The 141,254-nt window shown below is 40.5% G+C and overlaps 1 protein-coding gene and 1 non-coding gene across 2 annotated transcripts; both read left to right on the forward strand.

Moving 5' to 3' along the window:
* Positions 1-19,439: 19,439 nt before the first annotated feature.
* LOC124616276 (nucleoredoxin-like protein 2) lies at positions 19,440-86,514 on the forward strand. The gene is given in 4 exon segments (XM_047144579.1): positions 19,440-19,461; positions 29,349-29,509; positions 29,589-29,689; positions 86,379-86,514. Coding segments are annotated over 4 exon segments (420 nt in total).
* On the forward strand, positions 36,035-36,141 carry LOC124617270. Its single transcript, XR_006980023.1, has one exon. It is a non-coding gene; the product is annotated as a U6 spliceosomal RNA (small nuclear RNA).
* Positions 86,515-141,254: the final 54,740 nt, after the last annotated feature.

Consider the following 141,254-nt stretch of genomic DNA (forward strand, 5'->3'; position numbering starts at 1 on the left):
ACTTCTGGTTTCTGAGCTTCAACATCTAAATACATCTGGCTGTCAAGAAGAAACTTTCATCTGTAGTTGGGGTCCATGTCAATTTATTTATTGTTTGCGACATACTGCTAGTCCATGTAGCAAAGCAGCATTTCCTTGTGCTCTTCAACAATCTTTTCATGTAAGTCAATGACAACAGCTTTACCGCTCTGGAAATACCTGTTTAAATATGAGAATTTCGATAAAATGTAGGTCAAAAATAAAGAAAATAATTTTCAAAAAATTGATACTGAAAGATTGATTAAGTTCTTGTAACGCAGCCAGCCACTCCATTACACAAATAGAATCAAAATAGAGATGCAGAGCATTCAGCTGCTCTAAAATTGTCATTACAATGGTCCACAAGGATGGCCATCTTGTTTGTGGTAGAAGTGAGTCTTTATGATTTTTGATGTCTAATATAGTTTGAAAATCACGCAGCTATGCCTGTCGCTTTGAAACCCTATGCCTGTCGCTTTGAAACCATTATGAATGATCCTAGCTAGGCCTCCACAGCGCCTGGGAAGATATTTACAACCTTCACCAGCACATTTGTGACTTGAGTGATATATACATTTCAATATAATTAATACAGGACAATTTTTAGTTAACCGAGTAGCGACAGAGTTTGTACACCCCATTATAGAATTACAACCAGCAGAAGCAAATCCCATAATATACTTTTCACAAACATTATACTCGTAAAATGAAAGCATTAGATTAGAATAAACGTTTTGATTGTTGCACCTTTGCTTTCAATTTTGTTTGTGTTTTTATTGAAATATCTAACCAGAACACAGGAAGTTTTGAACAGAACTGCCATCACGTTCTTTGTGATCTGGACATATTTAGCTCGAAGCAGATGTGTAGCATTGACCATTTTAGAATCAGCAAAGCAACTCTTAACTATGTCCTTCTGGTGATCTACAAAATCAAAAGCAAAAATTGTGTTCTTCCATGAGTCCTGCCAATTTAATTTCTGCAGTGTGAGCCTGTTTATTTAAATATGTATCAGTGATAGCTGCTTCCACAAATATACTCAAAATTATCTGGCTTTTACATGACACCTCGTCATTTTTTGGCATGATTTTCACGTTACATCTAGCCCTTTCAGAGTTTGATTCATTAGAGCACAACCAATCTTCAAATTCAGAATTAGTTTCCCAGAATTTTTTCTATTTTTTTCACCTCTTATATTTAAACACACCTGCTGTAGATTTCTGGGGATTACTAGAACAACTATCACAGTTTTCTGTTTCCATTGACACTGTTTTTCACTGCTTAACACCTTACTAATCACTCACTAGCACTCGCTTTCCTTATCTGAGACAACAAGTTAACTGTAATCCTTTCCACTCATGTATGAGCACCGTGCACAGTGCAACATAGTCATTATAGTGAGTATCCTAAGAGATTCATCTCAGGGAGTAAGCTAAGCTGAGTTGTCTAACCGCAGTGTAATGAAATTGGGAAATCTCACAGCCTGATAGACTGGCATGTTGGCAGCTCAAAAACGTATTTGTGAAACAAATTGTCAAAAATAAAACAAAGCCTAAAAACTAAAATAACAAAAAGGATGAAATCTTAATAATAAGGAAGTGTTTCATAAGATTGTACAATAGATGTACGATCTGAAGGATGAATTTTATGTTTTTACACCATCTTCAGTTATCGTACACATATGATTCAAATTGCATGGTTGGTGACACCGGCTGGCAACAAATCACCCAAACATGTCATGCTAAAAATATCGCATATGTCCAATTCAAGTCATATGATCTCAACTTGTGTAGCTGTATCAACTCAGTCTTAACAAATAACAAACAATGAATGACAAAGAACAAATAATAAAGACACAGAATAACAACTACTATCATCAACTAAACTCAAGATTTGACGGAATGGCAACAAAACAAAGTATTGAGAATGAGAGGATGGCTGTATTTCAAGAAGAAATGAACTTGGCCGTCACATGATCAGCAATGGGCGAAGATCTCACCTGTTGAAACTTTGTTCCTTAGAAACTTTGACAGCATTGTGAAGTGATCTGATGTGACATGATGGCCAGTGGCGATGCTGCCATTTTAAATTCATTGTGGAATATTTTGATATGCCTTGACATGATGTGACATGACAGCATTAAGAATTGGCCTTTAATCATAAAATTATTACGAAAAACCGCAGAAAGTGAAACAAAATAAAGAAACCCAGTTATGCTACCATTTTCATTTCCATTATAAAATAAAGTGAGATATCTGTAAGTAGAAACTAAAGGTGACTTCACAGTGGCTGTCATGTTACATCATGGCGCATCAAAACATTCCACAACACATTTCAAATAGTGGATCCATACAGTCTGTCAAGTCACATAATGTCATGCCATACATGGCACATTCAAGGTTTCTCAGGAACAAAGTTTTGATAGATGAGGTCAACATCCGTTGTTGATCACTTGACCGCTAGTCTCATCTCCTCCTGATACACAATAATGTTCTAATGTTCCATACTTCAATTTATCATGCATTCATTAGGTCTTGGTTCTTGTGGTTGATATCAGTTGCTGTTCTATGACTCCATTACTCGTTATTTGTTATTCATTCTCTGTTATTTGTTATAGACTGGAAACAATGATGTGAGCTGAGATCACATGACTTGAATTGACTGGTTGTGACACGGCATGATGGACAATGTGACTACATCGTGATGTGATGGCGCCATGATGTGTTCGTACCGTAATGGCCAGTGCGAATTTGCCTTGATGACTGATACACATGGCCTGTCACATCACATCAATTCACGTAGTCCAGTGCCCAATGGTTAAAATTAGGTTATGAGCTAAGTATCGTAATTGAAGAACTAACAACCATACATATAAATTACTGGTCACAGCTAACTTCATAATTTATATTCTTGATCAATTTTACTTGGTTAATTGCTGAGAAGTGAAACAACATTTTAAAAACGTTACATTTATTTGCTAGTGAAGATATACACATGCAAAAATACCAAACAATATTTGTAAGAGAATACATGGAACTGTACAACCGAATTTTGCTCCTTTTGTAGAGGTGATTTTTTTCATTTAAGAAAAGGTTATGTAATTAAAATTGATTCAACAATTTATGTTCATATTCATATACAATATAGACATTGGCTCTCTTCTGTTATCCTAAAATTTAAATCATTTAAATAATAAAATAAAGTATTACAAGCCTAGACAAGCATACAGCTGTAACAACACTGGTCTCAATTCCTCATAGTGTGAGATTCCAGTATCTCCAACATAACAGATAATGCAGAATCTTCATTCCTTGTAGTGAAGTAAACTATCTTAGAGTGTGTCTTCCAGGAGGGAGAGTAGTTGTTTTTGCTTTCATATCTACACAGCTGATGCTGAGCACTAGGGCAATGGACCAGCTTGGCATGTGATCAATACACTAGACACACTGTCTACGAATGTAAAGAAACAGCATTAAATTTTATTCGTTTTTTTTTTCATTCTGCATATACAAGCTTGTACTAATATAAGAGCAACACTATTAAAACCTCAGTTCATTACCTACGGCACTCTCAGATACAAAAAAATACCAAAACCCATCATAAATTATCTTGTACTGCAACACAGAATTAGATATTTCAATGTGTTTATTTGGTATTTCATCTGATTTGGTATGTATAAAGTGTTTTTCTATAATTTTCTTTGTTTTGTTATAATAGATTAATGATTTAAAAGTATTACCTATAAAATTATTATTTAATTGCGTTTTGTTGTGTGATTGCTGTGGAGAGTGTGAGGACATGCATGAAGTGTGGATGTTTTATTCTACTAAAAACTATGTAAATGTATGTGTGGGTAAATTCTTGTGCAATCATGAGTCATGTGATGTATGTACAGAGTGCAAGATTTTATATGAAAGCAGCTAGAAGAACGTTTAGGTGATCAACCATTTCATATTATATTTGTAAGGATGATTCAGACTTTGTTTTATTTTATTCAGTTTCATCAATTCAGACTTCTGTAATTCTACCAGATGAGTTAGGAATCACTGTGGGTATTTGAGGGCAGGAGATATTTTAATTGGCTGTATAAATCATCAGCCAGTAAGAATAAAGTGTTTTCCATGCTTTGGTAGCACTGTGTACTGCACTTCTATGTTTTGAAGAGTCATACAGGTACTGTCATACTGCTTAGAACATGTTGTATCACACCATAAAAATTTCAGCTCTGATGAAGAGAATCTTTTTCTCTTTTGAATTTTTTATTGTCAATATGAAACAACTACAGTTTTAAGTGTTCTAGTATGTCTTTTTAATAATCACAACATTCCAATCGTTGATACATTATGAAACAGTACTATCAAATAAATTTCTATTTATGAACTACTGCGTGATTAGTATTATCACAAGTGTTCATAATGTAATGTCATTTTCATTGAAACCACTGTAAACCTACATATTTCAACCAGTTATAAGAAAGCAAAGTATGTGAAACACAATGATACTATTTTGATCATGTTTTCAAATGAGAATTATCTCTGTATTAATAATATGGTTAGATTGTTTTCAGTTATTCTGTCTTCCCTTTCATGGCGCTGGATAATACAGATGTAAATTTAATGCACTCTGTTACTTTTGTGAATCATTCATTCAAAACCATTTTGTTTCAATGAACTGATTAATCTATGATTCCCTATATTTTAATTAAGTCCTTGAAATGATTTTTGGCTGTTTTAATGATGTAAATCGGAGGCAGTTGATTTGATAGCACAATGGTTGAGCGCCATCAGTGCTCAATTGTTAGTTCTTTACTTAATGCATGGCGACCCTGCAGTTTTAACATGAAGTGTGATAATCTTTTTCAAAATAGATTTCTGCATGAGGATATTAACTTACATATTCAGATGTCATCAAACATATTGACAACCAACATTGATTTTTGGCCTGTAATTTCAGTCATTTAAAGGGAAAAAAATATTGAAATAATTCACAAAGAAATTTGAGGTAGGTAATGAAAAATATAATTGCTGTCATATAAGGAAGGTACAGAAATTTTGTTCCACTGTTGTTGAAGTAGGTCCTTTTGATGAATACTTACAAAAATACGACAGTTGTGGAAGTTGAATGAGTGTTAGAAAAGGAACCACTTCAAATGGTAACCTGTTCCCAGGACACATATTTTTGTGATAACATGGGATGTTATGTGTGTGGAAAATTTTTGTATTACCAGTACAGGAGTATAGATTGCTTTCTCTTTTACAATGGCTATGATCAACCATTGAAACAAGCTGCATTGAAAATATGAAGATGAACAAATATAACAATAACAAATAGAATCAAGCAAAGAAGATAGAAATAGTTTTAACAAATTCTGAATGCATTAATTTACTGATTGAAATATACCACAATATCTAAGGTAAGGATATTATTATTGGTACATTTGTCTTTGCATTTTACTATTTTATGTCAGTTGGGTAGATGTTCATGAGTCATCACAAAATGCAAATTGAATGTTGAAACTGTGTTAAGTACCTGCACTGTGTATCAGATTATTCATGGCAAATTGTCTGACTTTGTGTGTCGTACGAGCAATATGCACTAGTGCTGGTAGTTCGTTTGTCCAGATTGTGCTTTTATAGTTGTGAATTCGTTCATTAAGTTTACAATGTTTACATATTGTTGTGTTAATTCAAAACTAGGAAACAACCTGATGGCAGCGAATCTGCTGATCCTTTGATAAATAGTATGGAACCTTCAGCAAGCGAAATGGAACTGCAAGCTGAAGGTGACGAATTAACTGTGGCAATTAGCAATACCATGGGACTCTTTGTGAAATTGCACAAAAGAGTAGAAAAAATGATGAACGAAAGCATGTCCTTACACCAAGAAGCTACAATGAAGACAGATTTCGATAGCTTATCATCAGAACAGGACGCTCTTAATACTCTGCTGGACTTATTTCGATCCAAATAAGACAGCCTTAAGTCCAAACTGAACAACATTCAATCCAAACAGAACGTATCTGAGCTCAAACTGAGCACCCTACCTGATAATATAAAAATGTTATTGGGTGAAATTTATTTGATATGGTCAGAACAATCTAGCTTAAAATAAACTGTCCAGCAGCTAACAGAAAGAATAAATAAGTTAGTTGCTGAATAGCAGAACAATATTAAAGAATGATTTGATGTACAGAAACAGAAATTTTCTAATTACTGTTCAAGATAGTTAAATGAAAAGGACATACAGATCTAAGAAGAGCTGAACTCTGAATTAAAAGTTGTTATACAACCAGCTAGTGCCATAGCATTATCAGAATGAGATGCTTCAGGACAACTAATTCAATCTGAGTTATGTCAGATTAAAGTTACATTAAGTAGGGACTTCCTGAGTTATGTAGTAATGTAGCTACACAAATTAAAGGCAGAGAAGGGAATTACCCACTGTGCAAAAAAAAATGCATGAGTAAACACCCTTTGGTTACAGGGCATGTGATACTTACAAGGTTTTAAGTCAATTTGGTAGAGTAAATAGAGACAAAATAGACCATAGTAGCCTGTCACCTAGGTACGTATCATCTGAGATGGGGGCAGTTCTGGCCACATCAGCAATTGTTTTAGAAGAAAGTATATTAAAACATAGGAAGCTCCAAGTTTTTTCGCCCGACAAAAAGACAATTCATTCTGTAGTTTTCATAAAATGCATTAAGGGAGTACCACCGCCAATTTACAAAAAATACAGTTCAATACAGCCCATGTACAAGGGGATGTGGCACTATTGGCGGCTCAAATGCTGAATGTTGCAAATTGTACAAACAGTTCAAAAGGGCTTTCTGTCAAAATACTTGCCTACCTGTGAACAGGAAAGATTACCAAGGTAAGTATACTTTCCCAACCCATATCATAGTAAAAAAAGCAGTCTGTTGAAATCCATCAATTTCCAAAAAAAAAAAAAAAAACACAGTACTGGGATGAATCAATCTCATACAGCAATATATTAAGATTTCTCATAGCCAAACTACCTCTCGTTATTAGGGAAAAGCTGGTGCATGCCCCAGAAAGTAATTAGGAGGTCCATTTACTGAGTCTATGAATACACAAAAGTAAGTAATGGCAATGGTGTCGGCCCATTTGCTCTGTCACGCAACCATTACAACAATCAGAAAAGGAACAATGATCATGCCACAATCGACAGTACCTTTGGTAGACAACTATGAGCACAGTAGCCACAGTTGTCCATATTTTAACAAAAGAAACCGACAAACTACACAAAATACACGTGCAAGGTCACTGTGAAGGCTCAGAGAATGATCCCTGTGTTTACACTCGTGATATACCACAATACTCTCTGCATCATGTCTTAGTGTCATTGGAAAGTGCTGTGTGTGTGATTGTTACATTTTAAAATATGTGATGTTACAGTTGAAACTTTGCCTACAAAGACACTTACGCAGTGTGTAGTGGACATTGAAATTAATAATACCTGTCCGCATAACACACAACAGGTTATGAACAATGAAAACAGTTCAAAAAACTTAATAAAATATGGTTATCAGTGAGCAATGAAAAGGCCTATGAGACACAAAAGAAAGGAAGCTACCTCATCACTTAGAAAGAAAGTACTGTTTGCACAAAAGTGAGAAGAATGAATAATATGTAGTGTTTACCTTTGGACTGTGGATGTCATGTAGGTACCTCTTCAAGGAGCTAGGCATTTTAAGAGCACCATCACAAACATTTGTATGGAGGAATGAAAATAATAATGTTGTCATTAATGTTTACAATAATCATACATGCATTCCAGAAAATAATTCCTCCCACATCATTTTGATAAAATAATCACTCAAATGATCTATGAAATATGGAATTCGATAAACACACACACACACACACACATAAAAATATACACTGAAGCACCAAAGAAACTGGCGCAGTTGATGTAATATGGGACCCTTGATATGTCTAGAGACTCTGACAAGTGACAAGCGGCGAGTATGCAAGACCACAAGTATCTAACACAGTTTTTAGGTCGGCTACAGCTGCTACAATGGCAGGGTATCAAGATTTAAGTGAGTTTGAACATGGTGTTATAATCGGCACACGAGCAATGGGACACAGCATCTCCAGAGTAGCGATGAAGTGGGGATTTTCCCTAATGACCATTTCATGAATGTACCAAAAATATCAGGAATCCAGTAAAACATCAAATCATCGACATTGCTGTGGCTGGAAAATGATCCTGCAAGAACAGGACCAACCACAACTGATCAGAATCGTTCAAACTGACAGAAGTACAACCATTCCACAAATCGCTGCAGATTTCAATGCTGGGCCAACAACAAGTGTCAGCATGCAAACCATTCAACGAAACATCATCGATATGAGCTTTCGCACTCAAAGGCCCACGGATATACCCTTGATGATTGCATGATACAAAGCTTTACGCCTCGCCTGGGCCTGTCTAGACTGACATTGGACTGTTGATGACTGGAAACTTGTTAGCTGGTCGAATGAGTCTCTTTTCAAATTGTATTGAATAGATGGACATGTATGGGTATCGAGACAACCTTATGAATCCATGGACCTTACATTTCTCCAGGGCTGTTCAAGCTGGTGGAGGCTACGTAATGGTGTGGGATGTGTGCAGTTGGAGTGATATGGGACGCCTGATATTTCTAGAGACTTTGGCAAGTGACGAGTGGTGCATACACAAGCATTATGTCTGATCACCTGCATCCACTCGTGTCCATTACGCATTCCGCCGGACTTGGGCAAGTCCAACAGGACAATGCGACACCCCATACGTCCAGAATTGCCACAGACTGGCTCTATGAACATTCTTTTGAGTTTAAACTGCTGGCCATGAAACTCCCCAGACATTAATATTATTGAGCATATCTGGGATGCCTTGCAACATGCTCTTCAGAAGAAATCTCCACTCCCTCGTACTCTTACGGATTTATGTGCAGCCCTGCATGATTCATGATATCAATCCCTCCAGCACTGCTTCAGATATTAGTCGAGTCCATGCCATGTCCTATTGTGGCATTTCTGCATATTCTGGGGGCCTACACCATGTTAGGCAGGTGTGCAGTTTCTTTGGCTCTTCAGTGTGTAACTATACTGATGGAAAAAATTGCAACACCAAAAAATAATCACTTTAGAGTAATAAAAATGGGAATACATTTGTCTAGATAGCGTATTTAAGTGATTAACACTGCAAGATCACAGGTTAATATGAGCTTGAGACAAGCCATTCCAAATGTGAAATGTTGGTACATTAACAACCGGTGTATCTGCCAGAACGTTGTATGCAGGCGAACAAAGATGCACGCATTATGTTGTACAGGTACCGGGTGTTAGTTTGTGGAATGGAGTTCCATGCCCATTGCACTTGATCAGTCAATACGGGGATGGTTAATGCTGTTTGTCCATGATGCTGGGATTTTTATCTGATGATGTCCTGAATGTGCTCAATGGGAGACAGATCTGGTGTTCATGCAGGCCAATGCAACATGTCGACATTCTGTAGGTCTTGTAGGGTTACAGCAGCAGTATGTGGGCGAGCGTTATCTCGTTGGGAAACACACCCTGGAATACTGTTAATGAATAGCAGCACAACCAGCAGAATCATCAGACTGACATACAAATTTTCAGTCAGGTTGTTTGGGACAACCACAAGATGCTCCTGCTGTCTTATGAAATCGTACCTCAGACCATAACTCCCAATGTAGGTCCAGTGCGTGTAGCATGCAGACCAGTTTGTTGCATGTGCTCAACTGGACTTCTTCTAACCAACACATGGCCACCAATAGCTCCAAGGCAGAACTAGCTTTCATTAAAAAGCACAATATAACTCCACCCTGCCCTGCAGTGAGCTCTCTTGACACCACTGATGTCGCAAATGACGGCGGTTTGGGGTCAGTGGAATACACACTACAATGCGTCTGGCTCAGTGCTGTCCTTCAAGTAACCGATTTGTAATAGATCGTTGTGTCACTGTGGTTCTAACTGTTGTTCAAATTGCTGATGGACTTACAGTATGATGCACCAGAGCCATACGCTGAGTATGGTGGTCTTCTCTCTCGGTAGTGTCTCCATTATCTTAATGGCACTCATGACTAACATCAACTCGCTACATCCAGTCTCAAAGATAGCTAACACTCACGACTATTACAGTGGGTAGATATGGCGAACCCGATTTGCATCTTCATACTACGCTAGTAGCGCCACTTTTATACCACTGGCGCTAAATTGGAACAGACATGACTTTTCAGATGTTGAAACACGCCTTCCAACTTTTGTTTACATGCACAACTCCTTGGTGCTGCGATTTTTTTTCTGTCAGTGTATATAACTGATGAATGATTTTCTAATATACAGTGAGAAGTTGTGTATGTACTAACAAAACTTAATATCAGAATGATGTAGCTTAAGTTTTATATTATGTGTTACTGATACAGCTCTACAATTGTTTCATGTATCCACTATTTGAGGAGCTGCCCGACATCTGTCTCGCCGGTCGAGGTGGCCAAGCGGTTCTAGGCGCTTCAGTCTGGAACCGCGCGACCACTACGGTCGCAGGTTCGAATCTTGCCTCAGGCATGGATGTGTGTGATGTCCTTAGGTTAGTTAGGTTTAAGTAGTTCTAAGTTCTAGGGGACTGATGACCTCAGATGTTAAGTCCTATAGTGCTCAGAGCCATTTGACATCTGTCTCATTGGAATACAATCAATCGCCGGCCGCGGTGGTCTAGCGGTTCTAGGCGCTCAGTCCGGAACCGCGCAACTGCTACGGTCGCAGGTTCGAATCCTGCCTCGGGCATGGATGTGTGTGATGTCCTTAGGTTAGTTAGGTTTAAGTAGTTCTAAGTTCTAGGGGACTGATGACCTCAGATGTTAAGTCCCATAGTGCTCAGAGCCATTTGAACCATTTGAATACAATCAATCTCTCCTGAACCCTGTAACCATTTCCTGACACACTGGCCTATTCACCTAGGTCCCTACTTTCCACCAAGGATTCTGGCACCAATTACTGACATCACGTTTATACGTGAGTTCCAACTCAAGCCACCGTGCCCTGGAAAAACTGCGTCAGCAGCTACCTGACCTAAGAACTAACGAAGTTTTTTGTTCGCAAAAATGTAACACACGGACTGTTGACTCTTGAAACGATACAATATGGCTACCTTAAAGCAAACAGAAACTCTAATACATCAGATATGTATTGTCTATTCACAACAACAAATATTGCTAAATGGGCTTGATGGCATCAAGTTAATTATACAACAAGATGTGTTAAAAACAATCACAGTTCACTGCTACTGGACAATATTCATGATCTGTAAGATTCTACATTTCAGTAAATCTCTAAACGTGTCAACTACTACAAGACATAAATTTATGAAAAGGGAAAAGCTATATGATTTTAACATCAGTTATACACAACCAAATTCTAAACTTCTTAATGTAATCAATAAAGCTTACCATCATGAATAGTGGTTACAGTCTGAAGGACATGACCTAATTTTTAGCTCAGGTTTCCCATGGACTTCACGTGAGTAAGAAGACAATAGATAATGCACAAAATCCAAAAAATAATGTACGAGAAACCATCTTTTGATTCCACGGCAGGTGATACTTACAGTGTCTGCAATTTGTTTCTTCATTTCATCTGTTTTCTCTACCTACTTATTGGATGTTGGCACATAAACTCAGCATCTACACTGCCAGTGCTCTGTCATTTCAAGTCAAAGAACAAAGAAAATATAACTGCAATTAATGAAGAATTTCTCACCAGAACGATGCTATATACACTCCTGGAAATGGAAAAAAGAACACATTGACACCGGTGTGTCAGACCCACCATACTTGCTCCGGACACTGCGAGAGGGCTGTACAAGCAATGATTACACGCACGGCACAGCGGACACACCAGGAACCGCGGTGTTGGCCGTCGAATGGTGCTAGCTGCGCAGCATTTGTGCACCGCCGCCGTCAGTGTCAGCCAGTTTGCCGTGGCATACGGAGCTCCATCGCAGTCTTTAACACTGGTAGCATGCCGCGACAGCGTGGACGTGAACCGTATGTGCAGTTGACGGACTTTGAGCGAGGGCGTATAGTGGGCATGCGGGAGGCCGGGTGGACGTACCGCCGAATTGCTCAACACGTGGGGCGTGAGGTCTCCACAGTACATCGATGTTGTCGCCAGTGGTCGGCGGAAGGTGCACGTGCCCGTCGACCTGGGACCGGACCGCAGCGACGCACGGATGCACGCCAAGACCGTAGGATCCTATGCAGTGCCGTAGGGGATCGCACCGCCACTTCCCAGCAAATTAGGGACACTGTTGCTCCTGGGGTATCGGCGAGGACCATTCGCAACCGTCTCCATGAAGCTGGGCTACGGTCCCGCACACCGTTAGGCCGTCTTCCGCTCACGCCCCAACATCGTGCAGCCCGCCTCCAGTGGTGTCGCGACAGGCGTGAATGGAGGGACGAATGGAGACGTGTCGTCTTCAGCGATGAGAGTCGCTTCTGCCTTGGTGCCAATGATGGTCGTATGCGTGTTTGGCGCCGTGCAGGTGAGCGCCACAATCAAAACTGCATACGACCGAGGCACACAGGGCCAACACCCGGCATCATGGTGTGGGGAGCGATCTCCTACACTGGCCGTACACCACTGGTGATCGTCGAGGGGACACTGAATAGTGCACGGTACATCCAAACCGTCATCGAACCCATCGTTCTACCATTCCTAGACCGGCAAGGGAACTTGCTGTTCCAACAGGACAATGCACGTCTGCATGTATCCCGTGCCACCCAACGTGCTCTAGAAGGTGTAAGTCAACTACCCTGGCCAGCAAGATCTCCGGATCTGTCCCCCATTGAGCATGTTTGGGACTGGATGAAGCGTCGTCTCACGTGGTCTGCACGTCCAGCACGAACGCTGGTCCAACTGAGGCGCCAGGTGGAAATGGCATGGCAAGCCGTTCCACAGGACTACATCCAGCATCTCTACGATCGTCTCCATGGGAGAATAGCAGCCAGCATTGCTGCGAAAGGTGGATATACACTGTACTAGTGCCGACATTGTGCATGCTCTGTTGCCTGTGTCTATGTGCCAATGGTTCTGTCAGTGTGATCATGTGATGTATCTGACCCCAGGAATGTGTCAATAAAGTTTCCCCTTCCTGGGACAATGAATTCACGGTGTTCTTATTTCAACTTCCAGGAGTGTGTGTATATATATATATATATATATATATATATATATATATATATATATATATATATATATATTTCTGACGGTTTTTTGGTACAGAAATTTCAAAGTCATCTTGATGTCCATTGCTCTTGGTGAAAGAATGCCTATTATGATTTGTACAACCAGTATGACTACAAGAAATGTCAACTGATTGCTCCATTTTCTAGCATTATATTGAGTCTCGTCTGTACCTTGATATTCCTTGTACAGATTTTATCTGTCCCCAAAATCCTACAGTTATTTACTAGTAAAGCTGGAACTCTTACTTAGTCATATATTTTTTGAAACAGGTCAGATGATAGAGCATTCACAGATGAGACTGTGTCGATAGTAACAGTCACTGGGATGTCAAATATCTGCAAATTAATTACTGACTGTGCAGCAGCTGAACCTTCATTGCTATTTCTGCTTTTGTCATAAAACAATTTATTCCTGATATCTATCCCGTGATTACATTTGAATAAGTTTACACTATTATCTGCATTTTGACGAACACTCCAGTTTCCAGCATGTTAGTCGACGATTGATTATTATTGTTGGCTAATTCTGTAATTAAGGGTCTGTTCCCCCGCCTTGGTTATTCCATGGATCCGGTTGGCTAAAATTCTACCAAGTATTTTTATGGTTAGTATTGCCACCTTGGGGCACATAAACTGGGTTATATCTCCTCTCTTGCCTGTTCTGCCTACTGTGGCTGTTGTCATAATTATTATTATGATTGTGACTGCTACCATTGGTGTGGTTCCTGACAATTTGCTGTAAGTCATTATGAGGTCATTAGATTGTCCTTGATTCTGTTGATCTTATTTATCAAGGCACTAAAATTCGGAATAATAACCAATTAAATTTTATGGCTGCTGCTAGTACTGTAGTCGGCGCAGTTCACAAGGAACACATTTGTTGTCAGCTCAGCTGAAAGTGCACAGACAGCACCTACATTACGTTCTTGCACTTGGCAATGTTGCAGACAGTCTATCTTCAGTATTTTTACTACAGTTCACAGTAGTGTTTAAGGTCTCTTGGCTGGGTAGGCGCCATAGTCAGCTGCACAGCTAGCCAATCAACACTCAGTCTGTTTCTGTGTTCCGAACTGTGTAAACTTCCGACATATTTGAGAGTTCTATCGTGTTTTACGTGTGCGATACTACGATTCAGTTCTGTGGTAGTCTGTGTCTTTTGAGAGTTTTCTTATAATGGTTGCAACACCTAGAAGGCGTGAAGTGTTTCACAAACAGGTAGGAGACCTCATTTTTAAATGTACTCTTTCTTAAAACGTGAGACAGATCCAGGCGAGCCTGTCTGCGACGTTGCCAAGTGCAAGAACGTAATGTAGGTGCTGTCTGTGCACTTTCAGCTGAGCTGACAACAAATGTGTTCCTTGTGAGCTGCGCCGACTACAGTACTAGCAATAGCCATCAAATTTACTTGGTGATTATTAGCAATTTTAGCGTCTTGGTAAATAAGATCAGTTGAATCAAGGACAGACATGATATCTCCTAAATTTGACTCACTAACATAAATTAGTTATTCACACTCTTCTACTGGTAGTTTTGCCTTTAGTATGCGAAAAAGATCATGATGAGACATGGACTCATCTCAGACCCAGATTTTGTTGAGGCATTTCTCAAAATAACGCCTCAAACTGCCTTGTCTAAAGTTGAATATCTCAATTTCAAACACCTGTCGGTGTAACCTTTCCTGGATTCCTGTTGAACAACAATTCGCCAGGAGAGCTAGCACAAATCTTTAATAGCTATGACAAGTTTCCATTGCCTCAGTTGCCCACAGTGCGTCTTCCCCATGTATTTAACTTGTGACAAAGGAAACCTTTTGCAAACCCATCGATGTTTTCGGTAACATTCCATGAAATGCTCTGATAAACACAGTTGTGTGTGTACTTTTCTTATTGGGTAAGAACACATGAAACTGCCTGTGTTTGATTAATTTTTCTTCTGTCAGGATGGTAGTATAGTCAGTGTGTGTGATGAGTCAAAGTGGCACTTAAATACTAAACACAAAGAATGGAATTGCTATTATGTAACGCGTTGCTTTAAAGAGTGTGATGTGAGAGAGCGCAGTTATGAATGGAGTTTGAACACTAAATACTAAGCACAAACAGTACTGAATGGGGCTCAAGCACTGTGAGTAATGAAGTACTCCAAACAGAGTCTAACATACAGAGGGTGTGTAATAGTACTCTGCAGAGCATGCTAGCCACGCAGAAGGAGACCATCACATGCAATGCTAGCTTTTTCCATATTTCATGCCAGCTATTTAGGTGACGATACCAATATAGAGAAATAAGAAAAATGGGTCATATCAATGAATGAAACAACCTGCATCAACAAATTGTATTATAATGTAGAGTCATGTGTGATTAGTTAAGTTAAAGTAATGTGTATTAAGAGAATTTTTAATAGGTAATCAGATGTGTGTCCCTTCTGCATCTGTTACTTACTATTTTCCTTCCATGTGTTAATATTTCAATATGTGATGGGAGAAGGAACCAGTGGACCCAGACTTCAGACTCACACATGTAGTCTGCAAAAAGTGCAAGGTCATCATGCTGAGGTAATTAAGACAGCCACTTGTTGCAATCAAGTTAATACTGCCAGTGCTGAGGCTGGCATATAGTGTCAGTGAAAAGTATTGTAGTGTTTTTATTTCTTTTTCTCATCAAATTGTAGTGATTTGATAATAATGTGAATAGCTTTCTCAAACTAGTCAGAATGGATTTATGATGGTAATGCAATGAAATGAGTAAATATTGTTCTACCACAAACAGAAGCCACATTGGCATGTGCACATACAAAAAAAATTAGCATATGCTATAGTGCAGATGACCAGAACAGGGGTGTATAAGGTGGGCAAGCACGCAAATAATTTGTATCATCATATACTGAAAATTTAAGGGCCATACATCATATACTAATAAATTGTACTGACGTTTCTCTAAACGCTTGTAACCCCATTAAATTTTTTAAAAAATAATAACGTCTTCTACACAAAATTTGTGTTATCTTAAATGAATAAGCTTACAAACATTGGTTAGTGATTTAAATAACTAGCATAAAAATAAGACTTGCCTCATAAAATGATAAAAATAATTCGATGTGAAGTCTAAAATTCGTGCTTTCTGGCAAGATGAAATGATAATTTCCACTTTATTTAACATCAATGATAGGAAAATGGTTCAAAACATGTAGTTAATGTCAGTAATGTTAACCTTTAGTACAAATATGAAATATAATTTGTTGAAGTGGCAACTGAATACTATGAAATTTATTATGAACGAAAATAAAATTACATAGTTTCATCCTGAAATACACAGGCAATTACAGATTTGAATCTTTCTCAAGCTGAAACTACTTGACCTGAACATCTACAATTTGAAAACAGTTTGTATGAGGGGATGTGTGACATCTCCATTAAATAAAAAACCTTTTGTATCAGTTTATTGAATTTACTGTATATGATCAATAATCAGAGGAAGACGCTTCAAATGAATTGAATTCAACATTATTAAAGCATGAAAGTATGATGGCTCATTAACAGCAAGGATATGCTCCTATTTCTCTTTCACACTTTGAAAAACGGCATATGGTCCAGCAGCTGATGTTTGTCCTCACCAGCCCCAGGTGTGATGAGTATAACTGAACACGAAAACAGTTAACCCTGTAGGTTCAGTGAGAGGCTCCAGAGCTGAGGTATTTTTGTTCAAAATCATAGGTGCAGATTTTAAAACTTACAATCGATTAGTATTTATTTAGGAACCTGGCCCAGTGGGCCCTCTTTGAGGGCAAGATAAGAAAATCAGAGATACTAGAGCTCATAGAGGTTTACAGACAATTACTCTTCCTGTGTGCCACTGGCATACTGAACAGAGAAAGAGGAAAAGATGGTGTCAGCAGAAGTACCCTCCGCCACATACTGTCAGATGGCTTGGTGAGAATTGCTATAGATGTAGAAAGGCGTGAATGAAAGCTGTGCTAATTTATTTAGAACTATGTCGAGACAGGCCAACGGCGGTTCCAAGAGTTTCTGTTGCTGATTAAGAAGCTGCTGCTGATGGTGCTACATCTGGGTGTGCTGTTTCAAGATCTCTACCTTTGCAGGCTCCACAAATGTATATTTAGTTCCTACTGTATTGTACATAGAAGTACTTAACATCTTATTTCCCATTTGGTGTGTTCCATTAGAATTAATCAACACTCAGGTGGACACAGTTACTTTTTTATACACTAGATGTACAGTTAAACTAAATGTAGATTCCTCGAGCCAGAAAAACAACACAAGATAATTCAAGATTTGTAATTTTGGTCATAGGTGTCTGCAGAAGTTTATCCAAAAGCAGACCATATTATAAATTTTTCATTATAGATATAGCTTGATGAGTAAGTAGATTTAATGTGAGTTTATAGATAGGTTGTGCCACAAGAACTAAACATTACAGAAGATACATGTAATGTATTGTATCTCAGAGTGGTAATAGATGTCCATTCAGTACTTCTTAAAGCAAATTACTTTTATACCTAACAGGTAAGCCCATTTCATTAGGATATATAACATACATCTTTCTGTGTTATGAATATGAATGTGGATGCCATCTAGTTTTAGTTAATGATTATTTTTACTTAATGGTCCTAAACTACATCTGTATATGAGTAAATCCAGCGTATGCAACGAGTACCGAAATACAGGGAAAGCTATGAAAAATTTGCAAAAGAAATTTCGTTAGGTTGACACCGAAAATCTGAACCTGAAAAAAGTAGTATTGAGAAATTCCTGTTGGAGACAAAAAAAATATAATTAACAGAAAATACCTTCGAGCAACAGTCCACTAAGAGAAGATACAAGAAATAATTTAAAAAATTCTTATTTAACTTTGTTGCAGTCTTTAAAGCTATTTGCTTACAAAGCTTCGTATCTTACCCTTTTCATGCATAGGTGCGTTATTTTTATGCTTCATATGTTTTTTATTATGGAATGACGTAAGTAAATGTGTTTTGAAAGTTAATTTTTTTAGGTGAATATGTAAAGTGCTCCCCAGGCTCAAAATGCGACTAGATAAATATGAGTAACTTCCCATACCCACCTACAGGATGGTCTATAGAACCGGTTCTTAAAGAGCTTGTAACTAATCCAAGATTGTCTCGCCACTCCAACTTGACAAATTATTATGTAGCCATGCCAACTGGATTACCAAATTCCTATCTCTATGACTGCAAGTGACCTATGTTGCAGCCCATAGATATCAAGAAGGTGTCAACTTCAGGAGAGCAGATCTTTTGATCTGGAAATTTTACGCTTTTTTTTCTCTCTTTCCTAAGCCTTGCCACATACAACGATCTGCATGAGCTGATGTTTGTGGGTGCAGTAAATCGCCGCAATTTTCGTGTGACCACACACCACTGTTTAATCATGGAGGTAAAAAAATATTTATTTATACCTCCATGGTTTCCATCTACTGCAGCGCCGCCATCTATTGATGTAAAGGGATTTCAGCGGCAAGCAGAAATGTTCTCACAAAGGTTATTTCAGTTCATTTCAGATTCACTGTGGAAGAAATAGTTTTGAAGGTTGACTTCAGAACTTGTATTTTAAAAAAAAGTGTGAACAAAATGCAGTATCGGAAATATAGTACCAAATGACTACAGCAATGATTCCTTAAGCGATAGCAGTTTTCACATTCTGTTAATTTAGTTTGCAAATTACTGGGCGAAATCTTTTGTGATGGGACACGGAGATCTACAAACAGCTACTGATCCTATGTGTAGCTCCTCACATTATACGACAAACTACTTGTATGAGTTAAGCAATTTCATCTAATAAATAGCTGACACCAACATAACGATTCCTACCAACAGAAAGACGTTAAAAGTTTTAGAGTTTTCGACATCAATGTCCAAGCAAGCATTGAGCCAAATAATACCTAACACGTGCGACTCTATATATACTGTAGAAGGATTTAATGAAGTGAAATACCTCAGTTATGTAATATACCGACTATGACAATTTATAGATTTTTTTAAACATGTTTGGAGGCATATATATCCCAATAAATTATGGGAATGTCTACTGTGGTGTATTTTACTTTGTTTCTAAGTGTCTGGGTATTTTCTGTTTCCTGCCTGAAATATGCTAGCAGCAGTTAGTTTCAGAATGTCTTCAAACTAGTGCCAGGGTTCTGGGTTGTCCCAATAGCTTCCCTTCTTTCTTAGTGCAAAGCACTTTTGGAGTTCTCATAATTTGGCGAATTTTTGCGACAAAATCTGCACCTACATCTTTAAAATCTTAAATTTCATTCTCAAAAATTTGATAGAGAAGCACTGTCTTTTCTTCGTGGACTCTTTTCTTGCAGTTACGCATTCTCTTCTTAAGATGCACATCTTCTTCGTTAGGTTGGCAAGAATGTTGCTATTCAGCCACGATTCTACCATCTGCAATTTTTAAACAGTCTCCGCACTAACTACGTTCGCAATTCACTCACAACCAGTTCATATACCTATCTCACTTTCTGTGCACTCAGTAGTGACGGCAGGACTTCTCATTCATTACTTAGGCCTTCCAAACTATATGAAAGCGAAGGCTGTCGGCGAGGGCAGTATCTTACTGACGGTGACAACTCTTCTGCTCCTGGTGAACGACTGGCGTAAATTGACAGTGGGGGACGCTCTGGTCGGAAAACCCACGGTGTAGAACTGCTTGGTCGGAAGTCCCACAGTACATGTGTCACCTTTAAAAGGGTGGGAACACAACAGAAAGCCCACATAGCCTAATGTGAGCTGCCTTAGCGGGCCGTTCGTGCAATGACTGATTACAAAGTATTTTTCAGGCAATTTCTAGCCGAACTAGCAGTGGAGCAGAGAGAGCCCCAGTTGGTAATATATGGGAGGGATTTCCAATTCTAACATTTGTGTTACAACTGAGGTAAGACTATCAAGAACTTTGATAAGAGCCAGGTTATGAGAACTATTTTTAATTTGGTTCTGGGAAAATATGTGCTGCACCACAATTAATGTGTAGGTCTATTTATTTAAGTGTATAGAGCGTAAGGTTGATGGCTTACTCGACAAGTAAAGTGTCACACCTATTTCTTCTGCCTTAATTCCACTGAGAGGCCGGCTACATTGTGCTTCTGTAATTTGCTTCGTGGGCAGTTAGCCTGACTGGCAGTAATGATACACCTTTACAGCCGCCCATGGTGGAGTGACGGCGCTCTCTTTATCGATACCCCCAGCTGACACAGACATGATGCTATCATGCTGTCCTTCGTAGAATATTCTCTATCCTCTTTGTTAACTCTACTGGGTAGGAATCCTAAAGTAAAGAGCGACATCGAAGCATCAGTCGAATGATGCTTTTATAAGCTTAATTCATCCTATACAAATTACAATTTCTTAGGACTTTTCCAGTTAATTGCTGTTTAACATCTGACTTTCTTACAATCAATTCCATATGGTCATTTCATTACAAATTTCTCCAGACATATACTTTTAAATACATAATGGTTATCACTATTTTCAGTGACTGACTACTAATTATGCAGTCAAATGGTAACCAATCATTCCACCTACTTTTCCCAATAGGACACATTGCTTTTATGTTGAGTGTGACCTACTAGATCCTGCTGCATGCGTTGATACCCTGCAGAATTCCCTGCATTTGCTTGTAGTCAACTAACTTTTGTTCTGATATTGAAAAGATAAAAAGTTTAAAGTTTGCCAATAACATTGTAATTCTATCAGAGATGGCAATGACTTTGGAAGATCAGGCTTAAGGAGACTGCTTCGTGAACACAAGGCAAAATCTTGAAAAGTTGTGAGTTTTCTAAAAAGTGTTGCTCAAAGGATAAGAGTTGGAAGCCCATGTAATGCTGGAACAATCTGATGTATGAACCACAGGTTTTGGTCTCACACTTTCTTCTGAGTTATATTTCTTTTTGCAAGGAAATAAAGTATGTTAATTATTTATTTGCAGCATAGACACATGTATCTCGAAATAAAAACAAAGTAGAAACTTGATTTTTTTTCTGTAAGTTCCTTACACTGTTATGTTTAAAGCAGACTTTTAATAAGATGTTGCTCTCACAAATTATGGAAAATTTTTTAACACTGATTATCAAAAATTTCAGTAGTTAACTCATAGTGTTTCTTTAAAGAATTGTTTATTTTTCAAATTTAAGTCATAAGAAAAGTCTGCTTTTTAGTTAAATATGTTTTGAGACAGTATACAAAATTTTAGCAATCTATTTTTAACAGTTTTTAACCAGAATATAAGAAAAAGTGAACCTCAGGGAAATTCAAGTTAAAGAATGTTTCTCTACCCACCTTGCACAATACTAATCCATCCCAGATCCATATTTATCTTGTTTCAGATGTTGTTTTCCCTCCATTTTATTCTTCAGACGTTTTCATCATGTTCTAGCTTCTTTGGGGCCTTCCAGTACTGATTTCTCTGCTTCAAAGAGTCAATGACAATTGAAGTTCTCTGTATATTTAGTCCACAAGGCATTTCCATCAATTCTATGACCTTAAACCTTGACACTGTACCACCACTGTAACATAGCAGAGCATCCAGCACAACCACTTCCAAAGTATTTAGTCTCACAGAACGATGGTATCTATTCTCATATACATTGGTTAAAATTGTTATCTGGGTTTTGAATTCTGCCATATAATTACTTCTCTAACAGTTTTGTGTAACTGACTCATTAGAGACTAAAAAGTCGCAAAAAAGAGGAACTGAGAATAAAGTTTGGTTTTTAACAGAGTTGTCTGCATGACATCAGGGTGTCATTATGTGTGCAGGCACTTCTAAATTCTATAATTTTGGGACTCTCTTCGGTACCATTTCCTCGAAATAATTGTTTTCTTGCTCTGAAAACTACAGAGAATTTTTAAGACAAAAATTTAAAAAATAGGTTTCATGAGGCTTATTTGCATACTAGCCCTCTTAAAAATGAATATCAACAATACTAGAACAAGGGTAACAGAACTTACTGAATGCTGAAGGAATTTTGTTAGGAAATAAGACACTATAATTGATAGATGGGTCTTGCTACTTGTCTAGCAAAATAACAGCCCATTTGTGGAGAAGAGAGGATGTAAAATGCAAACTGGCAATAGCAAGAAAATCCGTTTGCTTCGTAGAATAGACTTGCATGGGGAAGTGCATCAGACCAGTCTTTGGACTGAGGACTGCAACAAAAACAACATTGTAAAGAAGTTTAACACAAAAACTACTCAAACAGATTGTGTTACTGCGCTGATGATGTAAGTCAGATATTAGATCGCATTATGTAATGTTGCGTAGTTAATAAAATCTAAACTAAATTAAACTCCGTCCGAACAGGCCATGAAGGCCCAACAGTCAAAAGTCAACTGGCTCAGCTAAGAAATTCATCAGTCGAATAGAAGAGGTTGGCCACCAACAAACCCTGTATGTTAATCTTAAGGTGTGTGTTCACAGCTGTCAAGATATTGAAAACATGTATTTCACAATAATTGTATACGTTCTTTTCAAATACATCTGAATTAACGTTATTAACCGCGGACCGCGCCTACTCAACACCTATTACGTCAAAATTTAAGGTACGCGAGGTCTGTTTGAAAAATTCCTGAAGTTTGTTCACAAAATTTTTCTGCGCTTACCTTTTACTTATTGTGTAAGGTGTCCTCCGAAATACTCTCCTCACAATTGATACAACTCTCCGAACGCCGTTTCTACTTCCGGAAGCAGTCTTAGTGCTCCTCTGGCTGGAACGCGCGAAGCGCCGTCTGCGAATTTTCATTTATCTCGTCTGTCGTTGCAAATCTTCATCCTTTCAATAGGATTTTCAACTTTGGGAATAAAAAAAAAGTCCTCAGGGGCCAGGTTTGGAGAGTACGGAGGACAAGGCAGCACAGTGACCTCGTTTTTTGTGCAATAGTCATTTACCGACAGGGATGAATGTGTTGGATGTGTTAATCGTGATGTAGGAGCCATGAATTGTCTCGCCACATTTCAGGCCGTTTCCTTCTCACATTTTTTCGCAGGCGTCGCAACACGTCCTGTTAGTACCATCGATTAACACGTTGTACCTGTGGCACGAATTCATGATGAACTAATCCTTCAAATTCAAAGAAAACTATCAGCATGGCTTTGACATCTAGCCTGACCTGACCAGCTTTTTTTGATCTTGGAGAACCTTCCCCCATCTATTGTGAAGATTGATTCTAGGTCTCAACAAGAAAACGGTAAGCCCACGTCTCATCATCAGTTATGATTTTCTTAAGAAACATCTCGTCCTCATTTGCACGATCCAAATGCTCTTCACAAAATGGTTCAATTGGCTCTGGGCACTCTGGGACTTAACATCTGAGGATATCAGTCCCCTAGAACTTAGAACTACTTAAACCTACCTAACCCAGGGACATCATACATATCCATGCCCGAGGCAGGATTCGAACCTGCGCGGTTCCAGACTGAAGCGCCTAGAACCGCTCTGTGACACCGGCCGGCCCGCTCTTCACAGATTGCGAGGCGAAGATCTTTCTGATCTTGACTCACGAGCCGTGGGACGAACTCGGCGGCAACACGATTCATTGCAAGACGCTGTGTCAGATTTTCATGACATGATCCAGCCGAAATATTGCATTCTCCTGCAATCTCTTGATAGTCAATCTTCGATTGGCACGCACAATTTCGTTGACATGCCTGACATGAGTGTCATCGGTAGACGCTGGAGGGCGTCCCGAACGAGGATCATCTTTAACTTCCGTCCAGCCATTTTTAAACCGTATGAACCATTCGTAGTATCGAATACGGCTTAAGGGGATACGGAATCGGATTTTGGGTTAAAAAATCGAATTTTTTTTTATTGGCGTATTATATTCTGCCATGTTTCCTCTTTAAAATGACGTATCATACATAGCTCTACTACAATTATAACTATTTTATTTTTATATATTTGTGAGATCGGGTATTGCGCTTTAGTTATACACGTCTCTCGTGGCTGACCATGAACTTTTTGGCAGTACCTTTAAAGTGACATGAATTCAAATATCCCGGTTTCCAGCGACTATTTATACACTAGTTGCCCGAAAATGTTTCTCTCTGGTTTCCTCAAGTTACTCTTTGACTTTGTGGCGGGACTGTTTTGTAAACAGTGTGATATAAGAAAGTAGTAGTTGTTGAGTTATTTCGTATTTAGTGCTTCATTTTTCGCAGTGAAAATGCCTAGAGCTAAAGCAAAAGTATTTAAAAAGCGTGTGAACTGGCAAAAGAAAAGAAATAATGATTCATTAGCAAAGCAAAGCAGTTCATCATCATCACTGTTGGAAAATGTGAATCCACTTATTACTGATTTGCCGAACGAACTTACACCAAATGAAAACAGTGCTTCTCATAAAAAACTAAGAGATTTGGAAGAGAAATATAATTTACTTGGTAGAGGGAATGAAGTTTTTGAACTCATTGATACGAATATATTGTGTGAAGCTCTTGAAAACAGTTTGTGCTGCAAAAAATGTCATGGAAACGTTTCTCTGAAAGTAGAATCCCATGTTGGCCTGGCTGCCCAGTTTAATTTAATATGCAGTGTTTGTAAATACAGCTGTAAGTTTCCAAGTTCGGTTTCAGTAACTGTAAATAATGGATACAAGAAAACTGAACTTTATAGTGTAAATATTAGGTTAGTTTATGGATTGCGAGCAATTGGTAAGGGCAAAGCAGCTGGTGATATGCTATGTGGTGTTCTAAATCTTCCAAGTGCACCTTCAAAGTTTGAAGCTTACAATTATGTACTAGGATCTGCAGTTGAAGATGTAGCACAGAAGTCAATGCAGGTTGCTGTGGAAGAAGCAGTAGAAGAAAATGACGGCAGTCGTGACCTCACAGTGGCGTTTGATGGCACGTGGCAGAAAAGGGGCCACACCTCCAACAATGGTGTTGTAACAGCAACTAGTGTTGATACTGGCAAGGTTATTGATGTTGCAATAATGTCTAAATACTGTAGGTGCACAGGCAGGCTGAAAAATGAACACAGTGATGACTGTATTGCTAATTATTATGGTTGTAGTGGTGGCATGGAGGTTGCTGGGGTGAAGAAAATTTTTCATCGCTCTTCACAGTGGTATAATGTTCGCTATGTCAAATATCTGGGAGATGGTGACTCTAAAGCATTCAAAGAAGTTTTGGAAAGCAAACCATATGGGAACAGTGTAAATATAAGCAAACTTGAATGTATAGGACATGTGCAGAAGAGAATGGGTGCCAGGCTGAGAAGGTTAAAATCAGTTATGAAAGGGAAAAAACTAGATGATGGGAAAACCTTGGATGGCAGAGGAAGATTGACTGATTCCATAATAGACCACATTCAGAACTGCTATGGCCTTGCAATCAGGCAAAATACAGGCAATCTTGAAGAAATGAGGAGAGCTATATGGGCTTTATATTTCCACACCGCATCCACGGATGAGCATCCACAACATGGTTTGTGCCCCAAAGGTGAAAACAGCTGGTGTAAATACAATAGGGGACTAACAACAGGAGAGAAATACATTCACCACCACAGTCTACCATCAGCCATCATGGCAGAAATAAAGCCCATTTTCAGAGATCTGGCTGACAGAAGTCTTCTGATGAAATGTCTTCACGGAAAAACGCAGAACCCCAACGAGTGCTTGAATAGTGTGATATGGCATCGTCTCCCAAAAACAGTGTTTGTCGGAATTAATACACTACATTTTGGTGTGTATGATGCTGTGGCAACCTTCAATCTTGGAAATATAACTAAATGCCAGGTCCTTCAAAAGTTGGGTATGTGTGTTGGTTCCCGTACGGTACGTGCTATGTTCTTTTTAGATCAGCACAGACTAAGGCATGCTGATAATATAATCAAGACATTAGTGAAAAAAGCAAGACAGGTGCAGAGGGGTGCCAAAAGAAGACTTGAAGATGATTATGAAGACTGTGAAGGGGGTATTAGCTACGGATCAGGAATGTTTTAATCTTCTTTCTCCGTTTCCCGTAAGTTTACTTTTTACTTCATCTAGGAACATTATCTCAGGTACTGGTCAACCTAGAAGTCTGAAATTTTTATGACGTAGTGACATAGGTCCCTATTACATACTGAAACAACGATTTTTTAATTACTTGATTTACAAAAGACTTAGGGGTGATAGTCTAGTAAAAAGCGATGGAAAAAATTTACTTAAAAATAAATGTACAATATCTCTGTAAGAAAATACTTTGACAATAAACTGTTGTTTCAGTATTGTTGTAACATATGAATGCACATACAGTAAAATTTTTACCTCTCTGTCTCCAGTAGTTTGTGAGAAAATGTTCCCTATAGTAGGCATATATTAACATTGCGGGGATAGGTGATTCCGTATCCCCTTAAGTACTCATCAACGTAGGCTTCCTGCATGATTCGGTGTGTCTCTGTAAAGGTTTTCTTGGGTTTCACGCAAAATTTAATGCAGGCGCATTGTTCCCGTAACTCTGCATCTCGAAATTAGCAAACTATGCGACACAACGTTCCACTCAATACAGCACTGAACAATAACTAACAGACATACAACAATGAAACTACCGGGAGTTGCACATTAAACACAGGCATGTGCAAGGATGGCACCCGCATTTCGCTCCAACACACCATTGGCACGATTGCGAATGTTCCGTAATTTTTTGAACGGACTTCTTATGCTGAGCTTGGTCATAAATGAAAGTTACCGTAGTGTGAACTCCAGGTGACCAGCCATTTCGAAGACATAGTATTGTTGATACGGGTTGGATGAGGCAAAAGCCATTTATGAGTGGCCTACGTTAATGTAGTTGACAGGCAGCGCTTGGCGTAGTACAAAGAGTACAAAATGCTAATCCGAACATTGTGCGGACGAAAACCTATAAGGAAACTTTTTTCTTTTACTTTCAATTTTTACAATACTTACGCTGCAAATTAGCCGAAATGGTGTTCAATATGCTGCATTTATTAATATTTTTATGAAAGGCATGAAAATAAAAGGTAAATGAAAATTTGCGATTGCAAATAAATTTCGAAGAAAGGATAGTACTTAAAGCGCGTAAAAGGACTCTGCAAATAACATTCCAAGAAGGGGTTGTAATTAAAGCGTACAGGACTCCGTATTCTGTTAGTTTCATTTTGACCTTCCGCAGCTGTCAGCACTAGATTCCCAGTGCAGGTACGATCGGCCCATCGAGAAGGGGAAAAAAATCACACGCCGAGAAGAATGCATCAAAATACGTCCTATTGTTTATCATCCACAATCCTGGCCAATATTTGGCAAACAACGGGTTATCCATGGTTAGCTGCCGAACTGTGCAGTGAGAGGGAACTTCTTATAAATGTAAACCAAGTATGTTTTCTACAGAAGTGAACAACCATATAATTGTAAAAGTGCAGCGTTTATTGTATGTGTCAGATGTCGAGACAATTACTTCTCCCCCTGCTTTTACGATGAATACCACCGCAGTAGGCGTAAATCATCAACTGTAAATTAATAAACGTATCTGATTTTATGTTCGAAGTTCTCGTGTAATAATCCCTTCCTGGAAATTTATTTGCGTTTCCAAATTTTCCTTTGCCTTTCCTTTTCGTACCTTTTCTGAAATATTAGTAAATGTGATATACAGAGCATTATTTCGACTTATTTGAAGTGACGTAAAAACTGAAAGTAAAATAAAGTTCCCGCATAGGTAATCGATCTCACACCCTGCGGACTTGTACTCCATACGCTTAGCTTTACGCCAAGCGCTACCGAGCTGCTAGGTTGACATAAAAGGCAGATGCCTCTCCCGACAGACGCACCAAAAATGCTGTTTTTAAAAAATATGCTATCTAAAGCCCTTGCTCCTGTCACTTTTACTTCCGTCAAGCCCTGCATAAGCCACTAATTTCGAGGAAATCGATGATGACAAGTAGCTGTGGTCCCCTTGTACCATAGTTCAAAAGTGTATTAACTTTAGAACACTAAACGGGGGAAAATGTTACATTGTTACTAAACCATCGTAACTTTTACTACTCCAGGTTTATTCAAAAGATGACATGTGTGTTAATTCTTAAAGGACCAAACTGCTGAGGTCATCGGTTCCTAGACTTACACACCACTTAAACTGACTTATGCGAAGAACGACATACACACCCATGCCCGAGGGAGGACTCGAACCTCCGGCGGGAGGAGCCGCGCAATCCCTAGACCGCGCGGAAAAGGATGTCATAATTTATAGTTTATGCACTAGTTAATTACGATTATATGGTCTCCAATGGCTTGTCACATACAAAATAAGAACAAAATGTCCTGTTTTACACACAATACTGGCAATACGGGATTGACGGGAACCGCGAATTCATACCATCTGCAATTGTACATTTTACGGGGTCTCAGGGGAATACTGAAGAATGGGATAGAACCCGTCGGCTTTGAATAATGACGTCTCAAAAATAAAGAAACTAATATCTGTAACTGAATATGACGTCACTGGTCAAAGATAACGAGTTGTATTCCATTCTTCAGCTAACCCGGTTTAGTAATCGAGGGTTAAAATCAGTTAATTCAGATAGAACTAGATTATTTGCGTGCTTTCGCTGGTTTAGTAAGACATCCGATAATTTTTATGACGTAGATTTTACGCTTACGTTCATGTAATTGTAATTCTACATCCAATGAAAGCTGGACATATGGATGCACGTAATTACTGATTTCAAATCCTGCATACTTCTCCCTGCTGGAATAATTACAAATCCACGTCAAATATATATTTTTATAGAAATTCGGCACTGTAAGGTTTTCTAGGTAGCAGATATAGTCTCGAAAAAATGTGGAAGATAACTAAATGTGCAATAAAACATGTGATAGAGGCTCACTACGTGCAAGTAACGAAAAGATACCAAAGAGTAATTATTCAGCTCTACTGAACTTCACTGACACGTGTCAAAGATAATGAAATGTGCCTGCCTCAGTTTTCTCCTCAATTTCACGCAGAGTTGTGCTCTTATTTACTTGTTCATTTGACCTTGTACTCTGCTACGCCGCACAGTCACTACTATTATTATATGAATCAAAGCTATGAATTTGTTGTCTGGAAAATTTCTGATAGACAAAAATGGTGCATCAATTCCTGTGGAAGAAATTTTACAAGGGACTAAACTCATTCTCCTTTACTTTGCAGCGGCTTGGTGTCCATATTCTATATTGTTCGTTGAAAAACTGAGAGCTGTGCACGAAGTGAGTACCAGTCTGAGGGTGTACGTATTTTTATTCTCTGTGCTGAAGAGCTTCAGTAATGTATCTTAACAATCTACAGGAAGCAATGAATTTTGAGCTGCCTATCCAGGTAGTTTACATATCAGCAGATAACAGTGAATCTGAAATGTTGCAACACTTCTCTGAGAGCCATGGTCATTGGTATGCTGTGAAATACGATGACGACGTAAGACCGTGTGTACCTTTGCTGATACTATTACATTTTATATTTGTGGTCTTAGAAGTAAGATTTGCAAGCTTCAAGGTTTCGGATACCATTCAAATAAGAGCAAGGAGGCAGCTTTCAGTAGGATTGCCATATCTAACTTGGACCTCGTCGGGACACTGAGATGGGGGTATAGAAAAGCAATAAAAATTTATTTAATATAATTACTTTTTATTTAGAACACATTACATGGAACATGTTGTGGCAGAAGTAGTTGCTACACCATATTTTTCGGAATATTTCACTTTTTTCAGCAAGTCTTTTTTCCTATTTACGTATTTATAAAACTCTATGTAAGTCAGCTTGTAGTTGAACTGGCAGTATAACACTGATTCCACACTTCCCGGCAGCAGTCAAGTTCTTTCGTCAGCCCTCTAGTCCAATGTCAGCGAAAATACTCTTTTCACAGTGACGTTATGTGCGGGAATAGAAAACAAATATTCACATAATTTTAGCAGTTGGTATCTGCGTTCAGGATTTTCGGTTTCCTTAAGAAAGAAAATCCATTTTTCTTCCACAGACAGTTTAGACTTCCATTCTTCCGAATCACGTTTAGTTTCTAAAAAGTTCCACACACATATATATTCCTGATAACAACTGTCGCCTGAAATATTCACATCATTTTTAGTCAGGCGTATAATGGTGTTTTCAATCATCACCCAGTCTGGGGCTTCAGATAGCACCATCCAATCAAATATATGCTAATTATTAACAGAAATAGCCCATTTCTCTAGGTAATCAAATGCTATAGTATTGAAAGCAATTGTTTCATCCTGAGATTTCTAAATCAAATTAATTATTTCTTGCTTAGGGTTCTTATTCTTTGATTAGATCAAATTCATTTTGGTTTGCATGCAAATGAAACCGGCAGTCTTCCTTTCATTCAGACATCTTTGAGTGTCGATTAATATGTTTCAATTATCAAGAGTTTATTTCTTTTCGACACTTTTTATATTTTTTTCGAGCAGAGCAAAGTTTGACTCCAGAAACATGAACTAAATTTCACTCAGCGGACTACTGCAAAAATCTGAAATTATTTTACGTGGCCTGTCTTCTGCGTCAAAAAATTCTTTTAACGGAATCCAAAGCTTAAGAATTCTCTCAACTGCGGACATTAACGACAACCACCTAGTTATCGAGTGAGAAGAGTCTGATGATTGATATTAATGTACAAGCAGAACTCTTTCAGGCTCTGTCCTTACCGTATACAGGGTGGTCCATTGATAGTTACCGAGCCAAATATCTCACGAAATAAGCATCAAACGAAAAACTACAAAGAACGAAACTCGTCTAGCTTGATGGGGGAAACCGGATGGCGCTATGGTTTGCCCGCTAGATGGCGCTGCCATAGGTCAAACGGATATCAACTGCGTTTTTTAAATAGGAACCCCCATTTTTATTACATATTCGTATAGTAGGTAAAGAAATATGAGTGTTTTAGTTGGACCACTTTTTTCGCTTTGTGATAGATGGCGCTGTAATAGTCACAAACGTATAAGTACGTGGTATCACGTAACATTGCGCCAGTGCGGACGGTATTTGTTTCGTGATACATTACCCGTGTTTAAATGGACCGTTTACCAACTGCGGAACAGGTCGATATCTTGTTGATGTATGGCTACTATTGTGATCAAAATGCCCAACGGGCGTGTGCTATGTATGCAGCTCGGTATCCTGGACGACATCATCCAAATGTCCAGACCGTTCGCCGGATAGTTACGTTATTTAAGGAAACAGGAAGTGTTCAGCCACTTGTGAAACGTCACCCATGACCTGCAACAAATGATGATGCCCAAGTAAGTGTTTTAGCTCTTGTCGCGGCTAATCCACACATCAGAAGCAGACAAATTGCGCGAGAATCGGGAATCTCAAAAACGTCGGTGTTGAGAATGCTACATCAACATCGATTGCACCCGTACCAATTTTCTATGCACCAGGAATTTCATGGCGACGACTTTGAACGTCGTGTACAGTTCTGCCACTGGGCACAAGAGAAATTACGGGATAATGACAGATTTTTTGCACGCGTTCTATTTCGCGACGAAGCGTCATTCACCAACAGCACTATTGGGCAACGGAAAATCCACGATGGCTGCGACAAGTGGAACATCAGCGACCTTGGTGGGTTAATGTACGTTGCGGCATTATGGGAGGAAGGATAATTGGCCCACATTTTATCGATGGCAATCTAAATGGTGGAATGTATGCTGATTTCCTACGTAATATTCTACCGATGTTACTACAAGATGTTTCACTACATGACAGAATGGTGATGTACTTCCAACATGATGGATGTCCGGCACATAGCTCGCGTGCGGTTGAAGCGGTATTGAACAGCATAATTCGTGACAGGTGGATTGGTCGTCGAGTGACCATACCATGGCCCGCAGGTTCACTGGATCTGACGTCCCCGGGTTTCTTTCTCTGGGGAAGTTGAAGGATATTTGCCATCGTGATCCACCGACAACGCCTGACAATATGCGTCAGCGCGTTGTCAATGCATGTGCGAACATTAGGGAAGGCGAACTACTCGCTGTTGAGAGGAATCTCGTTACACGTATTACCGAATGCATTGAGGTTGACGGACATCATTTTGAGCATTTATTACATTAATGTGGTATTTACAGGTAATCACGCTGTAACAGCATGCGTTCTCAGAAATGATAAGTTCACAAAGGTACATGTATCACATTGGAACAACCGAAATAAAATGTTCAAACGTACCTACGTTCTGTATTTTAATTTTAAAAACCTACTTGTTACCAACTGCTCGTCTAAAATTGTGAGCCATACGTTTGTGACTATTACAGCGCCATCTATCACAAAGCGAAAAAAGTGGTCCATCTAAAACGTTCATATTTCTTTACGTACTACACGAATATGTAATAAAAATGGGGGTTTCTATTTTAAAAAACGCAGTTGATATCCGTTTGACCTATGGCAGCGCCATCTAGCGGGTCAACCACAGCGCAATCTGGTTTCCCCCTTCAAGCTAGACAAGTTTCGTTCTTTGTAGTCTTTTCGTTTGATGCTTATTTCGTAAGATATTTGGCCCGGTCACGATCAATGGACAACCCTGTATATATTGAAAAGTAATTACATATTTTCATGACGATTATTACAAAGTCGACAGTTAAGACTCCAGCAGCGCTTGTTATATTTTTGGGGAGAATATGGGCAGGGTATGCAATTCCTTCTACAATTTTTCCTAGCTCTTTTTAATTTGGCTAAACACATTCCGCTGGCCGCGTCGATGAAGCCCTCCGAAATTGATATTGATACTGTCTACATACAAAGCGATTAATGTGTCTTACGGAATTCGCAGTTGTGTTAAAGGGTCTAGACAAAACTTAGCTCTTGTGTCCAATAATTCGTTATTCAGCGAATCAAACTTCAACATCTTCTGTTGGATTCCGTCAGTTTCAGTACAGTACTGAACAACTAAACGAGAGATCTTCTCAACCTTGTGCTTCGAAAAGTCGGTCCTATGCCGTAAAATGAAACTTCTTGCAATTGTTTTATGCAATCGGTTACGGAATGTGTTGCGATAATATTTTTAACAATTGCCGTAGTAGCTTTGGTCCTGGCTGTAGACTGCTTTGCGGCGACTTTGGATTCAGGATACATTGCAGCTTTCAGTTTTACAGTAAAGTCAAGAGAACTGAAGGATTATGCTTGACATCTTCATAAGCTGTTGTTATTTCTCCAGCAGCAACAAGCAATTCTTCCTGGGTATCTTCTTTAATCATGAATGCTCTTGCTACCGCGAATCTATTTGCATGATTCTTCGTAGAAATGTGATGCCTCACATCTGTCTTACCCCCGTGTGTTAAAGAGATGAAGGAGCTACAAATCTCACACAACGCTTCCTGATACGTACATCCTTTCTTGACGGAAGATCGCCGGCCGAAGTGGCCGTGCGGTTAAAGGCGCTACAGTCTGGAACCGCACAACCGCTCCGGTCGCAGGTTCGAATCCTGCCTTGGGCATGGATGTGTGTGATGTCCTTAGGTTAGTTAGGTTTAAGTAGTTCTAAGTTCTAGGGGACTTATGACCACAGCAATTGAGTCCCATAGTGCTCAGAGCCATTTGAACCATTTTTTTGACGGAAGATCACTCTTTTGCGTAGTCATCCGAAAAGTGACACTTTTTCTTTCCATTATTAGGCATTTCCTTAAGGTATTATAAGCTAATTAGACGGTAAACAGTTGACAATAACACTTCAGTCATCGGTACACATCACTATACACTTCAGCCGGCCGAAGTGGCCGAGCGGTTAAAGGCGCTACAGTCTGGAACCGCACGACCGCTACGGTCGCAGGTTCGAATCCTGCCTCGGGCATGAATGTGTGTGATGTCCATAGGTTAGTTAGGTTTAAGTAGTTCTAAGTTCTAGGGGACTTATGACCACAGCAGTTGAGTCCCATAGTGCTCAGAGCCATTTGAACCATATACACTTCACGCCCTATATACCCGCAGTAAGCATTTCAAATATGCCTAACGTGCGTACTTCCACCATGGTGAAACAGCTGTGGGTCAGCAACTTCTGTTAATCAGTACAATGAAAAACTAGTACAGAGTTGCAAATTTCACATTTTTTATTCACTCGATGACTAGTTTAGGGCCAGGTCGCTTTTCAAAACATCCTACAGGGCAGAAAACGACTATTACACTCGTGTACAGTATAAGTATTGCGAAATTTTCAAGCAAATGCGAAAAATACACAACATAATCGTTTCAAGACCTACGTAACATAAAAAAAATGATTTCCGGAAATGCAAAAAAACATGTCAAAAATGTGCAGTACTACTTCTTCTGCTGTCTTAAGGAAACTTTTTTATTTATTTATTCATTTTTATTTATTCTTTGCCCGTGGACTCCAGCTGAAAATCCAGCTGAGAGGTTTGGGTGTGTCGTACAATAGGCTATTAACATCAAACTTGATTTCATTATATATAAATGAAACAAATAATTAAACAGAAATACTCTATAAGCATACAAAGGTATTACATGTTTCACATTGTATATGCACACAAATCCAAACAACATACAGAAATGATAATTTTTAAAGGTACATTTCAGTAACGATATAACATATTTAAACACCACTTAGTATTCACTCAAACTGTATACAGGTACATTTCTCTGTGAGATACAGTGATTTTTAAAACATTTTAGGTCCGTTTCTTTTTTAATGATTTTGGGGAGTTTATTAAAAAACCTTTTGCCTGCTTCTTCAGGGGCAGTCATAGACAATTTTAGATTTCTGTTTATCATGTAGTAATTTTCATTTTCTCTTGTACTGTGTTTGTGTACATCTTTATTTAGGAGGTGTTTATCGCTTGACCTTACCGCCGTTATGCTTTGGTATATGTACAGTGAATACACTGTCATAACATTATAGTGTACAAAAGCTTGCCTACAGGTCTGTTTTCGTGGTATTTTTGCAATCCATCTCACTGCCCTTTTCTGAATTGTGAATATTCTTTTTAAGTAGCCAGCTTGTGCACTTCCCCATATATGAACTGAATAAGACTTCGGGAAAGGGACGCCCTGTCAGGATATAGAAAACCTTTTGCGTTTATTAAAATGTTCTTCAACCATCAAAAATACAACAATTAAGACAATAAACGTACAAGTCTGCAATGAAATTAATACTTTTAACGTCCTTACCAAGATCAGTGAATTACTTAAAAATCTCTTAACAGTAAAACACAACAGCCTATATACGGCGCCTATTAAGAAGTTGCAAGCCATGTTGGCGCATAAAAATCATTAAATGTGGACAACATTAGTATTAAAGGACACCAGACAATAGTAGATTAAAGAATCATCACTTCCAAGCATTTACAAGAGTGAAAACTTTACCATAACGAACTTCACAAAATATCTGATGATAAAACAACTTTTTCTAACATGTCCCAGGTAAAAACAGAAATTAAACCACAAACTTTTTGCTTACGCGGGTACTAGTATCCTGTTCTTCAGTGGACCTGTGTGGTGCAAGATATGAATCAGTTGCAGAGGAAACGGAAATTAGAACGACTATCAGACAAAGATATAATTCAAAATGTGTGCAAAAATGATTTAAAATTTCTTAATAACACATTCACTTATTTTTAACTGCGATTATGACACTTTGCCACAGAACATAAACTATTTATTATCTACGGCTCGAAAAAAAAACAAATATTTGTGACCAAAATATGACGTTATTGGTAAAAGTGACATACATAACACTGGCATCTTATACCTCAGTTGCCGCGCGGGATTAGCAGACAGTACTCGCTTCGGCGGTACATATACTAAAATTGGAACGATACAGAGAGAATTGGCATGGCCCCTGCGCAAGGATGACACAAGAAGCCGGCACGGTAGCTCAGCGTGTTCGGTCAGAGGGCTGCTCGCTCTCTGTAATAAAAAACTAAGTAAAGGAATCAACAATCAGCTTGACCGGATATCTTGTGACGTCCGCCTAGACCAAACGCAACGAGCAATACCGAACATAATGCAAAAAAAAAAAAAGCGGTCTAAGGCGCTGCAGTCATGGACTGTGCGGCTGGTCCCGGCGGAGGTTCGAGTCCTCCCTCGGGCATGGGTGTGTGTGTTTAATTTAGGTTAAGTAGTGTGTAAGCTTAGGGACTGATGACTTTAACAGTTAAGTCCCATAAGATTTCACACACATTTGAACATTTTTTGTACCTCATTTGAACTACCAAAGTTGTATCCTATTCATCCATCTTCTTCTAAAATGTCCCAGGTAGAAACAGAAATCAAACCACAAAGTTGTCTTTTACAAAGCACCAAAAATGTACTTGCCATCCTGAACGAAGACAAAGTACAAACACACTCATGAGCGTGTAGGATGGGAGCGTGGTTGTACGAGGAAGGAGGTGATGAGATTGGTGTGCGGGGGGGAGGGGGGGCGGAGGAGGGTTGGGGGGGGGCGGAGGTGGAGGGCTGGTAAACGGGGAGAGAGAGGAGGAGTATGAAGATGGAGCGCAAAAAGGGGAGGGGGTCAAGTAGGCAACATGGCAAGAATTTAAATAATATATTGTCAGTAGTAACACAAGAAAATTATTGAATTTGGACTGGAAACGATTTTTCATCATTTTTATAATCAAATAAGTAAGAACCGCCATATTCAACAGAGAAACCATACGTTACTCAGGAGTAATCGTACAGATAATATGTGCTAACATCCCTCAGGACGGCAAGATGGTTTTGATGGTTGGAGAACACTGTAATAAATACAAAAGGTTTCCTGTATCGTGATAGGGCGGCCGCTTCCCAAGATTTCCTTACTGTAGCGAAAGAAGTAGACTGCCAGTTGCTGTAGCCGCTGGAACTGTTCGTCTGTACATCTTTGAAATAGCTTTTTGCATTTTCGGAAATATATTTTTGACTATGTTACGCAACTCTTGAAACAATATGTTATGTTTTTTGGCACGTGCTTAAAATTTGGCAATACTTGTGTTATACAGGTGTGTAAATTTCGTTTTCTGCTCTGTACGATGATTTGAAAATGGGTCCCCGCCCGAAACTAGCCATCGAATGAATAAAAAAAGTGAAATCTGCACTCTGGACAGGTTGTTCTCAGTACAGATAACTAAAGTGCTTTCGTTGTTCGTAGTACATTTAGAGAGAATATCTTATCAGATCGCTGTTCAAATGGGAACTGCCCCATTCTTCAGTGAGACACTTAAATAGTTACAGCCCCGAACTACTGGAGCTGTCTGGTATTTTCTCGAATGACGACACTAGAGCTAGAGGGCGTTTGCATCGTCGATGCAGGCTACGCAACATGCAACACCATCTGTGAGACGACCTCGTCAACATAAACTTGTTTGCATAAATAAAACTTACTGAGGCTCCATTTACATCTTGCACCAACAGATGGCGATATTTCAGTACTTAAACCAAGCTCGTAACAGTATTTTGGAAATTTGGGACTAAATTGGGTATTGTCGGAATGTCGGGACAAGAAGGTCCATAATGGTGACGGTGCTGATCTATTGGAATGGATGGCAACCCTAAATTACACTGATGTTTCGCTGGTTACGGAAGGTAGGAGACGAGGTACTGGCGGAATTAAAGCTGTGAGGACGGGACGTGAGTCGTGCTTGGGTAGCTCTCAGTTGGTAGAGCACTTGCCCGCGAAAGGCAAAGGTCCCGAGTTCGAGTCTCGGTCCGACACACAGTTTTAATCTGCCAGGAAGTCTCTTGCACTAGTTCACTGAATAATGTGAGTAGAGAGGTAAAAATTGACAAGTCAAGTGAAGAATGGGATGCAACTCATCGGCTTTGGCCAATAACGTCATATTTTGTACACAAATATTAGTTTATTTCGAGCCGTAGATAATAAATACTTTATGATCTGTGGCAAAGCGTCATAATCGCAATTAAAAATACATGACTGTGTTATTAGGAAATAGAAATTGTGTATGCTTTTTGTCGCTTGTGGTAATTTTAAATAATTTCTGCACACATTTTGAATTATATCTCTGTCTGATAGTCGTACCAATTTCTGTTTCCTCTGCAATTGATACATATCCTGTACCACGTAGGTCCACTGAATAGCAGGATACTAATACCAGTGAAAGCAAAACAAGCGACATACATTACACTGGCATCTTGTACCTTAGTTGTACTACGAACGTTATATCCTATTCTTCAGTTGATCTATAAAAGTCAGCTGCTGTACGGGGTACAAATTTTACGTTTGTCGCATTTTTCACCTTCACCAGTACTAGTATGTTATACGTATAGGTCAACTAAGCACTGGATACAAATTTTACGTTTGTTGACTCACTAGTACGAAGGTGAGAAAACCGACGTACGTAAAATTTGTATCGTATACTTCATTTGGCCTACGCCGATATACTGAAGTACAGGATAGTACCTATCTACGTCAGCTGAGGTATTCCAAGCCATTGTTACGTATATCCAATAAACGTGGGCTCTGAAGTGCGTACCTTAAACAGCTATGAACAATTGGTCAATAGAGATGTGTTTCACGTTAGTCAAGATGAACTTATGGTCATAGCTCCTCAGATATGTATTTTAGAGCCCACGTTTACTGGACATTTTTTCTTGTTTTTGTCCATATTTCCACCTCTGAGTTACCAACCCTACACTCTTCGGAACACGAGAACCGGTACATGTACTCAACTGTCAGAGGTTTCAGAACGGTTTTCGTTTATGACTTTCAACTCGTTCGTTTCCAGTACAGGGATCCTTACTTCACATTAACACATTTATCGTTCTCCATCATCCTAGAAAGTCTGTAACATCTTCACGGAAGCACCCTGTGTATACGTACATTTACAGACGCCCGCTCGCATAACTTTGACGCTCTGTAGTCTCGCTGGGTGAAGTTTCCGGACATGGGTTCCTATTCAAAAAACGATGTACTCACTCCCCTCTACAAGCCCTAGAAGTCTGTAACGGGAATTTCCGACCACCCTGTATATACAGAATCTGTTTTCTCTGTACTACATTCCTTTGTTTCCCAACATTCGTCTATGCCTTTACAATGGAGCATCTGTGGCAACTTGTGACGCCATTTTTCGAAGCCGACGGTTTGTACCCCATTCTTCAGTATTCCCAAATTGACACTTATGCCTGAAATGACAGTGAGTTTTATTGAAACCAAAAACGAGTGCAAAAACTAGTCAACAGATAGCGGCGGACGGCAAAACGTCAGTGACGTTGCATGAGAATCATGAATAAAATGAGCCGTAGTCGGAGAGGAAGTCAGGTCATCCCTAACCTGGCTGATAAACACCTACTGGAAGGTACGACTTTTATGCAGGATGGCGCTCCACCCCTTATTGCCACACGGGTAAGAGATCTCTTGCGGACATCGTTTGGTGTGGACCGCGTGCGTGGCCAAGTCTGTTATGCGTGACCTCTGAGGTCCCGATCGTCCGGTCTCATTAGGGATGCAGGAAGACAACATCCGACGGCAATATCTCACCATACCTAGTGACATGCTGTACAGTGCAGTTCACAACACTATCCTCGACTACCGGTAGTGTTGATCAGTAACGATCGACATGTTCAGCATTCGTTATAAAGAGAATAGTCTTTGCTAAAAGTCAATTTTTACGCTAATTATTGCTTTTGTATCATACGAAGCGCCTTCTGTTCGTCATTTTGTGTACTATTTTTTGTTTCAATAAAACCCCATGTCATATGAAGCATATGAGTCAGTTTTTACCTCTCCATCTGCGTTATGTGTAGAACTGATATTTTAAAATTTCAGTAGGTTATTGAGTCAACTGTGTATAGCTAAAGTTTGTTTTGTATGATGCTGTCTTCCATTTATTTACAATAAATGTTTATCTTTTATTTCGTACTGTGAACCTTTTCTCCACTTCAGTTGCAGACCGGTTTTCAGATTGTTAGATGCATTTTCTTTCTGAAAAATGGTTATTTTGTTAAAGAGGCACTGAACATTTTAGTTGTAACTCAAGCTATTTCTTCCAATACACAAGATTCTCGTAATCAAATCTGCTTTCCACAGTTACGGTTCAAGATATGACCAAAGGTTTGATGTTATTGCTGTCATGTCGGTAGTATTGTCTGACGCAAGGCCGACAAACTATAGGTATCGGGTTGTTATAATTAAAATGAAACTATTCACAGAAGCCCAATGTGGGCTGTAATTGTCGAATGGCAGCAAAACGTAGTACATATTCCATTGCGTTAATGCGGAATCGATTTACTCCAGAAAAAAGTAGTTCCAGTTTTGGCCACTAGGTGCAAAAATGCAAGAAAGACGTACAGAAATGTTTCCATGTGTAATTGATTACAAGTGGGATGTGGGCAGACATGGTCAGACTAGTGAGAAAGGCATAATGCCGACTTTATTATTAATCGCTGATTACACAGTTTATTCAACGTGAGCACCGGAGACATCGACGAGGTGCTGTACAGCGCCAGATTTGCATCTGGTGGCCAAAATTGGAACTAATTTTTTTCAGCGTAAATCGGTCCCGCATTAATGCATTAGCATATCTAGAGTTCACGCAGAATATGGTGACAGATGCGCAGTGATCAATTTCCGTCTCAGGCACTGGATGAGTTCATTCGTTTGTTCACAAGACGAGGTCGACATTGTCCGCTTTCAGCCTGTTCGCGACGCGCTGTGCTGACAGAATCGAAGAGCACGTCCTGCAGTCTTTCTCGAACGATTTTACAGGAACTACTCGGTAAAAACATTCATTTTTGCCTTACATATAGCTTTGCATGTCAGCTTCCTGATGATGTGCCCATCATTTCGTCAATGCTCGTAGTTATTGTGTTATATGCAATTAAGTAAGACATTGCGCAACATTCGAAAAACATAGCGGTCGCTATGACTTTGCGTTTATGCATATTACGTCGTATGCTGCTGCGTATGGAATTTAGCTAGCATATTTAATTTTTCTTTAGACTTTGGTGGAGGTCTCTGTCATCAATCTCGAGAAAACTTATCTGATATAGCACACTCGTTTGCTATATCACGCGTCAGCGATAAGGTCATATAAGTGAAATATCCGCAACGTTACTCAAATTTCATAAACGGTCTGAGATATCTAAATGAGATTTTGGCGTATGATGGCATACAAAGAGGAGAGTGTTTTGCCATGTGGTTATTAAGCGAAACTTCATTGTCTACCGTGTCATTCCACTAATTACAGACTGTTTCGATGAAAGAATGTAATTTTGATGGGCCATGGAATTGCTGATGAATGACTTCGGAATAGCATAAATGAAGACATTACGCGTTAATTTTAACACCGCAGAAGTGCTTCTCTGTAAAACATTGACCTTACTTGTCATCAGTTGCTCACTCAATACACTGAATAAACAAACTGTTTCAGAATTCTCTCGCAACAGAGCCTGCATAACATGTTAGTGAGGTGACACTGTATGAACTCCGCTGAGTTTTCCCAAACGAAGCAAATTATACGATGGCAACAAGAGAAATATAGGTGTTAATCAAAATTCGCCACTCATGACGCTTCTCTGAAAGTTACAAATGGTTAACAAGTCAGACAAAAATAAATCGCTGCTTTTGTTGCATTTTCAGCAGAATACTTTTTAGATACTAACCGAAGCAGAGGTTACAGTGAATATTTTTGGATGATCACCATACAAGTGTGGGAGGGCATGGGGAGCTGCATTTAATATTTACAAAAAATGTGAACACAGGCTTGTGTTTACAACTGCACTTCCCCTCCAGCGCGCAGCATTTACCCTACAGCGCCTGCCCGCAACCCCCACCACTATCACTCTCCCCACGCAACGCATCAACTGACCACGTTATTCTGCATGAACTCTACCAGGTTTCACTGCCGTAGGATAATTACAGCCACCTCTGTGAGTAGCTGCACTTTAATTATAAAAGCTTGGTACTTTCTTTCAGGGTCCGATAAAAATAAAACGAAACTGATAATTTTACTGAGAAACTGCAAGAGACAGTCATAAATTTCTGATTACCAAATCGAAAAAAATTGAGCAGAGACTATGAAAGACCTTTACATGTCTATCCTCCAATCCTAACAAGGGATGATTTGGTGGAGCCCTTGATTGTAGACATCTGCATTAGGCTGTCGAGGAAGCATTCAACCATAATATCTCTTGGATAGCTTCCTGCGAAGATATGTCTTGACAACTTCCTTTAATCTAAAGAGAGTTCGTAGTATGCTCCTGTGACTATTTACCCTTTACGAACATATTATGTTAGTGTCACACGATAGGAGTTCAAAAAGAAGCACTTAACGTCTCCTTGTCAGATGACAGCTGGATCTACGACGTTTTTGGGGAGCTGTATGGACAGTAGGGGTGAGAAGAATCAACTAGTTAAAATCGATACCGGTCTTTTAGGTCTCAATAACAGATATTTTTCGGTATTTGTCTGCTCTCGGTTATAGAAAGTGTTTTTTATTTTTCACTAATAACTGGGTAAAAAAAACTGAAATATGAATAAGTAACTGCAGCAGTGTTAAAATTTGTCGTTTTTAAATAAGCTTCGTTTCACGAACTGGTAGGTTTTATTCGTAAACTTTGCTTTGCTTTGAAATATTGCGTTATTATAGAAAATGGGAAATGCGATCAGTGCTGTTTTAATAAAAATACCGACAGAAACGAGCAACAAACACATGGAAAAGAAGTGGCATGGAATTGCTGAGACAATAATGTACCTGTTTCCATGTTGCGGTGGCCTATTGTATGGTACATTTGTACGTGCAGTGTGCAAGACTTGCCCCATCTGGTCTATATGGTAGTTCCTCGCTGTCCTCTTACGAAGTGTAGTATCAGTGGAGTACAATGCTCCGCTTGATCTAAAAGATTAAAAAGGGAGGAACCACCACGAATTTGTGACAGAATATATAAGAAGAAAACTTAAAGCTTAATAGTTCAATCATAGTTTACAATAAAAATAGAAAGCAGCTGATCAGCTGTCTGTGGCTACACAACATGTCTTTATCTGCTTGTAGCTCTGGTGAACGGACAAATTAACACGAAAATAACAGTTGTTCTACCTCAGTTTTCACTTTTTAGAACTGACTATTCGTAATGTCTTACTCTGTGACTTTTCGCCAATTACTACGAACTATGATCTTTCTGACAGGAAATCACGAATACAGTCGCAAAGCTGAGATGATACTCCATAGGCATACAATCTGATTGGAATTGCCTATGAGGAACGGTGTCAAAAGCTTCCTGTCAATGTAAAAAATATGGACTCAATTTGACATCCGCTGTCGACAGTGCTCATTACTTCGTGAAAATAAAAGAGTGCGTGTGTTTGGAGCTGATGGACGTTCACCGACAAGTGAGAATAAAGAGCTAGTTGTGATCACAAGAACGATATTTTCTGAATTCGTGTTAGGTATTTGTCAATAAATCGTTTTCTTCGAGGTAATTCATATTGTTCGAACACAGTATATTTTTCAGAATCCTATGCAAATTGTGAGTAATGGTGTGACCTGTGCAGTTTTCCAGTCTTTGGCTGTGGATCATTTTACGGGCGAGCGGTTGTATACGATTGCTAAGTATGGAGCATTGTTGCTGTACGCTTCCACAGACTCAGCAAACGCACGAAACAAATTGCTAAGACACTACACTATAACAGTGGAATGTACCGTTTCCGTTTGGCTACGGTACTATGGTGTGGGGATTTCATTCTGCACCAGTACTGCAGACAAGCAAGTAAATTAATTACATAATTTAATTAATAATAATTAAAATACTAATGGCAAAACTTTGACTCCCCCTCGTATTCATCTAGCCGTGCTTCTCTGTATCTGTTTTTCGCCATTGTCCGTATGCTTTCTCAACTCCGATGATAACTGATCAGCTGAGTGGCAACGGCTACAATTTTACTGCAGGCGACTTCTTTCACTCCGTCGGAAAATGACGAAAAACATATGATACTCACACTGCACTTTTGAGTCCTTACCACAAATGTTCAGCTGACAGTGACTTTACCTTCATGGTATCTTCGCGATGTACACATAGGACAAAGCAGTATGTATATTGGTTGACACTTCTCGGAACGTACGTTCTCAGAATCTTAAAACTAAGCCGGCAGGTGTGGGCGAGCGGTTCTAGGCACTTCAGTCTGGACCGCACGACAGCTACGGTCGCAGGTTCGAATCCTGCCTCGGGCATGGATGTGTGTGATGTCTGTAGGTTAGGTAGGTTTAAGTAGTTCTAAGTTCTAAGGGACTGATGACCTCAGGTGTTGAGTCCTGTAGTGCTCAGAGCCATTTGAACCATTTTAATCTTAACAGTAAACTACGCTGGGAATACCCATGCCTCTCTATAGCGTCTGTCAGTGGAGTTGGATCAGCATCTCCGTGGCAATTTCGCCTTACTAAATGAATCCGTGACGAAATGCGTTGCTCTTCTTTGGACCCTTTCTATTTCTCCTATCAGATCTATCTGGTACACATTCCTGACTGACGAGAAATATCCAGGTGTTGGTCTAACAAGGTTTTTGTAAGCTGGGCTACATTTCTTGAGGATTCATCCAATGTATCTCAATCTGACATCCACCTTAATCTGCGATTAATTTTACGTGGTCGTTCCATGTTAAATAGCTCCGTTAAGTGTACTCTGATATTTAACGGACGTGACTACTTGTAGCAATTATTCTGCTATCGTGTAATCATACAATACTGAGTCCTTCTGCCTATTTATGCGCAATGGTTCGAAGAAAGTCCCGTATGGCTTAAAATTTCTCGAAGTTTGACCCTGGCTTGAGTAGGACAACATCTTCGTAACTACCAGAAAATGTTCGTACAATAAAACTCTTGACTATAAGTGAAAGCCCAAATGCCAAACACTGACTGGATTTATTATCCATGGAATGACGTTGGACTTTACAATCTGGTAGCTTTCTATGCAGACAGTGCCATTTCTTGGGATACACGCTAAGGACGTGTTGGTTATTGTTGGGAAGCCCACCGGCGCAAGCACGACGAATGGAGAAATTGCATCGCCCTACGACGCCCCAGGAGCACCTCAAATATAAAAAAAATGTGGCCAACCGAAACTATAGTCGTACCACTTCTTCAACTGATAAACACGAGTTCCATTTTTGGTGAATCCTAATTTGAACTGATCGCGCTTGATCAATTATAAAAGCCGTCAAGGGTACTAAAGCCACGCAAAATCACGTTTATGTCATTAAATGCCCTTGTACCCTCACATCTGCTGCCCCTGTAATTCAGTAAGCGTGAGAAATTTTAAAACACTTATTTATGTAGCTAATATATGAGAAAATCTTCTGAATATTCTACTTTGTGTACTCGAAGCAAACTTTATATATATTTTTCTCTATCCTTGTTGTTATAAATCCAGAACTGATAGCTAATATCTCAATTTCATATCTTTACATTGTGTGTACCTAGCAACGACGGAGAGGCTTCGTCCCACCATAACCCTCAGTGGTTCACAACCCAACGACAGGCCAGAACAGTCCACCCACCTCACCGAACGCAAGGTTATTGTGTGCCCTCCCCCCCTCCCCCCCCCCCCCCTCCCTGGGAACGTCTCATACCTGACGGGTATTTGCGTGGTAGAGTAATTATGGCGTACGCGTATGTGGAGACAGTGTTAGTGCAGCAATCGCCAACATAGTGTAACTGACGCGGAATAAGGGGAACCAGTCTGCATTCGCCGAGGCAGATGGAAAACCGCCTAAAAACCATCCATAGGCTGGCCGGCACACCAGACCTCGACACTAATCCGCTGGGCGGATTCGCTGCTCAGGAAGTAGCGCATTAGACCGCGTGGCCAGCTGGGCCCGCTACCCTTACATTACTTGAACTCTGTTTTTGGAGTAGTTTATATGCCCCGTTTTTGGAGTAGTTGATATGCCCTACAGCATTACAACATATCAACATGTTGTAAAAGTTACGTTTTGATTGAGATATTACAGTCATCATTCATTCACATATGTTTACTGTCTCCTTTCTTCTGTTATCTACATAACTACCAGTTAACTGTTTTTAACAGGACTGCCCCATTTTTTCGTTACCTATCCTGTTGTCCCGACAAGTTTTTAACGGGACGCCAAATATCACATTTCTCTGTAGGCACTTATTTGTCAATAGCTTTAGCTTTTTCGTTTACTTTTCTCTCAATTTTTATTTGTTTTATGTTTCAGTCTTGTCTCCTACTTTTTCTTACTTTCTTACTAAGATTCAGGTACAACTCGAATGTCAAAGGGAACGCAATCGCTAGCTGCCACGTTTTAAGTATCAAGTTTTCTTGGCTCCTCGGCCGTATGGAGAGCGGAGAGCGAAAGTACAAGTCGACAGTAGAGTTATCGACAGAAGACTTTCCACTACATTCTCAGTGCCGGCAATTCTGGCACATGCTGGACGATTATAGCTAAATATTTTACTCCAGCAAAAGGTATTCAGTGTAAAATAATCTCTTTTCAAATAGTTGGTAGAGAAACAGCGTCATTGTTAGCTATTTAGCTCTGAGCACTATGGTATGTTAGCTATTTGTCCTGGGCCTTTTGAGAAAGAATAATTTAGTTGATAAGATCGTCGCGTTTTGTGCAGATAATTGTATCACTAATTTTGATGGGTTCAAGAGGACTGGGACAAGCAACGTTTCTCCTAATAGCACACTGTGCTCAAAATGAACATTCAAGGCATTGGTTTTGTAGTCCATTTGGTACGCAGCGTGTAAAAACTAGTGCAGACATTCTTTGTATCGATATGCAGTAGAAACTGTAATAAATAAAATATTCCCGTCCTTTTACATTTATACTGTGTTTGTGAAAGAATTGAAATTAATTTGTGGTTATGTTGCTACTGGACATAGGCAGGTTCTGGGCAGTGTTGAAACTAGATGGTTGACATTGCTTCATGGTGTTAAGTCTTTTTGATGTGTGTGGACCTCAGAAGTCTTATTTCATGTCTGAGGATAATTACAGTACATTGCTAAAACAGTTTTTCGATAACTAGCAATCACGTCTTTGACTTCATTTCACACACAGCAAACAATCCACAATTCGGAAAGAACCAAAATTTCTGCTACTGTATCAGATGAGTAACTAGAACTGCTTAAAGAAAAAAAATCAGTAATAGGAAATGTAATAAGTGGCAAACTTCAGTTATTTCTCTAATGTTGATTTAGGAAATGAAGGTGTTTTCACTCAGTCGAAACATGAAACTATTACAAATTTATTTTATGACACTTTTGCAAGCTACCGTATTTAGAAAAGTGGGTTTCTCCACAATATCCTCTGAAATCATTTCATTGAAGAACATTAAAAAATTGTGTGTCTTGCAGTCAGGTTTTAGAAAGTCTGAAAACTCTGAAGACAGTAGATTCAGGCTCCACGATCAGGGTAAAATGAAGATGAATTATTTGATGAGCTAGGACATGTGAACCAAACTGTTTCTAGAAAACTTGAAGAATGAGAAAAAAATAATTTGGATACTGATAAGAGATGGTGTGATGTGTTCCACATACGGCACTTAAAAATGTGGGCATTTCATGTATAAATATATAAGTGTTTGTGAGTTTTGTTGTTGGTGTACCAGGCACAAATGCTGCTGTGTAAAGTCTTTTCAGCTGTTAAAACTCCGTTCGGATTGATGGAAATAATCGTTTTATTACCGAAACTATTGAATCAGTTGCAATTGTTAAGACTCATTTTCAATACGTAAGCTGTAAGGAATTCTACAACCTGGTATTAAGAAATCAAGAGGTACCAGGTCTTCTGATAAGGACAAGGTTAATACTGATCTTCCTGGTTCAGAAGCCACAAGTTCATTTTCAGCAGTTATTTGATATCTACGACCTGTATACTGTTTTTTATGTTTTAAATTCTGGTAGATTTCGTGGGAGACCTGATGCATTAGTGTGAGTCAGTGTATGTATGCTTTCAAGTACGTTATTAAAATATTAGGTTGGTGCCTAAGTTCGTAGTGGTTTTGTTTCGCATGGTAGTATTGTGGTTGCTGTGGGTTTATTTATCAATTGTCTCTTTTCTTTTGTAGTTCACTGTTGCTATTTGATTTTACATATTGTGATTACGTCATTTAGAGATAGTGAGTGGAGCTGTGGATGCCAGAAAATGGAGTGGCAAGTGGAAAATCGGAACATTTCCGATACAATCTTTTGCTTGAGTTCAGTAGAGTGGTGACAGCAGCGGAGACAGCCAGAAAAATCTGCGCCGTGTATGAGGATAATGCTGTTTGACAGAGCATTCAAGAAAATGTTTCTCTCGTTTTAACGAGAAAAAACTGAAATGAAATGAGTGTATGGCAAGTGTTATTTCAGTCGACGCCACATTGGTCGACTCGCGAGCCTGTGATGAGGATGAAATGATGATGAGGACAACACAACACCCAGTCCTCGAGCGGAGAAAATCTCCAATCCGGCCGGGAATCGAACCAGGGTCCGCTTGCATGGGAGGCGAGCATGTTACCACCCAGCTAAGCAGACGGAGAATCGATTTGACATTATTCGGTCGGTCGGTCGATTTTAGGGAGGGGACCAAACAGCGTGGTCATCAGGTTAAGGAAGGACGGGGAAGGAAGTCGGCCGTACCCATTCAAAGGAACCATCCCGACATTTGCCTGGAGAGATTTAGAGACATCACTGAAAACATAAGTCAGGATGGCCGGACGCGGTTTTGAACCATTGTCCTCCCGAATGAAGAGTCCAGTGTGCTAACCACTGCGCCACCTCGCTAGGTTGGCTGGTTGGTTTTTTTGGGGGAAGAGACCAAACAGCGAGGTCATCGGTCTCATCAGATTAGGGAAGGACAGGGAAGGAAGTCGGCAGTGCCCTTTCAGAGGAACCATCCCAGCATTTGCCTGGAGCGATTTAGGGAAATCACGGAAAACCTAAATCAGGATGGCCGGACGCGGGATTGAACCATCGTCCTCCCGAATGCGAGTCTAGTGTGCTAACCACTGCGCCACCTCGCTCGGTGCCTCGCTAGGTTTGACATTGTGGCAGAAGAGGCCGAGTAGCGCAGTCGCCATGGTGTAGTGGTTATGATAGTAGATTGTTGCATGAAGGGTCATGAGTTCAAAATTCACCCAAACTGCAACATTTTAATTTCTATCCTTGGTTCGAGTACATTCTAGAAGTATCCACAAATGGCAAGAATCATAGTACTGGAATGCTCTGTAGCTGTATATATACCGTATATGTTCTTGCCGGAGGCAGTTCACTCTGCGCTCTTGTATGTTAAGTGAAGTTAGTGTTCGTCATTCATCTACTTACACCTTCCTCTACGTGACAATATTAGTAATTCTTCTGTTCAGAAAGACCTTTAGGGTTTGATGAAGATCGTTTAAACGCACTAATCCACAATGCTACACGGCAGTGTACTCGAAAACTGGCAAATGTGATAAACTGTGATCATTCCAGTATTGTGCGACATTGGGATGCAACGGGGAAGGTTCAAAAATCAAGTGTTGGGTAACGCATCTTCTAAGCCAAAATCACAAAAATCAGCGGGTGGCCACATGTGCTCGTCATCAATTGGCTCTCGAATAACAGCTGCCATTCCTATCCTGTATCGTTACTGGTGATGAGAAATAGTATCTTTATAATAACAAAAGGGAAAGAAAGGAATGGCTGAGCCGAAACAAAGCAGCAACTACCCGTACAAAGACCTGCGTGCATCCACAAAATATATCATGCGTCTGGTGGAACAGCGACGGTGTGGTGTACTACGAATAGCTTTCCCGAAGTGTAAACATCACTGCTGACATTTATCAACAACTGAGACGCCAAGCAGACGCTATCCAAGAACAACGACCAGGAAGTCTGTGTGAAGTGTGCTACTCCATGATAACGGCCGCCCGCATCCTGCTATACTAACAAGAAACCCTATGCAGGGGTTGGGTTGATAAATCGTTCCGCACTCACCTTATTCACCTGGACTTGTGCCCTTAGATTTTCGCCCTTTTTCGTTCTGTATAGAATGTTCTGCTAGAAATTTTCTTTTCGGATGAAAATGCGCTCTGAACATGGCGCGATGAGTTCTTCGTCTCAAAACAACGTGATTTCTTATGTCGCGGGATCGAAAAGTTACGCCAGCGTAGGCAAACTGCTGTAAGTAGTGAAGGAGAATATATACTATTGATGACTGAAGTCTCTGTTGTATGTGTCTGTTGTATTTATTAATAAACTTAACGGAAAAAGGCTACGAACGTATACACCAACACAATAAATGTGTATTTCCGTGCATAAATGTTTCGTTTGTCTCGTTAAAGCAGTGCTGACATGCATGAAGTATAGTTTCTTTTTAACTGTTGTCCTGTATTGTCCCGTTTTTTCGTTTCTATTTTTCAGAAATATCCGGTTTTTTTGCACAAAAATTTGGTCACCCAAAAAATAATATTCTAAGTCCTGACAATTTTGGCACTGGATGCAATTTAAATTTAAAATTCAGATATCAGAATCTTCCAACTTATTGGTCTTCGAAGTTGTCACTCATAATTAGTTGTCAACTACTCTCGATGATAAATATGAGAAGAGATATTAAATAAAATATAACTCTTCCAGTGAGTCATGCATAGTCTGCTAAAAGATGCATTCAAGTATTTCTTCAGGATTACAGTTCACCATCGATAAATATGCAGTGGTCTTTGATTAACATGTAGTCGATTCTTTCTCTCTCCCTCTTAATTATCAATGTTAGTGAACTTACTGGTTCACTGATGGGCATGGGCATGGGCATGTGTCAACAAATTCCAACCGTTCATTAAGTTACAAATACTATACACTACAATTACACTGGCAGAAGCTTTCTAGGTCGCCACTACCACAGACAATCCCTTGATAACAGGTCAAGGAAATGAAAGTTAGGGATGTCAGACCTGAAGAAAAAGACAACAGCTGGAAACACAGATGCTATTGCCAACTCCTCCACCGAACTCTCTCCCTTTGGGGAGGGTGGGGGGAGGGGGGGAGACTTCTCTGGTGGGCGGAAGAATAATGATAACCATAGATTCTACAGAATGGACTTCGTCAGCTTTACCCCTACAGACCCCAAACAGGTTGGTCCTAGTACCTATTATGGAGAGTCTATGAAGAGTACAGCAGGCTGACATAAAACTTCCAACAACTGAACACTGTTTTACTCGAAATCTTTTAATCTTGTTGATGCATATATAAGAAAATTGAAGTTGGTTTCCCAGTTTCTGATTAATATCAACAAATATAACCAATTATTCTACTTCTTATTCTTCTCCAAACATCATCATGCCAATCCAGTCCCAGAAATCAGGCTTATTCAAAATGTAGACACTAAAAGAAAACTTACTAATAAGTCAATAATGGTCATAGCTCTTTATCTGTTCATTTCTGCTACAATTTTGTCACAATAGACGTATAAAATTTTGTTATTAGATTGACACTTAAAGTACAAACATGAGTCTCATAGAGGACGTTAAGTGCATAACAGTGAACCTTATGAACATGTGGAGTCATATGTACAAATAATTATGTCTGTTTCACTGACAATTCTAAGTAGGAAGAGAAAGTATATACTGTGAAGAACATCTTCACACAGAAGAAATCAGATTAGTACGAGGGCAGTTCAATAAGTAATGCAACACATTTTTTTTCTGAAACAGGGGTTGTTTTATTCAGCATTGAAATACACCAGGTTATTCCCCAATCTTTTAGCTACACAACACTATTTTTCAACGTAATCTCCATTCAATGCTACGGCCTTACGCCACCTTGAAATGAGGGCCTGTATGCCTGCACGGTACCATTCCACTGGTCGATGTCGGAGCCAACGTCGTACTGCATCAATAACTTCTTCATCATCCGCATAGTGCCTCCCACGGATTGGGTCCTTCATTGGGCCAAACATATGGAAATCCGACGGTGCGAGATCGGGGCATGAGGAAGAACAGTCCACTGAAGTTTTGTGAGCTCCTCTCGGGTGCAAAGACTTGTGTGAGGTCTTGCGTTGTCATGAAGAAGGAGAAGTTCGTTCAGATCGTTCAGATTTTTGTGCCTACGAACACGCTGAAGTCGTTTCTTCAATTTCTGAAGAGTAGCACAATACACTTCAGAGTTGATCGTTTGACCATGGGGAAGGACATCGAACAGAATAACCCCTTCAGCGTCCCAGAAGACTGTAACCACGACTTTACCGGCTGAGGGTATGGCTTTAAACTTTTTCTTGGTAGGGGAGTGGGTGTGGTGCCACTCCATTGATTGCCGTTTTGTTTCAGGTTCGAAGTGATGAACCCATGTTTCATCGCCTGTAACAATCTTTGACAAGAAATTGTCACCCTCAGCCACATGACGAGCAAGCAATTCCGCACAGATGGTTCTCCTTTGCTCTTTATGGTGTTCGGTTAGACAACGAGGGACCCAGCGGGAACAAACCTTTGAATATCCCAACTGGTGAACAATTGTGACAGCACTACCAACAGAGATGTCAAGTTGAGCACTGAGTTGTTTGATGGTGATCCGTTGATCATCTCGAACGAGTGTGTTCGCACGCTCCGCCATTGCAGGAGTCACAGCTGTGCACGGCCGGCCCGCACGCGGGAGATCAGACAGTCTTGCTTGACCTTGCAGCGATGATGACACACGCTTTGCCCAACGACTCACCGTGCTTTTGTCCACTGCCAGATCACCGTAGACATTCTGCAAGCGCCTATGAATATCTGAGATGCCCTGGTTTTCCGCCAAAAGAAACTCGATCACTGCCCGTTGTTTGCAACGCACATTCGTTACAGACGCCATTTTAACAGCTCCGTACAGCGCTGCCACCTGTCGGAAGTCAATGAAACTATACGAGACGAAGCGGGAATGTTTGAAAATATTCCACAAGAAATTTCCGGTTTTTTCAACCAAAATTGGCCGAGAAAAAAAAAGTGTTGCATTACTTATTGAACTGCCCTCGTATATGCAATAAGAGAATCACCATAGAAGAACCAGCAATGGTGTACTACTATGCATACTTCCACTGACAACCATCGACTATATTCTTCTCAATACTAATATTCAACAAAATTTCTTTCTTGTTGCTCTTTCTGAAGTCAACCTCTTGCGAATGGCACCCTACCAACCTCATATTGCTTCCTTAATAGTATTCACTTCACGTGCTGCCCGTCAGATGGGTACCCAGCTTCTTAGACCCCTAAAAAAACCCTTATATTAGTAACTCAACTATTTCTGTTCACTATGAACATTTACAAAATAGCATTTCTTTTATCCAGTCTTGTTAAGTTGTATATAAAAATGAATCATTAAGAGACCAAATCTTATTCATATCCATTATGTTCCCAAATTACTGTGGAAGCTCTTTGAACACTCCGTTACTTTCAGTTTTCATATTAGCAATAATTACTTAGGATTCATTAACTATGAAAGGCCCTAAATATTTAGTATTGTACATGCCTTTCACATTTTTAGTTACTGTGCCAGTAATTTCGTCATTTTTGGTATTTTTGTAACCACAAAAGGGATAAAACTTAACTCTTAACTTCTCATTCTTCGAACTACTTTGTTGTTATTAGCCAAAACTAGATCCACTACCTTTTAGAGTATCAAAATATTTGTTCTCTATCACTTTTTTCTCTTTTCTCCTTCTTTAACAACTCTTTAATACTATTCATTGACACAGCCTACAGATGCTCATTCACTTCAGGCCATTCTATACATTCTAATGAGAATACTTCTCTATTTGTCTGCCTAGCACTTCCATCGGCGACATTCTAGTTACAGAGTGGAGTACTTCATTTAATATCTTTTCAAAGCCTCCCACTAACTCTATCCATTTGGAATGTTTGTTTGCACAATTCATCCAGCCTAACTTATTCAGCTTATGAGTAATTCTTGCATCCAGGTTAGCTTGTGGGTGGTACTTAGAAATTAAGTTGTGATTTACTTTTTACTAAGCTCAAAACTCTTTAAACTGTTTAGCTGTTTCCTCACATGTTTGAAATAATTATCAGTTAGCTTAAAATAATGCTGTTGGTCAGAGCTGTCTTCCATCGGTACAGTTTGACTAATTTAGACCAAGATTCAAAAATGACGAAGATATACACCATTCCAATCCACCCTCAAGGCAGTGTACAATAACGTTTGTTGTGTTACGGTGTAGAACAAGGCGTGCATCTTTGAAGTTTGTATTTTAACTTTTTGAGTAGTATTACATGAAGTCAATATTTTCTTGACTTGTTGGGAAATGTTTCTGCAATAATATTTTCTGGCATACCTTATGCACTTCTTTGCTCCAAAATAGGTGTGTCTTACATGTTTATAGTAATGCTGTTTTTAGGACTGCATAGTAACCAGTTATTGACATTTTTTATGAAAATGTAGTTCTTCATGAATTTTCCAGCTCATGTTATTATCATCTGGATTTTGTATTATATATTATATATCGTCACATAACATTTCATGCTTATGTTGATCATTATCCAATTTCTTACAACTGTTTTACACTCTTGTTTCATTGTAAGCATATTACATATTACATTACATCGAAAAAAGATTCTTGGAGAAATAGAGCCTGCCATGTTGATGAGCTGTGTTGAAGCCTACTTTTTAGTAAAAATCTTAGCACTCTGTGGTCGCTGTATTCTACAGTTCCTCTCCTGATAATCAAGTATTTTAGCTTCTTAAATGATCATGCAACAGATAATGTCTCCATCTCTGTTATCATAATTCCCATCTTGGTTTGTCAGTAATTGTCTTCTGAATGCTACTGGACAATGTTTCACTCTATTAGATATGTGTATCTCCTAAAGTAGGTGAGATCCTATGCCATATTCTGAAGGACATGCCACTACATAGAAAGGTTCCAAAAATTTGGATGAACTAATAACTGCTTTCTATTCCTTTAATTTCTGTGCTGCATTCTTGTGTCCATTGCCAAGGTGTGTTATATTTAAGCAGGGCCTTTAAGTGTGGCATGTTTAATACAGCATAGGGAAAAATTTTTCTGTAGAAACCTATTACTCCTAAGGATGTTTTTAACTGAATCTTGTTTGTTGGTTCAGGACACTAGTTTATTGCATCTAATCCATATTGATCAGGCTTCAACCCTTCAATACTTCCTAAGTGACCTAAAAACGTTTCATCCAAACTGCAACATAGAATATTTAACTCTTATGGCTTGAGTACAATCTAGTGAAAAGTGGGTCAAGGATTTGAAAATTTTTCACTCCAACTTTTAGATATGATCATTATATAACCAACAGAGGTTAAGATTTTTTCGTGTAAGTCATTACCTATGGCTTTGTCTGAAGCTCTGATAGATATTGAAACTGAGATATTGAGATCAAGTGGTAATACCATAAAATTGTAAGATCTTTTTCAAAAAGAAACAAAGTATATTTTCTTGACTTTGTATTTTATTGAATTAGACAATAACTTGTGTTAAGTCCATTCTACTAATTAATTTGTTCATGTAAATTTTTTTATCTCATTCTGGTCCTATTATTTTGTTAACATTCCTGACACTGAGTACTAAACATATTGATTCATTATGTTTTTAACTACACCTAACAGATTGTTATAACTGCTGTCAGATGGTTCGACAAGATTCACTTGATGACCCTACCAATTTCTTTTCATATTGATTCTTTTGCTGCTGTTAGTACACTCAAAATCTTTCATTATTCCCATTAGAAAGAAAAATATATATGTGTTTAACAGTGAATGACATCACATCTGCCTTCTCTTTTAATCCAGTCCCTGTAGATTAATAATAACGTGCATAATGTCATTTTCACTTGTTTTCGTATTATGATTATTTACATAAATTTCCTTACAATTATGTACAGTAACTCTATCTCTGTTATTAGTGATGTGTTAGATTTATATAAAATGGCTGGATGAAAGTATAGTGTTTCTATTGTACCAACTGTCCCATACAGAAATGTTATTAAAATCTAACAAAACTTTTTGTTCTATTAGAAACTGTGTTTCTGTAACTATTGGGACATTCAAGCCTGTTACAAGAAACATCGATAATAAAAATCATATCCTTGAAGACTCAATCTTACTAATAATTATGCAGGTATTTTTTCCCCTAAAATTCTAATAACTCACACTGTTTTTACTCCACTCATAGGAGGTCTAGGGCTAGGACTTGTTGGTCAGTCATGCATATCTCACTACCAGAAACTAGGACCACATTTACACAAATGTTTTCTATTTTTTTGTTTTAACTTTGGCTGTATATAGGTTCTAACTGACAACACATGTTCTTCTAACAGATCGCTTTTTAAATTACTTGCTCTGTCATATCTTACCAAATGTGGACATATTACTTGTGGCTCATTTTCATTTGCTTGTGGGGACCAGACCTGCTCCTGGAAGCCTACTATATTACTGTAATTGTAGTTCCTTTTATTACTATAATAATAATAATAATAATAATAATATCTCCAACACTGTCTAAAGCTATTATTGTTGTTAATGTACTTATTTTCGTTATTACTTTTACCATATTGCCACTGGAACACCATCTTTCTGCCTACTTTTCTATAGTATCTGTTTGTTTAAGGTAATCTAATTGGTTATTAACTCTTCGCCAGTGGTTGCCTAAAATTTTATCTTTTACTTTACAATGTAATCGAGTTATTATCACTTCCACTGAAAGTTCCTCATGTAATGGATCGTCTAGGTACTTGGCTTTGTTTAATTGGTGTTTCACAAGGTCTCTATAAGCTTTCCAGTTATTAGTGTTTATTAGTATTTGGAACCCAATAATTCTAAACATAATTTTTTCTTAGCTCCTTCAATATCGTATTTCAATTGAAATTAAAATTCATTTTATGTTTTAAATTCGTCTAACCTCAGCATACCCCATTGTGCTGCATTTCTTGTTAAATGGTTTACAACAAAGCTTTTTTTTAATAACGAGTGTACGCTCATATTTTGTTCTTTGGGCGATCGTATGGAACTGTATCAAACGCTTTCTGGAGGTCATGGCATGAATTTGGGTGCCAGTATCTACTGCTTTCTTGGTCTCGTGAACGAATAGAGCACACAGGGTTTGACATGATCGTATTTTTCGTGGACTCCTTGTTAATACTACTGACGAGATTTTCGGTCTTCAGAAATTTCATAGTATGTAAGCGTTTAACCTGTTACATAACTCCACAACGCACTAACATTAGCGTTATAGGTCTGTAGCTCCCTTTGACAAACCGTCTTGAAAATGAGAATGAACTGCACTTCACTCCACTCAAGTCTGCATGCCACTACTCGAAACATTTCTGAACATCATCATGAAGCACAGGAACCTGGCCATTTCTATGTTTCAGCGGACAGCATGAGCACTATTGTAGTAAACTCCTCATTCGCTGTCACTGAGATAGTAACTCTGAGGAAACTTGTCACATTGTAAGGACACAGAACGAAGACAGAAAACAGTTATGTTTTAATCTGGATCATCATTAGCCATTTTCATCCACTGTTGTATAAAGACCTCCTGTAGACGTTCACTCATTATACAGTCCTCATCTATAAAACATCCATGTTACTCTTCTACTGTTTACATTGGCATCTACCTGCCCTCCAGTAGTTTGTCGTCCCGGTCTTTTCTGGTTGTTGTTGAGGGATTCGATCCAAAAACAGGTTTGATGCAGCTCTCCACGCTACTTTCTCCTCTGTAAGGTTATACATTCCTGTATAACTGCTGCAGTTCACATTCGTTTTAACCTGCTTACTATATTCGTCCCCTGGTCTCCTTCTGCAGTGTTTAATTCCACGCCTCTCTCCAGTGCTATATTGACGATTCTTTGATGCCTTAGGATGTGCCCTATCAACCATTCCCTTCTTTTAGTCAGGTCGTGCAAATTTTTCCCCTATTTAGTTCAGTGTGTTCACAGCAGTTATTCGACACAACCATCTAATAATCTACCCATCTAATCTTTTTCTCTCTTCTGTAACATCACTTTTCAAAAACTTCCATTTTTTTCTTGTCTGAACTGTTTATCGTTCTCGTTTCATTACTGTACAACACTACACTCTAGAAAATATCTTTAAGTTAGGTTTTTTAACATTTAAATTTACACTCAACGTTATCAAAATTCTCTTCTTCAGAAAAGCTTTTCTTGCTATAGCAGCCTAAGTTTTATGACCTCTACTTTGGCCATCATCAATTATTTTGCTGCACTTTTAGCAAAACTCAGCTACTACTTTGGGTTTCTCATTTTCTAGTGTAATTCCTTCAGCGTCACCTGATTTAATTCTAGTACATTGTCTTACGTATCTTAACTCTTGCCATCTAAGAAAGATCTTCCTTGGTCCATCTGCCATCTAATTTTATTACGGCTTTCACTTATATGCCATGACAAATTGTTCCTTATTGTTACAGTCACGTTTATCTTTGTCATATATCATTACATATCATTTTCTTTTATCCTTATTAAGTTTATCTACTTTTTAAAATAGTTGTTCGTTAGCATTTCATCTTGATCACAGTGTTTTGTGGCAGTTCTGTAACACCACCATCAAGTCTTTTAAGGCTGTTGCTCATTTTTGTCTCCTATGAAAAATTTCAAGTACAAACAATAGAATGAATAAAGGTAAGAACTTTGAACATCACCGCTCAGCTTTCGATCTTGTGTTCTTCTTCAGTTCAAGACCTCCCCCCCTCCCCTCCCCCAAACACAACATTATCTTATTTCCACATCCCAGTGAGTGGTTATCCTGGACAGCATAAATGGGGTGAATGTGGTGAATCTTGACTTCCGAAACACGTTTGTCTCAGTGCCATACCTGTGTTTATTACCGAAACTACGATCAAGTATCTGCTGTTGTGGTCTTCAGTCTGCAGACTGGGCTGCCTTACCCTGTGCAAGCCTCTTCACCTCCGAATAACTACTGCAACTCGCATCCTTCTGAATCTACTTTCTGTATTCAACTCTAGATCTGTCTCTGCAATTTTAACCCCCAACATTCCGCTTCAATACTAAATTGGCGATCACTTGATGTCTCAGAATGTATCCTATCAATCAATCCCTTCTTCTAGTCAAGTTGCACTATACATTTCTTGTTTCTCCACTTCTACAACATTTTTCTGTAGCAACACATTTCAGAAGCTTTTATTCTCTTCTTGTCTCAACTGTTCATCGTCCGCTTTTCGCTTCCATACAAGGCTACACTGTACGCAAACACCTTAAGAGAAGGCTTTGTAACACTTAAATCTAAATTAGATGTTAACGATTTTCTCTTCTTCAGCAAAGCTTTTTGTGCCATTGCCTGTCTTTATTCTACTTCGTCTCTATATCGGGTGTCATCCGTCATTTTATTTCCCAAATAGCAAAATTCATATGCTACTTATAGTCACGTTTTCTAATCTAATTCCCTCACCACACTTCATTTAATTAAACTACATTTCATTTCCCTTGTTTTTCTTATGTTGATGTTTCTCTTATATCCTCCTCACAAGACTGTCCTTTCTTTTCAATTGCTCTTCCACATCCTTTGCCATTTCTGACAGAATTACAGTGTCATCGGCAAACCTCAAAGTTTTTATTTCTTCTCCCTGAACTTGATTATTTATCTATTTTTTTTCTTTTCCTTCCTTTATCACTTGCTCAATGTACAGATTAAATAACATTGGGGATGGACTACAAACCTCTCTCACTAATTTCTGAACCACTGCTTCCCTTCATGCCCCTCAACTCTTACAACTACCATCTGGCTTCTGTACAAACTCTAAATAGACTTTCGTTCCCTGTCTTTTATCCCTGATTGGCTCATAATTTCACAGAATGTACTTCAATCGACCTCGTCAAAACCTTTCGCTAAGTCTACAAATGATTTATCTCCTAAGAGAAGTCGTAAGGTCGGTACTACATTGCGTGCTCCTATATTTCCCTGGAACCGGAACATCTTTCCCGAGGTCGGCATCTACCCATTTTTCAATTGTTTCGTTAGTAATTTGTACCAGAATTTTACAGCCATGACATATTAAACTGATTACTTGGTAACATTCGCACCTGTTAGCACCTGCTTTCTTTGGAATAGAAATTATTACATCCTTCTTGACATGGCTGACTCTCCCAAGGATACCAGTAGGTCTAAAGGAATATGGCCTAGCCCAAGGGCCTTGTTTCGGCTTAGGTCTTTCAGTGCTCTCACAAATTCCTTTCACGGTATCATACCTACCATCTCATATCCATCTACGTCTTCTTTCCTTTCTATAATATTGCCTTAGAGTTCATTTCCATTGTATAGCCCATCTGTATACTCCATTCACCTTTCATAGTCCCCTTCTTTGCCTGGTACTGGATTTCCAGTCTGAGCTCTTGATATTCTTACAGCTGCTTCTCTTTTCTTCAAAGGGCTCTTTAATTTGCCAATAGGCGGCCCCTATAGAAATATTCTTCTAAATCCTTACTTTGGACCCCTCACTATTCCTGCTTAGCCATTTTGCACTTCTTGTCTGTCTCATTTATTAGACGTTTGTGTTGCCTTTCGCCTGTTTCATTTTTATATTTTCTCCTTTCTTCAATTAAATCGCATAAGGTGGAACTAGAAGGTCTAGAGCAACAAAGAGAAGAGACTCAGGATAAAAAGAAAGGTATTGGTACCAAGGAATCTAAGTATGGTATCCATAATGGAAAAACTATGCTGTTTGAAGTTTCGGCACTCATGATGTCAGCTAACTCTTCCAACGGTAGTATAGTGCGGTGTCTTGCATGCAATGAGATTTACACTGATCCTCCATCAGAAGACTGGATAGTGTGTTGCAAATGCCACACATGATGGTATGAGGATTGTTCAAACTTTAAAGGAGGAACATTTGTGTGTAGTTTCTGTTAGTAAAAAGACCGATGTTGGGATATTAATTTTCAAAACCATAATCCTTTCATTACATCCTATTCAGTAACACAAAATTACCAATGTTTAATTAACTGGCAGACTGTCTTTCACCTTCTCAGAGTAAAAGTGGATTCAATTGGTAAGTGAATAGTTATATTGTCCCATTGTCAAAGTCATCTTGCCCCAGTACTGGGTCAAGATGACGCCTTTCATTACCTTTTAAAAGTGGCAAAATAATTGCGGTTATAATTAAACAAAAAATTATACAACAAGGTACAATACAATTTAAGAGCGTTCTATTAATACAAAGAAAAAATTCCCCAAGGATGAATTTATTACAAATGGTTGACTGTTAACATCGTCAACTTGCCCAACCCTCCCCTACTCTTAACAGCATAGTGAACCCATTACCGCAGCCAAGATAGAAACGAAGCCAACACCCTCCACAGCAGTACAAGTTTACATGCAACTGGCTCCACGGTTGATGAAGAATTATTCAGATAGTGGAGGGACACAAAAATTAAATTGTGATTGGGGACTGGAACTTGATAGCAGAAAAAGAAAGAAAAGAAAAAAATAGTGGGTGAATATGGACTGGGGGAATGGAATGAAAGACCGCCGCGCTGACCACTTCTTTTTTTTAATCTCATTTTGTTCGTTTTTTTAGTTCGTTGCATCTGCTCGGGGCGGAAGTCGCAAGACACCCGTTTCAGTTCGTCGTTCATCCATTAACTCAGTTTTTTTATTACAGAGGGCAGCTAAACCTCTGACCGAACACGCTGAGCTACTGTGCCGGCAGCCACTCAGCTATCGGGGCGGACACATAACAGAGATTTTAGTCATTAATAGAGGGTTTATACAAGGGCGATGTACTTGAGGACAATATTATGGAAATGGAAGAGGATATAGATGAAGATGAAATGGGAGATAAGATACTGCGTGAAGAGTTTGACAGAGCACTGAAAGACCTGAGTCGAAACAAGGCCCCGGGAGTAGACAACATTCCATTAGAACTACTGATGGCCTTGGGAGAGCCAGTCATGACAAAACTCTACCATCTGGTGAGCAAGATGTATGAGACAGGCGAAATACCCACAGACTTCAAGAAGAATATAATAATTCCAATCCCAAAGAAAGCAGGTGTTGACAGATGTGAAAATTACCGAACTATCAGTTTAATAAGTCACAGCTGCAAAATACTAACGCGAATTCTTTACAGTCGAATGGAAAAACTAGTAGAAGCGGACCTCGGGGAAGATCACTTTGGATTCCGTAGAAATGTTGGAACACGTGAGGCAATACTAACCTTACGACTTATCTTAGAAGAAAGATTAAGAAAAGGCAAACCTACGTTTCTAGCATTTGTAGACTTAGAGAAAGCTTTTGACAACGTTAACTGGAATACTCTCTTTCAAATTCTGAAGGTGGCAGGGGTAAAATACAGGGAGCGAAAGGCTATTTACAATTTGTACAGAAACCAGATGGCAGTTATAAGAGTCGAGGGGCATGAAAGGGAAGCAGTGGTTGGGAAAGGAGTGAGGCAGGGTTTTAGCCTCTCCCCGATGTTATTCAATCTGTATATTGAGCAAGCAGTAAAGGAAACAAAAGAAAAATTCGGAGTAGGTATTAAAATTCATGGAGAAGAAGTAAAAACTTTGAGGTTTGCCGATGACATTGTAATTCTGTCAGAGACAGCAAAGGACTTGGAAGAGCAGTTGAACGGAATGGACAGTGTCTTGAAAGGAGGATATAAGATGAACATCAACAAAAGCAAAACGAGGATAATGGAATGTAGTCAAATTAAATCGGGTGATGCTGAGGGAATTAGATTAGGTAATGAGACACTTAAAGTAGTAAATGAGTTTTGCTATTTAGGGAGTACAATAACGGATGATCGTCGATGTAGAGAGGATATAAAATGTAGACTGGCAATGGCAAGGAAATCGTTTCTGAAGAAGAGAAATTTGCTAACATCGAGTATAGATTTAAGCGCCAGGAAGTCGTTTCTGAAAGTATTCGAATGGAGTGTAGCCATGTATGGAAGTGAAACATGGACGATAAATAGTTTGGACAAGAAGAGAATAGAAGCTTTCGAAATGTGGTGCTACAGAAGAATGCTGAAGATTAGATGGGTAGATCACATAACTAATGAGGAGGTATTGAATAGAATTGGGGAGAAGAGGAGTTTGTGGCACAACTTGACAAGAAGAAGGGACCGGTGGGTAGGACATGTTCTGAGGCATCAAGGGATCACCAATTTAGCATTGGAGGGCACCGTGGAGGGTAAAACTCGTAGAGGGAGACCAAGAGATGAATACACTAAGCAGATTCAGAAGGATGTAGGTTGCAGTAGGTACTGGGAGATGAAGAAGCTTGCACAGGATAGAGTAGCATGGAGAGCCGCATCAAACCAGTCTCAGGACTGAAGACCACAACAACAACAACAACAATATATTCTCCTTCACTGTGTACAACAGTCTGCCAACGCTGGGGTAACTTTTCGCTTCAGCGTCTGTAGAAATCACTTGGTTTTGAGGCGAAGAACTCTTCGAGCCATGTACAGAGCGCATTTTCAACTGGAAAGGGAATTCTTAGAACGTTGATAAAGAGCAGAAAAGGTGGAAATGTGAGGGCTCAGGATCGGTTGAATAAGGTGAGGACGAAATGTCTTCCCAACTCAACTCCTGCGCAGTGTTTTTAGTCAGTTTAGCACAATGCGGGCGTGCGTTATCGTGGAGTATCATCACTTCACACAGTCTTCCCAGTCGTTCTTTTTGGATAGCGTCTGCAAGATGTATTAGTTGGGGACAATAAACTTCGTAGGGATGGTTACACCTCAGGGAAGTAATTCGTATTACACCACACCATCGATGTTCCACCAGATGCATAACATTATGGGGATGCGTTTAGGTCTTTGTACGGGGAGTTGCTGCCTTTTTTTGCGCTCAGCCAGTATTTCTTCCCCTTATGTTAGTATAAAGACGCCATATCTCGACACCAGTAACGGCACAGTATAGGAACACTCGGTGTTGTTCACGAGCCAATTGATGGCGAGCAATGAGAGATGCACATATGGCCATCGTCTGATTTCTTAGATCATGCGGTACCCATACAGCACATTTTTGAACCTTCCTCATAGCGTGTGGAGGTTGCACGGGGGTGGAATGATCAAGTTCATCACATTTGCCAGTTCTCGAGTACGTTGACATGGATCATTGTGGATTAATGTGTTTAAACGATATTCATCAAACTCCTGAACGTGGAGAGTCACTAACGTCAAAACGATCCTCCTTAAAACGAGGAAACCATTTTCTTACCGCGCTCGTCCAACGGCATTATTCCCATAAACGGCGCAAATGTTTCTGCGTGCCTCCGCTGCTGAACTCTATTGAACTCAAATAGAAGAATATGTCGAAAATGTTCAGATTTTTCCACTGGGCACTACATTTTCTCACATTCACAGCTCCACCCACTGACTCCGAACGACAATATGTAAACTTCAGTAGCAACAGTTAACTACAAATAAAAATTGACAATGGATAAACAAATAGCAACGGGAATACCAATATGCAAAACAAAAATTCTATGAACTTATGCACCAACCTAACAGAAGAGATAAGAGGAAGGGTTCAGCGAGGGAATGTATGTATGTATGATATTCTGCCTTACGGCAGGTCTTGTCATGGGTTAAGCCTCTTCCACTTTTGTCTGTCCATAGCCAGTCTTTTCATTTCTGAATATTTGCCTCCTTTGATATTGTCCAGCATTTGATATCTTATATTTCCTCTTCCCCTTTTTCCTTCCACCGTTCCTTCTATTCCTTCCTTCAATAAACAGTTCCTCCTCAAACAATGTCCAATCTAGTTCCGTCTTCTCTTTCTGATGACTTTCAGCATGTTTCTTTCTTCTCCAACTCTTCTTAATACTTCTTCATTCCTTACTCGGTCATCCCACTTCACTTTTTCCATTCTTCTCCATATCCACATGTCTAGTGTCTACAATCTTCTTTCATCTTCCTTCCTCAATGTCCAGGTCTCCGCACCGTATAGTGCAACGCTCCAGATGTAACATTTGGAAAGTCTTTTCCTCAGATCTTTGTTTAGTGATCCACAAAGTAATTTTAGTTTCCTCTCGAATTCTCCTTTTGCCATTGCAATTCTTTTCCTAATTTCTGTTGAGCAATACATATAATCTATTATTACACTTCCCAAGTAATTGAAGTTATTCACTTGCTCTATTTTCTCTCCCCCTATTTTCGTAAGGCATTTTCTCCCCTTTCCTCCAATTACAATGCTTCTCGTTTTCTTCTTGTTAATCTTCATTACATATTCTTCTAATTTTGTGTTTAGAACATCTACCATTTGTTCCATCTCTCTTGCACTCTCTGCCATCACAACCATGTCGTCTGCAAATCTTATACACTCCACTCTCCAGCCCCTATACAAACTCCTCTCCTTCCATCAAAATTTTCACTAATAATTCCCTCCCGATATGTATTGAACAGTGTTGGTGATACACAACAGCCTTGTCTTACACCTCTTCCCAGTTCAATTTCTTCACTCATCACACCTCCTATTCTTACTCTTGCTCTCTTGTTCAAATATAAATTTCTAATTAGCCGTCAATCCCTCCAGTCAACTCCATGTTTCGTTAAGATTTCCATCAGTTTGTCCCATCTGACACAGTCAAAAAGATCAATGAACACAACATACACGTTCCTTTTCTTCTCCATGTCCCTCTCCCCTATCACTCTCAGTAGCCCAATGGCATCTCTGGTTCCCACTCCTCGCCTGAAACCAAATTGTTCATCTCCTATTATGCAATTCAGCTTTCCATATAGCCGTCTGTTGAGCGTCCTTAGCAAGACTTTGGGTGCATGCGATATCAGGCTCACTGTTCTATGTCCCTCACACTGTTTGCTGTTCTTTTTTTTCCTATAGGTATTAACATACTTTCTGTAAAGTCCTTTGGCCATTTTCCTGTCATTTATATTTGATTACACAATTCAGTCAACTCCCTTTTCTCTTCTTTTGCCAATGACTTTAACAGTTCCGCAGGAATCTCATCAATTCCCATTACCTTCCCGTTTTTCATCTCCTTCATAAATTCTTCAATCTCACTAGTTAGTATTGCACTTCCTTTGTCATCATCTGCAACTTTATCTTCATCTTCTATCCCAAGGTCTTCTTCACTTGGTCGGCTGTCTGCAGCATATAGCCATCCTATATATTTTTCCCATCTTCTCATTATTTCTTGGGGTTCACTCACCATTTTACCGTCTGCTGCCTCTACTTCCTTTAGTCCATTGTTGTTTCTCTTTTCCCTGAATGTCAAATCCATTGCTTCTTTGTACATGACATCGTATTTTCCCTCTTTCTCTAATTTCTCTATCTTGTCACACTTTTCTGTCAGCCAGGGGAAGAGATGACTAAGATTGGGGGAAAGATAGTGGCAGTTGGGGAAGAGGGCGAGAACCACATGTCCATAGAAAGCTCATGTCTGGACAAGAATAGTCACATATCCTCAATGATAGTTATACACTGACGAACCAAAACATTTTAATCACTGCCTACCACAAAACTGAATGCCACCTAGTGGCGCTGGGGGCACGATTAGTGGTAAGGGAAGTTTATGGGGCGTTTCATAGTTCGCATTACCGGATTCCAGGGATTGTAGATGGGACCTAGTAGACAAACTTTTCGTTTGGATGTAAAATAAGTTTGAAAATCAGATCACTTTCGAATTTCCCGTTTCACGATATGTGCAGCGGAGAAAATTAGCTCTGACCCCTGTGCTCTACAGAAGCTGATAGCATACCAAATCTGCTATGCGTGCTTTGATGAACACGGATCACAAATGTAGGTGCGCTTCCATGGAAAATTGTAGTCACCCTTCCGAGTCACGAAAGTACCAGTTTCCCACAGCTGTTGTTATAGTCGGCATTTTTCAGCAGGATAACTGCTTATTTCGCAACGACAGAATTGTGGAATAGAGGTTCTAGGAGACTGGTTCCCAACCTAGAGGTAATTACCCCCTCAGCGGTAACATGTAATGTTCTGAGGGATAAAAACGAAAGTGTTCAATTGTGTTTCGGTCACATCACTAAATTTATTTTTAAAAGAGCATTAGTTTTTCGCAAGACTGTAACTCTGATTATATAAGCTTCCAATAATCAAATTTTTTCCGAGCACTTATATTAACGGATGACACAATGTCTGGAGATTAGAGGTTGTGAAACGAATGTGCGGACATAACTTTTTTCGTTTAACCCACCCCTCCACACATACTTCGTAGTTTGTACCACGTATCTACGAGAGGTAAGTTGAGACATATACATCACGTACGCTTCAATATTTCATGAAAGTGCCTTCTCCGAGTTGTAGGTAGTTCCAGCAATAGAGCATAAAGTGTCACTTGGGAGAGGAGTGGTGGAGGAGGAGCATATTTCGCAACAAGTGTCTACGCTGACTGTGGATAGTTAGCTTTCTTCTTTGAGGAGGAGTTGTAGGTAGAACTAGGAATGCACTGGTAAATGTTTCACCATTCTATAAATGCAGGTTGTGAGGAACAATCATTACCAATTGACTCATTGGTTTTTGGTTTAATAAAACACCCACAAATACTAAATATCATTTGCCTTTCGTCATTTTAACGGTGTAAGTGTCCAAAGATTCTTTTTTATTCCAAGATTTAGTTAGACGCTAATGCTAATAATGGAGGAGTGAGGTGCGAAGGGGCTATTAGTTAATTTCTTGTGGCAATCAGAGCTAACAGCCTCAGACAGATTGGGAACCACTGTTCCAGGAACATGATACTGTAATGACGCCGATGTCATAGCCACCCGATTCGCCTAATGAACTGAGGCGAGCCGCAAAATGTTCGCGATATGTTAGTTGCCCAGGTCTACCATCTCATACCGTGAAGAAGGATTTTTGAAAGTTGTCCGATCTTCAAACTTATTCTGTATTCAAACTCTGGTGTCACCGCCAGACACCACACTTGCTAGGTGGTAGCCTTTAAATCGGCCGCGGTCCGTTAGTATACGTCGGACCCGCGTGTCACCACTATCAGTGATTGCAGACCGAGCGCCGACACACGGCAGGTCTAGAGAGACTCCCTAGCACTCGCCCCAGTTGTACAGCCGACTTTGCTAGCGATGGTTCACTGTCTACATACGCTCTCAATTGCAGAGACGACAGTTCAGCATTGCCTTCAGCTACGTCATTTGCTACAACCTAGCAAGGCGCCATATTCAGTTACTACAAGTACTATGTGAACAGATAATATTGTGACTCATGTACCATCAAGAGCGACGTTCATCATTAATGGATTAAAGTTAAGTAGCAAACTACTTACGTCCGCTTTCTGAATTCTAATTCCTCGTCATGTTCCACACCTCACGTCAATATAGTTCTTCCCTCCTCACGCCAGCCTGCGTGAGCTAAAACGCGTGCATTTCAGCCTCCTCTAGTAACACGGTGTTGGCTCTTCTGCCAACACAACACAAACGGTACATTTTTTTACCAAAACTTTTTGTACTAAGCTCCTTCTGGCCCGCCTAGTTAGCCGTGCGGTCTAACGCACTGCCTTCCGGATTTGGAAGGAGCGCCTGGTCCCTGGCACGAATCTGCCCGGCGGACTTGTGTCGAGGTCCACTGAGCCTGCCAGTCTGTGGTTCCATCTGCCTCGGCGAATGCTGGCTGGTTCCCCTTATTCCGTCTCAGCTACACTATGTCGGCGACTCTGCGTAAACAACTTCTCCACGTACACGTACACCACCATTACTCTACCATGCAAACATAGGGGCTACAATCGTCTGGTGTGAGACTTTCCCTGGAAGAGGGAGTGGGTCCACAGAGGGCCGAACCGCACAATAATCCTGAAAGAGTGGTTCAGTGTGGGGCAGCGGAAGGGTGAAGTGGACTGCAGTAGTCGTCGTGGGGTTGTGGACCACTGCGGCTGTGGCGGGGACGGAGCATCTCCGTCGTTTCTAGGCCCCCGGTTAACATAACATACAATACAATACAAAGTTCCTTCTACCCCCTGAACCTGTAATAGAAATTGTGGAACACTCCGTATAAGTGAAGCAGATAAGAAAGAGGAACCACTCAAGCGACGACACGTGCCGAAAAGTAGGAAATTCACTGACATAAGCAATTTTGACGAAGGACAGACTGATGGTACGGTGCCTGGAAACGGGCATCTCGGAAATGGCGAAGCTATTGTGGTGAGCATCCATAGAAAATGGTTCAAGGATGGTGAAGCCACGAGTAGGTGACAGGATGTTGGACGTCTCCGTCATCAAGGTCGAGAGCTAGCCCGCTATGTAAAACATTGTTTACTACATTCCTGCTAGACACCGCCTCGTCCGTAGGGATGGCCGTTAATGCTGATACAACCGGTTTTCGATTATATCGGTTTTTCAGTGCCAATTTAGCCCGAGTGTTAAAATCGCTTAAAATGACCGGTTTCTGAAACAGCCTAGTTTCGGGATTTATGCCTATAATTTCCTGCAGTAAACACAGTAATCGAACAAAGATTGTAAAATTTGACTCACTCAGTTTGAAGGTACATACAATCAAAATATTAAATTAAATAGGCAAATAAGAGAAAACTTTGTCCATCCACAGTTTGCAGCCTTTCTCGAAAAGTGATAAGTGGTTAAGTACTACCAAAAAATCGTAAGTATTCTCCTATTGCTTATAATTTTTTGAAACTCTGCTCAAAAATCACGTTGCAATCGAGCATCATATCACTACTTGGGCATTACGAATGGTCAGCACTAACGGGGGAAAACCGAAGTTGATGAACTATTTTTTACGTTAATTTGTCCGTTTTCAAAAGCTACATGCAGATAAAAGCATATTATGTAGATACAGTCAACATATCAGCTACTTTCTACACACATCAAAAAAGGCCTTGCATCACATTGGTTCCGAGAGTTCCGGAACCTGTGCAGAAAATTGGAATAGAGATCAAGATAAACATCATTTCTACCCTTTTTTTGCTCATGACAACCACACATTGCATGTTGTATCATCATACAGCGAGGCCTTCAGAGGTAGTGGTCCAGATTGCTGTACACACCGATACCTCTAATACCCAGTAGCACGTCCTGTTGCATTGATGCATGTTTGTATTCGTCGTGGTATACTATTCACAAGTTCATCAAACCACTGTTGGTCCAGATTGTCCCACTCCTCAACGGCGGTTCGGCGTAGATCCCTCAGAGTGGATGGCGGGTCACGTCGTCCATAAACAGCCCTTTTCAATCTATCTCAGGCATGTTCGATAGGGTTCATGTCTTGAGAACATGCTGGCCACTATAGTCGAGCGATGTCGTTATCCTGAAGGAAGTAATTCACAAGATGTGCACAATGGAGGCGCGAATTGTTGTCCATGAAGACGAATGTCTTGCCAATACGTTGCAGATATGGTTGCACTATCGGTCGGAGGATGGCATTCACGTATCGAACAGCCGTTACAGCGCCTTCCATGACCACGAGCGGAGTACGTCGGCCCCCACATAATGCCACCCCAAAACAGCAGGGAACCTCCACCTTGCTGCATTCGCTGGACAGTGTTTCTAAGGCGTTCAGCCTGACCGGGCTGCCTGCAAACACGTCTACGACGATTGTCTGGTTGAAGACATATGCGACACTCATTGGTGAAGAGAACATGATGCCAATCCTGAGTGGTCCATTCGGCATGTTGTTGGGCCCATCTGTACCGCGCTGCATGGTGTCGTGGTTGCTAAGATGGACCTCTCCATGGATGTCGGGAGTGAAGTTGCGCACAATGCAACCTATTGTGCACAGTTTGAGTAGTAACACGCCGTCCTGTGGCTGCACGAAAAGCATTATTCAACATGATGGCGTTGCTATCAGGATTCCTCCGAGCCATAATCCGTAGGTAGCGATCATCCGTTGCACTTGTAGCCTTTGGGCGTCCTGAGCTAGGCATGTCATCGACAATTCCTGTCTCTCTGTATCTCCTCCATGTCCGAACAACATCACTTTGGTTAACTCCGAGACGCCTGGACACTTCCCTTGTTGAGAGCCCTTCCTGGCACAAAGGAACAATGCGGACGCGATCGAACCGCGGTATTGACCGTCTGGGCATGGCTGAACTACAGACGACACGAGCCGTGTACCTTCTTCCTGGTGGAATGACTGGAACTGATCGGCTGTCGGAACGCCTTCGTCTAATAGGCGCTGCTCATGCATGGTTGTTTACACCTTTGGGTGGATTTAGTGACATCTCTGAACAGTCAAAGGGACTGTTTCTGTGATACAATATCCACTGTCAACGTCTATCTTCAGGAGTTCTGGGAACTGAGGTGATGCAAAACATTTTTAATGGGTGTACTTCTATTGTAGACTATGAAGGAATTAAGTTTTCTCCTTATATGATGTGGCAGTTTTGTTGTGGCTTCTCCTGTTATTAATATTTTAAAGTAAATGTGGCATTGTATTTCATTAATATCGCACTTCGTAAAATACTTCCAGATTAGATGGCTCAAATGGCTCTGAGCACTATGGGACTTAACTGCTGTGGTCATCAGTCCCCTAGAACTTAGAACTAGTTAAACCTAACTAACCTAAGGACATCACAAACATCCATGCCCGAGGCAGGATTCGAACCTGCGACCGTAGCGGTCTTGCGGTTCCAGACTGCAGCGCCTTTAACCGCACGGCCACTTCGGCCGGCCCAGATTAGATATTGTGCCATTCTGAAACACAACCAAAGCTCGACAACAACAGAAAGTAACTACCATATAAACCGTATGGGGCAAGTCTCGCGCACTGCATGTAGTCACGTACCACGTAGTAACTGGTCATTGTCTCAACAGTGTTGTACCAATTCTTATGCCGTGTGTTCGTTGCTCGTTTCTGTCAGCGTTGTTATTAAAATATCGCTGATCGCTTTTCACATTTTCTGCAGTAACGCAATATTTCAAGACAATACGGATTTTAGGAATAAAAATTATTCGTTCTTCTAAAAAGGTTTATTTAAAAACGAAAAATTGCATTGACTTATTGATATTTTGGCTTTTTTACCCGGTTATTAGTAAAAATAAAAGAAACCGGGTTATAATAGAGAACAGACCAATACCGAAAAATATCGGTTATTCAGAACTAAAATACCGAAACTGGTTTTAACTGGTCGGTTTTTCCCAGCATCCATCATTATTACGAGAGGTCACTCCCAACGCCAGTTAAATATGACACAGATAAAAATATATTTATTAAGGACTCATCATTACTAAAAAAAAATTCTGTAGCCAAACCTTCCACACTAACCTTTCGATAACTTAGTGAAGACTGTAGTAAAATTCCACCAGTAGTTCCTGAGATTATCTATAATATAGAGACACAATAACGTTGTGGGGGATTTCGACTTCAACGAACATTTGGAAGATGTCGCCAATGGTAGCCCACTTGTTGTAGAGGTTGCCTGTTTCTTTTTGGAACATGTAGAAAAATAAGATGTGTACTTCGTTCCTTGCAAGCTTAAAAATTCTATGACACAATCGTCGTGTGGAGCCATGGTGAGGAACAACTCAGTGACTTACTAAGACATCTGAACAGCCTCCAGGCCAGTATTGGAGTCACTTTGGAGTCTAAAAAGACTGAACAGCTACTCTTCCTTAATGTGTTGGTTACGAGAAATGATGAGAACCTGGGCCGCAGCGCATCCCAAAATCCGAACACAGGCTACCAGGTACTTGCGCAAGGTGTTAGATCATGACCCAAGCCAGAAAAGAGGTATCATTAACATGCTCTCTATGTACTAAAAGTCAGAAAGAGCTTTTTTTGCGAATAGAAAGGTTATACGATGTTTCAAAGGAGCGCAACTTCCACTGCATCTTCAAAGATACATCAGGGAAACAGGAAACCTAAGCTGTCGCAAAGCCATTCCTCTTCATATTGTTTCATCCATGGGAGTTTCTGTGTCATGTGGTAAGTGAGTAGTGGAATAATTGAGGCTGTGTGTGTGTGCATCGTAGGCCGTGTCTTGGTGTATAATCGGTAAGAGCATTTTCCCTGTGAAAGACGAAGTGCTGGTCCGGCATACAGTTCTATTCTTAAAGAAGTTCCATGTTACTGTGATATTCTTAGAGCTCTGTTATTATTTGCGAATAAGTCCATTAGGACTATTCAGAGAACTCAGAGGACTGTATCTTCCATGCCTTGTGCCCATAATTGTTTCATTCTCTCCCAGTGAACTTCCCTTCTCTCTTCAGATGCTGTTGTCCTAGTCTTCTTCGTGGGTTTTTGCCCTGGTCAATTTGCCATTTATGACTTCTGGACCAGAAGATTTCACAGGTTTTTGGCATCTTCTGAAGTACTTCCAGCCAATTTCATATCAGTTTTGATCTCGCCAACCCATTTCATCACATCTGTTTTGACTTTGCCTCTGTAGTTAAAACAATAAACTACTTGTTTTGTAAGGCTGTTCATTCTTTTAATGCGTCCATAGAATCTGAATCTGCAATTAGTCGAACAAGCTTCGTTCTGGCACATTTTGCTAGTGTGGGTTGCCTACACAGGGACAGGTATGCACTCAGGGGCAAACTTATTGTTCTCCTTTGATTGACAGGTCATTAACCTATTCTTCTCCTTTGATTGACAGGTCCTTAACCTATTTGTGTGCTAAAAGGATCTTTCCTTTTGACTGACTGGCACTTAACCTATCTATTCCAATGCTTCCTAGAATAGCAGAGGGTGCATTGTTCCTAGTGATCCTAACACAACATGCAGGCTGCATCTAGCCATGCAAGCGTGTTTACCTGCCCAACATGACTGTCGAATCACCATGAAATGTTCGTCCTGCTGTCAACATATGTCTCAGAAACGTTAAAAATTGTCACTGCTAAAAGCCTTCATCATGTCTGCACACCCTCACGAAAACACCGTTAATCATGAAAGCATTCCTGTTATTTAGAAACAGAGCACTGTCTAAGCACAGAATTGGGGGAGGGGGGGGGTCAGAACAATTACACAAACAGAATTCGAAGCGCTGTCCTACAGAAGAGAAAAATGGCGGGAATTTTCGATATCCTACAGCTACTGGTATGGTGACGTCCTAATGCCACAATGGCAGATGAGCGACGGCATTCCCACCAGAGATTGTCTGCTTCAACTTGCCTTTGAACACTTGCTTTCTCAGAACTTTCCATAGATACCTTGCCTCCATCTTGTTCAAATCAGTCTGTAGACTATCCTATGTCCTGGCACAAAGGATGTCTTGTGAATTAATGGAGCATTATGACTGGTTTTATTGAATTTACCTGCTGACTTACTGAAGCCACCTGTGTGGAAGCACTGTCTGCCCTTTTTTTTCTTTCTGTGGATGAGACTTTCAGTGGGAAGAAACTATTTTGCACAAATCACCATATTGTACCGACAATTAAATCTTGAAAAGTGGCCTACAGATCATCAAATAAGGAAAGACTCTTACTCAGTTACACTGCTCTGTCACTGAGGACAGGAGCTTGAATATTAGAGCTTGAAATGGATCTCCAACCCAATAATATATCACCGTGTACCATGTCAATGTAGTAAACATACAATTCGTATCCTGCACCATACAAAATCGCCCCTTTTACATCATTTGTATAGCTATCGACTACTAGACACTCGTACATATGCCGCAAAGACAGACAGCATAAGCACATGCAGTGTAGGTAAACTCCTTGCTGCACTAGATATTTCCCGTGAGGTCGGGTAGTCATCCACTACTGATGCATGACCAGAGCGCCCTCAGCGGACCAAAGTCACTCTCAGAACTCTACAAATTTGGGGTCGGCTCCCCTTAGCACAAAAGCTTTACTGCTTCCAGCCCCGACCTGCATGCTTGCCTGCTTTTCTACTCTCATCTCCAGACTCTTCGATTACAAGACCATACGTAATTTCGCATGGTTTGCCAGAATATCATACCGTTTTCGTGATACCTCTCGATATCAAGCACACAGCAATATTGCTTGCATAGCAGTATCGCTTGCGCAACATAATTCCAAAGATATAGACTTGAAATTAGTTCTCTAGAAACCTGAAACCTTAGCGAGGTGAAACGTGCTGTAAACCACTGAGTAACTAGAAACTTATCCTGTCTGTGAAGACATTTACTAGAAAACTCGAAAAAATAGAAGAAACTGATATTTCCACGCACGAATACCGATGTCGGTGATGTAACAGATTCCAAATCATCCCTATAATTTACAAAGTCAACTAAGGTGTTTCTCATGTCTAGAGAACCAGCAAATGTTTCTTCCCCCCATATTTCAACTGCTAGATGCACACACTGCAATCGGTTGTCCCTCAACTAAATAAAGGTGTGAAGTGTAGGATAGGGATAGGGCTCGTAGGTGGACCAACCACACATTACATCCGAAGATGTGTTCTATTTTAGAAGCTGGGTGCACCAACAGGAGGACTGAACAGAGCAAACACACTGCAAACCTATTGTTCAGGACCTGTCAATCGAAGGAGAAGAATAGGTTAATGACCTGTCAAGCAAAGGAAAACAATAGGTTAAGTATCTATCAATCAAAGGAGAACAATAAGTCTGCCCCTGAGTGCATACCTGCCCCTGATGTAGGCAACCAACACTAACAAAATCTGCCAGAACGAAGCTTGTTTGCTTAATCCTGTGACTTCTAATGTCGCTGTGGATTTCTGTTTTGTCTGAGTTCCTTACCTCTGATTCTGTATTGTTCATCTGTATGTTTGAGCCTGAAACGTCCCCTTTGAAAAATTATACAAGACTGTGCTTAAACTGACACACAATATTTTTTTAGCGCAACGCAATCTGACTTTCAAAAATCCCTACAAAAGAATGGCCCTGACTACCATTAACCTATACCTTTCACAAATCACTTACCTCACAAAAATCTTCGTTACTCGAACTACTGCAATACAGCGAGCGCCACTACTGCCAGCTAAATAAAAGATTCAAACTACTGAAGGCACTAACTACTGATAGGCATAGTTAGCAAATGAAAGATTTTAGTAGAGTACAAACAATGTATTTACCTTAATAGTGTTGAAAAATCATAATATACATAACAGTTTATGACATCCAATCTTACAAATTTCCAAACTCCGCCATCTCTCTCCCGACATCCACCACTGCTGGTGGCTCACCTCCAACTGCGCAACGCTATGCGCTGTTCACATCCAGCTGCCGCTACCCAACACTACAATGGCAGACAACAATGCAAACTAGCGACAGAATGCACAAACCACAGCCAGTGATTTTCATACAAAGCGCTACGTAATGTTGCCAATAACAAAATATAAACAGCCTACTTACATAGCCCCCATGCTCCCCACAAAAAAATTTTACAAATTGTTTTGGGCAGTGGCCAATAATGATTTGATAAAATTTTTCATAATTATAATAACAAAGATATCCAATGCACACACTTATTAATACAATGTTGGTCAAAAGCTAAAATTTTCTCACAGTCCATAAAGACAGTCCTGATCATTCATCACACTGAAATTACAGTGTTTTTTTTTCTCAAAGTCTGAATAGTAAAAGAGAATGCACACGGAAATAGTAGATTTCCTTGCAGTCTTGAAGAAGTAGTGTTGTCCTTCCAATGGAAAGACAGTGCTGACTCTTGACATGCTGACAGGTAATGGGCCACAACAGAGCAAACCCACAGCAGAGTCATTTGACGTTTTGAAGAATGTTGGTAGGTAGGTCATCGCAGAGTAGACCCACTATAGTCTTGGTAGAGAGTATGGTATAGGTGGGCTACCAGAGGTGCAGACCCACTGTAGTCCTTGCAGAAATAACGGTATTGGTGAATCATCAGAGGTGTAGACCCACTGTAGTCCTTGTAGAGATGGCCAGCAGCCATCTGCTGCGACTGTGGAGGTGCACAATCACCATCGAAGAGTCTTGCGGACAATATGGCAAGTCCATAACCACCACTTGTGCACTCACAAAGTTTTTGGAATTGTCCTTAGAACCAGCAATGCTGTTATCCAGTCCCTTGCTGAATTATTAACACATGTGTAAACACTAACAGTCCCTACTTCTCACATATTGTCCATATACTATGACCAACAGAAACGTGTGCAGTGAAATGGAACTTACAAGTTACTTAATGTGATGACCTGGTGTCAATTACAATTTTATAACATAAGAATACAATTACAAAGGTACAAAATACATCATTAAAGAACATAACAATACAGAGAACATTTGTAGTACAGGCTTTACAAAAGAATCGAAATAACATATACGTCAGTGTTACAGGAATTATGACATGAGTACATACATAAAAAATCAGAATAACTTTCGAAACATCAGCTTCACACATGAACATTAAAACAAAACAGAATAAATAATGTCTAAACATCTTTACAAACAAAATAACATAGTATTTGAAAAATTCTACAACATATCTCATATCAGATAAACACATAAAGACAGGAAAAACACAAATACACAAGAGTGCACAAACACATACCAGAATAACACAGGAGGAAAGGACAGGGTTTGTTTTCAGTGTAACATTTGGTACTGCAGTCCAACCCAAAACTTCATTCCATAGATCTTTCGTCTTATTTCAACATTTGTTTCCACCAAAAAAATCCTATCCAAGCATGCTTTCTGTATTTATATGTTCACATATTTCTTACCTCATTATTTATTTCCAAAAAAATCCTACCTAAACCTGTTGTCCCTAAACCCTACTTTTTTGGTTCATGTTCTCTTTCAAAATACTTTTTTTTTTTTTTTGGCCAAACCATTTTCTTACAGCCTCTCAATGCATTTCTTCCAATTCATCACAACTTGTTCTCCCATATAGCCTACCCCATCTTAAGCTAACTTAAATCTACTGAGCTCAGATGCTAAACTAAGGGACGAGGTAATGCAGCAGTACAAAATAATTAACACAAACAGCAATGACAAAATATTCAAATTGGCCAAGCAAGCAGCAATATTACAACTAATATTATGCAATGAGCAGCAAACAAGAAAAGTAAATCAGAAGTGAAACTGGCTTAACAGAGAAATGTAAAGTGAAATTTAGTAGTACTATGCCTGGCGAACAGCAGAAGCAAATGCAATAAATTATATCTAAACATGACAGAGATCAAGCAGAAAAATATTACAGTAAAGAAAACAATGCAGATAAGGGAAATGTCTATTCACATCTTAATGTCTATGTAATTAAAGTGGTGCACCACAACTTATTCTACAAAATAAATTACCAAGTACTTGAAAAAAAATTATGAATGCGGTTCCTGCGAAGGTAAATGTCTTTTTGTGCTCCCTCATTTTTTTGAAAAAATTATTATTTACTCAATCTGGAGACAGAAAATATTTATATTAGTACATCTGTAAAATTTTATTTTAACCAATGCTGCAGTGCAGCTAGAAACTAGATATTAAACAAAATGAGTAAATAAATACATAAAGCAAGCCATATGGCATTTCTCTCAATTAGCAAGACGATAGCCGTGAAATGTTTCTCATCGTTTCATTAGGCACTTTAGTAAATATCATAAGTTAAGAGCTCCACAGTGTAATCATATGTTTTCAAGTTCGACCGTGCCGTTTTTGCGATGCTCTCTACAAAGGAACGTCAATAGCGAGGATAATGGCCTCCCCCTTTTTTTTTTTTTCACCTGTGCCTCTGAAAAAGGCGCGCACTAATGGCTTTTTCTCCAGCCGTCTGACACAGCTGGGTGCCCACGACGCATTACGTGCAGGTGGTCAATTAACTTTCTTACGGAAATATTTACGACAGCAGTTTCCGCTACAGTGGCAGTCTCAAATAAAAAATTTCAGAGGTCGAGAATTTGCGTTGCAAATGTGTAGATACAAAATCTTATGAATATAACAGTGTCCAAAAAATTTTCGCCGGCATTGTGATACATTCACGTATTTACACATATTTAATAACTCTTAAAGTATGATTCTTGGTTTCCAACATCCTTTTTCACAAGTCAGATTCCCTAACCACTATTCATTACTCCTTACCTTATTGCACATATAAATATTCGTCGACACTTCTTCAATATTTCATCATAACAGATACGTAGCATAGTCAAATAACTCATATAGCATCAGCTTATTGATCATAAACATACCGCAACAGAATAATACACATCATCATCGTAATAATAACATCATAAAACCTCAGACAAATCTCAAAATCGTCGTAGCTTCCTCCAATAGTTTCAAAACCTAAAAAAAATTCTCTGCTCTTGTCAGTAGTGTCATTTACCACAAACGTACTTTAAAAATCATGCTCCCTTACCAAATACATCATTCAAAGCTCTCATAGTATCACAATGGTTCCGGAAAAATATGAGCATTTCACAAAGTACAGACAAAATACAATTTCATAAGTGTGAAGTTATCCAACTGTGTAATTACGTAAACATCTGTCACTGATGTAGTAAAATAAATATTTGTCTCTCTCAGTTAAATGATCAGATAGCTGTGTAATTCTGTGTTGGAGAAATATGGTACCGATGTGTAAAGTTGTATAAGTAAATACCATATTAGCTAGGGCTCCTTGTGCTTGCCAAACACATGATACACAAAGTAAGCGTGTACCCCCCTGAGGATTAATGTAATTATACCCTCAGGTGTTACAGATTACAGCACTGGAATGAAATGTATCACGGAAAACTTTCTTTGTAATTCAAAAATCTTGAAAAATAAATGGTTTAAGTACAAAATTAATCACTCAAATGTGTGTCCTGTAGCGCTAAACTGTGCGTCTTGTTGCAACATAATCTCTGTGGAAGTGTCATAGTTATCGTCCTCCGAAAGCTAAGTTCTGCAGAAGTCAATGTACTTACCTCATCATAAACGAAAGTGAAATGCTTTGCGTGTAGATATCTTAGTTATTACGCTTATTGTTGTGATGAAGAAAGTACTGTGCTGTAACGTATTGTTGTGCTACGGAAAAGGCTGTCTCCTTGTAGCTATACCACAAAAGTTACTACTAAAACATGTTTTACTTTCCAGAATAATTCAGAAAAACTGAGCAGATATAATACAGATACACCGCAAAAGCAACATTGTAAACTGTCACTCATTAGTAGCGTCATGATAAAATCGTGTAGCTGTCAAAGAAACCAAATGCTAAGTCATCTTTAATTCCACAGAAAGTACTTCAAATAAAGAATGTCTTTTCAAGTAAACCAAAATGTTGCATGAAAATCTCATTAGCGTTGCCGGTTTATGTTCTAAGTATGTGATCCTTATAGTCGTTACGTGATAGTGGAACTAACAAGCAAGAATGTACAAATAACAACACTGTGTCGTCTGCTCACTATATCAATGCATTCGTAATTCCTGTTTAAATAATTTCTCTTGGTTCTTGACTGGATATTTAACTTCAAACATTGTTGCATGTTAACAGTTTCTTAAGTCTAACAAAGCATACTAGAAATGTGAAGTGAAAAGTTTTATGGCAAAGACAAAGACAAGTTAAAAAGCAGATTATCTTTCAACAAATGGTTTTACATGTGAAACGTGGTGTAACCCTTTGCTCTTCCTAGTACGCAGAATTTCAACTTTAACGCAATTATCATGTGGTATACGTCGGTAAAGAATACTGGAATTTTCCTCAAGGTTAGCGTCTATGTTATTTTTTCCTGAGCCAGCGGGCGCTCGCGGCTGCTTGCGGTGCGAGTCATTATCTGTTCCTTTGTTGGCGTGCGTCGTTATTGGGATTTGGAGGTCTAACTTCTACAAATTCACCTTGCCCAGAGGGCCCAGCCCTGTCTAAATCCCGCTAGTTCTGATGAAATTCAGGTCTGTCGTTATGATTATATCGTTTGTCGTCATGTCGGTAGTTCCTGTAGTTTCTTTCTTGTCGGTTAAGTGGTGGAGAATTTCTCCCTGAATTATCACTGCATGGTGGACCGTTGCGTCTGAAGTTATTCTGTCTCCCGTGATAATAATAGTTCTGGTTGCCAAATTGTCTGTTTCTATGATTGTCTCTGTCATATTCATTACTACGGAAATGCGATCTTTCTCTGTAACTATTACTCTGCCAGTGGTTGTCATACGGGTGGTGTCTGTTTTGGTCACGATTTACGTTGTAAGAATAGGCTTCTCGTGTCCAGTTATTGCTTCTGTCGTCACGGAATTGTGACGGGTGTGACCTGTAGTGATTGTTTTCCTGTTTTCGCATCCCGCGACTGTCTGTGTCAATTTCTAATTCTTGTAAGAGTCCTTGAAAAGCTTAAATATCGTCTTTGCAACGCCCTGCCAAAATAATATTTCTTAAATGTTCAGGCAATTTCATTAAGCAAATGCGGATGAGTTCTGAAGGGCTGTATGGGTTTGAAAGATATTGATTCTTATGCAACATGTCTTCAAAATATTTCACAAGACTGGAAAATTCAGATTCTTCGAAATGTTTCATCATTATGATGCCATGTTTTACTCGGTCTTGTGTGGCTTGAGACCAATATGCTGAGAGGAAGGCATGGTAAAATTCTCCTTCACTGTGGCAATCGTGAATTACCGATCACATTCTTACAACTGGTTCATTCTCCAAGTAGCCACACATAAATTCTAACCTGTGCTCCAATGACCAGTTGGGAGGAAAACAATGAGAGAATAGATGGAGCCACGCTTGTGGATGAATGTCGTTGACAGAATTCTTAAATGTTTTGAATTTACGTGTAGTAATGAACAGCTTATAGTCAAAGTCATCATGTCGGCGAGTCGCATGTCGGTCATTGTTACGTCGTGTCGGCGGTTCCATTTCAAAATTCGGTGCACCTTGCCAATTTCTTTCATAATTTCCGAAATGCCCTGTGTTATCAATTTGTGGCTTTTCCGTATTTCTATGTCCCTCTTCCCGTATTGGGGCGCGAGTGTCCTCTGAAATATGTAATTCTTGTATTATCTGTGTCAGCTGATCTTGTACTTCCCGGATATCTCTTTGGTGTTGCGTATTTATTTGATTCTAATTTTGTTTAAATTTACTAATTTGTTCGCACTCTTCTGTGTCATTAAAGACTACCGGTTTTGTGTCATTCAGATTATCATCTACCTTCGTAGATCAGTTAGTGAACTGATCCGGAAGTTCGGCTACTTTCTCCGATAGTGTACTTATTTCCTCAGTGTGTTTTTCTGAACCAAGTTTCAGAGTATTTACTGTGTCCTTTATATTTTCCTGAGTTTTTGCAAGTTGCGTAACCGAATCGGTAGATGCAACTGAGTCAATTTTAGCTTGCAAGCTGTCGTGATTTTCATGAACAATGGTTTGCAGTTCTTTTATGGCTGCTTCGTGATTCTGTAATGCATTTTCATGGCGCCAAAAAAATAGGTTGGAAATGCTCACAAATTTGTGTTTTTACGTCATTACAGACTTTTTGACATTTCGATTCGATGTTATGTAACTCAATAGTTAAGTCTTCACGTGTTTGTTCAAGCGTATGTTCCACTGAGTCTAACTTTTGAAACTTTTGTTCCATTGCGTCTAACTGTTGCTGCGTTTGTCTCTGGTGTTGTTCCATTGTGTCTAACTTTTGAAGCTTTTGCTGTGTTTGTCTTTGATTTTGTTCCATTGTGTCTAACTTTTGAAGCTTTTGCTGTGTTTGTCTCTGATTTTGTTCCATTTGTTGCATTAACTGTAATAACAATGCATTAGTGTCTGGAATCTGTTCCTCTACGCTTTTCGGCAGTGCATTTGCACCGGCAACATTCACATTTTGACAAGCAGAAAATGTGTCTCGATTTATTTGAGAAAACGGTGAGGACGCAATACCTGAATCTACAGTATTTGCAAAATTGTGTCCTGTCATTTCGGATTCCTGAGGCGAGCTGTTTCCGACCGATCGATCGATAATGCTTCCCTGTTCACTAATTGTTTCACTGCCTACGCCATTTTGTTTGCCGCCCGCTCCATTTCCCTATGCACAATTACCAAATTACTATGTTGAACATTAGTTAATTCATTACATGGTGGCGCTAACACACTGCTTTCGTCTTCACTGTCATTTCTCAGTTTACTTTGGAGCCTAGTATTACGTTTTTCACACGCCATAATTGTCACAATATTTCACACGATAACACAGAAAAGCACAATTTGAAGAGCAAAATAAAATAACATAGCAATGGATATAATGTCTACTTAATTGCAAGCGCAGCTGCGAAATACTACATGCATGCCACACCTGTTTTACTGTACAACAATGAAAGACTGCAACTACACAGGAGATTCTCTCTACAATTACGCGCTAGCAATATACAAAATCTATACTAATTACACAAACTACAAGAAAAAATCAGAAGATTCCAGTGAGGCATCCTCGGCTAAGGGTCGACATATGAAACGTCCCCTTTGAAAAATTATACAAGACTGTGCTTAAACTGACACACAATATTTTTTTAGCGCAACGCAATCTGACTTTCAAATATCCCTACAAAAGAATGGCCCTGACTACCATTAACCTATACCTTTCACAAATCACTTACCTCACAAAAATCTTCGTTACTCGAACTACTGCAATACAGCGAGCGCCACTACTGCCAGCTAAATAAAAGATTCAAACTACTGAAGGCACTAACTACTGATAGGCATAGTTAGCAAATGAAAGATTTTAGTAGAGTACAAACAATGTATTTACCTTAATAGTGTTGAAAAATCATAATATACATAACAGTTTATGACATCCAATCTTACAAATTTCCAAACTCCGCCATCTCTCTCCCGACATCCACCACTGCTGGCGGCTCACCTCCAACTGCGCAACGCTACGCGCTGTTCACATCCAGCTGCCGCTGCCCAACACTACAATGGCAGACAACAGTGCAAACTAGCCACAGACTGCTCAAAGCACAGCCAGTGATTTTCATACAAAGCGCTACGTAACGTTGCCAATAAGAAAATACAAACAGCCTACTTACAAGCCTAGAATTTTTCTTAATATTTTGCATTCCTTCTTCAGTGTTTTCAATCTCACCTTTCCTGTTCCTTTGAGTCTCTGTATTGTTGTGTTTTCTCTTGTATGGGAATTGGTCAAACCTAATTATTTTCTCTATTCTTCTAATTATGGAACAGCATAAATGGAAGTACTGAGCAATATGAGATGTGAGATTCCTGGTGACAGCAACAGTGTGGATGTTGACTAGAGCTGGCTGGTGTGGCCGAGCACTTCTAGGTGCTCAGTCTGGAACCGTGCTACCGCTGCGGTCGCAGGTTCGAATCCTGCCTAGGGCATGGATGTGTGTGATGTCCTTAGGTTAGTTAGGTTTAAGTAGTTCTAAGTTCTATGGGACTGATGACCTCAGATGTTAAGTCCCATAGTGCTCAGAGCCATTTGAACCATTTTGTTGACAAAACAAATGAAAAAATTCGCCATAAGTTCCACATTTTATGTTTATATATTCTGACCTTCTATACTGTAGTAACTATGTGGGTTTCCTTCAGTTACTCAGGGGATGCTGGTCTGTGTACCAACGATTACATTACATACAGGTTATAACCCTTTAATACCAGTAGTTACATCACATATGCGTTAAAATAATGAACAAAATGTAGTTTCTGTGGCTACCAAAGATTTTTAGTGTGCAGAGCCAGTTTAAATCTAGTTATGGTCTCTTCAAAATAGAGTGAAGAAGTGTGCCGAGATTCAGTGTCGCTTCCCTGTCCTGGATGTTGTACATTCATTTAGAGATAGAATAATTATCCATGTTCAGCATGATGCAAAATCTCAGAGATGGAGCATTGGTTAGCACACCGCGATGATTTCGGGAGGACGACAGTTCCAATCCACTGGCGATTTAGATTTTCCACGATTTCCCTAATTCACTTATCGCAAATATCTGGATGGATCCTTTGAGAGGGCTCGGCTGATTTTCTTCCCAAGTCTTCCCTGACATAAGCTTTTGCTCCATCTCTAATGACCTCGTTCTCCATGGAACGTTAAACTCTAATCTTCCTTCCTTCCTTCCTTTATGCAGAAGCTAGTACCATACAATTAATTACACATGTCTACAATATTCACGATGTCTTCTAAAATAGTTAGGATGACAATTTCTTTCTAAATCGTTCTCGAATTAATTGGGTCTTAATTTGGATCTCAAGTGGGATCCTGTTAAGGAGAAGAAGGAACCATTAAACCAGCCACAAGACTGATGACTTGACATGTACAGCTTTCTTTATGTTACCCATTAATGTGACATGTGGTCTAAATAACACTTACTGTAGGATTATTAACATCTTTGTAAATCAGAAAGCAAAATCTTGCAGTGTTTCTTATGCAGTCTGTATAACACAAATATTTGTGTGTTAATAATGTACTCTCATTTCATAAATATTTCTCTTTTAATGTATATATATTTATGAAAGCTTTCAATTCAAAGGACCTCTGAATATTCATTTTAATGGAGCCTTGATTGACAATACAATTAAGAAGCTTTATTGTGATGGTTTACTCTAAAGCCTATAAAGTAAAGGTTGGCTTGACCCATATTACTCAGTACACTGATACATGTTATTGATTTTCATGCAGTTACCAAAATAATTTGATAGGAAACAATATGCTATTTTAATACACTTTTATCTGTGAATGAATGGTGCATATCTTATCTATAAAACTGGAACTGTGACTATTGAATTGTACATTTATTGATACCCCACAGAGTATATGTCATGCAAATTAGCAGAAGATTATATAATTAAGCAAGAACTATGTTATTAATTATTCAAATGCCTGTCAAAACAAAGAGAGTGACATATCAGTGGCTGCTCTATCAAAATACAATTGACCCATAATATTATAAACTTTGGGTTAATTTTTTTAATAATATTGACTTCTGATATGTACTCACGCATCTCCCTCTGATGGTATTTTGAAAGCTTAAGTATAGTAACCACAATATGACTGCAGCGCTTGTTATAATTCTTTCAATAAATCACTGAAGACCAGAGTTCTCCAGTTCTTGCAAATTTTGCTGCTATTGCTCTCAGAAAGTCCAAAATATTCCATAAATATTTCCTATTAATTTATCTGTTCTGTATGTCTGCTGTGAAAGCTCATCAAGAGTACTTGTCAGCAAGTCATATTGCATGTATATTCATCAGTTTGAGAAGGGTGCACCATGTATATTGCACTATTAAACTGTAATTTCTTAAGATTTGTAAACACGCAAGTGATTAGGTCAAAGAAATTGGCATCAGTGGTCAATGATTTTTATTGACTTCTATGGGATGATATAAAATATCTCCAACGCATAATTCTTTATACAGACGAGGTATATAACCAAACAGATTTGATTACAGAACATGTAACAAAAACAATTCATTGTTTACAGGCTCTTGCGAATGAAATACGGCATCACATCAATTCCAGTCTTACTGGTAGTACGTCCTGATGGATATGTTGTGAGCAAGAATGGCAGACGGCAAGTGGAAGACTATGGCGTCAATGTTTTTCTTAAATGGATGTGAAAACAGTATTTATATAAAATAAAACATAACACAAATTCATAAATTTGACAGTGTTTTAGATGACTTTTCCATAGAAGAGAAAATCGTTATGTAGTGTAATACTACTGGCCACAACATTTACAGTCAGTGTTCAGCTAACAAATGGGAAAGGAGCTCTTTATTTGCGTATTATAGCAGTTTTCCTAGAAATAACATGAGTGTTGTGCTCGAAATGTGACCGTTCATAGCCTATGACTGATAACGAAATGCTTTTGTGTTGTGACGATGGCAGTGTAGGAGTGAAAGAGCGAAATACACAGCCAACACAGCATCTACATCTCTTCGGAAGCGTTGTGGAAGGTACCAAGCCCAAGCATTCGATCAACAGATCACCATCGAGAGTGCTATTTGCTCTCACTGTGTAAGACACATGTTTGCGTTTTAACCCGAGACATTGACTTCCAGTCTCAGAGTAAAGAAGTGAACACCACTTCCTTTGTACCCTTGTCGGCCACATGGAACGGCCATCTACTGGCATAGTTTTTGGACCACTACCAGTTGAAATGTGCGAATTCCTAAGAGACCAAACTGCTGAGGTCATCGGTCCCTAGACTTACACACTACTTAAACTAACCTATGCTAAGAACAACACACACATCCATGCCCCAGGGAGCCCGCGCAGTCCATGACATGACGCCTCAAACCTCGCCATCACTCAGCGTATCACTACCAGTGTATATTAGTAACCTTGGTTACAGAACGTTATTACCCCCATTGGTGGTACATTTTAACAGAAGCAACAGTGTAAATTGTCATCACATTTCGAATCACTTCTTAACATATATTTTGATCAAATTAAAAATAATCATTAGATGACTGAACTGTCTAACACAAATTAAACACGATGACGATAAAAATCTAGTCACTATTCTGCCAACAGCAGGAAGTCGATGCATTGCCGTTACATAGTAGTGTTACTCATAAGGTACACACAAAATACGTAAATCCTGTAACATATAACTGCAAGATGACTGTAGTTGGACATCATATATGATTGAAATTGTTCGTTTTTGTGCAATCAGTCATAGAGAAAAGTTGTGCAAACAATAATTCACCCCAGAAAATTACAGCGTAAGACATTAATGCGTGGAAATGTGTTGATGTGTTTTGTTTCAAAACTAGCAATTATCCGAAGAACTAAAGTTGCTGAATTCTGGAAAAAAGCCTAGTTCAAGAAAGGTTTTAATGTATTCTTATAGCTTAGAACTGTAGTTCCTATATTTTCTTCAAACGAGGTTCCACAGTTGAGGCAAGCTGTCCCATGTTAAGGAAGAACGTGTTTCATATCCTCATCGGCTCATAAAATTTCTTCCTCTGATATTTCGACTGCGTACGGTCTGGCCATCCTCAGAATATATTTCTTGATGCAATAATTTAGCAAGAGCCGTATGTATTGTAGAAGTTTATTTTATGAACTTCTTATGTACTACCAGTTTCGGCATTACACTGATGCCATCTTCAGGCCCCACACGTCATAGTCGTAAAATCGCTATACACGGAAGGAGCCATATAACTGGATCCGTGAATCAAATTGCTTTGCAAAGAGCTCTTTGTGGCCAGGTGACACGGACTGGTAGCACAAAAGAAGTTCATAAAATAAACTTCTACAATACATACGGCTCTTGCTAAATTATTGCATCAAGAAATACATGCCAGCCGTTGTCCCGCAGTTCATAATGGATCAACAAAGATCCTCAGAATGAGTCGCAAGGCTCGTACGACTCACTCTGAGGACGGCCGGACGTTGTTGTTGTTGTTGTTGTTGTTGTGGTCTTCAGTCCTGAGACTGGTTTGATGCAGCTCTCCATGCTACTCTATCCTGCGCAAGCTTCTTCATCTCCCAGTACCTACTGCAACCTATATCCTTCTGAATCTGCTTAGTGTATTGATCTCTTGGTCTCCCTCTACGATTTTTACCCTCCACGCTGCCCTCCAATGCTAAATTTGTGATCCCTTGATGCCTCAAAACATGTCCTACCAACCGATCCCTTCTTCTAGTCAAGTTGTGCCACAAACTTCTCTTCTCCCCAATCCTATTCAATACCTCCTCATTAGTTACATGATCTACCCACCTTATCTTCAGCATTCTTCTGCAGCACCACATTTCGAAAGCTTCTATTCTCTTCTTGTCCAAACTGGTTATCGTCCATGTTTCACTTTCATACATGGCTACACTCCATACAAATACTTTCAGAAACGACTTCCTGACACTTAAATCTATACTCGATGTTAACAAATTTCTCTTCTTCAGAAACGATTTCCTTGCCATTGCCAGTCTACATTTTATATCCTCTCTACTTCGACCATCATCAGTTATTTTACTCCCTAAATAGCAAAACTCCTTTACTACTTTAAGTGTCTCATTTCCTAATCTAATCCCCTCAGCATATATATATATATATATATATATATATATATATATATATATATATATATATATATATATATATATATATATATGATGACATTGTAATTCTGTCAGAGACAGCAAATGACTTGGAAGAGCAGTTGAACGGAATGGACAGTGTCTTGAAAGTAGGATGTAAGATGAACATCAACAAAAGCAAAACGAGGATAATGGAATGTAGTCAAATCGGGCCGGACGATACGCTGCCGAAATATCAGTGGAAGAAATTTTATTTGCGCGGCTGCATGCCCGGTGTTTAATGGACTAGTAACGTTCTTTCTTTCTAGGCCAACGGTCGGCAACTGGCGGACCGTGATCCAGATTCGGACCCGGGAGGCCAAAAACTGGTCCGCCAAAAATATTTTGAAAGTATATTGAAGAAAATTATTTTAAAAAAATTAGTTTTTTGTAGATAGCAATACTTTTGAGTGTCACTCCTACCACTTTTAATAGTATTTTACAAGTAATAGCGAGACTCATTTGAGTTCTTGAAGGTTGTTAGGTAGTTTCAATACACAATCGCTATGCCGAGTAACGCAGGATGGTTGCGCTGGAGAGCGGAGGCGAAGGGGAGCTAGCTGGCCCGCCGGCACAGCGTTTTTTATTTGATCCACACTTGCTCTGATCACCCGAAGGCAAAAGTTTTGTTTAATGAAATAGGAAATTTTATAAGTCTATCACTGACTCTGGCAACCTATGAAGCCTCTTATAACCCGGGCAAGCATATTCATTTTAACACAATTTTTGTGTTACTAACTTGAACGAAAGCTTAACGCCGCTTTATGAAACTCTGATGTGAAATGATTATTTTGTCTTTCGGGTGGGTGTACACGGCGGGGGCGACTTGTGACATGGAAGCGTCTCCTTTACAGTGCGTCGGCACGCGCTTTATGCCGGGCGGCGGTATCATTATAAAGAACGAATCTAAATAAAATAGACAAAGTTTATCGTCACTTCGTCAAGTGTTGTTGCGACTTCGTACGGAGCTGTCATTAATTGGTCTGGTGATAAAAATAAGCTAATAACGTTTCTTTGCATCGATATGGATCCTCCCAAAATACGTAAAGATGATAGTGACAATAGGAAGTTTTTAACTGAGTGAACTGAAATTTTTTTACGCTGCGTGATTGGCCTGGAGTTATTTCAGTTTGTCTCATATGGAATAAAACTGTCGCTTGTCTTAAACGTGCCAATTTAAAGTGGCACTACCGAAAATCTCATCAACAGTTCCATAAAAATTTTCCTTTGGGTGGTGAATGGAGCTCGCCAAAAAAAATCTGTAGGCATCTCCACCTTCTTGCAAAAAAAGCACGCCCTTACAAAATAGCTCTATAAACGTGTAAGCAAAATCGGCTGAAAAGGTTTTGCGTGTGTCTTGGGCGCTTAATAAACAGTAGAAGCCATTTCCACACTCTGAGATAGGAAAAAAGGAATTATTATGCTGGAAGTTACCGCGGCACTTTTTGAAGAAAAAAATTACGTTGTTGCCGCAATTCATGGTATTCACTGTCCGCAACAAGTAATACAAGAAGGACCGAAATTTTGGCTGCTGGCGGTAGAAGCAGTTTGCACAAACTTATGCAAAAGACACCTTGCCACGCCGTAGCACTTGATGAGTCATATGATTTTTTTACAAATGCCCACTTTTGTGTGATTTTTGGATATTGAAAGTAAATCATGTGGGAAAGCGATGATCCGCAAAGAAAAGGGAGTAGTACAGAGAATGGAGGAAAAGAATGCCGGGTTAGTGTCTCATCATCGCACTATACACCAGGCAGCCCTTTGTGGTAAACGTATTACCACTCTGATATGAGTAATAGATAGCTTGACCTAGTTTCTAAAACAGCCGCAAGCAGCAGTTTGTATTTTTTCTTCTCCGGTTTCCTTCTTCAAATGAACAAGAGCATCACCAGAATATACAGTTTAAAGTTGTCTGACAGTATTAAAGATTGTCTCTAAAGTTGGCTGGCAAGTCTAAAGATTAAGTTGGCTGTACCGTAGTACTTAAACGTTTCAAGTACAGTAGTAAATGATATTAACAGTCGCTCCCCTTCCAGACAATGCCTGCTCTAGATGGCTTGACCAAGTTGATTAATTTTATGAGGTCCCTTTCTGCTCTTAAGCACAAAGAGTTTCCTATCTGTTACAAAAAGGTACGGCCAAACTTTCAGGAAACATTCCTCACACACAAATAAAGAAAAGATGTTATGTGGACATGTGACCGGAAACGCTTAATTTCCATGTTAGAGCTCATTTTAGTTTCGTCAGTATGTACTGTTCTTGCTCGATTCACAATCAACCTGTGTGGGCTGACGAGAATCCGCACGCAATTGTGCAATCACGTCATCAACACAGATTTTCTGTGAACGTTTGGGCAGGCATTGTTGGCGATGTCTTGATTGGGCCCCATATTCTTCCACCTACGCTCAATGGAGCACGTTATCATGATTTCATACGGGATACTCTACCTGTGCTGCTAGAACATGTGCCTTTACAAGTACGACACAACATGTGGTTCATGCACGATGGAGCTCCTGCACATTTCAGTCGATGTGTTCGTACGCTTCTCAACAACAGATTCAGTGACCGATGGATTGGTAGAGGCGGACCAATTCCATGGCCTCCACGCTCTCCTGACCTCAACCCTCTTGACTTTCATTTATGGGAGCATTTGAAAGCTCTTGTCTACGCAACCTCGATACCAAATGTAGAGACTCTTCGTGCTCGTATTGTGGACGGCTGTGATACAATACGCCATTCTCCAGGGCTGCATCAGCGCATCAGGGATTCCATGCGACAGAGGGTGAATGCATGTATCCTCGCTAACGGAGGACATTTTGAACATTTCCTGTAACAAAGTGTTTGAAGTCACGCTGGTACGTTCTGTTGCTGTGTGTTTCCATTCCATGATTAATGTGATTTGAAGAGAAGTAATAAAATGAGCTCTAACATGGAAAGTAAGCGTTTCCGGACACATGTCCACATAACATATTTTCTTTCTTTGTGTGTGAGGAATGTTTCCTGAAAGTTTGGCCGTACCTTTTTGTAACACCCTGTATATAATATTTTTGGCAAACCAGAGGAGTAATCTCTTTCGTAGACAAGAAGCTAGGGAGTATCTGGAGTTCCTACCAACGAACGCAACATCCTATCTGTAGCTTTCCTGAAAGAAAGTCTGAATGCTCAGATGCTCTCAGAACCGAGCTACACGTAAATGGGAAATTAATACACGATCTGATACAAAACATGTCTTCTTTCAGTCACAAGCTGGATATCTTTGAAAAAGAAATGCAATTCAAGAATATATTCACTTTTCAGCAATTCTTGAATATAAAAATAATTCTGAAACAGACATTGCAGTATTTTCAAATTTTAGTCCGATCTCTGGAAGGAATCTGCAGCACGATGCCAAGACTTCGTAGACATAGAGAAGTTGTCGCGATTTTGAAAATCGCCTTTTGAAGTTTCTCCAGTAGCAAAATGGACTGGTGTGGCTGCGAAGTTGTTCCGCCATTCAAAGCCTTTCCTCCAAATGGAGATAATGGATTTGAAGGAAGAAAATTCCTTCCTTTCAAACTTATAAAAAAAAAATTGGAGTAAACGTTTCCCAGAAAATAAGGAATTGCAAAAAATTAGCTATTTACCCGCTATTATGTTTGGCTCCGCATATGTTTGTGAAACTTACGTTCCACTGTCTGTCGCATGTGGTCTGTTTACTGTTGAACCGGCCATAACGCTGCTTTTATCGTCTCTGTAGGGTCAGTTTTTTTACAAAGGTTTTCGCTTGAATAATCACGCGACGCGGATGGTTTGAAAATGGACACCGTTATCCGAAACTAGTAAGCCTCGAGAAATAAGAAGGATACTTCCTAATGCAACTTACGACCAAGCTACAGCCATTTACGTAATTCATTTATAAAAATGATTTTTTTTAAGAACCAGTATATCTCAAGATTAACGGTCGCCCACTTTGCAGACGCTCTTCTCGTTACCTGTTCCCCAACCGTACGTAACTTAAAAAAAAAAAAAAAAAAAAAAAAAAAAAGTTCCTCCCATCGATTTTTGAGAACCGTACGTAACTTAAAAAAAAAAAAAAGTTCCTCCCATCGATTTTTGAGTACATATGTGCCTACCTATTGTAGTTCATATTATTTTCTGAGTGAAAATTAAAATAATATTAGAAAGGAATATGAGTTGCTTTTTTTGGGACCTCGATACGGATATTCAAAAGTATCCAGACCCCACTAAAAATTACTTTCCCACCCCTGTTCTAGACATGAAAGTGAGGGGCCATCCTCTGATTGCCTTGTTGTTACAGCTCGGCGTTCGACAAAATGAGATTTGCGATTATCAGTGTTTCAGATCTCACAAACCTACTACGTTGCTGCAGGAGTGTTTCATTAATTTTGACCCAGTGCCTGAACAATACACGACATACGTTTCCCTGATAAACGGTATTGACAATAAGACAGCAAGATCACACCAAATAATGCCTGTGGCGGCGAAAGCACCTAGTGGACGCTAATGAAACCAATCAATCACAGAGAAGACTTATAGTTTGACGGTGGCCTATTAAACAGCGGCGCTTAAATATGACGTGGATAGTGACGTTAGGAAAATTGTGGCTGGTTCTCACTTCTACTGCACTTCTCAGGCCGGATGTATTTTGAGGACCAGAAAAATCTTAATTTTATATGCAGCACATTTAACAACGCGTAGTAGCAATTGGAAACGAAAGATGGGTTAGAACTACTCTCTGCTTTTTCACCACAGAAGTATTGTTGAGCTCACCTACTAAATCAATATTCTCCATAGACTATTGTAATATTGCATTCTTTGCCTGCATCTACAATATCTTCTCTCTATTACTCCCTATGATGCTGTACATTTTTTCTCCATCGAAATACCTGTTTGTCTATTCCTTCCTTGTATCATCACTTAGTTTCGTACATAAACTATCCACTTTATTTTTCGAGATTTTCAATGACAGTATGTTCCAATTTTTTCTATAGTATTTTCAGTATCAACATTTTACTTTCATACCCTGTCAGTCCAAAAAGTTTAAACTGGATCAATAAAAAAATAGTGAAAAGTTAAGTTGGTGGTTTTAATGCTTCAGGTGTTCTACATAGTCTCGCCCCACCTGAGCACAACGCACAGAACTCTCATACAACAATGTGAAACTGTCAGAAACGTTGGGATTTTGTTCAGCTTACAGGTCACATTCGCACCTTCTTTGGTCTTGACGAGTTATCGGAGACCCAATCTGTACTTTTTCGTTTTGCGGTAGGTTCTTGTTGATAACACCGAGCTCGTCACCCGTTAGGATTTTTGTCTCAGAAATGAACTGTCCGTACTTTTCATTTCAATCAGGTCGCGGCAGATGTCCACACGTCTTTGTTCTCGGTCGGAAATCAAGGTGAATGCGTCAAACGATGGACACACTTTACTCTTCATCAAACCATTCTGAAGAATATTATCAACACTTTGTTTACAGATCTTCAGTTCGTTGCCCCATAGTGATTCCTGATACGACGTTGACACACTATGGCAGCACAACTGACTGATCGAATGCCCATCTGTTGTTTACAGTTGTTAGTTCAATCTGTCTCCGTAGTTACTGCGCTGACGTCACTTATACTCCAGAAATGAAATCATTCCCATGGCGGACGGTGTATACTGCGGTCCTCCAGATATACATCTTCTAACATATTTTTTTCTTAATGCAACTTCTGTATTAGGCATCACTAGACAGCTTTTGCTGTAGAACTGTTTTTTCCCTCATTTTCTGTGAATACTCTTTGTTTTGACCATAGAGGAGTAGGGACGCCCTATCCTGACAATGTTAAATTTAGTGACTTGGCTTCCCCGTATTTCAGGAATCACTGTAACCATTGACATGAAACTTTTACAGGACACTAAACTGTATGTTGTGAGTCTATTGAACTACAACAATTGCATTTCAGCCACTGCTTTCGGAAATAAAAATTTTTAATTACACTATTAAAATTTTGTGTAATTTTTTGTCCACTATCCTCAATAATTTTAAGTATACATAACATTATGTTCTTCTTTTAGTTCAGTAGACCCAGGATATGTATGTTGTTACTCCCTGAAAATTTGAATACTATACTCGAAATGGTTTATGAGATTTAGGGTAAAATGCAACAGAAAATGTAACTTTTCAGGAACTGATTCTAGAGTTTCAAAAGACTGTAACTCACTTAATGCATGCTTAGTTTTTTATTTTTAGTCACTCAGAAGCACCCTGTACCATACTGTATATCATCCTCTTGATCTTTTTCCAAGTTTTTTTTTTTTTTTTTTTTTTTTTTGTTTTTGTTTCTGAACTCCTTAGTGGCCAATTGTGCTGCATACTCTATACTCTGCTTTATTAATGTGAACCTTGTCCATCCGTTCAAGTTCACTGATGCAGTTTGCTCCAGGATTAATTCCCATATGCTGTAGCACTTTCACCCTACCAATGTTGCCATCATTAAAAGTCATAACAGCATCACTACCCCTCACCCCCCCCCAACTTTAGTGTCTTCATTGCAACAAAAACATTTTTTAGTAAGTGAGTCCATGCAAGATTATTGAACAACTCATTGGGATTTTGAGTCTGACCATGCAGACACTTCAGTAATTCAGGATTTTCCAGGTCTCTGATTGTGACACCGTAAGACAGTAGTGACCGAAAACACGATAAATAAGTCAACTTGTTGATGTTAAGCTATTATCCATACCACTAATGTAAAAGCTGGAGAGCTTGGACATTTCAGATCTGTCACATGTGAGTACCACTTCATGTTCTCGTTCTCATCAATATAGGTACACTACCTGGCCAGAAAAATAAAGGATCCAGGGGGGAGGGGGGGAGGGAGGAGGAAGAAACGAAATGAAACTTCACAGGCTGAGAGGATATGTGATGTTATTTCAGTGACTACAAAATCAAGTCACATTTACGAAGAATTCGGCAACATGAGTGTAGTGTTAATGACTGAGAGGAACAACCTACTAAGATGGATGTGCCTAGGTAGCCAATAACAATGGAGCTTTATTGAGTGTAATAAACAAAATACAACAACAGTTTCTTGGAACAGGTCTGCATTGAACAATTCAGTCTGATAATTAATCACCGAAGCACTGGAATGTCCTAGCAGGTTTGTTGTTGTCTTGAGTCCTGAGACTGGTTTGATGCAGCTCTCCATGCTACTCTATCCTGTGCAAGCTTCTTCATCTCCCAGTACTTACTGCAACCTACATCCTTCTGAATCTGCTTAGTATATCCATCTCTTGGTCTCCCTCTACGATTTTTACCCTCCACGCTGCCCTCCAATGCTAAATTTGTGATCCCTTGATGCTTCTGAACATGTCCTACCAACCGATCCCTTCTCCTGGTCAAGTTTTGCCACAAACTCCTCTTCTCCCCAATTCTATTCAATACCTCCTCATTAGTTATATGATCTACCCATCTAGTCTTCAGCATTGTTCTGTAGCACCACATTTCGAAAGCTTCTATTCTCTTCTTGTCCAAACTATTTATCGTCCATGTTTCACTTCCATACATGGCTACACTCCATACAAATACTTTCAGAAACGACTTCCTGACGCTTCTACATCCTCTTCCATTTCCATAATATTGTCCTCAAGTACATCGCCCTTATATAGACCCTCTATATACTCCTTCCACCTTCCTGCTTTCCCTTCTTTGCTTAGAACTGGGTTTCCATCTGAGCTCTTGATATTCGTACAAGTGGCTCTCTTTTCTCCAAAGGTCTCTTTAATTTTCCTATAGGCAGTATCTGTCTTACCCCTAGTGAGATAAGCCTCTACATCCTTACATTTGTCCTCTAGCCATCCGTGCTTAGCCATTTTGCACATCCTGTCGATCTCATTTTTGAGACGTTTGTATTCCTTTTTCCTTGCTTCATTTACTGCATTTTTGTATTTTCTCCTTTCGTCAGTTAAATGCAATATCTCTTCTGTTACCCAAGGATTTCTATTAGCCCTCGTCTTTTTACCTACTTTATCCTCTGCTGCCTTCACTACTTCATCCCCCAAAGCTACCCATTCTTCTTCTACTGTATTTCTTTCCCCCATTCCTGTCGATTGTTCCATTATGCTGTCCCTGAAACCCTCTACAACCTCTGGTTCCTTCAGTTTATCCAGGTCCCATCTCCTTAAATTCCCACCTTTTTGCAGTTTCTTCAGTTTTAATCTGCAGTTGATAACCAATAGACTGTGGTCAGAGTCCACATCTGCCCCTGGAAATGTCTTACAATTTAAAACCTGGTTCCTAAATCTCTGCCTTACCATTATATAATCTATCTGATACCTCCTAGCAGGTATGTGATGTTATTTCAGTGACTACAAAATCACATTTACGAAGAATTCGGCAACATGAGTGTTAATGACTGAGAGGAACAACCTACTAAGATTGATGTGCCTAGGTAGCCAATAGCAATGGAACTTTATTGAGTCTAATAAACAAAATACAATGAAAGTTTCTTGGAACAGGTCTGCACTGCACAATTCAGTCTGATAATTAATCACCGAAGCACAGGAATGTCCCAACAGGTAATCACTGACGTTGTGCTGGAATGTTCTTATCTGAATGAAGTCCAAAGTGATACTGTCCTGTGAGGTGGTGAGCTCAGAGATAGTGAAAGATGAAGTGCCAAAAGCACTGAGCTTCAGTGGACTCTAATTGATTGACTGTTAGGCGTCTCCGGCATAGAGCACAAAATGCTCGGGGCGCTAACTGCGACTAAGGAATACTACGCGCGGCTAGCGTGGAGCACGGAGCATAGAACGCACTTGGTGGAAGAAATGCAATTGAACAGCTAGGCGTAGGGTGGCATGAAGTCCGGAGTCTGAACTGACTGCAAAGTGGTTGAGCAATGAAATTGAGACTCGTCCGGTGGACAGATATTGACAGAGGCACATAACTTGCAGAAGCGAGGTAGTGCCACGTTGGCAGCCCTGCTTGTGGCAGTGCTTCTGCCTCTGGCGGCGAGGTAGAGCCACATAGTACCGTAGCGGTGCTGGAGGCTTGGTTGTAAACAACACAGTGTATTTGTGTGTTGCTGCGGATTGTTTTCGTCTGCGCGCCATAGGAAGTGTCGTTAGCAGGCTCAACCTGCAGCAATCCGCGGAACATGACTGTATGGTTGGTGGCTGTGTCGCCAGAAGATACAGCAATGAGCCCACATATCACTATGATGCACCCCATCTGGTCTGACCGTGCGAGATGGATCAAACTGGACTTGCATTTGGAAGGACGGTGGTTCAAACCTGAGCCCGGCCATCTTGATTTAGTTTTTCCGTGATTTCCCTAAATCGCTTCAGGCAAATGCCAGGATGGTTTCCTTCGAAGAGGGTAGGGCCGACTTTCTTCCCCATACTTCCCTAATCCGATGGGACCGATGACCTCGCTGTTTGACCCCCTCCCGCAAATCAACCAACCAAGAAATCTCGTCTGCATGCATACATGCGGCAAGCTAGCCCACAACTGTTGTAACTGGTTCTTGATATCCTTGATTCTGACACAGATGTAGTTGACATCCAAGCTGGCCCCACACATATTTTGTAAGGGACAGATTGGAGGATCCTGTTGACCATGAGAGTACCACCTGCTACGGTCGCAGGTTCGAATCCTGCCTCGGGCATGGGTGTGTGTGATGTCCTTAGGTTAGTTAGGTTTAAGTAGCTTTAAGTTCTAGGGGACTGATGACCTCACATGTTAAGTCCCATAGTGCGCCATTTGAACCATTTTTTAGCATCGCATTCCTATTAAAATGACGCAGGTGAACGTAATAACTTGCAGTAGTTTTGATCATAATGTTCACATTAAAAATGAAACTATGGTGCAGTTTTTAAGACAGTGTCTGGAGGCATTCTATATCGATAGTGACGGCTCCAAAACAGTGTCTTTGTTGGAAGCGCGTTCTACATTCCATGTCTGAAAATATCGGGATTATTCAAATAGCCAATAGAGGCAAATATCAAGACCGCAGAATTTATTGCTATACTAGAAGCACTATGCTTCTGATCACTAATGACAGCATCTCTGTAGTTTCTGCTCAGTGACTCTGTATCTGTTCTAACATAATTTTAAAAAACTGTAGCACCTCTTTCCATGAAAACACCGTTGTGCACAGGATTATCCAAGTGCTTCCGATAAGTCCTTGGTAGAAATAACATTGTGCGATCACTGACAAAAAAGCTGCCAACTGCATAACCAAAGAAGCTGCTGTATAGGGGCATACCACCTGGACTGCAATTACAAGTACAGCTTACCGCCAACTGGCAACAGGAGTGGGCGGAGACAACAAGACACAAAGACAAGAGATACACAATAATTCACCTATCACTCCCATATTCCATAAAATCTCATAGAAATTCGAAGTCCAGGTACCTCACCTTTCCGATAGCCACACTCAAGTTTAACCCTGGACGTTTCCACAAACATCTTCACAGGCTGTACACCGTGAAGACACCTTTCCACTCATGTGAACAGCAAGAGGACGCAGATCACTGTTTCTTTGGGTACCCTAGACCACATGGAAGTACTACAATCCTTTTAGAACTTGCTGAGATTGGTCATCCGTTGTCAACCTGTACGACGGCCTTTTTAGCTACACAGGATCACAGACTTTTCAACGCGGTGTATAAATTCACAGTTGCCTCAAGTATCTGTATCTAAGACCAACATTTCACTGAGAAACATCACTATATCACTGGCAGTGCGCGCACATATGGGTGTGAGAGTGTGCGTGTATGTGTGAATGTGTGCGTGTGTGTGTACGTTTATGTGTGTGTGTGTGTGTGTGTGTGTGTGTGGGAGAGAGAGAGAGAGAGAGAGAGAGAGAGAGAGAGAGAGAGAGCAATCGAGCAATCGAGCAAACAAATGTTCTAACAGTAATCATCGATCAATATCTGTATATTTTATTTAAGAATGAGCTGGCTGTTTAGTGTAAGCTAAAGGCCAATACATTAAATTTTAAGAAAAAAGAGAGATCCGTGGAATACGGTTTGAGAAACGTTGCTGTATAGGACTGGCAGTTGATCCACAGCATATGTAGTGTATTGTGGATAAATATGAGGAATAGGAGGATTCCATTATTTTGCAGGGTGAAACAGTTAAGACGGCCACACTAAATACTCAAAAAGACAGTGTAATGAATTGCCTAGATACATGCTAGCGATTTTTAAGATTTACATTTGCCGAATTGTATTATCGATTTCTTTTTCTTAATGGAACTACGGACTATTTTCTGTTATCTTGGAAAGAGTCTTAGAGAGAGAGTTTCTGCGGCGTGTTTCTTCGGTTGGCTGCAAGTCAGGATATTTCACTTTTTTTTTGGGGGGGGGGGGAAGGGGTGCTCAACGACTAGGCTATCAGCGCCCATACGAAAATTAATCGAAACGAATGTGGTTAGACGTAGCGAATAGATGAAAGAAATAAGAAACAATCTGAAATAAAATTACACTCACTTATTCTGCCTCACCCATGATCACCAGCACAATCTCACTAGCTCACATCCTTGAAGATATCACTAAAATAGTCATACATTATATAACTGACAAAGGCAAATAAGACAAGAGGAAAGCTAAAATAGGTTCCGTAATGCCCCTTCTTTAAAACCTATGATTTATGTAAAAATTTCTCTAAACATTTTCACCAAAGAGTCGATGTTCATGTTTGTATTATCTACGTAATAAAAGGAGGTGCAGCCCTCAAATTTTTTTAGAGTAGCTAGGAAAAATCTGGCTGTTTTTTAGAGTAGCTAGGAGAAATCTGGCTGTTCGAACTTATCTTTCTGCTCTCAACCTCCATGATGTAAGCATCGTGAGCTGTAGTTGTAGTGATTTCAGAATATGCTAACTTATTTTGGGTTTCTTAAATGCTGTTTTATTGTCAGTTAACCAGTCCATATGTTTATTTAATTGTTCATTGTATTTGAAGTTTTTAGTTTTTCTTCGTTTCTAGCAGGGAAGACGCAACAATTCGATGTGGTACCTATCCGCCATTGACGTGATTTCATTACTAATTTACTACGTCGATTCTTACTCATTTTGTGTGCGGTACCTGCAGTCATCCAGAAAAGAAGTCCAAGATTTTTCAAATCTGTCACACAGCATATAGCGACTACCAATTGGCGATATACAATTCACATTTTCAAAAAGTCAGACGGTCCACATCCTCTATTGCGCCGTTCCCAACACTAATCTAGGATCACTGTCTTCATTCTGGTAAAACATTATACAATAATTGAGTTGGTAGACGTGGAAGCCAACTTACTGTTCTCAGGAATATGTGGCTGGCTGATCACTAACAAAGTATGCGGATGAGCTAGCCAACCTTATAACACATTGACATACGTCGCCAGATAAGCCCTTGACGATTTTCACATCTTTCTTTTATACGCTCGATGTCCCCTGTTAGTGCCACCTGATAAGGATGCAATATACTTGACCAGTATTTAAGTATACGTCGTACAGGTGCTGTGCGTGCTGTAGACGAATTGTGGGTTCCCAGAATCCTACCGATGAATCGTAGGCTGCAATTTTATTTTATCTACAGCTCATGCTGTTTAACCGTTTCACTTCATTTCTCTGCGCATTCGAGAGCAGTAAATGTATTTAAACACTTCCGTTGCTTTTGTAAGTTCTGTTAAGGCGGGCATGTCATTTTGATTTTTGTAAGTTATCGATGTGCACGTCAGAGAGAGAGAGAGAGCAAGTTATGTTACTGTTAAACAATCTTTGGCTTTGTCGTGGCACAGTCTTTGCCTCTGCGCAGTCTGATACATTCTCAGCTGAAGTGTGGTGTGTAATGGACGTATTCAGTATTTCTGTATTGACTTATGATTTTATCTGTTAGACGAAGCAAGTTTTATTGTAAAGGACAGCAAGGATAAATGTCATGTGTATATTTGGAAGGCGAAAAGAATATAAATTTTGAATAACTTTACTATTTTCGAAGAGAAGAAGTTTGGTGTAAGACTACAGCACTGCGTAGCTAATTTTTTAGGATGATTACTGTCAGCTAGTTAACTTGCTCAGAGCTGAGACAAAGACCACCCCATTTCCCTGAGTCATGCATTAAGATATGGAGTAATTGAGCTGTTTGGTATGTTTAGAAATTCTCTCTTAACATTGTACCCTTTTCAAACTATTGTTCACTTTGTTAAGCACAATATTGTTCAGACCAAAGTTATGTGTGAAGATCACGGAAAATTTTAGTCTGCCTTTTTGAGTACATACGTCATTTTAAAATTATTGACTTGGTGTGGTGTCACCGCCAGACACCACACTTGCTAGGTGGTAGCTTAAATCGGCCGCGGTCCATTTAGTACATGTCGGACCCGCGTGTCGCCACTGTGTGATCGCAGACCGAGCGTCACCACAAGGCAGGTCTCGAGATACGGACGAGCACTCGCCCCAGTTGTACGACGACATTGCTAGCGACTATACGGACGAAGCCTTTGCTCTCATTTGCCGAGAGACAGTTAGAATAGCCTTCCGCTAAGTCCATGGCTACGACCTAGCAAGGCGCCGTTAGCCTTACATAGTTTGATAATTATCGTATAAATGTCTCAAGAAGAACGTTGTAAACCAACAAAGAATTAAAGTTAAGTATTCGAGGAGCTGCATACTTTTCTTATTAGAATCAATACTTATCCTGTTCCAGAATTCACGCCAGTCGGCGTGTGTGTACGCGTGCCTTTCTTTCGGCTACCCGTCACTGTGGACTGGCTGCCTTAGCAGTCCACATCACTTGGAATATCATTTCATAGAAATAGTTACTCTTCCCATCTCACCTGTTTAAAGGAGGTTTGTCATTAAGCTTTACCGTATTGCACCATATGATATGCAACAGTCCTAAGATTATTTGGAAATTTTACTTGTTGTTGTTGTGTAAGGTGTCAGGCAAATCCAACACCTTCCACGAAAACCCTGACATGATAAGCAAATCCAGTAGTATGTCACATAGCTCCGAATAAATCGTGACATTAAATTAACCAAAGTAATACGAGTAACGATTGAGCAAATGGAATACCACAGACTAACACAAGAATGCCTAAATGCATGTCATACCTTCCCACCGTGAGACAGACGCAGTTCCAAGGGGAGAAACGAGAACAGAAGCCGAGAGCAGAACCGTGTTAAGCTAGAAGGCCCTACGATAAGGGACGGACACCCACGTCGCCAGACAACCACCAGGACCACCCCCCCAGCCCATGTTAAAAGCTAGAGCCCTCCAGAAGAACAGTATAGGTCTTACGATAACACTAAAAGGGCCACACCAGCCGCAAGTTTTAGCGTGAGACTTTCACGCGTCTCTGTTACGTTGCAAACGTCAAAAAGATAGCCCCACCACGAAAAGTAACCGACAGGACCACCCCCCAGCCCATGTTAAAGGATAGAGCCCTCCAGAAGAACAGTATAGATCTTACGATAACACTAAAAGGGCCACACCAGCTGCAAGTTTTAGCGTGAGACTTTTTCGCGTCTCTGTTACGTTGCAAACGTTAAAAACATTGCCCCACCACGAAAACTATAACGTTTCTCATTGGATAGACAGAATTTTTGTAGGCGGAGCTTAAGGTTAACATTGAGACCCTGATTGGTCAGATGAAAACACAGCCAGATAGTTTTTTTTAAATCAACTTCGGTAAATTGTAGTAAGGAGAAGTTATAAAAAGAGTTGCTTCCGAGTCGGTGAGATGGATGGAGCTGCGTCGCCCGACGCCCCCTGACACTGCCTAACCAACGACAAGGTAATGAACGCACGCGATGCCGCATAACAGCGCATAAAGCTTCACTCAGAACTGCAGAAGTCTCATCTGTTACACCCCCGTTTTGCGTAATACTAGTGTCGATCGTCAATTAAAGCTCATGGTATTCACATTTGCTACGTAAGTTAAAATCTGAAACGCGATGATTTTTCTGTTATATAATTATTGAGAAGCCACATCAGCCACTGTAATTTACGACAAGTTAGATAAGTGATTAAAAATAATTGAGGATCACTGTAGACCATTATGATAGTTTTCTCTTTTGTGAAACTTAATTTAAATCTAGATTATAGAGGTGATATGGCATAGGTCATCTTTCGATCCATTGTTCAACTTGGAAACCCATTCAGGGAATATTCGTTCACATTTTTGTTGAACACAGTTGGTTTTTATCATCATGTATTAAAACATTTCCTTTTATCAATAGTGCAATTTATAAACAATGTTTTGTGAGTAGAATAAAGTTTCCAGTGGTAAACTTAACTGCTTTTTCGACGTTATTTTACCAGCTAACTAAAAATAGGAAAGCCTTGAACCCCTTCCACTAAATTTAGTTAGTATTAAGATTCTTTTACAGGGAGTGCAGTGGAGCTGACGCTGAAATCATTAAGTATTTGGTTATATCATCGCTAGTCTCACTGAACTCTTCTGAACTCTACATGTCATGTGTGGTCTGGCGTCTCCTTACCAGCAACAGGTCCCAGGTTCAAACTAGTCAATTCCCTAAAAAACACGCTCAGTGCGTCGTGGCGCGAAAGTGGTAGGGAGACACGACTTAGAACAACAGACACCACGCAGAATGTTAGAGTTGTTGTGGTCTTCAGTCCTGAGACTGGTTTGATGCAGCTCTCCATGCTACTCTATCCTGTGCAAGCTTCTTCATCTTCCAGTACTTACTGCAACCTACATCCTTATGAATCTGCTTAGTGTATTCATCTCTTGGTCTCCCTCTACGATTTTTACCCTCCACGCTGCCCTCCAATGCTAAATTGGTGATCCCCTGATGCCTCTGAACATGTCCTACCAACCGGTCCCTTCTTCTTGTTAAGTTGTGCCACAAACTCCTCTTCTCCCCAATTCTATTCAATACCTCCTCATTAGTTATGTGATCTACCCATCTAATATTCAGAATTCTTCTGTAGCACCACATTTCGAAAACTTCTATTCTCTTCTTGTCCAAACTATTTATCGTCCATGTTTCACTTCCATACATGGCTACACTCCATACAAATACTTTCAGAAACGATTTTCTGACACTACTCCTGATAACGACGTCCTCATGGGTAGTCCCCGCCCGGAGATCCGAATGGGGGACTATTTTACCTCCGAAATATTTTACCAAAGAGGACGCCATCATCATTTAAAGCTGCTTAAAAAATAGAAATATAGCTCAGCCGCTGCCCGCTTGTTTTCTGCTGTTGTGCTTTCGAGAAACCTGCAACGATGTTATCAGGAAGCGAGGTAAGTGAAAATTTTGATTAGGCCCAGATAATTGTTTTATTTCAGTTGCACATTTGATATAAACACAAGTTGTATTCAAAGCAGTTACAATTCAATTCAAATTTGGTTCTCTTTAGTCTCAGCTCAGCTCACAAGTTTAAGTGGGATAACAGTTTGTAGGAACACGATATACTTTTATAGAGTGGGAGGTAAAAATGGGCTAAATGTCACGCACACTCATATAGGACGGATGGTACAGTTTCATACGACATCTTTCAGTTTCCCACTTTTTAAAATCCGTCCATCTCTACGCCTTTGGGAGAGTGAGAATATTGCTGTTCAGCCGGAAGCTTCTAGAAGTTCACCGAGGGAACTACTTTTTCCTGTTCGTAGATAGCGATGATGGATGGGCGCAAGGATCAGTTTAATTAAAAAGTGCGCCGTAAACGTAAAATCACCGAAACAGTGTCACGGGCAGGGGAGCATATATCGCATCGGAAGGTATTATCGGGAGATAAGTGAAGCGTTTCTCTGGCGGTGACACTCATCTGCAATGGTACAATGAAATGCGCGTCCGTGAGCGAGCAATTTCAACAGAGGCGGGGACAGTTGTTCGGCGACAGGTGTCGATATATATCGCAGGCGGGGGACCGCGTCATACAGTAGGCGAGTGTCACTCAGATGTTAGGGGCTGAGCGGTGCTCTGGAATGCTGCGGGGCTGATTTTCTCACCACACAACGTGAGTTGTTTTCGCGCGTGCGTCTGCATTTCTAATCCGTAAACTTCCTTACCGACTGTGGCAATGGGCACCCAGTGTATCGATACCCTTTTACCGCATCTGTGTCTCGTTTGCCGACAGACTTATTTTAGTCTCCCATATTAGCCTAAATTTCTCTGACTTCAACGTCATGACCATTAAACAATTAATTTTTAGGGGTTCCATGCCTCAGTCGGTAAATAGGGATTACACTGTTGTCCGCCTATCTGTCCAATAGTTCACTCCCCTTTTTCTCAGGAGTGGGTAGAGGCATAAAGTTGAAATGCATGTCGCAAAGTAAGGTGTACAGTCCCTTGGCTTGTAAAAGATTGATACTTCTATGTTTGTGCAGTCGTAACATACGGCAACTTACTTCACATATTTTGATACACGCAGACTCTCATCAAAACACAGTGGGTAATTCCCGTTGGCCTAGAATCATGTAATTTGGCAAGAATCAGGATTTCACAGTAAAACTAAAGCAATTAATCCGAAAAACGTTAGTTTGTAATTATATGGCACGAAATTTTTTTGTCATTTGTTACCAGACGCTCTCTCCGTGCGTCGGTTAAGACTTCTTTTTCTCAGAAACGGATAGGAGTATCAAGTTGAAATTTGTGTTACATACTAAGGTCTATAGTCCCTTGGCGGTGTAAAAAATTAAGCTTCTGAGTCAATGCAATCAAAAGATATAGCCAGTTACGTTACATATTTTGATATTCGCAAACCCACTTCCCCTTGAACTAGAGTAATGAAATTTGAAGAAAACAAGATTATATAGTACTAATAAACGAAACATCAGAAAACTGTTAATCTGTAACTGTATCACTCAAAAAATATTTCTTTTGTCGTCTGTTATTTGACTTTAAACTTAATGCTGAAAGAGTGTAGAAAGTCTTGGAATTCCGGAGACCAATATCTTTGCAGCATCAATGTCCGTAACAGGCTAAAATCGTTGACTTTTGATTGCTAAGATGGATGAACTGTCAATACACACAACTGCGTGCAGAACCCGCAAAGCGCGAGTCCTACTATCACTTGACCAGTTTGCTTAATTCTTTATAATTTTTTTATTTTTTAATGTTGTTGTAAACAATACTGCCTTTTAATAGACCAAATGAACTTCATTGTGCAGTGCTGAAAAAATACCTGCTTCGACCTTTTGTTCCAATGTTTCCCGAGGTCTTTCAGCATCTCTTAGTACACTACTGGCCATTTAAATTGCTACACCACGAAGATGACGTGCTACAGACGCCACATTTAACCGACAGGAAGAAGATGCTGTGAATGCAAATGATTAGCTTTCCAGAGCATTCACACAAGGTTGGCGACGGTGGCGACACCTACAACGTGCTGACATGAGGAAAGGTTCCAATCGATTTCTCATATACAAACACCAGTTGACCGGCGTTACCTGGTGAAACGTTGTTATGATGCCTCGTCTAAGGAGGAGAAATGCGCACCATCACGTTTCCGACTGTGATAAAGGACGGATTGTAGCCTATCGCGATTGCGGTTTATCGTATCGCGACATTGCTGCTCGCGTTGGTCGAGATCCAATGACTGTTAGCAGAATATTGAATCGGTGGGTTCAGGAGGGTAATACGGAACGCCGTGCTGGATCCCAACGGCCTCGTATCACTAGCCAAACAGTCGAGATGACAGGCATCTTATCCGCATGGTTGTAAGGAATCGTGCAGCCACGTCTCGATCCCTGAGTCAACAGATGGGGACGTTTGCAAGACAACAACCATCTGCACGAACAGTTCGATGACGTTTGCAGCAATATGGACTATCAGCTCGGAGACCATGGCTGCGGTTACCCTTGACGCTGCATCACAGACAGGGGCGCCTGCGATGGTGTACTCAACGACGAACCTGGGTGCACGAATGGCAAAACGTCATTTTTTCGGATGAATCCAGGTTCTGTTTACAGCATCATGATGGTCGCATCCGTGTTTGGCGACATAGGGGTGAACGCACATTGGAAGCATGTATTCGTCATCGCCATACTGGCGGATCAACCGGCGTGATGGTATGGGGTCACCTCTTGTTCGCATTGACGGCACTTTGAACAGTGGGCGTTACATTTCAGATGTGTTACGACCTGTGGCCCTACCCTTAATTCGATCCCTGCGAAACCCTGCATTTCATCAGGATAATGCACGACCACATGTTGCAGGTCCCGTACGGGCCTTCCTGGATTCAGAAAATGTTAGACTGCTGCCCTGGCCAGGACGTTCTCCAGATCTCTCGCCAACTGAAAACGCCTGGTCAATGGTGCCGAGCAACTGGCTCGTCACAATACGCCAGTCACTACTATTGATGGACTGTGGTATCGTGTTGAAGCCGCATGGGCAGCTGTACCTGTACATACCATCCAAGCTCTGTTTGACTCAATGCCCAGGCGTATCAAGGCCGTTATTAGGGCCAGAGGTGGTTGTTCTGGGTACTGATTTCTCAGGATCCATGCATCCAAATTGCGTGAAAATGTAATCACTTGTCAGTTCTAGTATAATATATTTGTCCAATGAATACCCGCTTATCATCTGCATTTCTTCTTGGTGTGGCAATTTTAATGGCCAGTAGTGTATTTTATATGCTCTGCTGAAAAAAATGCAGCACCCTCAAGTAACGAGTTAAGTGGCACAGGTTATAATATGTGCAGGTTAGGGGAGGGCAGACGAGTGTAACGTTAGTGATTCATTTATCAGTCATCGACGATCATATTATGAAACGTCCCCTTAGTACAATTACACATGACTCTGCTTAAACTGACACACAATATTTTTAGCGCAACGCAATCTGACTTTCAAAAATCCCTACAAAAGAATGGCCCTGACTAACACTAACCTATACGTTTCACAAATCACTTACCTCACAAAAATCTTCGTTACTCGAACTACTGCAATACAGCTAGCGCCACTACTGCCAGCTAAATAAAAGATTCAAACTACTGAGGGCACTAACTGCTGATAGGCATAGTTAGCAAATGAAAGATTTTGATAGAGAACAAACAATGTATTTACCTTAATAGTGTTCAAAAGTCATAATATATATAGCAGTTCATGACATCTATTCTTACAAATTTACTGTCTCTGTCCAGATCATCCGCTCTCAAAAATCTGCCATCTCACTTCCCCACGTCCACCACTGCTGGCGGCTCACCTCCAACTGCGCAATGCTACGCGCTGTTCACATCCAACTGCCCAACACTGCAATGGCAGACAGCAATGCAAACTAGCCACAGACTGCACACAGCACAGCCAGTGATATTCATACAGAGCGCTACGTGGCGTTACCAATAAGAAAGCCTAAACAGCCTACTTACGTAGCCCCCATGCTCCCCACAAAAAGTTTTACAAATTGTTTTGGGCACTGGCCAATACATATTTGTTAAAATTTTTTTCACAATTACAATAACAAAGAAATCATATGCACGCACTTATTGATACAATGTTGGTCGAAAGCTAAAATTTTCTCACAGTCCATAAAGACAGTCCTGATCGTTCTTCACAGTAAAATTGCAGTGTTTTTCTCAAAGTCTGAGCAGTAAAAGAAAATGCACACAGAAGTAGTGGATTTCCACGTAGTCTTGAAGAAGTAGTATTGTCCTTCCAACGGGAAGACAGTGCTGACTCTTGATATGCAGACAGGTAATGGGCCACAACAGAGCAAACCCACTGTAGTCCTTGTAGAGATAATGGTATTGGTGGACCACCAGAGGTGCAGATCCACTGCAGTCGTTGTAGAAATAATGGTATTGGTGGGTCATCAAAGGTGCAGACCCACTGCAGTCCTTGTTGAAATAATGGTATTGGTGGGTCATCAAAGGTGCAGACCCACTCCAGTCCTTGTAGAGATGGCCAGCAGCTATCTGTTGCGACTGTGCAGGTGCCCAATCACCATAAAAGAGTCTTGCGGACAATATAGCAAGTCCATGAACAACCATTTGTGCACTCACAAAAAAATTTTTTTTGAAATGTTTTTAGAACCAGCAATGCTGTTAACCACTCCCTTTCTGAGTTGTTAACACATGTGCAAACACTAACAGTCCCAACTTCTCACATGTTGTGCATATACTATGACCAACAGAAATGTGTGCAGTGAAGTGTAACTTAATTTGAAGAACTGGTGTCTATACAATTATAAATTTACAACATAAGAATACAATTACAAAGGTACAAAATACACCATTAAAGAACATAACAATACAGATAACATTTGTAGGAATATAGTCTTTACAAAAGAATAGAAATAAACATATACATCAGTGTTACAGGAATTATGACATAAGTAAATATATAAAATAATGAGAATAGTTTTCAAAACATTAATTTCACGCATGAGCATTGAAACAGAACAGAATTAATAATGTCTAAACATCTTTACAAAGAAAATAACATATTAGAAAAATTCTACAACATAACTCTTATCAGCTAAACACATAAAGACAGGAAGAACACAAATACACAAGAGTACACAAACACATACCGGAAAGGGCAGGGTTTGTTTACAGTGTAACATTTGGTACTGCAGTCCAACACAAAACTTCATTTCATAGATGTTTCCTCTTATTTCACCTTTTTTTTATATCTTGTCGATGCATTTCTTGCAATTCATCACAACTCATTCTCTTATATAGCCTACCCCCTCTTAAGCTAACTCAAATCTACTGAGCTCAGATGCTAAACTAAGAGACGAGGCAATGCAGCAGCACAAAACAATTAACGCTAACAGCAATGACAAAAAATGCAAATTTGCAAAGCAAGCAGCAATAAATATAAATTAGCAAAGCAATTGCAATATTACAGCTAATATAAGGCAATGTGCAACAAATAAGAAACATAAATCAGTAGTAAAACTGGCTTAACAGGGTAATACAAAGTCAAATTCAGTAACACTATGCCTGGCAAACAGCAGCAGCAGATGCTATAACTTATACCTAAACATGACAAAGCTCAAGCAGAAAAAATATTACACTAAAGACAACAGTGCAGATAAGGGAAATGTCTATTCACATCTTAATGTCTATGCAATTAAAGTTGTTTACCACAACTTATTCTACAAAAGAAATTACCAAGTACTTGAAAAGAAAATTATGTATGCAGTTACTGTTATTAGTACCTTCTTATTGTTCTTTCCTTTCCAAGTGCTCCCTTTTCGAAGAATGTGGATCATAAAATTATTATTTAACAGATCTGTTGACAGAAAGTTTTCACATTAGGAAATGCATTTAATTTTATTTTATAAAACCAATACTGTAACACAGGTGGAAACCAGATATCAAATGAAATAAGCAACTATGTGAAGCAAAGCTTAAAAACATCATTCAATAGCCATGTGGCATTTCATAAGTCAGTAGAAATTCTCTCGGTTCTCTTAGAAAGACACTTGGCATAATCAGGTGCGCAGATGTAAGAATATTTCCCATCAATTCATAAGTATTTCAGCAAGTAGTACAAAGTACGTGCTCCATAGTATAATCATTTGTTTCCAAGTAATAGCGTGTCATATTTGCTGTGCTTTCTACAAAGGAATGTCAATAGTGAGGTTAATGGCCTCTTTTTTCTCCAACTAATGGCTGTTTCTCCAGGCGGCTGGCGCAGTTGGCCGCTCACAACGCCTTACGTCAAGGTCACTTGGCTTTCTTACCGAAATATTTACGACAGCAGTTTGCACTACAGTGACAGTCTCATATAAAAAATTCACAGATCGAAAAATTACAGTAGAAATGCGTAGAAACGAAATCTTATGAATAGCAGTGTTGTGATACATTATGCATGGACACACAAGTCATAACTCTTAAAAGTACGATTCTTGCTTTCCAACATTCTTTTTCACAAACCAGAGTCCCAAACTTCTATTCATTATTCATATACATATAAACACGTAATCACATTCCACATATATGGTAGCATCAGCTTATTGATCATAAACATACCTCAACAGCATAATACACATCGTCGTCGTAATTAATAACATAATAACACCTCAGTCAAATCTCAAAATCGTCGTAGCTTCCTCCAATAATTTGAAAACCTAAAGAAATTCTCCGCTCATTTCAATAGGGTCACCTACCTCAAACGTACTTTAAAATCATGATCCCATACCAAATACATCATTCAAAGCTCTCATAGTATCACAATGGTTCCGAAAAAATATGACCAGTTCACAAAGTACAGACAAAATACAACTTCATAAGTGTGAAGTTATCCAACAGTGTAATTGCGTAAACATGTGTCACTGACATAGTAAAAAAAATGTTTGTCTCTCTCAGTTAAATGATCAGATAGCTGTGTATTTTAGGTGTTAGAGAAATGTGGTACCGATGTGTAAAGTTGTATAAGCAAATACCGTATTAGCTAGGGCTCCTTGTGCTTGCCAAACACATGGTACACAAAGTAGGCATGTATCCCCTGAGGATTAATGTAATTGTACCCTCAAGTGTTACAAATTACAGCAATCGAATGAAATGTATCACCAAAAACTTTCTTTGTACCTTTGTGATTCAAAAATCTTTAAAAACAAATGTTTTAAGTACAAAATTAATCACTCAAATACGTGTACTACAGCGCTAAACTGTGCTTCTTGTTGTAAGATAATCTCTGTCATTACTTAACGGTAAAAATATGCCAAGTGTCGTAATTATCGTCGTCAATAAGCAAAGTTCTGTAGAAGTCAATGTACTTACTTCGTAATAAACAAAAGTTAAATGCTATGCGTATAGATATCGTAGTTATTACATACAGTACCGTGATCAAGAAAGTACTATTCTGTAATGCATTGTTGTGCTACGAAAAAGGCTGTCTCATTGTAGCTATACCACAAAAGTTACTAGTAAAACATGTTTTCCTTTCCAGAAGAATTCAGAAAAACTGGGGAAATATAAAACAGATACAGCACAAAGGCAACAATGCAAATTGTGTCACACATTAGTAGCGTCGTGATATAATCGTGTAGCTGCCAAATAAACTAACCACTGAGTCATCTGATATCTCTCAGAAAGTACTTCAAATAAAGAATGTCTTTTCAAGTAAACCAAAATGTTGCATTAAAATCTCATTAGCAAAATATGTTCTAAGTATGTAAGCCTTGTAGTTGTTACGTTATCGTGCAACTAACAAGCAAGAATGTACAAATAACAACACTGTGTCGTCTGTTCATTATAACAATGCACTCTTAAATACTGTCTAAATATGTTCCCTAGGTTCTAGACTGGATAGCTAACTTCAAACCATTGTTGCATGTTAACAGTTTCTAAGTGTGACAAAGTGTACTTGTAGCGTGAAGTGAAAAATTTTATGGCAAAGACTAAGTTAAAAAGCAAATTATGTTTCAATAAACGGTTTTACATGTGAAATATGGTGTAAACGTGTACTCTTCCTAGTACGCAGAGTGTCAACTTCAACGCAATTATCATGTGGTATACGTCGGATTCTGTAAGGTCCATTGTAAACCAGAAAGAATTTGTGACTCAAGTGTTTCTTCTTATGTGGCAATGAATGAGCTTTAATGAGAACTTTCTGACCAATATATAATTTCTTTGCATTTGCTTTACCGTGTAGTTTTCCCCTTTTGTCTGCTGCAGATTTTATATTTTTAATAGCCAAATCAATTATGTCTTTGTGTCGAAGTTTACGTGTATTCGGGAAAGGTACAAGCTCTCTGATTCTGTTCGGTGGTTCTTCATTCTTCAGTACAAGAATAGGTGGTAAAGCAGTGGAGTCATGAGGCATTTCATTCAGCATGTTTTGAAATAAGTGTAAATATCTGTCCCAATACTGATGCTTTCTGTGACAATAAAGTCTGCAAAGCTTATTGATTTCTTTCATAATCCGTTCAGACGGGTTACAATGTGGTGAGTACAATGAAATAAAAACAGGTTTGATTTTATGATTCCGAAGCATGCGTGACCAAACAGCAGACCTGAACTGCGGTCCGTTATCTGAAATGACTTTACTAACTTGTCCAACTTCACGTAAGAAATTTTTAACAAAGGTGTTGGATACAGACGGTCCAGTGGCTTTACATAACGGAGTGAAAGAAACAAATTTTGAAGTAAATTCAACAGCGACTAGAACGTACGAAAATCCATTAGATGTTCTGACGAGGAGTCCCAAGAGATCAACAGCAGCAAATTCTATTAATTTAGAAGGAATGATAGCAAACAACAGAGCACGATGTGAGACAGTAGATGGTTTAGCCTTTTGACAAAGTTTACAAATAGACAAGACTCTTCGAATTCTCTTTTCCATATTGTTAAAATAACAAATCCGTCGAAGAATATAATAACATTTTCTTGGACCAGAATGTGCGTAGCTGAAATGAATGTAACAAATGAGCTTATTAACAAAATCGTCAGGAATGCAAAGTACCCATAGCTTGTCATCAACAATGCAGCGTTTGAACAGTATGTTGTTTCTTACCAGATAATAATGTCGAATCTGTGTGTGTGTCTTTTCTTGCCATTTGCTTTTGATGTCTTTCCAAATCGGATCTTTATCTTGTTCATGAGAAATGTCCTTTAAAGATGTGGTAATGAAGTTTTCAAAGGCGACTTTCTGAATGTAAAGAATACTGAAATTTTTCTCGAGGTTGCCTTCTGTGTTACTTTTCTCAAGCCCAGCCGGTGCGCGTGACAGTGCGTCCGCAACAATGTTCTCCTTGCCGGGAATGTTGACTATTATGAAGTGGAATTCTTGCAGAAACAATGCCCAACGCTTTAACCTGTCATGATTTAATTTTGAAGACATATGAAATTGTAATGCACGATGATCACTGTATACTTTTATGTGCTTACCAGAAAGAAAGAAACAGAATTTGTTAAATGCCCAAACGATAGCTAAAGTTTCTAATTCAGTAACGGAATAATTTTTTGCAGCTTTTGTTAGCACTTGGCTAGCAAAAGCAAAGGTATTCTGAACAGTAGCGTCATTTTCTATGATTTCTTGAAATAAGTGGGCACCAAGACCGACAATTGAATTCCAACTGTGCCTGTTCATCCCAGTTCCAAATAGTATTTTTTCCAGTGAGAGAACAAAGTTTTGGTGTAATTAGAATTTGCATATTCAGAAAATGGCGGTAAAAATTTACGAGACCTAGAAAACTGCGGACTTGTTTTTTTGTGGATGGATCTGGAATGGCTCTGATTGCTTCTAACTTTTCAGGATCCGGCTGAACGCCTTCAGAAGAAATAATATGTCCCAAAAACTTCACCTTTGTCCTACCGAATTCAGACTTTTCCAAGTTACCTGTAATTCCAGATTCTGCAAAAATATGTAACATACTGTTGATGCGATTGTGTTGTTCCCGTGAGGCTTCTGCTATCAGAATATCGTACACATATAAGGTGATGTGACGTTTTAAGAACTCAGGTAATATGGAATTTAGCCCGCGAATGAATGCTGCCGAAGTAATGTTCAAACCAAAAGGAAGTTTCCGAAACTGATAACAAACGCCGAAACAAAGGAAAGCTGTGTATTTTCTACATTCTGGATGAAGTTTGATCTGATAAAACTGAATCTGAGATCAACAGAAGACAACACTTTTACACCATTAACATTTTGAAGAAGTTCTTCCAATGTTTGCGGCCTGTCTGTTTCAGGAATGATGATAGTATTGATTTGTCTCGAATCTAAGACAAGCCTGATCGATCCATTTTTCTTCTCAACAACATGTAACGGATTGTTGTATGAGCTTACTGCAGGCTCAATAATTCCTTTGTCAAGCATAGACTGTATTTCTGTTCTAACACGGTCCCTATAATGTGCCGGAATTACGTATGGTCTAACATAAAATTTAGTATGCTCACGAACACGAAATTGGTATTGAAATCCCTTGATTGTTCCTGTTTTGTGAGTAAAAACTGTGGAAAAAGGTCTTGCCTATCAGTGTCATTACAATTCTCAATTGTTTGAATTTTATTCTGAATTATCTCATTAGTATCAAATGCGCCGTCGATATCATCCCTGTCAATACTTGCAGAGTGATTGTTAGTGTAAAGTTCCATCGAAAATTCCGAACTGTTGTCTAACAGGAGGTAAAGCCGATTAATTTCTTCGTCATGGTTTGAGAGCCAATCTTCAAATTTCAAAGCTATTGACTTACCTTCTTTCTCTAATCTTATTTCAGCATCGTGAAAGTTTAAGATTGCTTTGTATTCATTCAAAAAGTCTACTCCCAATATAATTTCCGTCGACAGTAATGGAACAATAAGAAAGTTCATAGAGAAGCTGTGGCTTTGACAAAAGAATTCTAAGTTGTTTTGTTGGCGTACATCTACACTTTTTCCAAAGATTGCACCTTGTAATTTAATCTTACGTAACGGAAGTGTGGGGCAATCGTTCGATTTGTTGCAATTGCTAAAGGCTGTTTCACTAATTACTGAAATGGGACTGCCAGAGTCAAGTACTGCCATAAATTTTACGTTATTTACTGTAATGTGAATTACAGGATATGCAATGTTGTTATGTTTTACGTCGTGCTCCTGGAGTAAGATGTCCCTAATGTCTTCCATTTTTACGTAATTACTAGCCACGGCAGCTATGTCGTCAGCTTCATAAGTACGTTTTGTGGCTGCCAGCAGTGTGAGTCATTGCCTATTTTCTCTTTGTTGGCGCGAGTCGTTATTGGGATTTGGAGATCTAACTTCTACAAATTCACCTTGTCGAGAGGGCCCTGCCCTGTTTGAATCCCGCCAGTTCTGATGGAATTCAGGTCTGTCGTTTGTCGGTAGTTTACATAGTTTCTTTTGTTGTCGGTCATGTGGTGGAGAATTTCTCCTGGAATCGTAACTGCGTGGTGGACCATTGCGTCTGAAGTTATTCTGTCTCCCTTGATAATAATTATTTTCGTTCCCATATTGTGTTTCTCTCATTGTCTCTGTGTGAGCCATTACCGCGGTGAGGTGATCTTTCCCTGTAACTATTACTACTCTGCCAACGTTTGTCATACGGGTGGTGTCTGTTTTGATCACGATTTACGTTGTAAGAATAGCCTTGTCGCGTCCAGTTATTATTTCTTTCATCGCGGAATTGTGACGGATGTGACCTGTAATAATTGTGTTCCTGTTTTCGCGTTCCGCGATTGTCAGTGTCGATTTCCAATTCTTTTAAGAGTCCCTGAAAAGCTTCAATGTCGTCTTTGCAACGTCCTGCCAAACTAACATGTCGTAAATGTTCAGGCAATTTGATTAAGCAAATGCGGATGAGTTCTGAGGGGCTGTATGGGTTAGAAAGATGCTGATTCTTATGTAACATGTCTTCGAAATATTTGACAAGACTAGAAAATTCCGATTTTTCGAAATGGTTCATCATTATGATGCTATGTTTTACTCGGTCTTGTGTAGCTTGAGACCAATATGCTGAGAGGAAGGCATGATAAAATTCTCCTTCACTCTGACAATCGTGAATGACCGATCTCATTCTTACAGCTGGTTCATTCTCTAAGTAGCCAAACATAAATTCTAATCTGTGCTCTAATGACCAGTTGGGAGGAAAACAATGAGAGAATTGATGGAGCCACGCTTGTGGATGAATGTCGTTGCCAGAATTCTTAAATGTTTTGAATTTACATGTAGTAATGAACAGCTTATAGTCAAAGTCATCGTGTCGGCGAGTCGCATATCGGTCATTGTTACGTCGTGTCGGCGGTTCCATCTCAAAATTCAGTGCGCCTTGCCAATTTCTTTCATAATTTACGAAGTGCCCTGTGTTATTATTTTGTTGCTGTTCCGTATTTCTATGTCCCTCTTCCAGTATTGGAGCGCGAGTGTCCTCTGAAATATGTAATTTCTTGAATTACCTGTGTCAACTGATCTTGTACTTCCCGGATTTCTCTTTTGTACTGTGTATTGATTTGATTTTGATATTGTTTGAATTTTCTAATTTGTTCATACTCTTCTGTGTCAGTGAAGGCTACAGGTCTTGTGTCATTCAGACCATCATCCACCTTTGTGGATAAGTTGGTGAACTGATCCGAAAGTTCAGCTACTTTCTCCGATAACTTATTTCCTCAGTGTGTTTTTCTGAACAAAGTTTCAGAGTGTCCATTTGTGTTGAAATCGTATCTACTGTGTCCTTTAAGTTTTTCTGAGTTTGTACAAGTTGCGTAACCGAATCGGTAGATGCAACTGAGCCAATTTTAGCTTGCAAGGTGTCGTGATTTCATGAACAATAGTTTGCAGTTCTTTTATGGCTGCTTCGTGATTCTGTAACGCATTTTCATGACGCGAAAAAATAGGTTGGAAATGCTCACAAATTTGTGTTTTTACGTCATTACAGACTTTTTGACATTTCGATTCGATTTTATGTAACTCAGTAGTTAAATCTTCACATGTTTGTTCAAGTGTATGTTCCACTGAGTCTGACTTTTGAAGCTTTTGTTCCATTGCGTCTAACTGTAGCTGTGTTTGTCTCTGGTGTTGTTCCATTGTGTCTAACTTTTGAAGATTTTGTTCCATTGTGTCTAACTTTTGAAGATTTTGTCCCATTTGTTTCTGATTTTGTTCAAGCGTTGTGTCTATCTTTCGTAACCTTTGTCCCATTTGTTGCATTAACTGTAATAACAATGCACTGGTGTCTGAAACATGTTCCTCAGTGCTTTTCGGCAGTGAAGTTGCACCGGCAACATTCACATTTTGACAAGCAGAAAATGTGTCTTGACTTATTTGAGAAAACGGTGAGAACCCAAAACCTGAATCTGCAGTATTTGCAAGACTGTGTCCTGTCATTCCCGATTCCTGAGGCGGGCTGTTGCCGACCGATCGATCGATAATGCTTCCCTGTTCACTGTCTACACCATTGTTTGCCGCCCGCTCCATTTCCCTATGCACAGTTACCAAATTACTATGTTGAACATTAGTTAATTCATTACACGGTGGCGCTAACACACTGCTTTCGTCTTCACTGTCATTTCTCAGTTTACTATGGAGCCTAGTATTACATTTTTCACACGCCATAATTGTCACAATATTTCACACGATAACACAGAAAAGCACAATTTGAAGAGCAAAAATAAGAAAACACATTAACATAGCACTGAAAATAATATCTAGTTAATTGCAAGCGCAGCTGCAACATACTTGGTGCAAATCTATATGCATGCCACAACTGTTTTACTGTACAACGATGAAAAACTACAACTACAAAGAAGATTCTCTCTACAATTACGCGATATCAATAAACAATAGCTACACTAATTACACAAACTACAAGAAAAAATCAGAAGATTCCAGTGAGGTATCCTTGGCTAAGGGCCGACATGTGAAACGTCCCCTTTGAAAAATTTATACATGACTGTGCTTAAACTGACACACAATAATTTTAGCGCAACGCAATCTGACTTTCAAAAATCCCTACAAAAGAATGGCCCTGACTAACATTAACCTACACGTTTCTCAAATCACTTACCTCACAAAAATCTTCGTTACTCGAACTACTGCAATACAGCAAGCGCCACTACTGCCAGCTAAATAAAAGATTCAAACTACTGAAGGCACTAATTACTGATAGGCATAGTTAGCAAATGAAAGATTTTGATAGAGAACAAACAATGTATTTACCTTAATAGTGTTCAAAAGTCATAATATATATATAGCAGTTCATGACATCCATTCTTACAAATTTACTGTCTCTGTCCAGATCATCCGCTCTCAAAAATCTGCCATCTCACTTCCCCACATCCACCACTGCTGGCGGCTCACCTCCAACTGCACCACGCTACGCGCTGTTAACATTTAGCTGCCCAACACTACAATGGCAGACAACAATGCAAACTAGCCACAGACTGCACACGACACAGCCAGTGATTTTCATACAGAGCGCTACGTGGCGTTACCAATAAGAAAACCTAAACAGCCTACTTACAATATGTCGCTCACGAGGTTTGTCTGTGCACCCTCTGTTTCTTTTTTTCTATAAACGGTTACTGTACTGAGTATGGAGGTGAAGAGTGATTGCATGATGCATTCTAGAGTACAACCAGGCCCCACCGACGAGTATATACTCCTATTGGACAACTGCTGCCATTTGAATGGGGTTGCATTGTAGGCATGTGCGAAGTTGGATGGACGCATCAACAGATTACTGTACATATTGGGCACAATGTGGTGTGTCGCTGCTTTCAGCAGTGGTCTGTGGGATATTCCCACACCTGCAGACCACCTTCTGGACGAGCGCATAGTATAGATGCACTTCAAGATCGATGCATTGTTTGAGCAGCGTTCGCTGGACGAACATCATCCAGGGAAGAAATCTGGGTACATGCTGCGCCTGGTGCCATCAGGGATCATTGGGAGATGTCTGCTTGTAGATGGATTAAGGTCACTTGTGCCTCTAACCAGGCAGCCAAGGACTCCACAACACCGCCAAGCTCAGCTACTGTGATGGTGTGAAACAGTCGTCTGGAATGTGGAATGGTGCCCTGTCACCACCAAGCATAGCTGCTGTGGTGTTCTGAGACTGTTGACTGGATGGTGGAATGGCACTCTCACTACAAAGCGCAGATACTCTGGCTTCGTGAAACAGTCGACTGGAACGTGAAACAGCGCTCTGTCACCACCAAGCACAGCTACTCTGGCGTCGTGGAACACTCGACTGGAAGATAGAATGGCGCCCAATCACTGCCAAGCATGGTTACTCTGGTATTCTGAGACAGTCGACTGAAGGTGGATTCGTGCCCCGTCACCATCAAGCATGCTATCTGCTGTTGTGAAACAGTCGACTGGGAGCCGGATGACACTCTGTCACTGCCAAGTATAGCTACTCTGATGCCGTGAAAGTGTCGGTTGGAAGGTGGAATAGCACTCTGTCACTGCCAAGCACAGTTACTCTGGTGTTGTGAAACAGTCGACAGAAATGTGGAATGTCTCTCTGTCACCACCAAGTGTGGCTACTCTGCTGTCGTGAAACAGTCGACTGGAGGATGGAAGGGTGCTCTGTTGTCTTCATCGAAGAGAGTAGGTTCTGTCTGCATGAGAGTTATGAACGCACAAATGTATGGCGTAGACGAGCTGAATACCAATTCCGGAGTGCAACCGCAGACGACACAGGCCTCATACCATCTGGATGCATCAGTTGTAATTTGCAGTTACATCTGATATTTCTGCAGGATTAATTAATGAATTCCCGTTTCAGTGCATACGTTGTTATTCCTATGACACCAAGTGGTTCAAATGGTTCAAATGGCTCTGAGCACTATGGGACTCAACTGCTGAGGTCATTAGTCCCCTAGAACTTAGAACTAGTTAAACCTAACTAACCTAAGGACATCACAAACATCCATGCCCGAGGCAGGATTCGAACCTGCGACCGTAGCGGTCTTGCGGACACCAAGTGGTTCATGCGGCTCTGAGCACTATGGGACTTAACATCTGAGGCAATCAGTCGCCTAGAACTTAGAACTACTTAAACCTAACTAACCTAAGGACATCACACACATCCATGCCCGAGGCAGGATTCGAACCTGCGACCGTAGCGGTCGCGCGGTTCGAGACTGAAGCGCCTAGAACCGTTCGGTCACAACGGCCGGCCCCATGATACCGCCATTTCTTTGACATGAAGGTGGTATGCTTACTCAGTAGGACAATGCACAGCCACATACGGTTGCTGCTACGCAATGTGCTCTTCATGGTGTGCAACAGTTGCCCTGGCCAGCAAGAACAACATATCCAACGCCAGATGAACGTGTATGGGAGATGGTGAAGTGGGAAATTACTTGTCCCCCAGAGCCTGCAAGAACCACTGCTGAATTACAATAAAAAGTTGCAAGGCAACTTCCGTTGTCTGCCTGTGTGCTGTGCAGTTGTGTTCACTGAGTTAGTGTTTGTGTAGCAGCTCAAGCTTTTCCTCTCATAAGCGCCACAGTCGGGTAATTTTCTCTGTTTGTGCTTGTCGGGTAATTTGCTCTGTTTGTGCTTCTTCAGTTACCCATCGCCGCTTTGTTTGAATGCTTGAGATCTTATTCAGTTTTTTTTTTCCACAGCACGACTTGGATAGGAACTGTGCTTGTTGTGATCGATCGGGTACAAGGAGAATTAGCTGCTGTCCATAAACAGATGGAGGATACAAAATTTTGAAAAACACAGCCCTCAGTCGCGAACACAATTAATTTGTAACCTAGGTTTCGGTGTCACAAGGGACACCTTCTTCAGACAAAATTAAAACTAAATGTTCTTTATGTCTTTATATTTAGATACAGCCTTAGATACCCGGGCAGGCAAAAATCTTAAGGTTTTTAACATGGCTGTCAATCAGCGACTGTTGTATAATACAAAATTTTGAAAAACACAGCCCTCAGTCGCGAACACAATTAATTTGTAACCTAGGTGTCCCTTGTGACACCGAAACCTAGGTTACAAATTAATTGTGATCGCGACTGAGGGCTGTGTTTTTCAAAATTCTGTATTATACAACAGTCGCTGATTGACAAGCATGTTAAAAACCTTAAGATGGAGGGAACTTGGCCACAGCGAGGCATCTGGCTGCTGCACATAGCTACGGCGACAACAGGGCGCCGGTCACGAGACCTGCGACACCTTTGATACCACTGGAATCCCCTGGCGACCAGATGGTTGCTGGGTCTCTGATACGAAACAATTAGCCGGTTCGCCTTCACTAGAGGGCGAGTGGTGGACAGTGGTGGGCTCATGTGACAGTGGGTGGAAGACGAAATAAGAAATGGGCTGCATGGCTGGCTCCTTACGCCTGAGCAACGGGTACAAGGTGCTGACCAGCTACGATCATATTTCTGAGCCAATAGGGGATGCCTCTCCTGTTGGGTCAGCGACTGATTTTCCTGCCCAGTGCGTACAAGTGCAGATGCCGGTTATTAGTCACTGGGACCTCCAACGTTAGGCGGGTGATTGAGACCGTCAGGGAAATACACTACTGGCCATTACAACTGCTACACCAAGAAGAAATGCAGATGATAAACGGGTATTCACTGGACAAATATATTATACTAGAATTGACATGTGATTACATTTTCACGCAATTTGGGTGCATAGATCCTGAGAAATCAGTACCCAGAACAACCACCTCTGGCCCAAATAACGGCCTTGATGCGCCTGGGAGTCAAACAGAGCTTGGATGGCGTGTACAGGTACAGCTGCCCATGCAGCTACAACACGATACCACAGTCCATGAAGAGTAGTGACTGCCGTATTGTGACGAGCCAGTTGCTCGGCCACCATTCACCAGACGTTTTCAATTGGTGAGTGATCTGGAGAATGTGCAGTCCAGGGCAGTAGTCATACATTTTCTGTATCCAGAAAGGCCCGTACGGGACCTGCAACATGCGGTCGTGCATTATCCTGCTGAAATGTAGGGTTTCGCAGGGATCGAATGAATGGTAGAGCCACGGGTCGTAACACATCTGAAATGTAACGTCCATTGTCCAAAGTGCCGTCATTGCGAACAAGAGGTGACCGAGGCGTGTAACCAATGGCACCCCATACCACCACGTCGGGTGATACGCCAGTGTGGCGATGACGAATACACGCTTCCAATGTGCATTCACCGCGATGTCGCCAAACACAGATGCGACCATCATGATGCTGTAAACAGAACCTAGTTTCGCTGAAAAAACGACGTATGCCATTCGTGCACCCAGGTTCGTCGTTGAGTAAACCATCGCAGGCGCTCCTGTCTGTGATGCCGCGTCAAGGTAACCGCAGCCATGGTCTCCGAGCTGATAGTCCATGCTGCTGCAAACGTCGTCGAACTATTCGTGCAGATGGTTGTTGTCTTGCAAACGTTCCCATCTGTTGACTCAGGGATCGGGACGTGGCTGCACGATTCGTTACCGCCATGCGGATAAGATGCTTGTCATCTCGACTGCTAGTGATACGAGGCCGTTGGGATCCAGCACGGCGTTCCGTATTACCCTCCTGAACCCACCGATTCCATATTCTGCTAACAGTCATTGGATCTCGGCCAGCGCGAGCAGCAATGTCGCGATACGATAAACCACAATCGCGATAGGCTGCAATCCGACCTTTATCAAAGTCGGAAACGTGATGGTACGCATTTCTCCTCTTTACACGAGGCATCACAAGACGTTTTACCAGACAAGGCCGGTCAACTGCTGTTTGTGTAAGAGAAATCGGTTGGAAACGTTCCTCATGTCGGCACGTTGTAGGTGTCGCCACCGGCGCCAACCTTGTGTGAATGCTCTGAAAAGCTAATCATTTGCATATCACAGCATCTTCTTCCTGTCGGTTAAATTTCGCGTTGTAGAACGTCATCTTCGTGGTGTAGCAATTTTAATGGCCAGTAGTGTAGCGTGGACGGCGGGAAAGAACGCCACTGTACACTTGCTATGCTCGCTCTGAGGGGTCTCGTTCTTGACGTGGAGGAGGCTCGTCCGGCGGCCATCGACCTCACTGGGTGCAAGTGGCTACAAATAATGCCACATGTCGGCACTAACGACACCCGCCGCCTGGATTCTGAGGGCGTCCTCGATTCCTTTCGGTGGATGGCTTATTTAGTGAAAGCAATCAGTATCGCGTACTTGTTTTTAAAGAAAGGGTGGGGCCCTTCCATGCCCACACCGACGTAGTGACCATTTCAAAAGATCTAATTGAGGGCTTCACGGGATGTGGGACCGAGATGCTATCCGTGCGCCTGAGTAGCATGACTCGCTAACACAGCCGCATCGAGGTGATATATAGTTGACGAAAAGTGAACGAAGGGTATCAGTTTCAAGGGCAGAGGAAGAAAACTGCTAAGGCAAGCCCCAAGGGAAAAAGAGCTCTCTGGTAGTCTGGTCGAACAGTAAGAGCAGTAGCGGTTTCTTTCTATCTGCGACAGATCATGCAAGGGCAGGGTAGTTGTAAGTTTTGGGCATCGTGCAATGCTCGGTCCCATTGTCATAGCTTAGGTCGTCATAAAGAGTATCAGTTCCTTCGAGGACGGTGCTACTGGGCTGGGCACCTGCGAAGTCTCCTGGGCAAGCTGCAGCGTCTGTACCTGAATATGCACAGTGTCTCAAATGAAAACCTTAATTTGTAATAACAAATCGAAATTTCGCTCCGTTATCCTGTAAGTTGGTAAGCGTGCTACAAACAGCGTGCAGTATAGCCTGTAGGTGGCAGCATAGGTCCGATGCACACATACCGTCGCAGTATCAGTATAAAGATGGCCGCCCCACTTGCGACTTGCATCAGGGAAGAACAGCGTTCTGTTATTCAGTTTTTCCGTAGTGAAGGTGTGAAACCTATTGAAATTGATCGACGAATGAAGGTTCAGTACGGTGAAGCATGTTTGTCACAGCAGCAAGTCTACCAATGGAGTTCGAAGTTCGCAAATGGTGTGACTTCAGTAGAAGATGCTCCTCGTCCAGCCAGGCACAACGAGTTGTGACTCCACAGAACATTGCAGCAGTTGATGCCATAGTGAAGGAAAACCGCCGAGTGACACTGAATGACACTGCAGCATGAACAATGAAGATGAAGAGGTTCGCTATGCAGTGCATCAGTGGTTGCGCGGACCACCAAAAGAATTTTTTTCTAAAGGAATTTATGCACTTTGTAAGCGCTGGAGGACTTGCATTGAGCGTGGGGGAGATTATGTTGAAAAGTGATACAGCTTTGTACCACTTCTGCACAATAAATAATATTTTTAAAAAATTTAAAGTTTTCATTTGACTCACCGTCGTAAGTGATCAACTGATCATAAATCGATCACTGTGTAAGAGTATTGGTTACGTTTGTTTGCGTTTAGTGTGCAATACGGCTTCCCTGCGTTGCCCGTTGGTCGGCTAATTTACATCTAGCAGTGCCACTTAATTTTGCTGTGCTCCACGGGTTCACCAGCATTTGTCGTGTTTGTGTTTTGGTGTTTCCGTAGATGGTTAATTGTTCCTGGGTGCAGGCTAAGCTATTTATAGCATCGTACCCAAGTGCGAACGTCGTCCTCTCGTTTGGAGCAGAATGGAAGGTATCAGACGACTGTGCGACCGTATCGGATGAGAATGTCTCGACCTCCGCTATCAAGTGGAAAGTTGTAGAGTTCCACTTAAAAGGTCAGGCGTGCAGTACACGCAGGAATCGTCTGCCAGGGTAGCGGGGTTTTTTAGGTAAGAGAAACCCCGTTTGGTATTAGAGACGAACTGTCTTCGAAAATCGAAGCTACATCAGCCACAATGGTCTCAGAGAATGCTCGTAAACAGAAATGATTAATATGGTATATGTAAACTTCAGGAGCATTTTGAGGAAAGGTCCCAGTATTGGTATCGCTTAATGAAGGTTACAATGCTCATATACACTGAAGAGTCAAAGAAACAGGTACACGTGCGTAATATCGTGCAGGGCCCCCTCAAGCACGCAGAAGTGCCGAAACACGACGTGGCATGGATTCGACTAATGTCTCAAGTAGTCATGGATGGAACTGACACCATGAATCCTGCATGGCTGTCCATAAATCCGAAAGAGTACGAGGGGGTGGAGATCTCTTCTGAAAAGCACGTTGCAAGGCATCCCAGATATGCTCAATAATGTTCATGTCTGGGGAGTTTGATGGCCAGCGGAACTGTTTAAACTCAGAAGAGGGCTCCTGGAGCCACTCTGTAGCAATTCTGGATGTGTGGGGTGTCGCATTGCCCTCTGGAGTGCCCAAGTCCTTTGGAATGCACAATTGACATGAATGGCTGCAGGTGATCAGACAGGATGCTTACATACGTATCACCTGTCAGAGTCGTATCTAGACATATCAGGGGTCCCACATCTCTCCAACTGCACACGCCCTACACCATAACAGTAGCTCCACTAGCTTGAACAGTCCTCTGCTGACTTTCAGTATCCACTGTATCATGAGGTTGTCTCCATCCTTTCGATGCAATCTGAAACGAGACTCGTCCGACCAGGTAACTTGTTTCTAGTCATTAACAGTGAAATGTCGATGTTGACGGGCCCAAGCGAGGCGTAAAACTTTGTGTCGTGCTGTCATCGAGGGTAGACAAGTGGGTTGTGGCTCCCAAAGACCATATCGATGATATTTCGTTGAATGGTTCGCACTGTAACACTTATTGATGGTCCAGCATTGAAATTTGCAGCAATTTTGCGGAAGGGTTGCACTTCTGTCACGTTGAACGATTCTCTTCACTCGTCGTTGGTCCCGTTCTTGCAGGTTCTTTTTCCTGCCGCATCTATGTCGGAAATTTTATATTTTACCGTATTCCTGATATTCATGATACACTCGTGAAATGATCGTACGGGAAAATCCCCCACTTCATCGCTACCTCGGAGTTGCTGTGTCCCATCGCTCATCCGCCGACTATAACACCACGTTCAAACTCACTTTAATCTTGATAACTTGCCATTTTTGCAGCGGTAATCGATCTAACAATTGCGCCAGACACTTGTTATATAGGCGTTGCCGACCGCAACGCCATATCCTGCCTGTTTACATTTCTCTGTGTTTGAATACGCATTACTATACCAGTTCCTTTGGCGCTTCAATGTAGCAGTAGCAACATAAATTTGGTTGAAACCAGAAGGGAACAGTAACGAAATCCTAAGCTCAGATTGGAATATTTATTGTAAGCATAGCTTAGGCGCCAGTGGTGGAGGTGTATTCATTGCAGTAGAGAATTCGATAATATCTAGCAAGGTTATCACAGATTCGGCATGTGAATTAATCTGGGTGATGTTATGCATCAAATGTGTTGTAAAAAAAAAAGAAAAAGGTAATCGGATACTTTTATAGACCGCCAGGGTCAGGAATCGGAGTGGTGGAGTATTCCAGAGACAACTGGTCGTGCTGTGGTAATAGGTGGTGACTTCAGCTTGCCTGGTGTAGATTGAGAGAGTTATGCTATCAAAACTGATGGTAGAGACAGGGAATCGTATGACATTATTCTGAATGTCTTGTCCGAAAATTACTTCAAGCAGATAATTAGAGGATCTAGAGAATCAATTCATGAACCTAACGTCTTAGACCTCCTAGCAACAAACAGACCTGAACTTATCGAATCAGTTAACCTGCAGCAAAGTGTTAGTGATCATAAGACTGTAGTAGTAGCTATGACCACAGGTTTTGCAAGGAATGTTTGATTAGCAGGAGTGACAGCATGAAAATTGCAGAGCATCTGATCACTCACCATCAAATATTCGGTGCTGAGAACCAAGGCGTGGAACACAAATGGGAAAATTTGAAAAACATCATTCAATATGTCTTAGACAAGTGTGTTTCCAGCAAGGTCATAGGGGATGTGGAAGGTCCACCGTGGTTTCATAGCTGTGATAGAAAACTGCTACTTAAACAAAGACAGCTTCATCACAGATTCATGAGAAGCCTAAAGGTAGCTAGCAAACAAAAGCTGAACGAAATGAAAATGAGGGTAAGGAGATCAATTGAGAGAAGCCTTTAATGACTTTGAAAGTACAATTTTATCAACCGATCTGAGTAAAAAATCCTAAGAGGATTTGGTCTTACGGAAAATCAGCGAACGGTGCGAAATCCTCTATTCATTCACTCAGTGATCATAATGACACCGAAGCGCAAGATAACAGAGAGAAGGCTGAAATACTGAGTTCGGTCTTCCGAGATTGTTTCACCACCGAAGATCGCAACGCGGTTCTTCCTTTCAGTCATAGTATGAATTTCGAAATGCAGATATTGAGATAACCGGTAGCGGAATAGAAAAGCAACTACATTCACTTAGTAGTGGAAATGCATCAGGTCCAGATGAGATACCTATAAGATTCAACAAAGATTATGCGAAAAAACTCGCTCCTCTTCTGGCAGCAGTTTGTCGTAGATAGCTGGGGCAACGAAGGGCGCCTAGTGACTGGAAAAAAACGCAAATCATTACCGTTTTCAAGAAGTCGTAGGACAGATGCACATAATAATATGAGAACATCGTCAACGCCAGACGGTCGTAGAATTATGGTACATCTTTCATATTCAAGAATTACGACGTTTTCGGAGTACGAATATCTCTTCAAATAAAAAAATCAACATGGACTCCGCAAACAGAGATTTTGCGGAACTCAGTTCACTCCGTTCCTCCATGAGATCCAAAACGCTATAGACAGCACCGCTCAGGTTGTTGCCGCGTTCCTTGACTTCGGGGAGGCATTTGGTTCCCTCCCACACTGCGGTTAGTGAAAAAAAACAAGAGCTTACCGAGTATCGGAGCAGACCTGTGACTGGAGACAAGACTTCCTTGCAGATAGAACTCAACACGTCGCTCTTAAAGGAACAAAATCGGCAGATGTAAAGCTAGTTTCCGGAGTATCCCAAGGAAGGGTGATAGTACCGTTACTGTCTGCAATTTATATAAACGATCTAGTAGAAAGCTCTGGAAGACTAGTCGTAGATGATACCGTTGTCTATAAGACAGTAGCAACCCCAGAAGAGATTATCGATTTGCAGAATGGCAGGCAGGGGATTGATGAATGGTACAGGCTCTGGCAGTTGACCCTGAATGTAAATAAATGTAACATATTGCGTACGCATAGTAAAAGAAACCCACTACTGTACAACTACGCTATTTATGACAAATTGCTGGAGACAGTGTCCACCGTAAAATATCTAGGAGTAAGTATCCAGACGACTTTAAGTGAAGTATGTTGTGTCCTGGCGAGCTAACATCGCAAAGATGTTCGGACTCACATGCGGTTCCTCTTCGTCGAAAAGTCTTGGCTAAACTCGTCTAGGGTTTGAACCGCACGTGTCGCGTTACACGCCCTAAATTAGACACTTGTGACCTTTTGGTTAACTTGTCTGGCTGATGGCAAGTTTGCGAAATACAGAGTTAACATAACATACAATAACAGTAATAATAATATCGGGAACTAAATTAACGACCCATAAATGATGAAGGCCACACAATTGCGATTTGGTTAGAATAATGTTTATTCAGAAAGCAAACTAATAGCGAAAGTGGTCGTACTTAGAGTTACTGTTACACTCGAGCGCATATCCATTTGACACAGTTCGATCATTCACGATCTCATCACGAATTACAAGTTCGATACTCCACATCTTTAACTATGCGAAAAGTTACGAGTTCACACCAGGCACGCGGCTGCTCGCCGCTCAGAGACAAAGTCCTGCGATACCACACAACGCGAAATTTTCTGTCGTTTTACTTCCTAGCTACCTAAAGACCGACCGTCCGCTTTCGCGTCTGCACCAGCGCTGTCCTCTGTCCGTCCCCGGCTGCATTTCCCTCGCGCCGAACACACTCGCTCAACTGACTAGTGCAGTTCCTTTTCCTGAAGCCGTCCATCTGATTGGCTACTGCTTAGTCTACATTATTTTACATTTTAACATATTTAAATAATCAAAGCTTGACCACTTTCGCGTTCTAAATAAAGAAACAATAATATTCATTACATAATAAACGTTGAATTCTTTTGCATAAAACCAATACAATTTTCTTCTTAGCTTTGAATGCCACGGCCAGTAGCCGTGCACCAATGTGCTTTCTGATAAATAAATAAAGAAAAAAAGTAACTGTTATGCATGAAACTTTACAACAAACATTCTATTACCTAATGATTCAATAAGGTGTCATGCTGTTATGGTTAACTGTGTTTTGTGTGGAAGAAATGATGATCTGATGCTTAACTGTAAATACTGATAATTTAAATTTACTATATCTTTTAAACAAATAAAATTAAAGAGTTGATATTTACAACGTTTGGCATTTTAATGATGGCCTTCTATAGGAAATGTCAATCGTTGAGATCGACCAAAGCGTTCAGATTTTAGCATTCAGGGCTTTATTACAAAATTTGTTAATTTCATTGTAACAGTAAATCCTAAACTATTATAGATATAATCAGTGTTCAAGTTTTACTGGGATCACCATGAAATTTTATGGAGGATGGCAGATTAAAATTACTGTGGCATCATTCCCTACATTACCATAGAATTAAATAGTTTTCATAAATGTTTCCCTTTATGGCCGACCTTAGGTCCGCCATATTTAACACTGTTAATTCTTCTTGGCCACAACAGCTTCTACTGGGTTTCCCTATGACGTAGGTTCTCGTCTGTCTCACTCGCACACATAGCGCTTAGGCCTCAATAGACAATAGACGCCTGTGAGTTTCTCCATCTCGCGGTTAATCTGCACCCTTTGTGGCACTCGGTCCTGAACGACAGGGTTGCTTTCACAATTTCTGTAGACTGACTCTTCCGGCCGTACATTTAAATGAGAGCGAAATGCTCGTTAACTCAAATCCTACCTACTCATCGAATATGGGGCGCCTAGGAAAGCTGGTTGCTCGGATCGCTTGACAACAATTCAAGCAAATCGTATTGATGAATTTTTATTACAGTAAGATAAACGTGTGATGTGGCGTGTGACTAGGGCCTCCCGTTGGGTAGACCGCTCGCCTGGTGCGAGTCTTTCGCTTTGACGCCACTTCGGCGACTTGCGCGTCGATGGGGATGAAATGATGATGATTAGGACAACACAACACCCAGTCCCTGAGTAGAGAAAATCTCCGACCCATCCGGGAATCGAACCCGAGCCCTTAGGTTTGACAGTCTGTCACGCTGACCACTCAGCTACCAGGGGCGGACAGTAAGATAAATGATAATACTTAACTTTGAGAATTTAGGAGGATGTGTCTCAAGCAATGGGCGACAGAGAATAACAAAGTCTCTTCAGAGTACACAACTCCTAATAGAAGTGAAACAATACAGTTCCTAAGTCGCTGCTGTAGAGCTCGTAGAACGGCTAGTGTTCAATTGGACCTCGGTGTAGAGGGCGCTGCCGTCGGGTTGTCGTCCTAGAGAGGGGTCGGTCCACGTGCAATTGGCGGACGTCTTCTCCACAGCCCTCTCTACTCTAAGCTTCCTGACCGACGTGCCGGCGCTTGACTTAACGCCCAAACAAAATGACCACATAAAAAAAAACGGTAGGAAAAGCAGATGCCAGGTGAGATTCATAGGAAGATTCTTAAGGAAATATAGCTCATCCACGAAGGAAGTGACTTACAAGTCGCTTGCTCGACCGATTCTTGAGTATTGTACACAAGTCTTGTATCTGATTGTGTCAGCAGAAGATAGCAAGAGCAAAGCTGAAGTTTTAAATTTCGAATGTAAGAAGTCGTTCATGCAAGAGAATCGTACAAACATACCGTTCTTTGACGGTCGCACAGACTCCAGTACGGAGGACACAGTAATAAGCAGCCCTGGCCTAGAGAAACAACTGAAAGTGTTGAAAGCAGAAAAGTCACCACTCACTGATTGAATCCGTTTGGTTTTGCAAAGAGTGCATCAGTGGCCCCTTATTTAGCTCGGATTTATTGTGAATCTCTCGACCAGCGCAAAATCCCAAGCGACTGGTTCAATTGGTTCAAATGGCTCTGAGCACTATGGGACTTAACATCTGAGGTCATCAGTCCCCTAGCCTTAGAACTACTTAAACCTAACTAACCTAAGGACATCACATACATCCATGCCCGATGCAGGATTCCAACCTGCGACCGTAGCAGTCGCGCGGTTCCGGACTGCGCGCCTAGAACCGCTAGACCACCGCGGCCGGCCCCAAGCGACTGGAAAAAAGGGCATGTGACTCCTGTAGATAAGAAGGGTAAAAGAACGGACCCGCAGAATTACAGACCAATATCCTTAACATCGGGTTGCTGTAGAACCCTTGAACATATTCTCAGTTGGAATATAGTAAATATTCTTGAGAGAAAAACCTCCTGTTTGCGAATCAGCGCGGCTTTAGAAAGCATCGCTCATTCGAAATTCAGCTTACCCTTTTCTCACATGATATCCTGTGAACTATGGATCAAGGGCAATAGGTAAATTCCATATTCTTAGACTTCCGAAAAGCATTTGACACGGTGCCACAATGCCGACTATTAAAGAAGGTACAAGGATACAGAATAGGTCCCCCACATATGCGAATGTCTCGGGGACTTCTTTAGTAACAGAAACCAGTATGCTGTCTCAACGGTGAGCTTTCATCAGAAACAAGGTTATCGTTCGGTGTGCCCCGTGGAACTGCGATAGGACCGATATCATCCTCTATAAACATAAATGATCTGGCGGACAGGGTAAGCAGCAATCGGCCGCTGTATGCTGAAGACGCTGTCGCGTACTGCAACGAGTCGCCGTTGAGAGGCTGTAGGAGATTGCAAGGTGACAAAATTTCTAGTTGTTTTTATTAATGGCAGCTAGCTGTAAATGTCGACAAATGTAAGTTAAGTAGATGAGTAGGAAAAACAATCCTGAAATCTTCTAATACATCATTAGTAGTGCGGTGCTTGATACAGTCACTTCGATTGAATATCTAAGTGTGTGTAAAGTTGCATAGCAGTATGAAATGGAATGAACATGTAAGGATTGCAGTAGGTTTATTGGGAGGTGTAAGTGTGTGTGTATGTATTAAACCGGGTGCCTAGAAACGACGGAAAGGCTTCGTCCCGCCGTAGCCCACAGTGGCTCACAACCCCACAACAGGCCACAGCAGTCCACCTACCCCACGGCCGCCCCACACCGAACCCATGGTTACTGTGCGATTCGGCCCCCAGTAGACTCCCCTGGAAACGTCTCATACTAGACGAGTGCCGGCCGCTGTGGCGGAACGGTTCTAGGCGCTTCATTCCGGAACCGCGCTGCTGCTATGCTCGCAGGTTCGAATACTGCCTCAGGTATGGATGTGTGTGATGTGCTTAGGTTGGTTAGTTTTAAGTAGTTCTAAGGCTAGGGGACTGATGACCTCAGATGCTAAGTCCCATAGTGCTTGGAGCCATTTGAACCATTTGAGCCAGATGAGTGTAACCTCAAATGTTTGCGAGGTAGAATAATGATGGTGTACGCGGACGAGGATACGGTACGCTGACACAATGTAACTGAGGCAGAATAAGGGGAACCAGCCCGCATTCGTCGGGGTAGATGGAAAATAGCCTTAAAAACAATCCACAGGCGGGCCGGCACATCGGACCTCGACACGAATCTGCCGGGGGGATTCGTGTCAGGGACCGGCACACCTTCAGCCACAGGAAGCAGCGCGTTAGACCGCGCGGATAGCTGGGCGGGCTGTTGGGAGGTGTGCTTCATCTCTAAAGGAGATCGCATATAGGATACTAGTGCGACCCGTTGCTGAGTATTGTTCGAGTGTTTGGGATCCGCACCAGTTCAGATCAAAGGCAGACATGGAAGCAATTCAGGGGCTGGATGCTATATTTGTTATGAGTAGGTTTGAACAGTACGCAAGTGTTACGTAGATTCTTCAGGAACTCAAACGGGAAGCATTGGAGGGAAGCGACGTTCTTTTCGTTGAAGCTGACTGCAGAACGATTCTACAGCCACAACGTACATTTCATGTGAGGAACACGAAGATAAGACTAGATGGATTAGGACTTGTACGGAGGCATACAGACAGCGTTTTTCTCTCGCTCTATTTGCGAGTGGATCAGGAAAGGAAATGACTTTTGGTGTACAGAGTACTCTATGCCACGTACCTAACGGTGGATTGCGGAAATGTATGTACAGTCATGCTCATAAATTAAGGATAATGCTGATACATGACGAAACAACACTCTGGTGGGCGGTTTGCGGGTTTAAATCACCTCGGGGTATGGCCATGCGGTACATTTGACCCGCGGTTGTCGCACGGTGGCGCTGGCAGCAGTCCACATATGCATAGGTGTGTTGGTGCATGTCAGAGTACGGTGCAGCGAGTAAGTGTGCAGACGTATTCAGACGTGCTAATGGTGACTTTGTGTTGAAAATGGCTCAAAGAACACATATTGATGACGTTCATACATGGCTGTGTGCGCCGCCATATTGGCGAGTGACCTTGAATGGGACTTAGCCGCAGCACGAGGCAGCTGACGGATCGCGCTAGAGTTTTAACTAAGCGCGATCCGCACTGAAAAAGGGTTTCCGGTCACCATTGCGATTTACCTGTGCGCTACTTCCTGCCGCGCCCAGTCGTATCAGTAGGCGCATCTTGTCGACAGGCAGCTGCACGCTCATTTGAGTCGAGGCAGCCGCACGAAGCACACAGCCATGCCGTACAGAAGGAGAAGATATACAAGAAGGTCAAGAATGCCTGTCTACAAGACTGTGGACACCTTCACTAGAACACCAAATAATGTAGCACAAGAAGAGCTACTTTCAGGCCCAGTTACCTTTGTAGGCGCAAAGATTAATTTTTCATGTACTACTACTGAGGTTGTTACTGGTAATAGTTGGTTAACTGTTGCCATTGTAAGAGGTAGTGATAATTAGGGCGAATATTAGGGCGACTGGGGGCTGGTCAAACACAGCAGCTCGTAGCACGGGCCCTCCGTGTGTCACAAAGTGTGATCTTACGATTATGGCAACGATTCCACCAGACAGTAAACGTGCCCAGGCGATACAGTACTGGACATCCACCACAAGAAGACCGATATCTCACCATCAGTGCCCGCAGACGGCCACGGAGCACTGCAGATAACCTTGCTCGGGATCTTACCGCAGCCACTGGAACAGTTGTCTCCAGACACACAGTCTACAGACGACTGAACAGACAGGGTTTATTCGTCCGGAGACCTGCAAGGTGCATTCCACTGGCCCGTGGTCACAGTAGAGCCCATAAGGCTTGGTGTGAAGAGCACGGTACATGGTCGTTGGAACAGTGGTCCCAGTTTATGTTCACAGGCGAGTCCAGGTATAGTGTGAACAGTGATTCTCGCCGGGTTTTCATCTCGCGTGAACTAGGAACCAGATACTAACCCCTTAATGTCTCGAAAGGGATCTGTATGGAGGTCATGGTTTGATGGTGTGGCGTGGGGTTATGATTGGTACACGTACAGCTTGGCATGTCTTTCACAACGAAACTGTAATAGGGCAGGTGTATTGGGACGTCATTTTGCACAAGTAAGTCCGCCTTTTCAGGGGTGCAGTGGGTCCCACCTTCCTCCTGATGGATGATAACGCACGGCCCCACCGAGCTGCCATTGTGGAGAAGTACCTCGAAACAGAAGATATCAGGCGAATGGAGTGGCCTGCCTGTTCTCCAGACCCAAACCCCATCGAGCAGGTCTGGGATGCTCTCGGTCGACTTATCGCTGCACGTCTTCAAACCCCTACGACACTTCAAGAGCTCCAACAGGCAATGGTGCAAGAATGGGAGGCTATACCCCAGCAGCTACTCGAAAACCTGATCCAGAGTATGCCAACCCGTTGTGCGGCCTGTGTACGTGTGCGTGGTTTAAATGGCTCTAAGCACTATGGAACTTAACATCTGTCATCAGTCCCATACACTTAGAACTACTTAAACCTAACTAACCTAAGGACATCACACACATCCATACCCGAGGCAGGGTTCGAACCTGCGACCGTGGCAGCAGCGTGGTTCCGGACTGAAGCGCCTAGAACCGCTCGGCCAAAGCGGCCGGCCATGGTGATCATATCCCATATTGATGTATTGGTGTCGGGGTACAGGCGCAGGAAACAGTGACGTTTTAAGTACATGTGTTTCGGCACGGTTTTCTCAACTTATCACCAATATTGTGGACTTACAGATCTGTGTCGTGTGTGTTCTCTATGTGCCTGTGCTATTAGCGCCAGTTTTGTGTAGTGCCACGTTGTGTGGCGCCACATTCTGCAATTATCCTTAATTTATGAGCATGAGTGTAGATGTAGATCCTTACCAGGTAGGACTGACAGAAGAGAGAGGGAATATCCAATGAAGAGCGGCGCCGTCACGGTATCATCTGGTTGGCGCGAGAGCGTTGCAGCGGTGCTCAACAAATTCCAGTGGCAGTCAGTGCGAGAAAGGCGTTATGCATCACGGAGAGATGTACTGTTGAGATTTCAAGAGAGTGCTTTGCGGAAAGAGTCGGACAATAGAGTACTTACTCCCACATACATATCGTGAAAGGACTGAGACAAGAAAATTCGAGAAATTGCAGCTAATACGGAGGTTTACCGACAATCATTCTTTCCACGCTCCGTTCGCGATTGGAACAGGGAAGGGGATTGAGAAATACCATCCGCCAAACACCGTAAGATGGCTTGCGGCGTATGACGTAGATACAAATGTCAATGGTTGGGACAATATATTCCACGATGTCATTCGACAGCTTTATGATCGTTAGCATACGAGAATCAAAGCCTGATTTGCCGCTAGAGGGGAGCATACTGTGTACTAATGCGACTGTTTAGGCACCCCTTACTGTGACATGTGAGTTTCATTTGGTCTGAATTTGTAATCATGCACTCCTACAATTATGATCTACCTTGCATTTCACTTGTTAATAAAATGACATGGTCCTTGCGGGTACTACATTTTTTTCCGAAAGTGTATTTATGGAGTTATTTAACCTGGCTAAAGTTCTACACTACGTTCATTAGGACAAGGATATTACACTGACGAACCAAAACATTATTCTGCCTGATTAACAGAGCGTTGCTCCACCTTCGGAACGGAATACAATAGCGATTCTGCGTGGCATGGACTCGGTAAGTCCTTGATGGTTTTCCGGAGGAACACTGAGTTGACAGAAATCATGGGATAGCGATATGCAGATGTACAGACGGCAGTAGTATCGCGTATGTGAGGTATAAAAGGGCAATGCACTGGCGTAGCTCTCAGTTCTACTCATTTGTGAAAAGGTTTCCGACGTTATCATGGCAGCACTACGTAAATTAACAGACTTTGATCGCGAGGTTGGTAGTTGGAGCTAGATGCATGGGACATTACATTTGATCCACAGTGTCAAGAATGTGCCGAGAATACATCATTTCAGGCATTACGTATCTCCACGGACAACGCAATGGCCGACGGCCTTCACTTAACAATCGAGAGCGACGGCGTATGCGTAGAGTTGTCAGTGCTAACAGACAAGCATCACTGAATGAGATAACCGCAGAAATCAAAGTGGGACGTACAACGAACGAACCCGTCAGTGCAGTGCGGCGAAATATGGCGTTAATGGGCTATGGCAGCAGACGACCGACGCGAGTGCCTTTGCTCAAATGGTTTTCAAATGGCTCTAAGCACTATGGGACTTAACATCTGAGGTCATCTGTCCCCTAGACTTAGAACTACTTAAACCTAAGTAACCTAAGGACATCACACACATCCATGCCCGAGGCAGGATTCGAACCTGCGACCGTAGCAAACTGAAGCGCCTAAAACCTCTCGACCGAGTGCCTTTGCCAACAGCACGACATCGCCTGCAGCGCCTCTCCTGGGTACGTGACTATATCGGTTCGACGCTAGCCGAGTGCAAAACCGTGTTTCTCCACCAATTTTGGTGTATGGGAAAAGGTGCACAACGACGCTATTTTCCCTTAGCGAAGGCAGTCATATAATAGCACTACTGCCTCTATCTGAGGGTTGTTGCATAACTCTTTGTTTTCTGTTGTACGTTTTGATGATTGCGTATTACAAGTTTTTTCAGTGTTGTGAAAGTATTTTTACAGAACAGAGGTAACTGGGCTACCAAACCAAATATCACAAAATTACATTGTCACTCTGTAAAGAGCTACCAAAGACCAAGTGACCCCTATCCCAATATACTCGGGAAATATCCCTGAATAACCTACGAAATTTTGTCTGTGTAGTTCGGGTTCACCCTGTGTATCCCTTTCCTTGTCGCTACTTACATAAAATTTTAAGTAGCAGAAGTACCGCACCTCGAACAATGGAAATTCCAGGACGGAATATCAATAATATAAGCAAAAGGATAGAACAAAGGTAACTGGGCTACCAAACCGAATAAATCAAAATTACATTGTCACTCTGTAAAGAGGTACCAAAGACCAAGTGACCCCTATCCCAAAATACTCGGGAAATATCCTTGAATAACCTACGAAATTTTGTCTGTGTAGTACGGGTTCACCCTGTGTATCCCTTTCCTTGTCGCTACTTACATAAAATTTTAAGTAGCAGAAGTATTGCACCTCGAACAATGGAAATTCCAGGACGGAATATCAATAATATAAGCAAAAGGATAGATTGTTATTGACCATTAAGACGACACGTTGAGTTGCAGACAGTCAAACGGAAAAGCTGTGACAATGTAGCTTTCGGCCAGGACCTCTTTCAGAAAAGAAAACATACACACATTCATTCACACACACAAACACACCTCAAGTACATGTGACTGCCATCTCCAGCACTTTGGACCGTCCATAGTTACAGGCCCGCATCTTCATTTGATGTTTGAAGTGATATTGACATTTGATTAGCAAACAAAAATGTTATGAATTGTTTGTGTATTCTTCATTTTCATCATAAAAGTCTTGTATTGGATAATCATCAATATGTCTATACCATCGCTGATGCCACCACACCCTTACTCTAAACAAACAAAAAAACTGCCATATGAAGTGACACACTTACTGTCAGACCAACTGTACCTGTAATTGTCGGTCACTGCTGATACTCCCTCCCAATGTTCAGCTGAGACAGCTTTTTTTTAATAGTGGCTACTGCCGTCATTGTTATGCCATCAACAAAACTACATGTTAGACCTATAACATGTTTTTCAATTCAAATTATCTTTTATACAGGATGGAGCGAAAGTCACTGTACAGTTGGCTAAATGAAAACAAAAGTAACAGCAAGACGTGTTACAGTAGGAAGTTTTAACCCGTTAAGTTGTTATTACCAAATAATTACTCCCTGTCAAGGTGGTAAGCAATCCAATGACAAACAAAATAATCAAACTAGTGAATTGCTGAAAACGTGGTCTATGAGACATGTTTACAGCTGTAGTTTTCCAAATTGTCACGATGTTAACGAAAGAGGGAAGGATTTTCGTGTTAAGAACAGTCTACAAAAGTGGTGCTACTGCAGTTGTTAATGAATGGGAGAGACAGTTGAGATCAAAACCACCGTCTAGACAAACAATGTACGATATACGAGATAGATTTGAAGAACATGGATTTGTTATGGACGCATAAAGATCTAGCCACCCAACAACAATCACAACTGAGGAAAATAGATTGCTGCTATGTTTAGCTGCGACCCAACGTCCGCAAAAATCAAGCAGACAATTAACAACTGAGCTGGATTTATCACGATGGTCAGTGAAAAGAAAGTTATACAAAGAGGAGTTTAAAGTTTACATTCCTCGTTTACTACGTGAGTTACTTGAAGGTGATCCAGATTGACGTCTTCAGTTTTGCGAATTAATTCTTGACCAACATAATCATGATCCTAACCTATTCAATAAAATTATGTAGTCTGACGAGGCCAATTCTGTGTTAAGCAGACACGCTAACAGACATAACTGCACTTACTGGTATACTGACAATCAAAATCTTTTGTTAGAACAGCCAGTAAATCAACCTAGTGTGAGTGTTTGGGGGGGGGAGGGGGGGAGGGAATATCATTTGGTGAACTTGGACCATATTTTTTTGAAGAAACAGTGACAGGATATTCGGATGCGCTTCAGAATTACGTAGTACCAGGACTTATGACGTGTGCTGAAAACTTTAAAGAAATTTTCTTTCAACAAGATGGTGCTCCATCACATAATGCCACTGCCGTGATTATTTAAACGAAACTTTCCAAAGAAAAGTGATTGGTCGAAGGGTAGATTTTGACACGCCTCCACGTTCACCAGATATCACGCCCATGGATTTTTTATTATGGGGTAACGTCAAGGACTCTTTTTATTCTCAAAAGCCTCAGACTATTGCTGAAATAAAAGTCAGAAAGCATGACGTATTTCGTGATTTGGGCAGTGATATCACACTAAGACATAGAGTATGTAACAGCGTTCCAAGAAGACTTCAAAGATGTATTAATGAAGATGGAAAACAATTTTGTACGTATTGTTTGTATTTGTAGTGAAACATAAATTCAATCTTTTCCTTAAATCAGTGCCCAATGTCTCTGAATTTTGCTCCACCCTGTAGTACTTTAAATTATGCTACAGGCCAGTTTTATGGAAAATTCAGTGCATCAAAACAAAAATCGGAGTCTCACAAAGAAGGATGTCTCTGCTTGCATACAAATCGTGTTGATTGATATGGGTTCGCATAAGAGGCACTAAAAACTTACAAAAACAAAACTGATTAAGAAATACCAAAATTAAAACCGGACAGAATGTTGTTGTTGTACACATACCAAATGATTGCGTTAGATTGGAGGAGTCCAAATCGTAAACGAATTTTGTCTAGGTAAATTATTTTGGAACTTACCAGCACATTTCATCGATGGTTTAATTAATTAATATCATTTAAAATATAATCTTTTAGCTACAACTACTTTACTGAATCGAAGTCTTTTTACCTCATACTTCGACTGAGATACTCCAGTTACTTCAAAACAAAATTAAAGAAGATTACTGTACTCTCCGTTCGAGTG

The sequence above is a fragment of the Schistocerca americana genome, chromosome 5 (genome assembly GCF_021461395.2).
Source record: "Schistocerca americana isolate TAMUIC-IGC-003095 chromosome 5, iqSchAmer2.1, whole genome shotgun sequence".
Taxonomy (NCBI): Eukaryota; Metazoa; Arthropoda; class Insecta; order Orthoptera; family Acrididae; genus Schistocerca; species Schistocerca americana.